This window comes from Myodes glareolus, chromosome 8, assembly GCF_982192425.1.
Source record: "Myodes glareolus chromosome 8, mMyoGla1.1, whole genome shotgun sequence".
Lineage (NCBI taxonomy): Eukaryota > Metazoa > Chordata > Mammalia > Rodentia > Cricetidae > Myodes > Myodes glareolus.
Window position 1 is genome coordinate 21,755,431 of NC_142033.1, and position 144,179 is coordinate 21,899,609.

At 37.3% G+C, this 144,179-nt stretch overlaps 3 protein-coding genes across 4 annotated transcripts in view; all 3 read left to right on the top strand.

Annotated features, from left to right (window-relative positions):
- Positions 1–24,313: 24,313 nt before the first annotated feature.
- LOC125408185 (transmembrane protease serine 11D) lies at positions 24,314–87,908 on the top strand. Its single transcript, XM_087908933.1, has 11 exons — positions 24,314–24,407; positions 26,622–26,723; positions 49,714–49,835; positions 52,783–52,901; positions 59,300–59,367; positions 65,639–65,793; positions 73,484–73,522; positions 75,421–75,598; positions 80,780–81,039; positions 83,356–83,498; positions 86,382–87,908. The coding sequence occupies exons 2-11, from the start codon at positions 26,716–26,718 to the stop codon at positions 86,541–86,543; spliced, it is 1,254 nt and encodes a 417-aa protein (XP_087765059.1). The 5' UTR covers positions 24,314–24,407; positions 26,622–26,715; the 3' UTR covers positions 86,544–87,908.
- Positions 87,909–99,171: 11,263 nt separating this feature from the next.
- Positions 99,172–144,179, top strand: part of LOC125408167 (transmembrane protease serine 11C) — a 51,853-nt gene continuing 6,845 nt past the window's right edge. Inside the window, exons 1-7 of one of the 2 annotated variants that reach the window (XM_048446270.3) lie at positions 99,172–99,227; positions 108,117–108,232; positions 115,111–115,229; positions 124,594–124,661; positions 127,897–128,057; positions 139,807–139,845; positions 143,279–143,450. In XM_048446270.3, coding sequence (XP_048302227.2) covers positions 99,172–99,227; positions 108,117–108,232; positions 115,111–115,229; positions 124,594–124,661; positions 127,897–128,057; positions 139,807–139,845; positions 143,279–143,450 — 731 coding nt within the window. The remainder of the gene's footprint in view (positions 99,228–108,116; positions 108,233–115,110; positions 115,230–124,593; positions 124,662–127,896; positions 128,058–139,806; positions 139,846–143,278; positions 143,451–144,179) is intronic. The other variant, XM_085691707.2, reaches the window with a different exon arrangement.
- LOC125408850 (mRNA turnover protein 4 homolog) lies at positions 125,036–125,937 on the top strand. Its single transcript, XM_085691487.2, has one exon. The coding sequence runs from the start codon at positions 125,059–125,061 to the stop codon at positions 125,776–125,778; it is 720 nt and encodes a 239-aa protein (XP_085547613.2). The 5' UTR covers positions 125,036–125,058; the 3' UTR covers positions 125,779–125,937.

Sequence of the window (144,179 nt, forward strand, 5' to 3'; positions counted from 1 at the left end):
TCTAAGTCAAGGAAGTCCATCTCATAAGACAAATCACCAAGTTAAATACAGGGGGAAATCTTAAACGTTATATGAATCCAAAAACACAGAAATGATCTGGGATTTATGACCTAATAAAGGACTGGAAACTGAGTAAATGTTACATTTTCAACATAAACAGATGCTCAGAATATTCGTCTCAGGTCTTCAGCATGTTGTCATAGAGATTTAGTAATTGAAATTTCATTTGTATATAAATTGCAGGATTTTGAAGCATAAAATTAGGGTTCCTGAAATGTAGTTTTATGAAAGGCTCATTTTAGAAGTCATCTTTGAGAGTTTTAATCTGAATATTTTAACTGATGAGGAAGAAACTCTATACACAAATTTCTAACACAATTAGAAATAAGGAAAATATGAAAGACAGCATGTTTAAAGAAGAGTATGGAAATTAGATATTGAGTCATCAGACAAAGTTATGGCAAATCAGGAAGATTTTAATGGAGTAGCACTACTGGCCAATGTTAGAATAACTAAAGATATTATCTCAGGTTTATTCATTAAAAAATTCAAATATGTCTGGTATATTTCTGCAGTAGAAGGACATTATGACAATGACATCTTCCCACAATCTGTACACTACTAAGTAGACACAAATATTAGCTGAGAAATTTTTTATATTTAAGATTTCTGTCTCTACTATGCACTGCTTAGGTCTGTAGATAGAGGTAAGAGTCTTAATGAGTTGCACATAAACACCAGCTTTGAATGAAAAGATCGATGTTGATGATGAGAATTGAGAAACACATCAATAATTGCTAATACCTCAAAGAAACTCGTCCAGCAGACCACTGTTGTCTGGCACTGGCCAAGACTGTCAAACATTGTATTCTACACAGACTATCCAAAGGTTGGCATACCCTTGCACCTGAACTTGTTAACTCCATGTAGCCCATAGATTCTTCAAGTGCTGCAGATATGGTGGTGTGCACATGCAATCCCAGCAGGTGGTGATTTAAGGCAAGATAATGGTGAGTTTAAGACTAGCCTGGTGTACATAGCAAGATGATGTCTTACAAAATACAAAACAAAAATAATTCCCGAGAGCTACAAAGCTACCACGAGAATGCAACATAGTTTTTGTTGTTTTAGAGAGCTTGGTAATTATTTTGAACACACGACTCATCAATCACTGTTTTTTGTATCCACGTCGATGATCCCTCCAAAATCATGTTCATACAAAAATTTGCACACAGACATTAACAGCAGCTATTAATTTCAAAACAAAGAAGCAACCAAGACATCCTTCATAAAGAAGATGAATTGGCACACCAAGACAAGATATCAACCTGAGAGAACAGAGAAGTGTTGCTAAATGAGGGAGACCGATGAAAAAGCTATGTACCATAGGAGTCTAACTACATTACTCCTGGAAGAAGAAAATTAGGAAGGCATTAGAAGAGGTTAGTGGTGGAGGGCAAATGAATGAAGAGACAAAAATAGGAAATCTTAGAGAAGTTAGCTAACTATACTCTAAAGAAATATAAGTGGTTATATGTAATTGTACATGCATTTAAACCCTTAAAAATAACCACACAGAGAATGAATGCAAGAGATAGAAGTTTATTAATGTTGGCTCCTAGACTGAAACAAGTGGACCACTAATTTTGGGATGATGCTTGTGGGGAAGGCTCTTGGAGGATGGAGATATACGAGTATTCAGTGCTTTCTACTTCATTATGCAATGAACCTAAATGGTGTCTATTTGTTAATACCTATTATTTTTTGGGAAGAACTTAGAGTTATAGTAGAAAATAAAGGTTAGAGGGTGGAACATAGAGTTTTATGAAAAGAATAGGGACAAAGACAGGAGTTAGAGGAAGAGGGAGAAGGGGAAAAGGTGGCAATATATTTGTCCCAGAGATACAAAAGATTACCTTTGGATACACAGGAGAAAAATATGGCACATAGGAAAATGGAAGTTTATAAAGGAAAGGGGAGAAACTCTTGATAGGATGAGATGTTTAATTTTGATTGGACATGTTAACTAGGTGACCAAAAATGAGATTTTCATTGCTTGATGTCTTAGCTAGGGTTACTATTGCTGTGGAAAGACACCTTGGCCATAGCAACTCTTATAAAGAAAACATTTAATTGAGGTGGCTTGCCCACCATTTCAGAGGTTCAGTGCATAATTGTCATCATGACAGAGAGCACAGCATTGCAGGCAGATGAGGTGCTGGTGTTGAGAGTGCTATATCATGCAGGCAACAGGTAGTCAGCTGAATAACACTGAGTAGTATCTTGAGCATAAGAAACCCAATATCCTGTCCCAATAGTGAAACAATTCTTCCAACAAGGCCATATCCACTCCAACAAAGCCACACTCCCTAATAGAGCCACTCCGTATCAGATTATGGGGACAAATTACAGTCAAACTAGCCTGATATTCAGCCTCTGGAGGAGGGATTGACCAGACAAGGGAATGGACCTTGGGGGTTAACTTCAGGAATGCAATCTTATGGGTTTTAGCAAGGCAGAGGGAATAGGGAAGAAGGGCAAGGCCTGTCAGAGCCATATACTCAAGTGGACTAGAGTCCCTTCATTCCTACTTTTTTGTTTTATTCTTGGATAACTGGGTGTTGGATAGACAGTCTCTGAATTCTGGGCCTTCCAGGGCCATCTCTAGAGACTCTGTCAGATCCTGATTCCTGTAGAATTTCTCTATCGGTCCTTAAAAAAAATCATATATATTAATTGGATCCTAGAGGCTAGATAACTTCAAAATTGTCTTGAGAGAAGTTCCATGGAATTTCTATTGAGTCCCCACTACCTTGGCTTCTAGGATTAAAAGAGCTCTGGCCATTTTTGACCATCAGTTCTGAGTAAAAGCAGTGAAAGAACAGAAAGGCAGTTAGGGCAGTGATGGTGCAACCTTTAGTCCCAGCACTCTGGAGGCAGAGGCAGGCAGACCTCTGTGAGTTCAAGAACCACCTGGTCTACAGAGTGAGTTCCAGCACATCCAGAGTTACACCGAGAAACCCTGTGTTGAAAAAAAAAGAAAACAAAAGGAACAAAAAGTTGTCCCTGGTGAAAGTCTAGGCTATGACTCATGATATGGTATCCACACAGTAATACAAGCTTGAAAAGTGTGTTACACTATGGGGAAGCAAGTTATTTTATGTGTTAGCCACCCTTCCCTGGGGAACAGACTGGCCTTGCATTGCCTTCCATTGGTTATTTTAGAGCTAATACTGTACTTTCGTGGACCAACTTCTGATGATGCTACCTATTTGATGCTCTTTATTAATGTCTCATTTAAATGCCTCTGAAAGAACACATTTTTTTATTTATTAAAAATTTCCACCTCCTCCCCTCCTCCCAATACCCTCCCACTCCCCCCACTCCCTCTCCCCCTTCCTCTCCAGTCCTAAGAGCAGTCAGGGTTTCCTGCCCTGTGGGAAGTCCAGGGTCCTCTCCTCTCCCTCCAGGACTAGGAAGGTGAGCATCCAAAGAGACTAGGCTCCCACAAGGTCAATCCATGCAGTACAATCAAAACTCAGTGCCATTGTCCTTGACTTCTCAGTCAGCCCTCATTGTGGTGGCTGACAAGAAAGAACAGATTTTAAAAATTCTATTCAAAAATACAAAAAACACAGACTAAAATTAATAATAAGGTGAATAAGCCTATAAACTATTCCTTAATACCAAACAGTTATCGATTTAAAACTCTTGAAAAAAATAAAGATGCATCCTTAGCTAAAGAATGACACAGGTACACATTCTTCCAACAGCAAATAGGGATTATTAATTTTATGTGAGAAGATATTGTCACTTTATGGTTTCTCTTTGCCTTAATTGCTGCCTCTATAGATGGGCATTTCTCAGTTTGGTAAAATGGCAAAGCGTTAGTGCAAACCATGATCGCTAATGCTCATATGAACCAATTTGATTATTTAATATGGACTCAAATAATATTCTTAAATGTATATCCAAGATTTACTAGCTAAACACACATTTCCTGAATAGGGATGGTAACATGCAAAGGTAAACAATATGAAGATAGGCCGCATGGCTTACAGCCTAGCTCTACAGCATGATAGGTTACTGGTATGGATCTGTTGTTTGAAATTTATGATTGTTAATTCTTTCTTTCTTTCCTTCTTTCCTTCCTTCCTTACATTTCATTTCTTTCTTCCTTCCTTTTTCCTTCCTTCTTTCCTTCTTCCCATCTTTGCTTCCTTCCTTCCTTCTTTCCTTCCTTCCTTCCTTCCTTCCTTCCTTCCTTCCTTCCTTCCTTCCTTCCTCTCTTTCTTTCATAACAGGAACTGACTGTGTAGTCCAGGCTAATTTGGTACTGGGATTACAGGAATGATATACTATAATCAGTTTGTGATGGTTAACTTAAATTGTCAGCTTGTCTGACCCAAGATGCTCACATACTAGAATCAAGCTATGCTGTCCTCTATACTTCTATGGGGTCAATTTTGAATAATATTTCTATCTGTCTTAAACTGTTTTAAATTACTAGAACAGAATACATAACACAGGTTCATTTATTAAGGATGGCCTTTTATTTACTGACCATGGTGGAGATGTAGAAATTCAGCCCCTTTACCTATGTCTTATAGCACATCAGAGAGAGTCACATGAAAAGACAAGCATGCTAGTTTAGGCCTTCCTCTGTTAATGTAGCTAATGCCAATGTGGAGACCTCATCCTCATGGCATCATCTAATATTAATTATCTCCTATAGGCCCTATCTATAATACCATAAACCTATGAATTTTATAATTAAATAGCCTACATGTAGATTCTGGGGGCAAGCCTAAACTATAGCCACATTTAAACCTGTGGACTTTGAGTAAACAAATTTCTCTTCAATGTGTTTGAGGACAAATCTTCATATTTCAGGTAGAGATGAGTAAGTAAAATATATGATTGATATCATGAGCTGGAATATAATGCAAATTTTTTAAAAATTCTAGGAAAATGGGAAAGTTACTTAAAACAAATGGATATATTTTAAATTCCTACTGAAGAGTTGCTAGTTTGTTCATTATTTGCTATTCTACTACACTGAGTACTGCCCCTTGACTCAGGCCAGAACAATGGCCTTGAGGCTTACGTTTGTGAAACTATAGATAAAGCTAAGATGATCTGTTCATGAGTTGGATGAGGACTGAGAGGAAGAAATTGTTATTCATCCTGTTCTTCTTGTTTCTGCTCCGCCTTCTTTGGAACAGACAGAACCACTGAACTCAGTGTACTACTAATGTGTCATTACTTCCCAAATGCCCCAGTGACTTTTTGTTATTAATAAGTCCAAGTTACCTGGTTTCTGCTGTCGCTCTTCCTTGTGCTTTTTCCTAGCTCTTATGTGCACTGCATTCTAGCATTTCTGACTGCTTGTTGTTCTTTGAATGCAGTCTTGCTTGTGTGACTGAGCTTCCTTAAAACTAGAACAGTCTTTCTAGATGTCCATTGCCTTTCTTTCAGATTCTTCAAACATTTAAATCAACAGTCACTTTCTCAAAAAAAACTTTCTTGACTACCAAATCTGAAATTGTACATCTGTCTACTCACTTTGGTTCCTGAGATGCTTTATTTTTCTCTAAAAAATTTAGTCCATGTGGTAGGCAGAAGACCTTCTCCCATCCTCACCATCCATTCCATCACTGATATCATGTTTATAAGTGTGTTGTGAGAAAAAATGTGGAGATACATTTTTCAGATATAATTAAGGTCATTAAGTATTTATATATAATTAAGATAATCCTGAATTATCTGAATAGATACAAGGAATAACAAAAATACTTAAAAACATAGAGTCAAATGGCTTTTCTCCAGATTTGAGAGATGTTGAACTGGTTTGTTTTAGCATGTCGGGTACCTGGAATACATAAAATTCACTTTGAGGATTCCCCAGGGTCAAAGCAGAGAAACTCCAACTCAATAAAATGTTTATGCAACTAAAAATCAAATAGTATATCATGTGTATCACAAGCACAATAGAAATGAAATGGCATTTGCAAATAAAACCCTAAGTTTCAAAATTTATCATGACAATATTATGCATATACTCTCTATTATTTCTTAATATTTTATTTTTATATTCTATATGTAGCGATGTTTTGCCCATATGTATTAACATGTGTATGACTAATGCCCATGAAGACTAGAAGAGGGCATTGGATCTCCTGGAAGAAGAATTACAAACCACTGTGAACTGTATTATTAGGGGTCTAGAACTCAAACCCTAGTCCTTCGAAAAAGCAGCCAGTGGCTTTAAATCTTAAGCCATCTATATAGTCCTTTTTAAATTTTTAAATATTTATATATTTATGCATTGTGTGGATGGTTATACAAGTGTACTATAACAAATACTTGGAGGTCAGATAGCAACTTGTGGAGTTGGTTCTCTCATTCTAGCATATGGGTACTAAGGATCAAACTCAAGTCAAAGAGATTGGTGGCAAGGGCCTTTACCCAAAAAAATCTTAATAGCTCTAAAATATATTTTATACCATAATTTCTATCACCTTTGAACCATTTTTAGGTTTTGGCAATTTCCGGAAGTCAAAGGCTTAAACAAAGAGAAGGGTCCTAGAACTTGAGGAAATGATATGGTTTTGGTTAAGCAAAACTAAGGATGTGTAAAGAAGACTCATGGACAACCACTGGCTTATAAGCTAATTAAAAATATTTAATATTTTTATTATCGATATTATATTCTTTAAATACATTTCCAACCCCAGGGCAAATGAGACCTCAGTAAGTATTCCTTTGGCAGGAAGTCTACTACATCCTATTGAAAAATTTTTTTTTGAAATTTATGCCCTGGCAATGCTAAAACATGCATGGACAGCTTATAAAATGGTGGTTTGGTTGAACTTGTCCATATTGTGTTTCATGGTCGTTGATGAGGACGTCTGACCAGGTCTCTTCCTCAAGAAGTCACCAGATCTCATTACAGATGGCTGTGACCACCATGTGGCTGATTGAACACAGGACCTTTGGAAGAACAGGCAGTGCTCTTAACTGCCAAACAATCTCTCCAGTGGTCCTTTATGTTAGGGTAATAAAAAGAAAAGGACACAAAATCTACAACATTGGGAAAAGTGAATTAATCTCATATCACACAGTTGGATTTTGCTTAGAACTAAAAAGGAGTATACTTCATTGAAAGAGAAAACTATATTTTTCTATAATTTATCTGGATTTTTTTCTACATGTCTAAAGGATGATAAGAAATGGCTGATTATATTGTCAAGCACTTTTCAAGTGAGCAGTAAAATAAAAAGTATTTGATAACATAACAATCTCAGTGAAATGAATATTGAAAAAGCATCACTCTATTAGGTAAATCACATACCAAAAAATAATTGTTCACAAATGTCACCAAAATGGTGCTGATAGTGAGGGCTCTCTGGGTATTGTAAGGAAAACCCAAACCTGGAATACATGCCTATATGTGAGAGTAAAAACTTACCTCTGGTCTGTGCTGAGGAGTTCCATCCAGACAGAACCTTCATCTGGCGATGGATGGAGATAGAGACAGAGACCCACATTGGAGCACTGGACTGAGCTCCCAAGGTCCAAATAAGGAGCAGAAGGAGGGAGACCATGAGCAAGGAAGTCAAGACCACGAGGAGTGTTCCACCCACTGAGACGGCGGGACTGGTCTAATGGGAGCTCATCAAGGCCAGCTGGACTGGGACTGAACGAGCATGTGATCAAACTGGACTCTCTGAATGTGGCTATCAATGAAGGCTGACTGAGAAGCCAAGGACAATGGCACTGGGTTTTGATTCTACTGCATGGACTGGCTTTGTTGGAGCCTGCTTTGTTTGGATGCTCACCTTCCTGGATGAAGGGGGGAGGACCTTGGACTTCCCATGGAGCAGGGAACCCTGACTGCTCTTAGGACTGTAAAGGGAGGGGGAGTGGGAGGGAAATGGGAGGATGGAAGGAGATGGAAAATTTTAATAAATAAATAAATAAACACACACACACACACACACACACACAAAAGTTACCTCTGCTTTTAGTATGAAACATGCCCAACATATCAACTTGCAACTGACTGACCAATTGACCTCCCTGAAGAGTAGAACTGTCTCGTGTGTGTGTGTGTGTGTGTGTGTGTGTGTGTGTGTGTGTGAGTGTGCATGTGTATTTGCCTATGTTGATGGTGCATTGGACATTTGGAAGAAGCAGTAGTAGATTTGTGATGGTAAGTGAGCCTCCATCTCTCCCACTGTGGTCTTGTCATTTAGGTGTATATCCATCATTGTAAACTGAGACTCTGATTTGGTTTCTGGGCCATCCAGACCTGAATAATCACACAGAAATTATATTAATTACAACACTGTTTTGCCTATTAACTCAGGCTTCTTATTAACTAACTCTTACATCTTAAATCAAACCATTTCTATTACTATATATTTTATCACGAGACTTGTGGTTTGTTAACTCTTGAATCTTGGGTGGCTATATGGCATCTCTCTGACTCTGCTTTCTTTCCTCCTCTATCTATGCTTGGAATTCCAGCCTTGATATATTTTGCCCTGACATAGGCCAAAGCAGCTTCTTTATTAACCAATGGTAATAAAACATATTCACAGCATACAGAGGGGAATTCCACTTCATATCATGACAGCATTTTAGTTATACTAGTTACATAACTGTTTACAACAGTATGCTTGGGGTTGAAGGGGTTCTTGGACGGTCGGCTTTCCATTTTATTATGTGGATAGTCCCAAGAAATGTAGTGTACGTGTCTCCATAATAATGCTCTTTTCTTAAGCACATTCCTAATGGTCTTTGACGAGTTACTTACCTGTAACTTCTCATGAAGCATAATTTTCTGATGAAGCTTTTGGCTTCCCATAAAATATCCATTCCACCATGTTCATTATTTTGGGGCCTTTTAATCCCTTGTTTCTTCTAGGTCCAATAATAATGTTGACATTCCATGCTGTTCAGTATGGACCATCATTATTTCTAGGCTCCTGGATATCATTCCCACAACACAAGTTTACACTAGCTTCTTGGGCTGTGACCTAACTTTGATAATAGCCCGACAGCCAGAGAGGAAGTTCACAGCTCCTGGAAAAGCTACCTGTTGTTGTTTATAGAAAATGCCTCTGCAGTGTCTCTTCAGAGTGTTCACTCTCAGTAAAGAGTGGGGATGTATGTCCACGGTCAGAAGACTCAAGTCTGAAGGCTGCTGACATCCAAAGACACCTGTTCAAATGTTCACATTCCGGACATCGGATTCTCAGTCTTCCCGTCAGAGCCCTGACTTTCGGAGACAACTATTTCATTTGAATGTTAAAGCCACTGCGTTTAGTCCCTCTGCCCAGTCTTGTGATCAGCACTCAGCTTTCCCTGATAACCTAACACCAGCAGTGAAGGCTTCTCAGAAATCTAAGCAAAACAATGTTTCCACACTTAATTTTTAAGTTGTCTTAATCGCTTTCAACTTACTATTTTGTAGCTTTTGTCAACTTAACATCCAAACACTTCAGCTTGAAATAACAATATTCTGTTCAAGGTGCCTAACTTTTCGTGTGTGTGTAATAAGGCAAGATGTATTTAGTCAGACTCTAAAAAATCTAACAACAACTTTTAAAAAATAAGTAAAGCCACTATTTGACAATTTCATACATGTATGTAATACATCCTGGGCACTCTCTTCTCTCACCCTCTCTTACCCTCCTTCCATCCCTGTCATACACATCACATAAGTCACTTTCCATATTCATGGGATCTTTTTTCTTTGTTTGCTCTGTGACCTGTTGGATTCAACCAGGGTCACCTGTGTAGCCTTTGTATTTGTTAGTCATTGGGGTCTGGTGGAATCATCAGTAGGTAGACAACTAAAAACAAGAACATTCTGAATTCCAGAACACTTCTCTAGCTAATCATTGGGTTCATCACTGAGTTGCATGATTTTCAGTATCCCTTTCCCATCAATTCCTGCCTAGTTTCACCACCATTCTTGTGTAGACCCTACAGAGGCAACCTCAGCTAGTAATCTGTGATTGTAGTTGTTTTTATTTTGCTCAGAAAATGGTGTTTTGCAGTACTTTTCACCTTTTGAGTTTTACATTCTTTCTAGCCCCTTTTCTAAATGTTCTCTGAGCTTTCAACTTTTTGTTTTCATACATTACATAGATAGAGGGTATGGTATAAATGTACTGTTTCAGACTGAACAGTCAATTGTCACTCTTCATCAATAACTTAAGCAATCTTAAATCTCTATATTCAAGACAGTTCACTGGAAAGAGAGGCTTCTCTGATAAGGCTGAAAGTAACATTTGCTCACGAGTATAAACATACATATTTTATTCTATTTTTGCTATATTTATTTAGTTAAAAAACAGTATTAAGTTCCCCTTATAATCCAGTGGCGTCTTCTGCTGTGTGTGTGTGTGATTGTGTGTATGTGTGACTGGGTGTGTGTGGTATGTGTCTGTGTGTGTGGTGTGTGAGTGTATGTCTGTGTATGTGACTGTGTATATGTGTCTGTATGTGTATGTGTGGTATGTGTGTGAGTGTGTGTCTGTGTATGTGACTATGTGTATATGTTTGTGTGTGTGTGGTGTATGTGTGAGTGTGTGTGTAGTAGTAGTAGTAGTAGTAGTAGTAGTAGTAGATTCAGCAACAGGGTCTTCGTTCTCAGGAGCAGCAATGCTCGTTTGAATGAAAATTTCTGCCACTATTGGTAGAGTTTTCTCTGGGGAGGTCTTGTTGGGGAAGTGTGTCAATGGAGGTCTTTGAGCGTTTAAAGACTCCAATTAATTCCAGTAGCTCTCTACTTCATGCTTGTGGTGCAAGATATGAATTCTCAGCTTTCTGCTCCAACTGTCACTGCCTACTGCCATGCCTCCGTCACTGTGATAGTGACAGATTTTTATTCCCCTGGAAGCGTAAGCCCAAATAATCCCTTCTATAAGTTTCTTTGGTCAGTGGTTTAATCAAAGCAATAGAAAAAGAACTACTACAACAACCATGAGGTATGACAGAAACCTGTATTGTTTCATTAGTCAGCAGCTCATAAGAAAGCATTCCATACTTGGTATTTAGATTCTTGCTCAAATCACTTCTAGGAATGTACTTATAGAAATTTTCAGAGTCAAAACATCTTTTGTATTTTTATTAAATTATATTTTTCTAGTTGGGCTAAAAGTTCTTAGACTTACCTGTGACTTTCTTTAACATCTATTGATTTGATTGGTCCTTCCTTACCACCTTTCATCTCCCAGCCTCCCCCCACCTCAATCCTACTTAAACTCTTCTTCACTGGCAATATTCTCTCTATAAATGTATTTGTAGTCCTTACATTCTACTATTAGTCCCTGCTTAGGGCATCCTCCATGGGCTTAAACAGATACTCCAGGCTGCTAGAACATAATTGGAGAGTCAAAACCAGGATGTACATGTGAAGGAAATGTGCATATTTCTCTTTCTCTGACTGGGTTACTTCACTCAATTAATTTTTCCCACTTCCATCCTATCCTTAGCAAATTTCATAATCTCATTTTACTTTACAACTGAATAGGATTATGTTGTATATTTGTATCACATTTTCATCATCCATTCATTAGTAGATGGACAGCTCAGCTAATTCTATTTCTTACCTACTGTGACAAGGTAGCAATAAACATGGTATCTCTGCAGCAGGATCTAGAGTACTTTGGATATTGCCCAACTTGATATTGGGTGTGGCAATGCCTCTAGCATTATTCTTTTTGCTCAGAATTGCATTGGCTATCAAAGATATTAAAATTCCATATAATTTTTAAAGATCAATTTTTCAATTTCTGTGAATAATTTCATAGGATTTTTTTGGATTTCATTGAATTTGTATGTTGTTTTTCACAGGGATTACACTGAATTTGTATGTTGTTTTGACAGAGATTACATCATTTTCACAGTATTAACTCTACCAATCCAAGGGCATAGGACCTCCACAGTACTTTATTACTTTTGAAGCTGGAGTAAATAAATTTCCCTTATTTATTTTTCAATGTAATTTTCATTGCTATATAGAAAGGCTGTTGATTTCTGTAGCTTAATTTTCTTTATTGTCACACTACTGAAATTATTGATCAGTTCTAAGAGTTTTCTGAGGATATCTTTTGGGTCTCGTACATAGTATCATATCATCTGACTTTTCTTTTTCTATTGTAAATATTTTATTTCTTTCTCTGTTTTTATTGTTCTAGCTAGGATTTGAAGCACTACAACGAGTAGGTGCAGAGACAGTCAACAGTCTTGCCTTGTTGCTGATTTTTACAAAATTGATTCATGGTTTTTTTCCATTTAAGATAAAGTAGGCTACATTTGTTATATATTTATTTTGTTGCACTAAAATACATTACTTCCAGTTCTATCATCTTCAGAGACTTACCATGGAAGAATATTGGATTTTTTCAAAGGCATTTTTTCTGTATCTGTTGAAATGATCATGTAGTTTTTAATATTGAAGCTCATTCATATTTCATTCCTGTGTTTATTTTATGGATTTGAGCATATTGAACCAACCATGTCATGAGATAAAGTCAATTTGATCATGGTGAATGATATGTTGATATGTTGCAGTTTGCAATTATTTTAAAATAACATTTCTATTTATTCTTTGAAAATGGCATACATTTGTACAATATGTTTTTATCATATCTACCCCTACTGTTCCCATCTGTTTTTAAGCTCCCAACACATCTGTTTCCAAACTTCATGTCATCTTTTTGCAAGCCACTGAGTACAAAGTGCTGTCTATATATGTACAGATGTGGAGCCTTCCACTGAAGCTACCTACCAGTACTCATGCTCCCAAGGGGAAAAGTGACTCTTCCTTTCCCCACAGCATTAATCAACTAATAGATAATGGCTCCTAAGGTGTGCACGCTCAGGAACCCTGCCCTCATGCATGCTGGAATTTAGATCAGTTTTGATCTTGTGTGGGTCTTGAATGGAATTACATCGACTGCCAAGTCATGAGTCCAATAACCACACCATATCTAGAAGATAGTATTTCACAGCTCTATTCTCCATCTTCTGTATCTATAGTCCTTCCACCTCTTTTGTAACGTTCTTTGAACCTTTGGTCGAGGGGTATCATAAAGATGAAGTACTGATGGCTCTGCAAACTGAAGAATATAGTTTCTATGACCATCATTGAGGGCAGCACAGATTCATGGTTATAGATATAAATATGTTTAGAAGATTATTTAACAGTGTGACCATTAAGTAAAACAATAGATGCTCCACTACTATCAAACAGTGACTTCCCAGCCTTGAGCTTTAGACCAGGTTTACCTTATCAAGCACTGAATTTCTGTCTGCAAAACAGGCTTCAAATCCAACCAGGAATCAATTAGGTACCTTAATAACTGCCCTACTGCTGTTGCTCAATCGGGAAAATTTTTTCTAGTAGGTAGCTATTGTAGCATCCTGGGTTCAGGGCTGAGGTTTTGCAAACATTTTGTAGAGAATTTTTACATCTACATTCATCAATGATATTGATGTATAGGTTTTTGTTGTTGATGTATTTATATGGTTTTAGTATTAGATTACTGCTGACTTCAAAGTTTCTATGACGTCAGGAATTCTTTTAATTTTTGGCCATAGTTCATAGATGTGGTCTTATCATGGTTTCCCAAAGATTCTGCATATTTATATGGGCTTTTAAAAATTTGTTTGAATGATCCAGTTTTTCTACTTATCTTCAAGTCTTAGTATTCTGTCTTCTATATGATTCATTCTGTTAGAAAGGGTATATCCTTTTGTCTCCTGGGTCCTGGAAACACCAGCTAGCCCTGCTGCAGTGCTGAGAAGTTCTATCCAGAGAGGTGAGTGGGTGCTCACCTGGACTCTCTGTCCCAGAAGAGAGCACAACCCCTCCCCCCTCAGCTTCTGTGGCAGGGTCTTCGGTGTCCCACGGGACCACTCCCTGCCCCCATTGCTACCGCCCTTTTGTCTCCTGGGTCCTGGAAACACCAGCTATCCCTGCTGCAGTGCTGAGGAGTTCTATCCAGAGAGTGCTGAGGAGTTTCATCCAGAGAGGAAGAGATGGGCAGGCGCCAATGCAAGAATTCCTCCAACAACCTGAAAGGCAACATGACATCTCCAGAATCCAGGGATCACAAAACTAAAAGAATTGAACACCCTACTCCAGAAGAAATAGAAGAAATTGACTCTAAGCGGATCTTTATGAAAATAATAGAGGAACTTGAACAGGAGGTGAAAATCTGCCGTAAAGAAATGGAAGATAAGTATAACAAAAAGATTGAGGAAATGAGTAAAGAAATGAAAGAAAAATATACCAAAAGGTTTGAAGAAATTAGTAAATCCGTAAATGAAATTCTGGGAAACCAAGAAAAAACAATCAAACAGGTAATGGAAACAGTTCAAGATTTTAAAACTGAAATGGAGACAATGAAGAAATCACAAGCCGAGGGCCGGCTGGCTATGGAAAATCTAGGTAAACGAACAGAGACTTCAGAAACAAGCATAACCAACAGAATACAAGAGATAGAAGAAAGAATCTCAGACTCTGAGGACCCATAGAGAAATTAAATGCTCTGACCAAAGAAAACAGCAAATCCAACAAATTCTCATCACAAAACATTCAGGAAATGTGGGACACAATAAAAAAACCAAATCTAAGAATAATAGGGGTAGAAGAAGGAGAAGAATTGCAGATCAAAGGTCCAGAAAATATATTCAACAAAATTATAGAAGAAAACTTCCCCAACCTAAAGAACGATATCCCTATGAAGGTTCAAGAAGCATACAGAACACTGAATAGGCTGGATAAAAAAAAATCCCCTCGCCATATAATAATCAAAACACAAAACATTCAGATTAAAGAGAGAATATTAGGAGCTGCAAAGGAAATAGATCAAGTAACTTATAAAGGTAAACCTATCAGACTTACACCAGACTTCTCTATGGAAACCATGAAAGCCAGAAGGTCCTGGATAGAGGTACTGCAGAAACTAAGAGACCATGGATGCAAGCCCAGACTACTTTACCCAGCCAAGCTATTGTTCACTATCAATGGAGAAAACAAAATATTCCAGGATAAAAACAAATTTAAACAATGTGTAGCTACAAATCCAGCCTTACAGAAAGTATTAGAAGGCAAATCACAACGCAAGGAATCCAACATTCCTAACACCGCCTACAATAACTCAGGCATCTAGCGACCCTTCACAAGCAGAACTCAAAGAAGGGAAAAACATACACTCCACTACGCCCCCCCCCCAAAAAATAAACAGAGTCAACAACCACTGGTCATTAATATCACTTAATATCAATGGACTCAATTCACCTATAAAAAGGCACAGACATAGAGATTGGATATGAAAACAGGATCCAACATTCTACTGTTTACAAGAAACACACCTCAACCACAAAGATAGACATCTACTCAGAGTAAAGGGCTGGGAAAAGGTTTTCCAAGCAAATGGACCTAAAAAACAAGCAGGTGTGGCCATTCTAATATCTAACAAAATTGACTTCAAACTAAAATCTATCAGAAGAGATAGAAATGGACATTTCATACTCATAACAGGAACAATTCATCAGGAGGAAGTCTCAATCCTGAATATCTATGCCCCTAATATAAAGGCACACACTTATGTAAAAGAAACACTTCTAGAACTCAAGGCAGTCATCAAACCGTACACACTAATAGTAGGAGACTTCAACATACCTCTCTCACCAATGGACAGAACAATCAGACAGAAACCCAACAGAGAAATAAGAGAATTATTGGACGTATTGAATCAAATGGACTTAACAGATATCTATAGAACATTCCACCCAAATAGGAAAGAATATACCATCTTCTCTGCTGCCCATGGAACCTTCTCAAAAATTGACCACATACTTGGTAACAAAGCAAATTTCCACAGATACAAAAAAATATTAGTAACCACCTGTGTCTTGTCAGATCACCATGGATTAAAGTTAGAATTCAACAACAATGCTACACCCAGGAAGCCAACAAACTCATGGAAGTTGAACTGTCAACTATTAAATCACCCCTGGGCCAAGGAAGAAATAAAGAAAGAAATTAAAGTCTTCCTTGAATTTAATGAAAATAAAGACACAACATGCTCAAACCTATGGGACACTATGATAGCAGTGCTAAGAGGAAAGTTCATAGCACTAAGTGTCCAATTAAAGAAAAACGGAGAAAGCACACATTGGAGACTTAACAGCACACTTGAAAGCACTAGAAAAAAAAAAGAAGCTGATTCACGCAGAAGGAGTAGAAGACTGGAAATAACCAAACTGAGGGCTGAAATCAACAAAATAGAAACACAGAAAACAGTCCAAAGAATCAATGAAACAAAAAGCTGGTTCTTGGAGAAAATCAGCAATATTGACAAACCCCTATCCAAACTAATCAAACGGCAGAGAGAGAACATGCAAATTAATAAGATCAGAAATGAAAAGGGGGACATAACCACAGACACAGAGGAAATTCAGAGAATCATAAGATCTTACTACGAAAGCTTATATGCCACAAAGTTGGAAAATGTAAAAGAAATGGACATCTTTTTAGATAAGTACCATATACCAAAGTTGAACCAAGAACAGGTGAACAATCTAAATAGACCTGTTAGTCGTGAAGAATTAGAAGCTGTTATCAAAAATCTCCCTACCAAAAAAAGCCCTGGACCAGATGGTTTCAACGCAGAATTCTACCAGAACTTTCAGGAAGAGCTAATACCTATACTCCTTAATGTATTCCACAATATAGAAACAGAGGAGTCATTGCCAAACTCCTTTTATGAAGCTACAGTTACCCTGATACCAAAACCACACAAAGACACAACCAAGAAAGAGAATTACAGGCCAATCTCACTCATGAACATCAACGTGAAAATTTTCAATAAAATACTGGCAAACCGAATACAAGAACACATTAGAAAAATTATCCATTATGATCAAGTAGGCTTCATCCCAGAGATGCAGGGCTGGTTCAACATATGCAAATCTATCAATATAATCCATCATATAAATAAACTGAAAGAAAAAAAACCATATGATCATTTCATTGGATGCTGAAAAAGCATTTGACAAAATTCAACACCCATTTATGATAAAGGTGTTGGAGAGACTGGGGATACAAGGATCATATCTAAATATAATAAAAGCAATATACAGCAAGCTGACAGCTAACATCAAATAAATGGAGAGAAACTCAAAGCCTTTCCACTAAAATCAGGAACACGACAAGGCTGTCCACTCTCTCCATACCTCTTCAATATAGTGCTTGAAGTTCTAGCAATAGCAATAAGATAACATAAGGATATCAAGGGGATTCTAATTGGAAAGGATGAAACTAAACTTCCGTTATTTGCTGACGATATGATAGTGTACATAAGCGACCCCAAAAACCCTACCAAAGAACTCCTGTAGCTGATAAACACCTTTAGTAATGTGGCAGGATACAAGATCAACTCCAAAAAATCAGTTGCCCTCCTATACACAAAGGATAAAGAAGCAGAGAGAGAAATCAGAGAAACATCACCTTTCACGATAGCCACAAATAGCATAAAATATCTTGGGGTTACTCTAACCAAGGAAGTGAAAGACCTATTTGACAAGAACTTTAAGTCTTTGAAGAAAGAAATTGAGGAGGATACCAGAAAATGGAAAGACCTCCCCTGCTCTTGGATTGGGAAAATCAACATAGTAAAAATGGCAATTCTACCAAAAGCAATCTATAGATTCAATGCAATCCCCATCAAAATCCCATCAAACTTCTTCACAGACCTTGAGAGAACAAGAATCAAGTTTATATGGCAAAACAAAAAACCCAGGATAGCCAAAACAATCTTATACAATAAAGGAACTTCTGGAGGCATTACCATCCCTGACTTCAAACTCTATTACAGAGCTACAGTATTGAAAACAGCTTGGTATTGGCATAAGAACAGAGAAGTCGACCTATGGAATCGAATAGAAGACCCAGATATTAACCCACAAACCTATGAACACCTAATTTTCGACAAGGGAGCTAAAGGTATACAATTGAAGAAGGAAAGCATCTTTAACAAATGGTGCTGGCATAACTGAATGTCAACCTGTAAAAAAATGAAAGTAGATCCATATCTATCACCATGCACAAAAATCAAGTCCGAATGGCTTAAAGACATCAACACTAATCTGTCCACTTTGAACCTAATAGAAGAGAAAGTGGGAAGTAGTCTACAAGATATAGGCACAGGAGGCCACTTCCTAAGTAGAACCCCAGTAGCACAGACAATAAGAGAAACAATGAATAAATGGGACCTGCTGAAACTGAGAAGCTTCTGTAAAGCAAAGGACACTGTCAGTGAGACAAAAAGGCTACCTTCGAACTGGGAGAAGATCTTCACCAACCCCTCATCAGACAAAGGTCTGATCTCCAAAATATACAAAGAACTCATGAAACTAGACACCCAATTAACCCAATTAAAAAATGGGGTACTGAATTGAACAGAGAATTCACAACAGATGAATTTCGAATGGCCAAAAGACACTTAAGGACATGCTCAACCTCTTTAGCAATCAGGGAAATGCAAATCAAAACCACTTTGAGATACCATCTTACACCTGTCAGAATAGCTAAACTCAAAAATACCAATGATAGCCTATGCTGTAGAGGATGTGGAGTGAGGGGAACACTCATCCAGTGTTGGTGGGAATGCAAACTTGTACAGCCACTGTGGAAATCAGTGTGGCGGTTTCTCAGGAAACTGGGAGTCAACCTCCCTAAAGACCCAGCAATTCCACTCTTGGGAATATACCCAAGAGATGCCCTATCATACTACAAAAGTATTTGTTCAACTATGTTCATAGCTGCATTATTTGTCATAGCCAGAACCTGGAAACAACCTAGGTGCCCCTCAATAGAAGAATGGTTAAAAAAGGTGTAGAACATATACACATTAGAGTTTTACTCAGCGATAAAAAACAATGACATCTTGAATTTTGCATGTAAATGGATGGAAATAGAAAACGCTTTACTGAGTGAGGTAACCCAGACCCAAAAAGAGGAATATGGTATGTACTCACTCATAAGTGGTTTCTAGCCATAGTTAAAGGTCTTTGAGTCTATAATTTGTGATCCTAGAGAAGCCGAATAAGAAGGTGAACCTGAAGACAATTATATAGTTATCATCCTGGATATTAGAAGTAGGCAAGATTGCCAGGCAAACTTGGGTGAACGGGTGGGGGGTGGGGGGTGGAAGTACGGGGAGATGGTTAGGGAGAGGGGAGAGGGGGAAGATTGGGGACGGATTGGGGGAATGAGATGGGGGGAGGGAGGAAGGATGGTTATGGGAGCAGGGAAGTTTATATCTCAACTAAGGGAGCCATTTTAGGGTTTGCAAGAGACGTGACTCTGGAGGGGTTCCCAGGCCCAAGGAGAGGTCCCCAGATTGTACTCTGGGCAGCAGAGGAGAGGGTGCCTGATCTGGCCTTGGCCCATAACCATACTGATGAATATTTTGCATATCACCACAGAACCTTCATATGGCGATGGATGGAGATAGAGACAGAGACACATATTGGAACACTGGACTTAACTCCCTAGGCTCGAATGAGAAGCAGAGGGAGGGAGATCATGAGCAAGGAAAGCAAAATCAGAGGGGGCCTTCATCTGACGATGGATGGAGATAGAAACGGAGACCCACATTGGAGCACTGGAAGTCTGGACCGCTAAGGGTGCGTTCACCCACTGATACAAGGGGACTGATCGAATGAGAGCTCACCAAGGCCAGCTGGACTGGGACTGAATGAGCATGAGATCAAACCGGACTCTCTGAATGTGGTTGACATGGGGGCTGACTGAGCCCCCAAGGTCCAAATGAAGACTGAGAAGCCATTGGCAATGGCACTGGGTCTTGTTTCGTCTGCATGGACTGGCTTTTTGGGATCCTGTCCTGTTTGGATGCTCACCTTCCTGGACCTGGAGGGAGGGGGAAGGAACTTGGATTTCCCACATGGCAGGAAACCTGACTGCTCTTGGGAATGGTGAGGGAGGAGGAGAGGGAGTGGGGGGAGTGGGGGGAGCGGGAGGGTATTGGGAGGAGGGGAAGAAGTGGAAAGAGTGTTTTCGGATACTTGAATAAACAAGTCTAACGGAAAAAATAAAAAAATAAAAGGGTATATCCAAGAGTTTTAACTGATTTGTTGCAATTTTCATTTCTAGCTTCATTTTAGTCGGGGTTTCCTTCAGTATTTCTGTCCCATTATTGGATTATACTATCATATTCTGAATTTCTTTCCTTATTTCATCCAACTGTTGTGGGTTTTATTTTGAGTTCTGTTCTTTTATTTCTGTTTTCTTTAAGTTCATCAGTTGTTTATGTTCGCTTTCAATTCTTCCACTCTTTGAGGAAGTTTATAAATGTTCTTTTGACTTTTTTTGAATTCTTTCTAAATTGTTCTTAATAGAGGAACTACTACTACAATGGAATCAGTTGTGTGTGTGGGAAACATGTATTATATTGGTATTTTGAATTGCTAGTATTTTGTGATAGGACCTGGACATGTAGGAGTAGGCTGATATTGTACATTTAATATGTAGCTTTGATATGGAGAAGGCTGTCAGTGGAGTGAAGTTGACTTGGGGATTTCCAACGGGGTTGGAGGGGAGCTCTTACTAGGGTCTCATAGGCCAACTGGAGATTTTGTGACAGTCAGTGGAGTGGGCTTGGGGAAATCCTCAGGGTGGCAGAGGAAACTCTAACCAGGCCTTCATGAGATAACTTGAGTTCCCTAATATTCTGCAGAGTGGGGTTGGCTTGTGAGACTCCTGAGGGAGGCAGAGAAATTTCTTACCCCTAATGTCTTGCTGAAGCTTTCTGGACAGGAAGCAGGGTAGGATGGGCTTGAGAGTGTTTTATTTTTTTTAATTGATTTTATTGATCTATACATTATTCTCTGCTCCCCTCCCTTTCTCTCCCCTACCCTTCAACCCTCTGCCATGGTACCTATGTTTCACATTTACTCAGGAGATCTTGTCTTTTTCTACTTCCCATGTAGATTAGGTCCATGGGAGTGTTCTTAGTTGGCTCTGTATGCTGTCTAGAGCTTTATAGGCAGTCAGCATGGTAAGCTGGGCTTCTAAAAACCCTTTTAGCAGTGACAAATAGTTGAACCATTTTAAGTGTAGAGTCCAGATAATCTTTTAATTGTAAGTCCCTGTCAAATAAAAGCTGTAAGTTATGTACTTCTGTGTCCAATGGCACCAAGCAAACATCCCCATTTCAAAAATGAGGAACAGAAACATAGATAGAAAAGATCAGGCCAGGGCAAGTCCAGAAGCCAGCAGGAAAACCACCAAATTTTGTGTCTCTCTGCCCACACCAGATGCTATTAATGGCTTCATTGACTTCCAACAGTCTAGGGTAGCTGGACCTGCTCAATTCTTCTGTTGTGTTATATGTAGCTTCTCTATTGAACTAATTCAAGTCTGTGTCTGAGACTTTTCCTTAGTTGATGTCTTACACACCTGCAATTTCTAGCATCCTAAAATTTTCAATACAACATAGACTTTATCTTCACGGCTTTACACAGTGACTTCTCTGGGCCTCCTTGGAGGGAATCCGGTCCCACCAGGCATTGCCTGTAACCGTAATGTAAACCTATCACCCCAGAACTCGTACACTCTGCATGCCTATGAAGCTAGAACCATATGGATAATGCTACTAAGTTCTTCTCCCTGTTCAAGATGTAGTCTAGCATTCATCTATGACAGCAGTAATGACCTCTGTGTACTTAGTAGCTGAAGTTTAGAAAACACCACAGGTGATCTTTTTTGAACAGAAAAATACTCTATCTTCAGTAGCATGCTCAGTTCAGGCTCTCTTGTTTTACATAAATTTGTATTTTTGTAAGTTGGAGCCTATAGTATGTGGGATTTTGCATTTGGGAAACTGTTCTGATGGCGCAGGGTACAGCATAAAGGTTCTCTTGAAGAGTGTGGATCTATTTCATCTGGGCATTGTCAGTTGGGGGCAAGAGCGGGGGACCTAGGAAGGAAAGAGGGAGGGAGGCTGTGGCCAGGATGTAAAATAAAAAGATTTAAAAAAGAGAGAGAGAGCTGATCTATTTAACAATTGCAACTATTTTTTCAGCACCACCCTTGTCTGCAACTTTTAATTTGCTGATAGTCCTTTCTTCACCAAACTGTGCATTTTTCATAACTTTCTACTTCATAGTCTGCCCTCTCAGATTCTTTCTAGAATATAGCATGAAAGAACCTCAACACGGTTCCTTAAAGAATCTTCGTTCTCTTCTGAAAACTCATGAGTTGGGTTCCCATTTTCCATATTTCTCTTGGCATTCTGCTCTTCAAAGCACCAGTTAGAACGGCCCAATTATTCTCTGCTTAGGACAATCTGGCTTCTCTAGCCCATAACCCCAAACTCTCTCATAAACACCCCCCCACAAAGGAAACCTGTTTCAAAATTTAAAAGTGATCAAGTTTATCACAGCAATGGTCCCACTCAGTGCCATTTTCCACTGCTCTAATCAGATACTAGAGAAAAGGAATTTAAAGAAAGAAGGTTTTGTTTTAGCTCATAGTTTGAGGACATGATCCATCCATGTGGGGAGGCATGACAGTGAGTGCCTCTACCTGTAGTGGCAATGGTCTAGCGACAAGTAATATTGTATCAGTAGGCAGGAGCAGAGAGAAGCAAATGTTGGCTCTCCGCTTGTTCCCTCTCTTTATTTGCTCTGAAGTCCCAGTGTGTGGAATGGTACTGCCGACCTTCCTGGTAAATCTCCCCACTTCAGTTAAACCTCATTGGAAACAGGCTCATAGACACACCCAGAAATATGTCTCCTGGGTGATTTTAAGTTTCATCAAGTTCACTCAAGATTAACCATTACAACTTTTACAGGAGAAAAGTAGTGTGCAGCTTAAGGGGAGGACTCGAAAAGGATAAATGATAGATTCTTTGCCTTTAACAAGTTTTTTTTTTTAAAAAAGTCTATCTCTAAGATGCTTCTTTCAGAACTAACTGTGAAAACCTGGTTAAAAGTAGCATCATGAGAACATGTAAGAGAATCGTTGACTGTCAGCATGACAGTCACACCAGGGTGTAAGGAGTGTGTTTCTTTAGTCATGCTTGTATGGATTCTTTAAGGATAAGAATGGCTTCAATCAAAATACTGTGGACGTGTGAGGAGGGCCACTTGCAACTTAAACCCAGTTTAAGCTAATATTTATAATGAATGAAAGTATTTGTAGTTAAATATCATTTTATAACTTTCTTTGGGTGAGTACATCCGCTACTTTTATTTATAAATATTTCTTTCACATTTTTGGAGATAACAATCTAGTTACCTCATTTCCCCATTCCCTTTCCACCCTCTAAACCTTCCCATATAATCTTCTTTGTTATACCAATTTATGGCTTCTTTAGTTATTCATTGTTGATATATATATATATATATATATATATATATATAAACATATGTATATGTGTGCACACAAATGTATTCCTAAATATAGTCTTCTCAGTTTGCAGGATTTTATTTGTATGTATGCTTTCAGGGCTGACCATTTGATATGGCTAAGCAACTGGTGTGTTCTTCCTTGGGGAAGACAATTTTGCCCACTCTCAGCATTTCTTAGTTGTCTGTAGTCCTTTGTGTATGTATGGTTAAGGTCTCATAAGATTTCTCCACATCCATAACATGTTTATTAGTGTCATCATTGTCTAGCTTGTATTTAGGTGGCCATGTTGGAGCTTCTGACATCTCTAGGAGACGCAATCTCACAGCAAACTTCCTGATTCTCTAGCTCTTACATGTTTACAACCCTCTTTGGCAATGATTGTTGAGCCTTAAGTGTGGAAGTTGTATTATCTCTATTTTTATTTTCTGTTTTTTAATCCCTTTTGTTTTTTATTTGTCTGTTTTCTTTTCTTTTGCAATTACTTTTCTATCATTACAATAGCTCTGTAAAGGTGATTATGACAAATACATGAACACCCATAGTCATATGCCTGTATTTCCCTGAACTAGATGAAGAAATAAACTCCAAAACAAAGGGAAACAGTATTGGTCCACACCTTCTTAGATCATCAGCTTCAGGTTGCTGCTGAGTTTCTTTTGATTTTTACTCATTTTGTTTTGATGAGCTCCACTGAATGAGTCATCCTTCTGTCTAAGCCAACACAATAGATATTAGCCGATAAATATTCCAAAGCTAAGAGTAAGTGACTTAGAGGAACTCTTTTAGCTACAACCTCTCTCTTTCACACTCATCAGGCAAAAATGCCAGTGTCAATATCTCTTATGCAGGTCCATCTTCAAGCTCAGCGAAGGCTGTGTCGATCAACCTGGCAGGTTGCCTTGGGAATTATACAACTGCAGCACTAAAACCACAACCAATGGTGAGTTAATTCTGATGCCTTGTGTATAATACAATTCTACATTCCCTATTCTTTTTGGTTAAGAATAAGACTATCCCAAAAGAATAGAATAGGCCAAGGTTTATCCTGCCACTCCCTGTGGATCTGAAGATTAAAAGTCAACACCTTTGAAACTAGTTCCTATTATGAACCATTACTTGATCTCACCAGCCAAAATTTCAGCTCCACCTCCCTTTCTGTATTGAGCTCATTGTAAGCATGCAGGAAGTCACTTTCAGACTGAATACAGTTTTCCCAATGCCACTCCCTTGATTCATTTTCAAGTTCTCTTGCGACAGGTGTAACCAATAACAGCAGTAAATGTATGTTAGTATAGCAAGATATCAATCAAACAGTTTGTGTTAAATAAGCACCCATTTGATAAAAAAAAAAACCTATTGATAAATACTTTACTAATTCAAAGACGTAGGAGTTGAACTGCCTTATAGGAGAAATTGTTGTAAATGAAAATAGAAGATAGTTGTCCAAATTCTAGAGGCTGAGACAGGAGGATAACTGTTAATTCAAAGACAGTATTTCCACTCATTTGTCCAATATGACTTCTCAATGTCTTTTAAGTTGAAATCATTATCCAAGTAAAATAGAAATACTATGTTCGTGAAGGTAGCATTGAAAGAATCATCTGAAATAGATAAAAAGTAGAAAACACTCAAAACATTCCACGTTAGAAAAAATTTAATGATGAATACACTCAAGGTATTGCAATTCATCTTTTATAACATAGACATTATATTGTCAGTAGCTGTAAATTGTAGGTACTATTTGTTGAGTTTGAATTGTATTAAAACAAGTTAGGAATATAAGATACTCTATCTAAGAATTAGGAATCAGAATACTATCATGTAATGACATTAAAATACAATATAAATTTTTATGCTACGATACTATTCAAATGTGTTGAAGAGATCTATAAATGAATAATTTGAAGTTAGCATGTAAATGAAAATTTTAGGTAATATGTTTAATTTTTAAAATGTATTTTATTCATTTAAGTCAAAAGCCTAAGTGTAGAATCAGGCATAAGGTCTAAAGACGAGTTTATGAAGAGTAAGGGAACCACTTAGTCCTGGCAATGTTCTCTAAATTGTACACTCTGTGTTAAAAACTGTTACTAAATCACTTGTTAGATTGAAGCCCTGTGGTAAATGCATTGGCCATTGCCTACCAATTACGAATAAGACAAAGTCAAAAGCCTTGTCTAAGAACCTCTTCAGCTTTCCATACCTCATGAACACATAGAAAGTCAGGGAGGAGTACGTTTTGTTTTTGTCTTTTTCTTGTTTAGTACTAACGACTGAACCTAGTACCTCATGCACACGAAGTAAGTATTCTACCAGTGACTTATACCCTAGACCAGCTTTTCCCCCTCAAATCACACAATTAGTTACTGAAAAGGCTAAGGCCTGAATTCAAATTTTAATAGCAGTCTGATTATATTCTATTTCCATTCTTCAGCATTCATTATTTCCTAGAAAGTAATCCCAGTGTAGCCATTCGACTTGACCAACATATTAGACAGAAATGCCTTTTCCATACTATTCTTGCCTCTGTATTTTCTCAGGTTCTGCTCCTGCCTACAAGAACTACTTCTAATCTTCCATTCTTCCCCTAATTCTCCACTCATGCACACTCTCCTTTTCCACTGATTATCTTCTAGTATCATTGGGCTAAGATGTTTTTTTCAGAAGACAAGAATTAGAATAAGAGTAGGTATGTTTTAATTTCAAGGTTTATGCTCACTTATCCCATAACCATGTGTCCTGTCTGCTCGAGCCTTTCTCTGTATCTCTGTTTTACACATTAAGAGGGAAAAATATCTTATCATATAGAAAAGCATATTCAGGGGGGGGTGCCTGTCAATGCATGGGAAGTATTTTCTGCTAACTCTTGGTTTTCTGTACTGAGGAGTGAACTTATGATAAGAAGCAGAAGTGGTGCATCCTGTAGAATAAAGACAACTGTGACAAGCAGTGGCCACAGGATTGTGAAAATACCTGCCACCTGTAGTCCTGTTTATTGATAACTTACCAGGATAAATGGAATTGTTTCTGATTTGTGAGGTTTCCCGGTCTCTGATTCTGGTCCACAAGTCATACTATTGGTTCAAGTTGTTTCTTTCAGACTTGTTTTACGAGTTAGGATTTAATTACATGGGATTTCCTCCTTTGGCTTCAGGAACACACAGCACGAAAGAGTCACTCAGTTGAGTGAGAATCTCAAAGCAACTGGACACACAGAAGAAAGGACCTTGCCATTATTCAGGAGTGAGATGTTTAGGTAAGATCAGCTTTTGCCTCTGTAGCTTTCTTTACAAGTTTTGCTGTGTCTTAAAGCATGGGAAGTACATAAATGTTTAAGAAATTTAGGTTATATAAAGCAATTACAGTCACTTCTCTGAAAACTTTAGTGTAACTGTTGGAGATTGTTTAAGTAACATGACTGGTTTTGTTTAGGTAACATTCTTGGTTGTTTCTCTGTTGGGGGGACTTTTTTCAAACCAAATAAATAAGCCTAAGAAAATGAAGTACTGTTACTACATTCTCTTTAAAGAAGAAAGTATTTTATTTGTCAAGTTTCATTTTTCAAAAACTGAACTGTGATTATTAAAACATAGTCAGTAAAAAAAAAAGCTTGCTCTGTTGTTTGAGAACTTTTTGAAAATTAAATGTTTTCATTTCTACTGGTGTCATCACCTGCTATTAAATGTGACATGAATCCTAAGGTTCTTTCTAAGAAAGCAAAGGCAAGATTTCTCTTTATTTTGTGCAATAATGCTATTTCTATTTTTAGTAAGTATTGTTGCTACTTAAGAAAACTGTCATTGCTTCAATTTTCCTTTTGGTTGATGAAAACTTATTTTCATAAACTTTTACACGTAAAGCAAATCATCTCACAACCTACCTTCTGACATTACTTAATTGACAAACTTAGTTAATGAACTTAATACCAAGTTAACAACTTAGTTAACATAATGAAAATCATTGCATGAATGTATATATTGTACATATGGCTTTTCTATCAGCGTTGGAGAAAAGACCCTACCTGGAAGGCTATCCTAAAAGAGGATCAGTTAAGGCAAGAATACTGTTTAGGTGTAAGTGCAGTGGAGTTTTGCTAATTTCAGAACACCAGAAATAGAAGAATTAAAAATCAAACCATATTTAATAACAAAACTCATGTATGATTAAATCTATCTGAGTATACCTATAGACAAGTGGGAAATAGGTAGCAGCCTATTTCTCAAACTTAAAAATAAATTGTTTCACATTTCTCTTGAAATTTTGGTTTCCAAAGATTGTACTTTTGACGACATTTTATTTGTTAAACAAGCTGTATCTACTGTAATCATTTTTTCTTTTTTATTAACATGAAATTTCTACAATCAATAATTATGTAAAATTGATGAAATTCTGAAATTTTAGAAAGCATACTTTGGAAAGTACATTCCATCAGCCTGAGTAAAGTTTAGAACTTCCAGGGTATAGGGTTGGGGAAAGTATTCAAATGGCCTAGGGACTTCTTTTATTAAATTCCAAATGCCCAATTCTTCCAAATTCTCTTAGAGATCAGGGCATCAAGTAAGGTGGACAAATGGAACAGATTTTTATCTTTTTATACTTTCATATACTTTTATTTTTGTACTTTTAAAATAATTCTATGAAATTTTTACCTAAATTTAGATGTATCTTCAGGTAGTTATGAAATATTTCTGTTTGACAATGGGCTTTCTTGGCAGATTTGTTTGCTCTCCTATACAAATTACACTCTCAGATTTCATCCAAGCTGCCATCTCCTGAAGGCTGCACACATGATTTGTCCCTGTCTTTGTTCATGTTCTTGTCTCTGAGGGCAGAAATCCTCATACAGGCCCTAGAACTTAAACAGCTATTTTATAAAATAATTGCTATTTGTTTAAGTTCTGTGGTTTTCCAGAATTTCATAGATCTACCCAGAGTATTCATACCCACCAGATAAGCATAAAAAATCACAATATAAAGATGAAGTTTAGAAAACAGGATGAAGGTTTAGAAATCGATAATCAGAGCAGAGTTTATAGAAAGATTTAAAGTAAATAAGCATCCGATGGACAGACAAGTCTTGGCAGAACCCATTCTTTCCTAATAAACCATATTTCCATTTTTCTTCTCTTTTGTTACTATTTATGATACAATGAGCTGAATAAGGAGACATGACAAAGTTAATCAGATGACTTACATTCTAATAAGATCCTGAAAGAACATGAGATAAATTGAAAATAGAATGCCTCAGGACCCCCAAAATGTGTTTTGTATCTTATCTATTGTTTCCACTCTGCTTTCTGAATTGTTGTTTTGGCTTGCAACATCCATGCTTAAACCTATGAATCATTAGGCAGAGGGTATATTGATGTATGAAAATTAAGCAGATAGGCACCAATATGTCTGTGTAATCATGGAGCCTATCTAATGTTGGGATGGGATGGGGAAGTGGTGATGTCATTATGAGACACAGAAACATCATCTCCGATTCAGTATCCAGGATTACATATCTCATAGCAAATTATTTCATGTCTGTTGTAAATTTGACCACCAGAAACCACTCCCAAGGTAGTTCTTTAAAATTTCATTTTTTTTAACCTGGAACTTAAGTTGCTCTGTAACCCATAAAGTCTGTGGTTGGTTCCTCTAGAGTAAATCTGTTTAACTTTCACATTTTAAGGAATTGTGACAAACAAGCATCATCCTCTGCTGGAATACCTATCATCAGTATAAAGACATACAGAACTAACTTCAATTTAAAAAAAAAATCCTTCTCTCCTCCAACATTTCTGTTTTGAACAAATCTCATAGTTCTCATCTCATCCCCTTAGTAGCAAAAATCTCCAAAAATTTTTATAGATATATGCATCTATCTTAATTTCTTTCTATCATTATTTTTGCTTTTTAGTATTTGTTATGAAAGATATCATTTTGAACTATAACACATATAATGTCGAATTAAAGATGAGCACACACAATGATAATGTACTAATAGTATATATCAAAAACCTAGAAAGGCATTTGAACATTTTTTTTAGGATAGGAGAATGATTCAAAGAAACAATACCTCAGAAAGGCTACATAATAGCAATATAATTGTCACTGTTTGGCTTACTTAAAAAGTAACAAAACGTTTATTGTATATTATTCATGAATAATGCAAGTATGCAATGGTCTTACAAACAAAAAAGACATTAAGTCTATTATACATGGTTCACTACAGGGTGGGAACAAGAAGCCAGACTGAATGAAACAACAAAGAAATTTTACCTGTAATATCTTATTTCTTTCATGAAAAAAAAAAGCTAAAGTGGCAAGATGTTAGTGGTTTTCTGTTCTGAATGCTGGTACAAGACACTTATTATGTAGTTATGTCTTGGGTTAGATAATAAATGAATTTACTTATATTGAATTCTTTTAAAATTAGAAAAGATTAAATAATTAATAATTTTAATGTGCAAAATAATGTTTCTCAAAGACATGGACATTTTGAAAAATGAATGTATGTGTATTCAAATATTTATTTAAAAAATCTTTTGGTCACTTCTACAAATATACCATGTCCTCCAGCTTCCTCTCTTCACCTTCCCCTGCTGTCTGTGGATGCTAACTTAATGCCCTTCATTTTCTTCATGGTTTTCCACCATTGGGGGCATATCCATAAAAACATAAGTTCTATCTGCATGCAATGCATAAAATGTGATAAAAAATTGTCTTGCAAAGTCTGTAATAGTGTATCCATGGTCATTGTTATAAGGATTACATTGTATATGTGTCCTACAACTGATGTGTCCACTCTGAGCATTCCTGAACAGGTTCTGTGGTACAAATGCATGTGAGTTCTTTCAGGGCATATTTGTGCAAGTTAATTATCTGTGACACCGCCTGTATGCTTCCATTTGCAAATTCTTTTATCCCATTACAAATGATTTCTCATTAACATACTTCTAAAATAGCTCTTTGTTATTTTTTCATGATCATCTACTTTGCAAGGTATGATATCAATCTTCATGTATATCTTACTTATAATCCCTCCAGAGCAGTTCATTACCGCCTCCGTATGTGATGTCCATTGAGTTTCTAAATTAGTTAATTTAGTCCATTAGTTTCTTTCTGATCCTACTAATCCACATCATTTCTCATTGTCCTGTCTTCCAAATTCAGAGTGCTTTGGAGGACTAGTTCTTCTCTTCCCTAGTTATACTTTCTGTGTGGCACTGTCCTGTGGTTTTTATACTGTGTAAACTGGTAGTCTTGAAGGCAATTAGTGGTCTGTGGAACCATAATCATTTCTTGAAAAGCAAAATAGGTTTTTTTTATTAAAAGTAAGTTTTAGTGCATTTGGCAAAAAATCCATACTTAACTGTCTTATATAATGACCCCTTTGTAGTATTTGTCTTATTATTTGCTATATTATACTTTATATACTCATCAGTTGAACGTAAGTCTGTTCTTTTGAGTACCTACTTCATTTGAGAAACAGTTAGATACTAGATATACATAAGTATAATGTAAAGACCTAAGCCCTGTTCTTGCATTATTTATTGGAAGAATAATCACTAAAAAATTAAATACCACTGTCCTATTCTAATTATAGTAATGTCACAAGAAAAAAAATAAGGGCTTTGATAAGTTAAGATTAATAGAAGCAACTGTGAAACATGCATTGTGGAAGTTTCAGCAATACGAGGCAGTATTTACCAAAAATGCCAATCCTAATAACTAAAATATTAGTGACCGAGAATTTTTATTTTAATTTTTGTTAGTAAGAAGATGCTAAAATGTGTATTGTCATGAAAATTATATCAATTTACATATTTGTGGAAAACTTTCCTGAAGAAGAGTTATTTAAGCAGAAACTTACATGCATACAGAAGAGATTTCACTGTTCTCTTCAGGTAATATTAAGGATTTGGGGTTATATCCAAAGAGAAATATAAAACTAGCAAAGATTTGTGAATCGGGACGTTATTCTGCTAGTGTTAGCATATGTGGTGGTTTGAAATTAAATGACTCCCAAAGAGAGTGACACTATTAGAAAGTGTGGTCATGTTGGAGGAAGTGTGTCACTGTGCAGGTGGGCTTTGAGGTCTCCTATGCTCAAGCTACACCAGTGAGATAGTTCACTTCCTGAAGCCTTCAGATCAAGATGCAACTCCTTCTCCATTCTTGGCTCCTTCTCCAGCCCATGTCAGTCTGCACACTGCCATGCCCCACCATGATGATAATGGACTAAACCTCTGAAACTATAAGCCACCCAATTAAATGTTTTCCTTTATAAGAGTTGCCATGGCCATGGTGTCTCTTCACAGCAATAGACACCTGGACCAAGACAGTATACACAGAGAACTCTGATTCCCTGTAGAGAAGATCCTTGTTTAATGACTCTCTTGGTGAATGGAGCCCAGCTGAAGGCTGATTCAGTATTCAAGAAAATGACAAAGGGTGAATGTGGTGGGAGTGGAAGTAAAACTGTAACTAGAAAGTGAATGAGTAGGGCGAATCAGTCTGGACATCAACCTGAAGCCAAGGGTGAGAGGAATCTCGCATTTGACTATCAGAGTCTCCACATGAGTAACTTGGTTGATATTGGTATCATTCAGTAAGAAAAAAATTTGAGGAAATGTTTATTTTGAAGAGGGGAAGAGAAGGTTGTGAGAGTTAGAAAGAATATGTTGAATACTTCATCTTGGAAATACTGAATGCCAAATGCCAAGTGGAGATGTGTGACGGTTACGGTTGGACATTACAGTTAAAAAATTATGGCTAGGTCAGTCTTTTGTAAAATACAACCTTTGGTTATCCTTATCTATCTGAATCCTGTTTGTAGATTTTTTTGAGCAGCACAATCAGATTGTATGAAAGTGGGTGGATGCTTAAGAGGAGAATTTGCAGTTTCCAAGATCCTTCTGCTCTTATACACATGATTGGCTTTTAAAACTGTCTGAATTAGATCAACTAGAGAAAAATAAAAATAGCATGAAACAACACTAAGTAAGTAAAGATGAAGCAACTAGCAAAGGGTATTTAAAAGATTCAGAAAGAAATAGAAGGAGAAAGAAGAGGGTATTTTAGAGAACGACAGCTTTGTGAACCTTTCATTCTCAGTCTACGCTGAACAGCAGAGTGCAAAGGACTCTCATGAAGAGAGGAGCACAGAGTCGACTTCAGTTTCGGATTTCTAAGGCTGTTTGAATATGGTGTCCCTATGATACCTCTTTTTCCATTCACTATTAGAAAATGTGGCATAAAGGCAGAGTGGATGAGTCTTTGCCTCCATCACAGACTCACTTAGTAAAAATACAGATTGAGGTGGTAGAAAACAAACCAGCCAGTCCTGCATTTGTTGTTGTTGTTGTTTGGCTTTTTGTTTTAATATCCTAAACCCTACTACAGGGCCAACCAAGAACCAAATACTGTCTACTTTAGTTTCTTAGCAAAATTGTAACTCCTTTATCTTTATATAACTTGAGGTTCAGCCTCATTGTCTCTACTTGACAGATAAGGAAATTAAAAGGTTACAGACTTCCTACATTCACAGAACAGGTAAATGACAAAAGCTGCATGTGAATCTAGTTAGCTCAGACTCAGTCTAGGTTCTTAAGTACTGTAATTACCTTCCTCCAGCCCCGATCAAGCTTACAGTCTAGTACAGGACAGTTGAAGAGAGGGAAAGACTAGTAACTGGCATGTGAGCAGACAGACAGACATGTTTTCCTTGTTTAATTAGCATACAAAGTTGGAATTATAAATAAAATACGTTTCAGCGGATTCTTCTCCCTCACTCTTATTATATGCTCCTGTTGGAACTGTAGTGTTGACAAAGCTGGGGAGCCTGTCCTAGAGATGAAAGCATCTACTTCATAGAAAGGTCATGGAACTGAGGAAGTTCCTTCAATGCAAAGGAATGAAGTGAGAAACAAATACGATTTTCATCAGAAACCTCAGAAATTCTTTGTTTAAATGATGAGGAAGAAAAATGAAACCCATAAAAGTGATTCTCTATGTGCCAAGCAGATGTACTGATCATAGTTTTTCACCAAGACCCCATGAAAACTGCTTCCCAGGATAAAGGAACATCACACAGCATCTCTCATAAGCGCCGAGAAAGGACACCTTTTGCAAAGGCCTCAGAACCTTTGCTGCATAAACCATGGGATTCTGCTCATTTTGTTATGAACAGAATCTTCATGAGAAAATGATCCAGAGAAGCCCAGTTCTTTCCTCTGCTTCTGGAAACAATACAAGATGATGCTTAAAAATCCATTCATGAAAGTAAATATTACTCAAAAGCATTTGAAATAGCTAATCTTAGGCATGGTCGATGATTCACTATAAGTGACCATTTAGTTCTGTCTATGAGAACAGTGGCCACCTACTGGATAGAATAATTAAACAAAATTAACCATGACAAATACAAATGGGAATTCCTCCATTTATCTCCCCCCCTAAGTTATATGTACTAAGTATTGGTCAGATGTTCTGTAAGAATGGTGCCAATACATTTCTACCATCTCCCTTGATGTATTATACCCAATATATTTTAAAATATTATGTGTACTTCAAGCTCTTTGTCCATGAATTTTCATAACTAAAACTTATACATGTAATGATCTATTTTTTTCTGCATTCATAGCATTTCACTTACCACCTCTCCATTCCTGACCCCCACGTTTTTTAATGAATTTTAAGTGTCTGCAATATATCCTTATATTCAAATTAAGCAAGATTATCATTTTGACAATTATCAAGAACATCTTAATATTTAGGTCTATATATAGAAATCAAGTTAATCATTGGAGAATACACACATTTGCAGCAATATTACCATTGCCCTGTACCCATTCAGAGTACCAATTCCTCATCTCTTTGATACATATTGTAGAGACAGTAATGGATGGAAAATAATACAAATCTCATCACTATGACCTGGACATAAACACACCTTCTTTTTACCTTTGCTTTCTGTAAAAATTAAATTATGCATCGCTGTATATTAGGGTTAGCATATTTTAGTGGAGCAATAAAGTAAGACTTTGAACATTTTGTAGTTATCCAAAAGTAGAAGGTTGGCTAATGGTTGACTTTAAGAGACAGAGAACTCATGGGTATCAATAAAATTCTCTTTATTCTATTTTTGAACTTCTGTAGCCTAATGGTTTCAAAAACCGCTCTTAAAATAATGTAATACAGAGAAATATGTATATCTCAATAAAAATTAATAAAAAGAAAAATTATTTTAAAACGATTATGTTTGTATGTATAGAAGTCTGCCATTTGTTAATTAATTAAAATAAAAATTAATTGCAATGAAAAAAGCAATACTTGTACATAATTTGGAAGTTTTGTAAATAATTTGGAAATAAAGAGTCTTACATCCAGAGCCACTAACTTAAATTATGCATTTTAGCAGATAATTTAAATATACATTAAAATTTAGTAAGAGTCATTCAAAATGACAGTTTTAAAATAGCTGCCAAAGTCTCTAATATAGAAATAGAGATGTAAAGCAAGAAAAAAAAACCCTTATGTATTTAGATCTGAATAAACATGTCCTCTAAGCCAGGTGCAGTGTTTTTCTCTCCTCCCTTTGGCAAGTCAATAAGTATTTAAAGTAGAGCTTTCCTAAGCTTTAAGAACACTGTGCATGTTTAAAATGCTAGGTCCTTCTGATATAAATGTTTATGTGCTCAGATAAGCTTGAGAACAAACCTGTCTCATCAATTCAGACTCAGGAGGGAAGCAAGAAATGGAGTCGAGGAATAGTCACAGGACGGCAGCCGTTCTGCCATCAGCAGCCTGGGTGCCATTGTTTGTCTTTGATTCTCTACAGTGTTTTCTCCATTCTGGCATGTGACAGGTGAGGGAATTACGTGCACCTTTGGAGGTCTTACTGGGTTCATGAGCATTCTCTAATGAACTGTTTGTAACTCCACCCAGTAAAAGAAACTGCAAGTGAGTGGGAGGACCATTATCCTACGAGTTAAGAGCTTTACATTGTGTAAGAAGACAATCATTCCTAATCGCTGATGCTTTCACTGTTCTGTGTAACAAATTGCCCTCCCTCCCTGATTTACTATCTCTCATAGAGCTGTTACCTGCCGCCAGCTGGCATTGAGTGCTGAACTGAAGGGTTCCTGACGTTCAGTCCACCTTTGTTGTTAATTACTTACAGAAACCTTGAAATTTTTATTATTGTAATTTTCAACAATAGTTAAAAGGTAAATTTGAATAGTATTTATACGTACGTGTGTGTGTGTGTGTGTGTGTGTGTGTGTTTGCAATTCTTTGGTCTCTAATACAGCTTTGTATATGTAACTCTTACCAAAATCAAATTTCAGAAGTTTTATTCCAAAAGTATTCTATCCCAAAAGTATTCAATATATTCATTTTCAAAAGAATCATTTTGGTAAGTAAATATCACATTATGAATACTCATAATTTCCAAACAGCATTTGACAGAAGATGACATTGATATCTGTGAAGGTGAGAGAACATCTTTCTAAAAATAAAAATAAGCAGAAAATAAGACTTGTCTATTTAAAAACTAAATCCATATAGAAAGAAATACTGCTTGAGATATCTTTGGAAACAACCAAGGAACAAATCTTCAATCAAGTAGTTATTATTTGCTATGAAACTTGGCAGGCGTCATGTGTTTATCAAGGCTATACTTCCTAGAGTTCAGAAATACAATACTAACATTGTACAACAGTGCCCTCTAGAGTATATGCTTTGCTCTCTCCGACTAAGCAATCCGGACATAAGCCAGCCTGTGTCAGCTCTTTCTAAACATTAGAACAAGTTCTTTGACAACAATAGAGAAGATGAGGTCATTGCTTCTATCACATTAAGAACGCATAATAACTGCAGCGGAGGAGGTGGCTCAGTGGCTAAGCGTTTGCCAAATAAGCGTCAGCTTCAGACATCTGGTTCCCAGTGCCCAAGTGAAAGCCTGGTTGGCACAGGGGCTGACAGTATTCCACCATAGCAAGCAGAGACATGCTATGCCCAGGACAAGTGGACCAGCTAGACCAGCAAGAACTCCGAAACTTCAGGTTCCTTGAAAGACTGACTCTATATGTAAGATGTAGAGTTATAGAGAAAGTCACGCAAAGCTGGTTTTGATTTTCCATACATATGCATACACCCCAACTTATTTTCACCCATACAAGTGAGCACAAATACACATACCACACTCACATACAATGCAATGATATATATGACTTCTAGATACATCTAAATGAAATACCAGCATCTTAAAGTTCTATTTCTGTTGGCAATGTTGCTTTCAGATCACCTAAGCAAGCTTTGTTTAAAGGTACAGCCCCTTTATCATAGTAATACTATGTCCATTTGCATACAGAAGATTTGTGGTATCACCTATGGACACAAGGACCCACCGTTTATGCACCATATTCCAATCAAAAATAGCCTTCTGAGAAAAACAAATGCACATTGCAATAGAGCAATAAGAAAAAAACAGATCTTAAAATCATTAATTGACTTGTCACTGAAATAGCAAGTAGTCTTTAGATACCTTCTATGAACAAATATAAGAATGACTCTACAATAAAATATACCACATGTTGAATGAGAGGCAGCTTGGAAAACCTTATGGAGCTATGTCCGTCAATATTCTTCAGTAGTCCATAACATCTTCCCAGATAAACCATCTGCTGGGTGAGGCATAAGTCACAACATGATAGTTAGATAGACAGATAGACAGGTGACATATTTCTCCTTAGTCTAAAATATCATAAATAACAAAGTCACAAACAAGTATCTGGACATTTTTATTTCACAGATGATGCTTAAATAACTGTATCAGACTCATGGAAGACCTGCCCTTTCCTAAACAGAAACAGAGGAGGGAACAATAATTTTATTTAAAATAAGAAAACTGCACCATAACTCTGATTTCAAGAGGAAGAATTTTTATGTTTCTTTGACTAAGCCTTTCACATCCAAGGAATATCTTGTCTTCCAGTTTATTATCACCAGAAAGGGGACAGAACAATACCATGGCTCTATTGATATGCTAATATATGAATGCTACAATGGCCCCTCATCTCTGTATTATTATTATATCAAAATTCCATGGTTGGGGCTAGAAAGATAACTTGGTGTTTAAGAGAGAACTTGTTGCTCCTTTGGAGGACCCAGGTTCAGATTCCAGAGCTCTCATGGTGGTGGTTCTAGGGGATCTGATGTCCTCCTCTGACCACCACAAGCAAAACACTCACATATGTAAAATAAAACAAATTCCTCAATGAAGATGTATCCTTGATATATGTGGTATTCCTAAACCATCTTTCAATACCAGAAGTGAATTGTTCCTTAGATCTTTCTGAACCCTTCTTGAGCAGACTGAATATTACAAACCAGAGCAAGTGACCTCGCCTTTTTCTTGTGCTGTGGATGCTACACTGCATCCATCAACCATGGGTTCATGGTCTTGAAATAGAATGCATGCCTTCAATAAAATTGTTGAGCGATGAAGAGACATTTGAAGTTGATGCAGAAATCGACAATCTACAGCTGTTACTATCCGGTTAGATTTTGGAATGGATGATGAAGGAGATAAAGAACCTGTTCTTTTACCACCAGATACAATAATTCTTATGAAAATTAAAAAGGCATTCAAGTGACACAGCGCTCACAAGGATGTCCCTCCTCTTCCCCCTGGTGGTGTTGGGAACAAAGAAAAGCAGACTAGTAATATACCTATTTGGGACCCAGAAGTCATGAAAGTTGACTAAGGAACACGTTTTCAACTTATTCTGCTGCCACCTCTTTAGACATCAAAGGTTTGTGATATCACCTGCAAGACTGTTGCCAATGTGAGTGAGGAGAAAGCTCCTTAAGATATTTAAAAAACCTTAAATACTGCTGTACTGGAGAAGGAAGCCCATGCCTGGCACTGTAGGTCTAGAAGGATTGATTGTTCACCTGCGGGTCATGCTGCTGTGTTTGTAATTGTCACTGCTAGAGGACAATCGACAAACACATTTGCACATGGTTGTGGCAGCCCAGCCTGGTCCTCACTACAGACAGTTCCAGCACAGGTCAGTTCCGCAGCTGCCTTTTCCCTGCTATACATCAAAGTTTTTGTTTTATTTTTGTTGTTGTTTTACTACAAATAAAACTGAACTATGTCTTCTTGCCAAGAAGTGGATGTTAGGTCTTTCCTTCTCTCTTTAAAGCAATGTCTGCCTAGTCCGTTGTAAATAAGACCACTTATTGTAAGTATTTTGTCATAGAATTAACAAGGAATGAATCCTATCCCTTCATCAGAAACAAGAAAAGGACAAGCTGTAGTCTGAATGGGGTTCTTAGGATGTGTTCCAGTCTCTGGAGTCAGCCTACATCTCAGTTGCTGATGAGCTGATACATAGCTGGGTTCCCTTAACTGGCCTTGGAGACCTGTTTTGTCTTTGTTATCTTTATTTTTAACCTCCTCCACTTTGAATGTTGTCTAGAGATTTAGTCTGCCACCTGGTTTGTGGGGTTGTATTTTGCTTTTGCTTTTTAGAGGGGGAATGGGGATGTAACTAAACAATTTACTAGATTTTTAACTTTAAAGGACACTTCAAAAGGAGAAGAAAAAACAGAGCAATGGGATGTTGTCTTCTTAAATAAAGGCATTATTCATGAGTTAGTAGGAAATTAGAAAGCGTACCCCCGCCTTTAAGGAATGTCTAAAACAGTATAAGGAGGCACACAATGAAATAAGCAAATTGTATAGGCAGCAGTGAGCCTCGGTTCTCTGCAGAATAGTAAACTACAATTTTAAGTAGGGTGGTTACGCAGATCTTATTGAGATGTCAAATGATTACTGTCTTAAAGAAGGCAAGCGTGCTCTGGGTAAAGTGAAGGTCAAAGTCCCCAAGCTAAGCAGTGCCTAGTATGCCTACCCAGGATGCCCAGAGGGCTAAAGCAGAACAGAAAAGTGAAGTAGGAAATCACATCAGAATTAAAGAAAATGCAGGGCTGTATCAGAAACTCATGGAGGTAGTGACTCTCCAGAGAACTAAGAATTAAGAGGGAAAAGCATGTCAAGACAAATACCCAGAGCTTTCCAAGATACCTGATAAACAGAATTACATCAACAGATTTATTGTTGGAGAAACTAGAGGTATTAAAACATGCAAAATAAAACAAGAAAAGCATGTGGCATTCAACAGGATGCCTTTAGTGGAGTGAACAGTATAGAATATCGGTGACCTAGCTTTGTTCCCAGAACATCTCACTTAATTCAGTATTTCTTTCCATTTCTTTTTATCCAGCCTCCTCCCCCATTTATTTTTGGTGGCGAGGAAAAATTACTACAAAATAGCACCTATTTGCATAAAACAAATAGGAATGAGTGTCCAGCCTATAGCTAAGAACTAGGGGGTGAAAAATCTATACAAAATTAAACATTTACCTTAGGCTCATTATATTATGCCCTAAGTGCATGAGATAATCCCTTACTGACTGACGGTCTAAAGACGTAGGTGTGGTCCTTCGTTCCACTGTTTAAACAACCACATACCTAAGCACTGAGCATGAACATTTAGTTTATTTTCATTCATCATTATAAGTTATATGAAGAATTAGCATTTGCTAGTAAAATCTCCAACCAAACTTCACAGTTCCTTCATTTCTATTGGTCACAGTAAAGTTTCATTTATCCTGGATCACGGATCACTAAAATTCTAGTCCCATGTGCAAAATGGGACCATGGTGCTGTGTTTTTAAATATTAATTCCTGGCTGCCTAGGTTTTATACATACACTATCATAAATGAACATTGTTAGTATGTGTTACTGGCCACTTCCATCTAGACGTTTATATCACAGAATTTATATTTTTAATCAAATTATTTTTAATGTAGTCAGATTTGGATTCCCATACTCTTTTTCCAAGCTTAAGCCTTAACTCCAAGATAAGAAGGCATAAAAGATATTTTCTGTTCCAAGACCATCTCAGCCTAGGCTCACTGTGGTGGGCATAATTTACAATATGGCTTTATTTAATAATTATTTTATAAGCCGAGGGTAAATCCCTCAAAATGAAGAATGCAGAGCTAAGGAGATAGCTCTGTGGGTAAGGGCTTGCTGTGAAAACAAGAGAATCTGAGTTCAAATCTCTAGCACCTATTTAAAGGCAGGCATGGCCACAAGTACTTCAGTGCTGGAGGGGAAGACAAGTGAATGCTGGCTAGCGTAGTAAAAATGCTATGGTGCAGGTTCAATGAAAGGCATTGCAGAGTGATAGAGGGAAGCACCTGAAGCCCTCCTCTGACCTCCACATGTGCACTAATGGGTGTGTGTACCTGCACACATACATCAGATGATAATACACATGCAACGCACACACACACTTTTCTTTAATTAGGATGCAACAAAAATATTTTCTTAACTGTTACAAAGTACCTTGGAACACATTTCTATCATATAATAAAACAATAATGATATTATAATGTGGAGGAGCATGCCAAAGAACCTTCCAGAACACAAAAATAATTCATGCAAAACAAGAACTACATAGTAAGTGTGTCCTGTGCATCAAATAAAAGGCACTTATTTCCCTCCTAGGAGTAAAGCAATTTGTCTTTTGTGATCATACACTGAATTCCATGTATCCAATAACCAGCCTATGAGGCAGCAGGACTCAATTTCCTAGATTCACAGGCAGCAAGTATGCGTTAGTCATCAACAACTCGCCTTTCCTTGACCTCCTCCAGGCTTCATCCCCTACACATATGTGTGTACACACACACATAAGTGAACACACACAAACACATATACAGGTTAGTCTTTTGTATCTTTATGGGAAGGTTAATCCTCCCAGTAGCAACTGCAGGACACTCCTTCATTGCTATCTAGCTGTGCATTTTGAACAGTGTTCTCCATTGCTATGTGTAACTGTGCAGTTGGAACAGTGTACAAAATGTGTGGCTTTCCAGTGGAAGATGAGGGATAAAGTGAAGCCAGCTGCAAGCTGGCCACCTCAGAGCGAAGCCACATCCAGCTTAAAGGACACCTGTTTAAGGAGTTGTCTTTTCCTGGTTATCCCAAAATATGTAGGCCCTCACACTTCCTGCATCTGTATGTTTGTGTTCTGTATGTTTAAGTTGTATAGAGCAGCTTACATCATCAAGAAAAATAAATGAATTTAAATGCAACTCAAGATAAAAAGAAATAAGAGTATAAATCATTAAAAGATACTAAGAGACTTTAACACAGAGTGATATGGATGTTTTCATTCTGTCGGAGGGCCAGCCTTAACAAAAATACCCTCTTCTAGAGTAGAGGCATGGGAATTTAGAAATATAGTAAAGAATATGGAGACACGAATGAAAATAATAAAACAGGAACATATAGAATAGTATCGGGAGGAAATTTTTCAGTGAGTACTGAAAATTCACCCATGTTTAATTTCCAACTGGTTAATATACACCTGACCCTAAAAAAGTAGGAGTAAAACAAAAGACCGCATTAACATACAAACTGAAAGTCACAGGCTACATTCACCATTCATGTTCTAGACTCAGGCCCTAGACCAAACACTGTGTAGGCAAACCACTCCCTGGGTGGAATCCCAAGTTATTTCCATAAAGGAAACTGGAACTACTGTTGGATCCTTAGACTTCTGTTTTAGGTAGGAACCAACTACTTCCCTATTTCAGGAGCACAAGGTCTGGCAGCTAGCCACACCTTGAGAGAGCAGAACTCTGATTTACAACTTGGTGGGAGCTCTTAGAAGCACAATAACTTTGAATGAACTAAAAACAAGTCCCAAACACTCTGACCTTTGGTCTCTTTGGGCCTCCATGTCATTCAAGTATAGAATTCTTCCTTCCATATGAACTGAGAATTCCCTATTAAGTAAATATATTCAACAAGCTATGACTCCAGGTCTGGCTGCCATCAAATTACACAGTTCAGAGGAATGTGGTCTTCTTCCCTTTTACAGAGTATTCTTTTTACTTAAGGTTATCAAGGGAAATAAAACAAAGAAGAAATGAAAGAGCTCAGCTAGCAAAACAGGGATCTCATTTTCACAAAGAGGTTTCTCAGTTTTGATTTGTCTTAAAGTATTGGGTTCCCAAATGAGACTTTGCTTAAACAAAGCATTTTCTTTTAACTTAAAAAAAGGGAAAAGCTAAACCACTTCATTGGCTAGCACCCATTGCAGGAATTGAGACTGACTAAAATAAAGTATGATCATCCAGACAAATCTCCTCTATTCTTCACAATTCCAAGAGGAACTATACACAATTTTATTTGTTTATTCTATAAGAGAAGGTCTGCAAAGTGTGTTTGGCTTCCACCTTCTAGTGTCAACAATAGGGGTAACAAGTGTGATGCGTGTTGGTAACAACATATAATTAGCAGAAACTCTCCTCCCATCTGATGTAGACCTTGGCAAACTAAACTTGACAAACCCGGATTTGTATGACAGCTCTGTCACTTACCAGCTGAGTAACTTAATCCCTAAGCCGCTATTTCCACATCCATAAAGCACATTTTTTATGAGGATTAAATGAGACGATGTAGGAAAGGCCAGGACTGCACAGGCACATGGTGAGCATTTAATAGTTGGGAAAGTTGTCCCCTCATTTATAAATTTATACTCTTCAGCGTTCAAAGCTAGAACAGATGATGTGCACTTTAATTTTTAAAAGTATTCCCAAACTATTATTTTTAATATCCTTTGTAGAGTCATTTGTTGATTTTTCCATTAAGAATGTCTGTGTTAATTCCATGGTCCTGTGCTAGCCATAGAACATAGACAAAGAAAGAACAGTCAGGGATACCTTCCATGAGCAAGAATCCTGGAAGTGGAGACTGACAGAAATGCCTTTAATGTGTGAACTTGTAAAAGGGAAGGAGAAAAACATACCGAGTCTTATGAGATTAAAGGAGGAGTAGCAGTGGGGCAAGAGGAGAACCACCCAACAGGGCAGGATGATGTGTGAATTATCTTAAGGATAAATCAGGCAGGCAACTGGGATACAAATCAAAAAGGTGTCTTGTAGAGACACCGAGTCTGGCTGAAGTGATGCAGGCAGGTGAGGGTGTCACAGAAGGTGAAATGGCAAGGATGACCTCCATGTATCTTAAATGTCACAAAAAAGTTCAAATGCTAGGTTAAAGACAGGTATATTTCAAAGGAGGGATGAAAAAGGAAGGTTTTTTTTTAAAAAAAAATCCCTAAAAGTCTTTTCAGGCATTGATTGGAAAGAAAAAAAAATTCTATATTCAACTTAAATCTGACCTTTCAGAAAAATCATCCCCAAATTCTCTAGACTCAAAATTGAAAAGAGCTAGACTCTGACCATGCCACAGCCACTCACCATCCCATCTAAGACACAATTATCTTTCACCTTGAATGCTGGATAACCTAAATCCTCTCCCACTGCATCTCAGACCTATTACACCCCTAAGAGGAACAAGAGGTCCTACTAAAAAAAACAGATCTGAGGTTTTTGTTCTCGATACCTCAAATACCTGCCTCACTCAGATGGAGACCTTTATGTGCCCAGACCCAAAAGGCTTGTCTCTGTCATGATCCTTCATTTCAATATCTCTAAATTTATCTGCTTATACTATCTGTCCCTTTTCCTCAGCCTCTCAGTACACATGACCATTGATCCTCCCTCCTTGCTCTCCCTAAAAATAAACAAAGGGCACCCAGGTTCAGGGACCCCCATCCTTTCTAACGGTATCATTCTTCTGTTGCCTTCTAGTGGTCCACTAGACAATTTAGCACTTTTTTCATCTTCATTCACATAGCATCTCTTTGGTAGGTCTTTCCTGGCCACCACTCTAACTTTTCAGGACCTCATACAGACTCATCTCTCCACTTCCTGCTTTATCCTTTGTTTTACACATTTACCTTTGTCATGTCTGCCACTCTCACCCAATCACCAGGTGGGATCTTATTCAATGAAGGCAGCTATCAAAGAGTGGTATAGAAGAGGTCGCTTAGAAACAACAAAAATTTATTTCTCAATTTCTAGAGACTGGGAAGTCCATATCAAAGTACAAGATTTGTATCTATTAAAGGACTGTTTTGTTTTTGTTTTTGTTTTTGTTTTTGAGTTATGGAAGTCAAATTTCCTACCATAGCCTTGAGAGATTCATGCAATCTCTCCTATCAGGACATTGATCCCATCAGTGAGTTAATTCTCTTCATATCCTAACCACGTTCACCAACTCTACCTTAAAATGCCACATGATCTTGAAGGATAGGAGTCCAATACATGAATTTTAAAAGAACAGTAACATTTAGCCCATTGCAGTTAGTGTGTTCATTTTGTTTCGTTTACTGGGTGCCCAGCACCTAAAGCAATCACTAGAACATTGTAAGCTGTCCCTAAATCTTGCTAATTAAACATTTGATTAGTTACAAAATCAAGGAGACCAGTTGAAAGGTATTTCAAGTATCACCAATGAGGCAATTGTCAAGTCAGAGCTGAGATATAGAGATTACAAAGGAAAAGACTTAGGCAGTAGAGTATGGATTGATTGATTACCTTTTGTATTGAGCCATAACTGAAAAGGATAAAGTGAAGCTAACTTCTGAGTGCATAATGTAGGTAATAATGTTTGCCAACATGAGAAACACTGTGTGTCGGGGAAAGGGGTTATGAACTGTTCATTTAGGTGATTGTGGAACATCCATAAGCTATTCAGTGAGCAACTGAAAACAATGGTGCAAAATACAGAGAGATCTGTAGGTTTAGGAGACTATCATAGGAATATTCTATTGGTTGTTTGCTAATTCTGTAACATGTAGTGAGATCATGATAAAAATTATGTATCAGAAAATGACTGTGACCCAAATCATTGCCAACATCATAACTGACATCTAAAATGCACGTAAGAGTGTTAAAATGTTCAGTATTCACATTATTCATATTTGATCTAATAAGTATGTTTCCATTCTTGCAGATAATATGAATTATCAAATTTATTAGTCCATAGCAAAATATTATATATATATCTATGTATCAATGGCAGAAGTTAATGTTTCCACATAATATATTAAGACCTATTTTTCAAATGAAAATTAAATCAATTCCTTTATTGCACATTTCCTATACAATAAGATACATATATACCACGTGTAAGACAAGACTCTAGATATTTGAAATGCTAGCTAGAGATCTGGTTATCCTTGTTTTTCTCAAAGTGAGATCACAAGAGACAAGAAACCCAGCACTTCTCTGTCCTCTGAAGTGTTGGTGACTCAGGACATAAATGTAAAGAAGTTTGTGTTATTTCACTAAAGCCTTCCTGGTTTCCATTTCCTGCTCTGCTACACTTGATCAAGAAGAATTTACTTCCTCAGCATTACTTTCCTTAGGTTCAGACTAGGTTAGTGACTTCATGAAACTGTTGTGAAAGCTAGCAGTCCACATGTGATGCCTGACACAAAGGCAGCTAACTAGGGGAAAGGAAACTGGGCCATCATGGTAATCATGTTACAACTGAATATTTGCTTTCTGGTTTAAGTGCAAGTGTTGAAAATCTTGCTGGTCAAGATTCTGAACTAAAAGTAAAATTTTCCTGACGCAGACCTCAACTACATTATAAGTCAAACTTCAAGCCAATGTCTGTGACATCATTTCTATAAGTTTATGAAGCTTAAAATTCATCTGGAATTACCATAAACTTTATAATCAGCAGCACACCGAGATTTACCTCTGAGGAACATAACAGATACCTCCTCAGCTGTTTATTCAGGTTGGGACAATCGATTCTTGTGTAATTGTCGCTTGAGAGATTAAGGTGACTTAGGCTCCACACCCTTTGTGTCTTGAGTCATCTGTCTCGTGGAGCTTCTCAGTCTCTCCGTTCAAGGTGTCTTCAGGGAACTAAAGGCAAAGTTGGCTCCAGAGTCATTCCCATGGGAGGCGAGGCTCCTCTAAACGAAGGCATGTGCTGACTCCAACTTTGTTTTTTATTTTCTTTTCTCTTTTAAAAACATTTTTACTGTATTCTTTTTCTCTTTTACTGAAAATAGATGCAGTACATTCTGATTATAGTTTCCTACCCCTCTACTCTCCTCGGGTTCTTCCTACCTCTCCTCCCTACCAGAGCCACTCTTTCTGTCTCTCATTAAGAAAAGAACAGACTTCTAAGCAACAACAATCAAACATGACAAAAATAAAAGATGAAACTAAACTATCTTATCAAAGTTGGACCCAGCAACCTAACAGGAGGAAGAGTCCCAAGAGCAGGCCTAAGAGTCAGAGGTCAACTCTTTCTCATTTGTTCTCACAGTCAAGAGTCCAGAGGACCTGAACAGACCCACGTAGGCCCTGTGCTTGCTGCTTCAATGGCTGTCAGCTCATATACACTTTGTTTGATTGACTTGGAGGGCTTTGTTCTCCTCTGTCCCTCTGGCTCTTACAATCATTCTGCCTCCTCTGCCATGGGAATTCATGAGCTCTGAGGGCAGGAATTTGATGGAGATCTCTGATTTAGACTCTCTCCGCAAAGCGTCTGGCTGTGGGTCTCTGCATCTGCACCCACCTGCTCCCAGAGGAAACCTCTCTGATGATGACTGGGTAAGCCACTGGAGTCCTCACCCCTGTATTCTAGTGTCTTCAGCCAGGGAAGGTATTCGTCAGGGTACTGAAAAGTAAACATGTGCACCAACCCGGCCACAAAACTTTTGTCCTACAATCTACCCCACCTGCAAAATATGCTAGGACACTGGTGACACAGAATGGGTGGGAGTAGCTAGCCAGTCTAAGATCCGGTCCATGAGGAGGAACCCATACCGGACATTGTTTGTACAACCACAGACCAGAGACTCGAGAGCCCAGATATCTAGGGTAAAACTAAACACTACTGATCTAAAAAGAAAATGTTCTGCTATACCCAACCTTTGGTTTTTAATAATCAGCCTTGGCTGGCCTTCAGCTTACTCCTTGCTTTTGATTGCCTTTTACTTCACCCCAGACATGGTACCGCGGCCTTTGTAAGCTGTAACTGGCATGACCTCCTGAGGTGACAGTGCTGAGGGGACAAGTGAATCCACTGAGTCTCAAAGAGCTAGTAAATGACAAAATTCCAGCCTTCTCCCACCTGTTGGACTAGAAAGCCTGCTTTCACCAGTACAGCAAAATAAACCAGATGGAGTAGAATTGATTAGAAAGAAAAATCTACATCTTTTATTTCTTTATTGCATTATTCTTGGGTAACATCCTTCCTACAAGATGGATTAAAGCTCACTTATTAAGTTATGGGTTTGATAAGGACTATATTTTTAATTTATAATGTATCTAGTCAATAAAAATGCAGGTTAGCAAATTTACATCCACTTCCATCTTCTAGAATGTTACTGGCTCCATCCACAGCACATAATACACAAAGAATAAATTGCAACAAGGAGAAGAGAACCATTTATGAATCTGTTATCTGGACATGATTCAGGCACTGCAGGGCCACCCTCTCTTGAAACCTAAAGTCAAGAAACAAATGATCAACTTAGAATATTTATTTCTTTCTCACCTCAGAATGTCCAAGAGCAAATAGAAAAAAAAAGACTAGAATTTGGCCAAATATAATTGAACCCCAGTTCTGTTAAGAACTTAAAATATGAAATACACCCAGGAGCTTGAATGTCCACTAAATATTCATAATATAAAAATTTTACAAAACCCTGAAGTACGCCTAACCCCTCTAGAGTCTAGAGCATCAGAAGCAACAACATGGAAAAGGGAGAGGCAGAAGGGTGGAGGGGGAGAACTGGGGAGAAGCAGAAGGGTGGAGGGGGAGAATTGGGGAGAGGCAAAAGGGTGGAGGGGGAGAACTGGGGAGAGGCAGAAGGGTGGAGGGGGAGAACTGGGGAGAGGCAGAAGGATGGAGGGGGAAAACTGGGGAGAGGCAGAAGGGTGGAGGGGGAGAACTGGGGAGAGGCAGAAGCTGCCTCCTCAAGAGGGAGACGGAAAAAAGAAGGAACTCAGCCTGGAAGCTGAAGATCAGCCTGTCTCAGCGGGGGTGGGAGGAGCTAATGGGCATGCCTTGTCTCTTAAAGAGACAGAGCAGAGCATTACAATGACTACCAGAAAAAGGAGCTGCCCTGGTGATCTCCCCATGACAGTGTCCACAGCCATGACTCTACTGAAGAAAAGAAGACAGTGAATGAAATTGTTCTAAGTGATATTCCTACTGTAAAATGAGATAGTATATTAATACAAATTGGTTGGCCTGTACTTCAGCTTATGAAGTTGAAAATAAAAAAAAAATAAGTCACCTGCATCATCTGTTGTTGGAGAGGCTCTAATCTAGTGGTCCTCAACCCTTTTGGGGGATAGAATGACACTTTCACAAGGGTTAGAGATCCCATATCCTGTATATCACATATTTACATTATGATTCATAACAGTAACAAAATTACAGCTATGAGGCAGCAACGAGAATAATTTTATGGTTGGGATCACCACAACATGAGGAACTGGATTAAAGGGTCGCAGTATGAGGAAGGTTGAGAACCATGGCAACTTCTACTACTTTCCTGGCCCATGTTGTCATTTGCAATAATGTGAAGTAACACCTTGCAGTAACATCTTGAAGGAAGTTATTGTTCTAATCCCCAACCCCCCCCCCCCCCGCCCCCACCTTTCTCCTCTTTCATCCTTCACATTCAATGTGGTCTCTCCTCAGCACACCCTGGTGATGCCCCTAGTTAAGATGGATTGCTGTGATAGCACCAGGTTTGGGAGCTTAGAAGGCCTTGCAATATTATAGAATCTTTAGTGGTTGATCTTAAAAGCACAACAATTGTAGGATGGGCATTGTGTTCGTATGTTTACTCCCAGCATTCGGGAAGCAGTGACAGGTGGATTTCTACGTGTTCGGTCCAACTTGGTCTACACAGGCAGCTCCAAGCCAGACATAGTAAGACCCTCTCTCAAAACACAACCAAATAAAAACCCCAAGGAACACTGACTGGTAGTAAAAGACAAAATAATTCTATACCATAGTTCAGATGACTTTATTATTCTACCAAAGTACTTCAAAAACAAAAACAAAAACAGTTCTATGACCAAAAAAAGAGAGAAAATACTGAAAGGAAAGTATTAAGAACATCCCGGTGGGTTCAGGTTGGATTCCTACAACTATGCTTCTATTATCAGATTCATGGACAAGCAAAGAGATTCAGAAAGACAGCCATGGACAGTGGAATGTGCATTTCCATGTGAACTGAGTGGCTTTCTTTTCTCTGATTCCTGTTCTCAGGCCAAGATCAATGATACCACGGTCAAGGTTCTTCAGTCCGTTCATAGTAGCTTTTGTTGTCATAACGACCGTATTGCTCCTGGCCATGACTGTAGGTCTCCTTATCCACTTCTTAGCTTTTGGTAAGTACCTTTCAGATTAAATAATTAAATGTGTCTCAGATTCAAAACATAGTCTTTCCTCTATATCTATTTCTGAACACGCAGGAACATTGTTTATATATTCATATATATCAACATTTCTTCTCAAGGAGTATTTTAATTTGATTTGTCGTTTGATTGCTTTTTGGGGGAAAGGGAAGTAATACTTTTGCTTTTTAAAATATACAAACTATCCCAGTACTTGGTGGGTGGAAACAGGAGAACCAGAAGTTCAAAGTAATCTGTGGCTATGTCAAGACTATAAGGCCATCCTGGAATGCATGAAACACCCCCTCAAAAACTTCAAACTAACCAAAAGTTGGGTGGCCCTGCTGGTCGGAGGTTGCAGTCTGCCATGGTCTGGCAGCTCTCTCCAAGCTAGGGAAGCGGAGGGCTCCCTCCCACTCCCTCCCAGGAAGGAGGCTTCCTGCTCTCTACCTGACCTTCTTTGGAGATGCCTGATTTATCTCTAGTGTGACCCTTGACACAGTTCCCTGTAGAACCTGACTTATCTTTAGTGTGACCCTTGACACAGTTCCCTGCAGAGCCTTTCCCCCTGCTGCCCATAGGGTATGTTGACATCAGTCTAGGAGTTTTCTATAGGACCCTGCTGCCGCATAAGGAACCGTATGATAGCCATATGCTGTTTAATGCCCAGTCACTTCCCCAGCCTTTATTTCCCCCCATCTCTGGACTAAAGCTGAGCTATAACACTGAAGCAGTCTCCGGAAGGCTATGTCCTTCATACCACAGGGTGGACAAGGACCTGCTTGCTATTCCTGCTTCCTTTGCCCTTGTGGTCCAGTGCTCAACGGACCAAGGGGAAAGAAGGACGAGACCCCAAGTAAAGCCTACCATTTTAATATAACAAACATTGTTGCACAGATGAGAAACATTCTAGATCGAAGAATAAAATCACTCGCTACTTCTTTCCCACTAACATTGAATAGCTTTGCTTTGTTTTTTTCTTTTTTTATTGATTTTTATTGAGCTCTACATTTTTCTCTGCTCCCCTCCCTGCTCTCCTGTCTTTTTCATTTAATAGCCTGATAAGATCATGAAAGCAAAATACTGCAAACAACCTTGAGTTTCACCGCATGAAATTCAGATGTGCCTAAGTGTTTGCTAAGCCATGCTGTCTCCTGAAAGTCTCAAATGCTGAACTGCTACTGTGATCAGTAGATAAGTTTACCTGATACTCAGAAATACAAAGCTGCAATGCTAAATTTAAGTAAGATGGATGATTTTAGTATTAGTTAGCCTTTAAAATAGTTTATGCTATATCATTAGTACAAGAAAAAGTAATATACAAAATATATGTATAGGTTTCTTTAAAATCCTGGTAATCATTATTTCAGAAATCTAAATATACAAAATTAATTATATCATGTACCATAATGTATGGCAATTATGTAATAATATAAATAATATGAGAGTTAATATTATTTCTTGAGTTTTAATACACAAAACATATTGTTAGATAACATAACTTTCCCTTAAAATACATTTTGAGTTTATTTTAGAAATAATTATGTTAACCCTCATATATGGTGTGCAAATAAATATGTATGGATATGAATAGAAAAGGAAATGGCATAATTCATGATATGTCCTATTATAAAAAGTCAAAAATGATTAAAAATAAAATTATCAATGCTAAAGAGAACTAGTAATGAGGAATAATCATTCCAGATGATCAGATGCAAAGGCTATAACTAAGTAGAATTTTTCTCAACATCTTACTGTCAAATTACATGAAATTAGTCATCAAATAAATTATAGATGCAAAAAAAGAAGTTATCATTGAGCTTCATATTAAATTAACGAATGTCACAGGACACCACATTCTCAAACATAAATAAGAAAGAGATACCCAGGCAATCATATTCCAGTCAGAACCTCGTGATCATGTATGAAATACAAATGACCTGCTCCACCCTGATTTAAATGAACTACTTTACCCCTAGGTTTATTAGTTCTTCCTTATTCTAGTTATTTCTCTATGAGTTATGTGTATGATCAAAGGAAAGGAGAAATTTTTCCCAAGAGGTTCTGCTAAGTTAGGTCCATATTCATAATTCTCTTAGTTACATATGTGTATTTTAAGGATTCTTGACATCTTTGCACTGAATGTTTTTTTCAGAAGACTCTCTTGATGAAAATACCTCACTATATGCAGCCGGACTAGACATTCTGTGAGAAAGTTTCTCTTATTCCAGGAAAGCTGTCAGATCAATAAACCATCTACAAAACTATTGTTTAAAGGCTTGGGGAGATTGTTCATTGTATGTAGGATCAGTTATCCAAGCTCACCTGTAAATTCTAGGCAAGATTCATGGGTGTATAACGGGAGTGGGCACAGACAGGCACATCATGGGGTTTTCCAGAAAATAGTCTAACTGGAGTGTTGAATTCCAAACACTGTGTCAAAAACCTAAGTCCGATAAAAAACAAAACACTTAGCTCTAATCTGTACACACACACACACACACACACACACACACACACACACACACACACGTACATACACAAGCACATAAGGGCATACACACATTTACCACACACACATAAAATAACTAATTTCTAAAAAAGAATATTTGACAATTTAAAGCTATTCCCTTACTCGAATTGGTGTTTTACCAATGAACAATCACATATCATAAATTTATATCAATGCTTACTGAGTGAGTAAAACAAAATATTACTTAGATGTAATATTAACAAAAATCATAGTACTCTGTACAACTTTAAAAGATCCAATTAATGCTAGGCCTACTTCTTTTACCTCAACAATCTTAGCTTTGCCCGTCTTTTGAAAACTCAAAAGAAAATAATCCTGCTACATTTATACTAAGTATGGACTTTTCTTTCTCTAAAAGTTAATCTCCTTAGCAGCACTAGAGTAATCCTGCCTTCCTTTCTCCTCCAGACAAGAAAGCCTACTTCTACCATAGCAGCTTTCAAATCCTAAATGTTGAATACACTGAGGCACTAAATTCCCCGGCTACGCAAGAGCACAGGCATTTGAGCGAAAGGATTGAATCGATGGTAGGTTAACGCGTGTTTTTCTTTTTTATTTCAGCATAAAATGAAAACAGTAAGACTCCTAATGTGCTAATAATATTTTCGTATAATAATGTTACTGAAAGAATATTCTGTATCTTTTCTTCCCTTGAGAAGTGAGAAATTTGTTTCTCGGCTTTCTCTGAGTTAATGTTTTTGCTAGTTCTTAATTATAATTTTTTTAACTAGTTCTTATTCATATTTTCTCCTGTCATGATTATAACAAAGTAGGAAGGCCATAAAGAATATGGATTTTATTTGATTATGACTTCAAAGATGGGAAATCTGTTGTTTGTGTGGTTAAGTATTGAGACCACCCTTTTATATTTATTTCACTCTTTCTTTTTTCTTTCATTATTCAAGTAAACATGTAAAGTAGCAGATGTAAAAGATATGCTTACAGTCAGGCAATCATGGCGCATGTCTTTATTCCCAGAACTTTGGAGGCAGAGGTAGGTAGATCTCTGAGTTCAATGCCAGTCTGATCTACAGAATGAGTTACAGGACAGCCAAGGCGGTTACACAGAGAAACCCTGTCTCCAAAAACCAAAATAATTAAATAAGTTCACCATACAAGGAATAAGACAATTCAGATACCAAGCTGGTGTGATGATAGGCCTAATAGTTTGAACAGAAACATTCAAAGCAAGCTTGCCTCATGCATGAAGATGTCTCCGTCTACTTGCCCTGTCCTCACAAGTAGATCCCTGGCACTCGTGCATCAACAGAGAGCTTGGCTAGCTTTCAGGCCTGGGCTGAATTTGGCCAGCCTAAAATTGCTCACTTTTCCTCTCCATTTTGAAAAGATCTAAATATGTAAATTAATCCAAAGCTTGTGAAACTTTAACATATAACACAGCCAAGTGATAGTCTCATTAAGCCTCAGATTTTTGGGCCCCTGACTCAACTTCTAATTCAATAAATCTTAGTCACCCGTCCTCACCAATACACATTTTTAACTAGTTCCAAAGTGGTTCTGACACTGTCTAAACACCACACTCTGAGAGACAGAAGTTAATCTCCAATGAGCACTATCATTGCTGTGGAACTGAATAAGCAACTTGTCACACAACTTAGAGGTGAACTTCACTGGGAGTCAAACTTTAGAAGTTTGAGCAGAAAAAAATGCACAGCGAGCTATAAGTCTCCCTGAAGAGCTTTGTTCGATCTCTGTCATGTTTTCTCCATTAAACTCTCAACATGCTTGTGTTCCTGTGACCACACAACACGGTGGAGTTTCTTAAACTTTTTCCAGTTGTGACTCCTTTTGTGCTAAGAAATGGTCTTGTTTTTTTGTTTGTTTGGTGTCTGTGTGTGTTGTTTGTTTTAGTGAGACAGGTTCACACCATGTAACCCTGGCTGGTCTGAAACTCAGTATATAGACCAGACTGACCTTGTATTCATAGAGATCTGCCTATCTCTGCCTCTGAGTACAGCGATTAAAGGGCATAAACCACCACACTAGGCTGTCAGAAAAATATTTCTGTATTATTCAACATATAGTATATAAATTAAAGACACAAATCAAACAATTGCTAACAATAAATCATAGATAACTTTAAAACAAGCATGTAAAGTAAGAGGTACTAGAAAAATATGTTCACCATGAAAGGAATAATTAGTTTAGATATCACCTTGATGCTAGTTTTATATATATATATTCCATTTATTAAATATAAAGGAAATTTGCATACTAATGAGGTAGATATTATTGTTTATTTTTACAAAAAAATTAATCTTGGCTGCATATTTGATAGAGCAAAATTCTAAGTATCTGCAAGGTTTTTCAATTAACTGATAATTTCATTTGATAATTATCAATGACAACACATTCCACATAAGTACAAAATGCTAAAGCATGTTTAGGGCCTATCTTACGGTCACTATTGCTGTAATGAAACACCACGAGCAAAAGCAACTTTGGAAGGAAAGGGTTTACTTTACTCATAGTTCCATATAACAGTTCATCATTAAAAGCAGTGAGGGCAGGAACTCAAGCAGGGGAGGAACCTGGAGGCAGGAGCTGATGTAGAGACTGAAGAGGAGTATTGCTTTTTGTCTTGCTCCTCATGGCTTAATTAATCTGCTTTCTTATAGAACCTAGGATCACTAGCCCAGGGGCGGCACCACCCGCATTGGACTTCACACTCTCCTATCAATCACTAATTAAATTAAGAAAAAAGGCTACAGGCTTGCCTACAGCCTGATCTTGAGTAATTATTTTAACTGAGATTCCCTTTTGTCAAGTGACTGTATCCTGTGTCAAGTTGACATAAAACCAGTCAGCACAGAACTTGCTTAAAAATTATTGGAAGTTCTCTCAATCTCAAGTCAAATTTTATTTGACTATTGTCTTTTTTTAAATGAATTTTAAGCTAGACATTCAAACAGCAATTTTTAAAATCAAGCATTCCAACATATACAATGCAAAAATGCATTGCTTTGGTACTTAAATTTTTAAGACTAACAGAAGAAAATGATTAAGCATCTTTGTTTCTTGTAATTAAATCATACCTACACTAAAAATTCTGTCATGCATAACACAATAATCGCAACCTAATCCAAGATGTCTCTGGCATCATTGCATAACGCAAAGAACCAAGGCTCCAAACACTGTACTTAAACTCCCCTTGAACATACCAACTCTCCCTTTCTCGCACTTTCTCCATTCAGTCTGTTCTTTAAAATTAGAGAGTTCAGTTGCATCATTTGTGCTAAGAAATTGTCTATTTGGTGCTCAACCCATGAGCCTCCAAAAGTTCTTGGAAGGACCAATGATCTAAACCTGGAGCGATATTGTCATAAACAGTTACTTATGAGAAGTACCCATATCTACACAATAATGCCATGTAGCATTTCTGGGATTAACTAAATATTGAAAGGATCAAGCTTCACTGTGGGGATCAGGACCCAGCTTCTTATTAACACAGCAGATGTCTTAATGGGGTCATTCAGTTCCAGACAGATCAGGTCAGATACAGGAGGTCAACTCAACCTTAACCAAACACACACAGAACTGAGAGAAACTAACTGGAAATAACTGGCATAAGAAATACCATATATTCAGCAACATAAAGGCATGAGAGAAAAAAGAAATATTATATATCTTTGCAAAATACTTAATGTCTTAGAATAGATGCATACATACATATAGACACGTATTAAACCTTGTCATCCTTAAATTATTCTCAAACATTTTCTAAAATATAAATCACAAAGTATGTATATACCCTTTACCATTAAAATGAAGGTAATTTTATTGTTTTTATTTAGATTCTACACAATACATAAAAATGTCAGGACACACATAAAATGTACAGAAGAAAATTCAAAAAAGGCCAATGGGGGTACATATCTAGTACTAGTCATTCAAGGTCTGAGCTGCCTTCCTAGCAAACTGAATCCACTACACAGACAAAAACACACATGTTTTTCTTACAGTAGAGTCAACTATATGCTATCACCTTCTTTTCCTCAAAAAGTATATCTTCATTTAATTTTATATGTTTAAATATTAATGGATTCAGAAGTATACAATTTAAAACACCTAATAAGCATTATTGCATATGGGACCATAAGATCTTATTTAAAAACTTCTATATAAGCAGATTTTTAAATTCTTTCAGTAGACTTTATTTGACTTTTTTGCAGGACTTTTTGGTTTGTGTGGGTAGCTTTTTGGTGCAAGAGATGTACTTGTTATCACTTTTATCACACGCTAAACTCTCCCTGTTCTATCTTTTGTCTTGTGCTCTCTTCCACAAGATCAATCTTTGCCTACATCATTACCAGGTTATGTTTGAAGTGCTGTATCTTGACAATATAGTTAATGTTTAAATTTTTTCCTTGAATTTTTGGTTGTATGATATTCATAGTTAGTATATACATGTATCTTTCTGTAGAAGAATAAATGCTTATAGAATTATAAAATAATATTTTTATAAATAAAAGAATAAAGGACCAGCATTTAAACCAGGGTATCATGTCTCTGAATAGAAAAATTGATATTTTTTGTAGGTCTCAGTAAACCATAAATATTGTCCTCCTCAAAATTTGCAAAACAGCATTCCTGTAAATAACAAACAAGACAATGGAAATGCATGGGGAGACAGAGATCAGAGGAGCATTACCTCCAGGACACCCATCCTTTTAAAAATGGAAGAAAGGGCTCAGTTGATAAAAGCTCAGATCCAAAATAAAGGGGGAAAGTAACTTTTTTATTTATCTTAGTCTTTATTTACAATTTTTTAATGTTTTAAATTTAATTGTAATTTTTAAATTCATTTCATTTATTGTTTATTTTTATTGAAAATAGATTCTTTTCTCGTACAATACATTCCAATTGCAGTTTCAGCTGCCTCCACTCCTCCCAGCTCTGCTTCATCTTCCCTCTCCCCCGACCCACTCCCCTCCATTGCCTATTCAAAAAAGAGCAGTATAGTTTGCACACATACACACACACACATACACACACACACACACACACACACACACACACACACACACACTTGCAGACCAGTGTTACAGTAGACAGATCCCATAACCACACACCTTATTTCCTTTCTACCTTGAAAACTGAGTGCTTTAAATCTCTGAGTTTAAAGTGGCAAAATATGATTATGGATATTAAAGAAGACCGCAAAACATCATCTCTACCATTCACCTCACAGATAACAGAACACACTCTAGTTGTTAGGTAATAGACTAGGAACAGTGGCTTATAGAACACACAGAGAGCAGCTACAGTGTTTCCTTTCTGAAGGCAAAAATGTGACAATTATACTTTAATTCTATTTGTAATGCTTTTATATGATCTGCTTTATTAATATGGATAATGCTGGTCACTTATGTTTTAATTTTTGGAGTTTATTTAAATGACATATAATTCACATTAGTCTTTACAAATCATCAGTGGAACTGGTAAGAATGCTAGAGCTTTCTTTTCTCTCTTTATTTTTTCTTTCAGTACCAACCGCAGTTTCCTCTTCTTCCACCCTTCCCAGTCCTTCCCCCAAAATCCACTGCTCTCCATTTTCCTTCAGAACACAGTAAGCCTCCCAGAGAAGAGCATTCTATAACATGAAGAGAGTCCTAAAACCAACCATCAATCATGAGGAAAACACAAAATCCCTTCTTCTTTATTGTTTACTTAGTTCCCCCAATGTTATAAGAAATATCAATACAACAGATCATAAAACCAAATGAGTATAAAAATTAATTCATTTGGATAGTCTGGTAGGGAGCATTTATGACTCAAGCTCTTAATAAACATAGTAACCCATGTCTTTTTACGTAGATAACTGAAATATAGATCATGATAGAAATAGTTCACTTCACACTATATAATTCAGTGATTTTTGCTTTTTTCAGTAAAGTTGTTGCATTTCCTTAATTTTAAAAGGAAATAAAAATGATTTTAATATAGTCAAAGTTCACTATTTTTAATAAAATGTAAAGTCTATATGGGGAAAACAAAATTGTTTTCCCACATCAATGGTTGTGCTATTAATCTGCTAATGGGAATTGATTTTAAAAGTTGTGGTATTATAGAACTCATATAAATTTTATCAGCTGGAGAAAAAGCTTATTTCAACTCCTAGATAAATATAATGCCTAGCATACTGCCTAACTCCTCATTTCTACCATCTCATGTTGACATACACTGGGGTCAACAGCAGTGAAAGTGAAAGCAATCCATTTTCTACTATAAAACTGCAACATACCTGACCCTGTACCACAGGAGAACTCTGACTAAATGTTCCTTGTTAACTGACAAGACAACTACCTCTCCTAGGAAATAGCTAAGGTTGTTAGATCAAGAAATTATCAACAAATGCTATAATTAATGACTGTAGATTCGTCTAGAATCAAAAAACTAACAGGGAAGCACTGTTCTTTGCTTCTTTCCACCTTCCCTTCAGATTTTCATCAGTAATCAGTCTTAATCATCTAATTAACCACTAATTAACCTTAGCCTGATTTCAACCATTTGATACTCAGTCATTGTGAAGCACACACATATCGAGTTGTGTGAAAGGATTTCCCTAATGTTGACTTGAATCTCACCCCAACTACCTCATTCACAGCTAGCAAATCATATATCATAAGGTCTCATGAAGTAAAACATTTGATGTAGTTAGAAAAATTTGTATTGAAGGCATGCCCTGTCCAGATCCTCTTTGCTTAATAGCTGTGAAATAGGACCCACATCAGAAGATTACACTATCAGCCTATATTAGTTCTATGCTATCTGTGACAAACTGAGCTGACCTCACCTGATAGATTTCTACTTCTCAACGTATAACACCCACGTTACAGAGTCATTGAATAGAAAGAAGAGATTGCAATTTCAGTGAGATTATTTTCCCATTTTCTTTCTACAGATTACTAATGCATTCCGAGAATCAGATTTAAAAAGTGAGTTTATCAGAACACATGTTGTCAAACTCAGGTAAGTTAAAGCATAACAAAAACCATATTTGCAAAGATGCAGCTTGGTATGTTTGACTTCTGTTTGCACTGTGGATATTAAATGGTATATTCGTGTAACTGTTATAATAAGATGAAAATAAAAATAATAAGAAATGGGCCAGCTTAAAAGATGAAGTAAAATGCTATATTTATTTTGCTATTGTGATGTGGGATCTCTCTTTGTATGCTGTGAATAGAGTTGGTTAATTAATAAAGAAAACTGGCTTGGCCTGATAGGGCAAAAGAATAGAGATAGGCAGGGAAAACTAAATGGAATTCTGGGAGAAATAGGTGGAGTCAGAATTCTGGGGTAAAGGGACTCTGTCCACTTGCTTTGTACCTAGTGCAGAATTTTGTGGCAAAAAGTGACTTAAGTTTAAAAACCAAAGACAGGAGTTATATGAAGGTGATGACTCTGAATTGGTGTGTCTTTATTTGAAAAACATACTCAAGGGTTTATGGTTTTCTACCATCAAGAATATAGTTAACCCTAGGAGGGGCGTTCTCCAAGATGGAAAAGTTGTCAAATGTTAAACCACCAAAATACAGATAATAAGCAACATGCTTAATGCACCTTCATGCAGCCATCTTACTTATGTTTCAGGTCTCAGGTGAACCTTCACAGCCACTTTCCCTAAAATATTTTAGCATTTAGCAAAGTACATAAAATAAGTATTCCACACCTGTATCAACCACCATATTTGTCAAATTCAACATTTTACTATATTTCAGTTATTTTTTCAAGATACATTTAACAATGTGGTTTTAGTCTCAGTCATACTCCACTCACCCCCAATGCCATTTCTTCTTTTTCCACTGGCTGCTATCTATCAAATAACTGTTCCAGAAATACTTACCATGTGTAAGATGCTGTAATCAATTCAAGGCATAAAACATGCATTTAACAAAGAACAAAACTGTTTTTCAATTTTGACAGGGATGGCTTCCAGGGAAGGAACAACACCACCAAAAATAAAGCATAGATGAATATCAGAGAAATGTTTCACTAGATAGAATCCAGGATGGGGCTGAGGATTAAATGAGATTAAGAAGCATTCTATGATGAAATGATATTTGAGCAGAAAAATGGAAAAGATGAAGATGAGCTTTGCAAATAACAAATTCTTTACACAGTAATATCAACAGACAAACAGGATGTCTGTGAAGGTAGAATAAAGTCAAAGGTGATGGTGGTAATCAGAGATCTAGACAGAAACAAGGTCAGGCAGATTTTGGTAAAAGATTGGGGAGTTTGTTCTGAGTGGCCGCGGAAGTCATTGAGAAGAGTGATATGGTCAATTTAAGATTTTTAAAGGATCACAAACTGGGGAATTAGCCGAGTCAGTAAACTGTTTTCTATACAAGCATGAGAACCTAAGTTTGATTCCCTAGAACCCATGCTTTTTAAAAATTGGCATGCTGTCAAATTCTCATAAACCCAGGATGGGAACGAAGAGTAGGGGGATCCTCTGTGCTCACTGCTTAACCACTGCAGCTTGAGACATTCCAGGCGAATGAGAGATTCTGTCTCAACAGCTGAAGTAGATGGCCCCACATGAAGTTGACCTCTTCTCTATAAATATGTTTGTCCGTCAAATGAACACACACATGTTTTAAAGGATCACTACACTGCTAGAACACAAAGTTGGAGGACCAGCAATAAAAGCAGGAAGCTCCTGAGGAGCAACAGCAATAAAAAGTAGGGATACAAGAGGCCTAAATAAGATCATAGTGAGGATATCAAAAAGTACTGTGATTCCAGATAAGCACTTTAAGTAGTCTGAATGGAAAAATGCATATTCTTTCTTATGTCTACACCTATATTTTTATCATATAAATGTATCCATAATTGACATATAGACATGTTCTAAATGGTTTCTAACTTTCTATAAATAGAATTATAACATAGATTCCCACTAAAGTGTTCAAAAACTTTATGTGAATCATACTAAAACTTGTTTAGTTATATATTTTTATCAATTGTTCCTTTTATTGAGATTTTTATTTTAAATCTAAACAGTAGTTTTTCATCTTAAAATCTCATCTCTAAACTGGGCGCTGGTGGAGCAAGCTTTTAATCGCAGCATGTGGGAGGCAGAGGCAGGTGGATCTCTGTGAGTTCAAGGTCAACCTGGTCTACAAGCAAGTTCCAGGACTGACACCAAAGCTACACAGCGAAACACTGTCTCAAAAAATCACCCCCCACACACACACAAATCTCATCTCTAATCTTAAAATGACTAAACTGACTTTAACTCAGGTTTTATTTATGAAATACATCTTTATCCACTTAATTCAGAACTATGTACGTCATTCTAGGCTAGATTTTTTTTTTCCTATGACAATCAAAACTATGCTGACATTGTGTACTCTCTAACTGATTTTACCCTTTCCAGGCACATTTAGCCAACCCTCAATTTTTGTGATAGCGTATATGTTTAGTTTTATTTCATAATCTTTTATATTCTTTATCCTCACTTATAGTTCTTTTTCCTACTCTCTTGCCTTGTGAATGGCATTGTTTTCTTCAATTTTTTCTTTTACTAGTTTATGGGCTTTCTGTTCTAGTTATCCTATTTTAGTGAATATCAATAAAATATTAAGAATGACCAGCATAATTTTCTAACTTTTTCCAAATGATATAAGAAATTTGGCAGTCTTGTTTTATTATTATCAGTGTTAACAATAAATAATCACTGTGGTAATAAATTTTCACTGGCGATGTTCTAGTTATACCATATTTCCTTTTACAGGTGTATGAGTGTGGTGTGCAGTTATGTATGTGTATAGGCACATGTGTGGTCAGGTGCACATGTACACATAAAAGTGTGTATATGAAGACCCAAGGGTGTCATGGGATGTCTGCTTTGTTTATTGTCCACCTTCAATACCGAGGATCTTTCTTCTGGTCTTGGAGCTTGCCTTTCATGCTTGTCTGTCCAGTCATCTTCATCTGGGGTTTCTTATCTCTGCTTCCCAGGGACTGGGTACAGGTAGGCTACCACATCTACCTGGCTTTCATATGGATTCTAGAGACCTGTACTCTGGTCCAGGTAACATCCTAAGACAGTAGTGACTTTTCAGCATCTAAAATATTTTGTGACCTACTGCCCTCTCTCGTTATTTTAAAGAATTCTATTCTTAGTTTCTTTGTTCCTCATGTTCAGCTAGTCTTTTCTCTATTTTTGTTAGAGGATTAATTTCTTGGTCTTTGGAATTTAGTTTTAATATGATGTACTTAAATTCTTATTTTCTTTTATAAATATGCTTCAGACTCATTGCAATCTAAGACATCATATATTTATGAATTAGGAATAATTCTTACTAGTTGAATTCTTTTGTGTGTGCTCCTCTTTAGCATTAATTCAGTTTACACTGAACTTCGTTGTGTCTAATGTCTATGTTCATTTCAACTGTTGTTAGACACTGTAACTTCTTCATATTCTTCTCTCATTTAACTACATTTTTTTAGCTTTGACCGATATGATTTGCAAACAACTTGTAAAGTTATCATTTCACTAAGGACTTTTTTTATGAGTACCATTTTACCAGATCTTTTGTCAGCTTGCTCTTTTTCAGTTTGATTGAAATAAGGACTTAACTGTATGGCCTCAAACTCATTCAGTTCTCCTGCCTTAGTAGGATTGTTATGATTACAGGCATGACCCATAACATTCCACTTACCGTTTTTTTCTGTGGGGGTGGGGGGTTAAATCATCTATTTTCTCATATTTATAATTCTTTATTTTATATCATTAATCACTTCAAATACACTTCTCCACTGGTAATACTGTGCTGAGAATTTCAAGGTTCTCATTTTTTTCTTTTTTACTCCAACTTGTTTCTACCTTAAAGAGTCTAAGAATGCATAGATAGTATTAATACAAACACAAATATTACATAGCCAGGTTCATGATTCCAAATTTCTGAGGATAAATCTCTTTTCCCCAATTTATAGTTGAGCCTTGGAAAGAGATAAACCCTTTCTTTATGGTGAGCAGGATTTTTTCTCTTTAATCCACGCCTCATGTAGAGTTCAGTTGTGTGAAATCTAAATGCTAATTCCATATATTTCACTCACCAAAGATCACGCCTCTGTTTTGCTACATAATTGTTAAATGGAAGCCTATTACATATTCTAGAATATGTAACTTAACAGATTGTTTTTGATACTAGAATTTTTCCTCATTATCCTATGAGTTCAGTTTTGAATATGAAATAGAATTCATACCATTTTATATAACATTTACATAGCATTTTAAAGTTGCTTAGATTTAGCAATATATAAATTGTAATTGTTCAGTGTCTATTGCTCCAGCTAAGTTGCCCAATCACAAGAGTGGCAACAGGGAAATTTCACCACAACCAATTACTGGAACTTAGAGTAGTGTCTAGCATCACAAAATGTTGTTTTGTACTTGGTAAAAAATATATACTAAATTAGTTCCTGGGACAGATGGTAAGTCTACAATTTGAACTGGCTTCTGAGTTGTGCAGAGGAAACTGTATACAGAGGTGTACAAGGGGAATTGGGCCAAATTTGCCTACTGCACTTTTCCCAAAAAGAAGCAAACTGACCTAATTTTAAGGTTACCATTGTTGTGATGAAACATCATAGCCAAAAGCAACCTGGGTAGGAAAGGGTTTATGTGGCTTATACTTCCATATCACTGTTCATCACTGAGGGAAGTCAGGACAGGAGTTCAAACTGAGCAGGAACCTGGAGGGAGAAGCTGAGGCAGAGTTCGTGGAGTGGTGCTGCTTACTAGCTTGCTCCTCATATCTTGCTCAGCCTGCTTTCTTCTTGAACCCAGGACTCCCAGCCAGGGATGTTACCACCTGCAATGGGCTGGGTACTCCCACATCAAGGACTAATTTAGAAAATATCCTACAGCCTAATCTTATTATTTATTTATTTATTTATTTATTTATTTATTTATTGCTGAGACATGGTTTTTCTGTGTAGCCCTGGCTGGCCTGGAACTCTCTCTGTAGACTAGGCTGGCCTCGAACTCACAGACATCCGCCCCCACTCTGCCTCCCTAGTGCTGGGATTAAAGGAATGTGCCACCCCCACCCAGCTCTACAGCCTGATCTTATGGAGGCATTTTTTTTAAATCGAGATCCCCTCCTGAACGATAACTATAGATTGCAAAAAATTGACATTATCCTAGAAAGAACACAAGCCAAGACCAGATGGTGGAGGTGGCCCATAATGCTAATTATTTCTAAGTGAGAGCTCAATGAAACCATCAAACTGGATCACTCCATGGATAGAAAGAAATGTTTCTTTGGGGGGATAAGATCAAACTGCTGTTCTAGGGGATGGAGAACAACACTTGTCAGGAAAGAAATCCAATTTTCAGCGACAGTCAGTGGGGTGGGAGTCTTGGAGCTGGTAGAACTTATTTGAGAACTAGATGCCTTAGCCCACAGTGGTTGATCTTTGGGGTAGACAAAGGAGGTAGTGGTTTTCATGATAAACAGAAATAGGCCTTACAAAATTCCTTAGTAATTCTGAATCTAGGCTTCTGTTTAACTAATAACAATCGTTCTGTTTACCCAGTCAGAGACACTCAGTTTACGTCATTGCCACCAACACTGTTATTTGATGCACACTATCAACCTAACATTGTTGATATGAAATAAAGTAGAAGTTATCTAGGTTTTGATATCAAGTTCATTGTGAAAAATGAGTCTCTGTGGTCAATAAAAAGAAAAGTAAAATCTTAATATATGCCTATAAATTTGTTGTTGTGGTCAGATGACTGCATCTGTGTAACACAAAACTGATGTTTTATCACATAAATTTGAAAACTCATCAACTTTTAAGTTAGTTTAAGACAATAAATATTTTTCTCAACTTGTTAAGTCAAATAACAGCTAATGATTATTGTGGTGCACCTTAGTGTTTTCCATGCATTCTTTCCAAAAGTTCCTTATCAATTTAATCATAAGATCATCACAAAAACCCATTTAAATCAGTAAGATTTCTGGACATAGTGTATTAAGAAACTTAAATAGTTTATAAAAAGTCACATGGTGGGAGCATTCTGATTTCAAAATGCTGTACTGTATGGTGATTACGGTGGATTGTATTAAAACCAAATTTGGGAGATAGCATTGTGCGATATCATTAAGTGTACCCATTATGCAAACGTGTTCCCAAATGAATTCTTTTAAGAAGGTCTCATCAAGAGCATATAAACAGCACAAAAATATTGAAAGTGTCTGTTTCTTTTGACTTACAGGAAAGAAGGGAATGGTGTGATCGCGGATGCTGTCATGAAATTTCGATCTAGTAAACGTGCCAATAAAAAAACCATGAAAAGCAGAATCCAATCTGTGCTACAAATACTGAATAATTCTGGAAACTTGGAAATAGCCCCTTCAAATGAGATAACATGCAAGTATCATTTCTATGCCTTTCCTTTTTAATATAGCTTACAAAATTACTCATTCAAATTCATATATTAATTAAATGAGAATCTTACCTCATTAATTGTAATTGAACCACCAAAACTGTACTACAATTCTAAATATATAATATATAGTTCTCTAACATAAACAGTCTAAGATTTTCTCTTTTAATAGTCATAAATATTTTGAAGATTGATTTTCTTCCTAAATACAATAATTTCAACATAGGAAGAGATCTATTTCATACTGTCCACACAAGGGCAATATATTTTAACTTGTTCTACCATGTCTTTTTCTATTGTTTTGAGTCCTGTATAGAAAGACACAGCATGATAAAAAAAGTTCATTTTCTTTCTGAAATTGATTATATAAGTTAAGATGGTTCCAATAGGAGTGAATTTTAGAGGTTGGAATTTGAAAGGACTTATGGCCTTAGTTTTATCTTTGTAAAATGGAAATATAATTCAGGACTGATATCTCAAATTTGAATAAGAAAAATGAGAAAATGCTTTTTTAGTTTTATAAAATTTATTATGATAAAACTTGAAAATAAATAAAAATACTTAAGATATATTTGAATTGAATGTTGTAACATGAAGAGTGGGCTGCTTGTTAGGGTTTCTGTCCTGCCCAATTCCCACAGCCAGTAGGTCCCAAAGAATCACACAGAAGTCTATATAAGTTATAAAACTGATTGACCCATTAGCTCAGGCTTCGTATTAGCTCATATAACTTATGTTACCATTATTCTAGTATAAGTTAGCCACATGGCTCAGTACCTTTTTCAGGGGGGCATGTCACATCCTGCTTCTTTGGTGTCTGAACAGGACTGAGGGAAGAGCTTCCTTCTTCCCAGAATACACCTGTTCTCATTGCTCCGCATCTACTTCCTATCTAATTGTCCCACCTATACTTCCTGCTGGCCAATCAGCGTTTACTTAAAACATAATTGACAAAATGAAGAATTGTCCCCCACCAACATGTAGTCACTAGACCTATACACAAGGTGCTGGGGCATTTCAATACATATGCATTACATAAAGATTAGATCAGAGAAACTGGCTTAGCTATCAATTCAGGCATTCAACAGTTCTTTGCTTGGGGGACAGTTAAAGTCATCTCTGGTAAGCATTTTAAAATATTCGTTGATAGTTGTCAACCATAGTTCATGACAACAGTAGAACATGAAAAGCGATCCTTGCTACCCATCCTTCCTTGCCATCCCATTGCCTGTCCTCACTCCATTCTTTCCTCCTAAATACCCTTTACAGGGGCAGATAAAAACTATTCTATTCCCTACCTCTGTAAGTTTAGTGTTTTAGTTTCCACATGAAAGCAAGAACATACATTATTTATTATCTTGATCCTGACTTACTAGACACAATGCCTTCTTGTTCTATGTTGTCTCAAATGACAGCATTCTGTTGTTTCATTGCTATGTAATATTCCACTGGCCTTATGCACCACTTTTCTCTCCATACTTGTAAATTACTGATGGGTATTGTGCTGCTAGATTTTTGTGCACTTGACACAACCTAGGGTCATCTGAGAAGGGGAAACTCAACTGAGAAAATGCTTTTATAAGATCAGCCTGTAAGCAAGTCTGTGGGTCATTTTCTGTCTTTGTGAATGATATGAGAGGGACCAGTTGTTTGGGTCAGTACCACCAGGCAAGTGGTCCTGGAGTGTGTTAAAAAATTGAGCAATTCAGGTGAGCCAGTCAGTAAGCAGCACTCCTGCATGGTCTCTGCTTCAATTCCTGCCTCCAGGTTTCTGCCTTGACTTCCTGCCCTGACTTCTCCCAGTGATGGATTGTGATCTGGTGTTGTAAACCAAAACAAACCTTACACACACACACACACACACACACACACACACACACCATGTCATTCTTGATTATGGTGTTTCATCACAGCAATAGAAACCTAATTAGCACAAAAACTGATATCAGGTTCATGGGATAATTTCTATGATAGATGAGATTAGTTTTGGGCAAATTGTGTAAGGACTTTGGACCTTTAGGCTAGAAAAACCCATTGAGTGTTCAGAGCATAATGAGCTATTATGGGAACTCCCAAGATAATGCTGAGATTGAAACATGACAGTGGCACGGCTTGTGGAATTTTAGAGGGAAGTTTATGCGACCCTTACAGACTCTGTTGGGGCCATTCAATGTTTTGAATTAAAAATCTGTGGTTTTAGTTAGCTGTCACCGAAGGATTAGCAGTGATTAACAAGAGGCCAGGATCCTTAAGGGGAAATTTTCTGGCAAGGGTTTCCTCAGGGTCATCACACAGAAACTGTGATCCCGAGGGGCCTAAGGTTACCCCTGCTTCTGGTAGCTGAAGTTGGTAAGAAGTAAGAGTTTCCTAGGTCATACTGGCTTTGAAAATAAAGAGGTCATGAAGGCCATGATCATGAGGTCTGAAGCAGTGGGAGGCCAGGAGAGGCCACTGGCAGAGGTGCAGCCTCAGTTGCAATAGAAGTTCCAGGATTAAAGGGATTATGCAGAGAACTTTAGACTTGGCCTCATGTAGTCCCCAAAAAAGAGTCCAAGAAACGCTACTGGTATAGGTACAACCCAGTTGCAGGAGGACCAAGCATTTTGTAGACGCCAGTACCATGAGGTGATTACCAAGAACAGGAGCAGGTATGGAGTAAAGCTGGCCAGAGTCTACGGGGCGGGGGGGGGGGGGGGTTGAACTGCCTAAGCCCTTTGGAAACCAAAGGATCTTGAGTGAGTCCCAGATGTCTGACACTGAGATTTGTACTGTAGGACTTCTGTTTTGCTTTGATTTGATACTGACTGTGCTCTGGTTATTCCCTCTTGGAATAAGGAAGTATTTTACTTATTTTGATTTTATAGGAACACACAGCTATGAGACCTTTGAGAAACTTTCGAATTTTAAAGTGACACTGTATATTTTAAACAGACTGAACTTTTAAAGTTTTTAAACTTTAAAGACTGTGAGCCTTTTATAAAGGTTAAATGCTTTATATTGTGATACTAACAAATGAGAAAGGAAAATTTGTTGCTGAGTGTGTCAAGTCGGCAAGGGATGACTTTCCTGGCTAGTGTTTTTGGCACAAGCTAGAGCCGTGTGGGAAGAGGAATCTCAATAGAACACGTTCTTTGCCAAGATAGGCCTGTGGGCAAGCTAGTGGGTTATATTTTTGATTAATGTTTGAAGTGGAAGGGCCCAGTCCATTATAGGTGGTGCCAACCTTGGTCCCGGATAATATAAGAAAATCAGCTGTGCAAACTGTGAGAAGCAAGTCAATAAACAGCACTCCTCTATTGCCTCTGCTTCATTCCTGCCTCCAGGTTCCTGTCTTGAGCTTCTGCCCAAACTTCCTTCAGTGATGGAGTATCACCTGAGGGTTGTAAACCTAAGTGAAAACCCTTTCCTCTCACAGTTGCTTTTGGTTACGGTATCTATCACAGTTGTAGAAACCATATAAACATCTTGGTGATTTTGAGCAGTTCTACAAATCACATGTCTGTTTGACAACTGATTTTGATTCCTTTAGGCATTTACCCAGGAGAAGATAGTTGGATCATATGATAGCTCAATTTTTAATTATTCTTTCTGAAAGAACTCCTGACTTTTTTCCATAACAGCAATGGTAATTAACAATTGAGTTTTGTTCATGTTATTGTTCCTTCCATTATAATATATTTCTCCTATTACCCAGATCATGGTACATAATAAATAAGCAATAAGTAATTGTAACATGACTGAAATAAAAACTACTTAATAAAGAAACCCCTCTGGCTCTGCCAATACTTCTGGAAGAAGTCAAGACTTCATAACGAGCTGAATATCTAATAGTTTTCATAGCTCCAGAACTGGTTTAGTATGTACCTACCACCAAAGTCCTAATTGTTTAAATGTTCGAAGACTTAACTTTTGTTCTTTAAAAAGATATGATGCTAGGGTGTCCCCAGCGGCCTGCAAGCCAGGCAGAGGCTGCCGCCAGAGGTGTGCAGGTTTCCCACGGCGAGTGGCAGAGCTGGTCCTACCATGCAGCCCAAAGAGCAGGCCAGATAAAAGACTTACAGGACATAATAAATAGGCATAAGGGTAAACATAAAGCTAAATATTTATTACTTAAAGAAAAGGGAGACATTTATTACTTAAAGAAGAGGGAGACAGAGAGACATGAAGATAAACATAGAGAGAGATAGAGACACGTGTGCACACGCCAAGAGACGGGAAACAGAAAAGAAAGAGTTAAGATGGTGACCAGGAGGTCAGAAGTGGCTGGGAGTGGGCGTGGTTAGTCCTTAAAGGGACCAGAGCATAAGAAATAACATTAACAAACAGTAGATAATCACCGCATTAGACCCACAAAGTTCTCTGAATGCCTCCATTTCCCTTCATTGAACTATCTTCTCTTGTTCCAACTAAAGAGTTAATGTTTATCTCAGTAATTAACTCCTAGACACATCTCCAAATCCAGTTTCACTGTGTCCTGACTGTGATCACTCACGGACTAGTCTAAGTAAGCAAATATTACCTCTTCTCCTACACATTATGGTATACTTCCAAAGTACTTACTGGGTACTTGCTATATATTTGGCATTGTGCTGGGTAATTTTGCAAATAAATCAATAGCAGTTTCTACCTCCCAGAGACTCATAGCAAAGCTGAAACAAACAAATATTCTGTTAGATAACAGACTTGACAATCAAGAGAAGATATACAAAATCAGGACACAGTTTAGAAGAGAGCATTTCCATTGTATATATAAGGCCCTTGCTTGCTTTGCAAAACATGAAAATAAAATGAAGAAGCAAGAGAAAGAACCAATCATGTCAAGGTTATCCAATAAAGACAGCAACTGATACAGGGATACAGAAATGAAAGAGACTAGAGGACAGATGGACTCACAAACATGAGAAGGATCTCCATATCCTGAGATATGGAAAGAAAAAGCTTTACTTGAAGGTGGGGGCAGGGAGCAAGAACTCTAAGAGAATACTTTGACAGAACAATAAAACAAGAAGCTTATGGATATCCCCATAGGTTTGTTTACTGACAACATTGAAGAAACATAGATAGATAAGGGCCCAGGTCAAAGAGTCAATATGCTGATAGTTAAGATTCAAACTCAAGGTTTTTTTGTTCAAAGAAGGAAGAAAAGTAATCAGATGTTTTTGATATTCCTGCTTCCAACAGGATGACTTGGCCCTACTGATGCTTACAAAAGCAAATGAAATTCACAAAGTTGTAGATGGAGACTGTGCTTTCTTTTTCCGACTTCCCAGACTCAAATAATCATATGGAAATGTTATTAATTACAATATTGTTTGACCAAAGACTCAGGTGTATTCCTAACTAGTTTTTACATTTTTTTATGTGTATTATTGTGTTTTCTTTGAATTTTTTTTATTAAATTATAAAAGTTTCCATTTCCGCCCCTCCTCCCACCACCCTCCCACTCCCCCCACTCCCTCTCCTCCTCCCTCTCCATCCCTAAGAGCAGTCAGGGTTTCCTGCCCTGTGGGTAGTTCAAGTTCCTCCCCCCTCCCTCCAGGTCCAGGAAGGTGAGTATCCAGACAGACTGGATCCGCAAAATCCAGTATATGCAGAGGAAACAAGTCCCAGTGTCATTGTCAATGGCTTTTCAGAAAGACTCCAGGCCAGCTACATTCAGAGAATCCGGCCACATTCAGAGAATCTGGTTGGATCACGTCCTCGTTCAGTCCCAGTCCAACAGGCCTTGGTAAACTCTCATTAGCTCCATCCCCTTGTATCAGTGGGTGATCACATCCCTCGCAGTCCTTATTTCCTCTTTCATTTTCTTCATCCTTCTGCTCCTCATTTGGACCTTGGGGGGCTCAGTCCGGTGCTCCAATGTGGGTCTCCGTCTGTATCGCCATCCATCGTCGGATGAAGGTTCCCTCTGGTCTTGCCTTCTTTGCTCACGTTCTCTTTCCTTCTGCTTCTCGTTTGGACCTATGGAGTTAAGTCCAGTGTTCCAATGTGGGTCTCTGTCTCTGTCTCCATCCATCGCCAGATGAAGGTTCTATGGTGATAAGCAAAATATTCATCAGTATGGTTATGGGCCAAGGCCGTTTCAGGCACCCTCTCTTCTGTCCAGAGAACAATCTAGGGATGTGAGGTAACAATCCACGAATTCGTGATAAAATGTAAAAGTAGTTTTTACATCTTAAATTAACCCATTTCTATTATTTTACATTTTATCACGAATTCGTGGATTGTTACCTCACATCTTGCTTCTTGGGCAGCTACATGGCAACTCCTCGACTCCACCTACTTTCTTTCTATATCTCTGTTCAGATTTCCTGCCTGGCTTTACTCTGCTAAGCCATTGGCCAAAACAGCTTTATTCATCAACTAATAAAGGCAACACATATACAGAAGTAAATCATATATCACAAACTTTGTGAAACCGGGAATAAGTTTGGCATAAACTATTTTTAAAGACTATGAAAACCTGTCTTATGAATAAGACAATATTCTTAAAATTCTCAAAATTCTTATTGAAAATAAGAAGATTGATAGCCCACTAAACCTTTTCAAGACCAGCAAGAATATTTTCAGACATAGTTTCAGAAAGTGTAAGTCTAATAAAGTAACAACAGAATCAATCCGAAGGTATCATAACTGTACCAATGTCAAACAATAAAAGTATGGAGTACCAAAGAAGATGAGGCTTGTTCAAAGGAATGAGAACTAGAAAAGGGAAATTTTAGAGCATTTTTAACTGCCAGTAGGTATGGTATTCTTTACTAAATGAAGAAATATAAGTAGCAAATTTCAGATAAAATGTGTTGCTCATACTGAGTTTGAGATGACTGTAAGACCTGTCTTGGGAAACTCTTCGGAATTCAGACTTGGAAGTAGAGCACACAAACTGTCACTACCAAATGCTGACATTGTTGTCTTGCCTGGCACTCCCAACAACCCAGCATGCAACACCTGTAGTAACCTATTGACTGTTGCACAACACACATCTTACAACCTGGAGCACAGGTGTTATGTCACCTTCCATTCAGAATGTCTTTTCCTTCTTGTCTTCATGGGCCATTCCTTAGGGTTTCAAAGCACAAGGCACATGTTATGCCCTCCGTGATGACATCTTTGACTCTCCCTGTATCATTATCTCTTCCCCCGACTTTATTTTTCATTTGTAATAATTTCTTGGTCAGGATCAATCTGTAAATAATGTGTTGAGAGAGCCTCTGTTTTATTAACCACTGAAGAAACAGCACACACTGTAGCATCAGTAAAGTAATGCGTGCAAATTTTGATGTCTATTCACAGGTACATTTGAAAAATGAATGATTACCTGTTAAGTGATAATCACATTGAATCCTAACGACTGCTTAAGCCTTTCTCTTGCCAAGAGTAATGAGTGACTTTGGAGCAGGAAAGTCTGTATTTCATGAAAGATGTAGGCATGAACCTCCAACAGTTTATGTGCAACAAAGTAGAATGAGGTTGCAAAGAGAGCTTTCTGGGGCACATGACTCAGAGGTTCTTTCCAAAGGCTTGAGGTGGAGCCTGGGACTCTGAATTTCAGCAAACCCTCCCAGTGACTGAGTTTCTGGTTGCCCTGGCACTGAGCTTCATGAAATCAAGGTGAAATGGTTTTCAGCTTACGTTTTGTTGATCTTATTCTCGCTCTCTCTTCTTTGACACTAGCACTCACTGACCAGGATACAGAAAATTTTTTGACTCAAGGTAAGTTTTTCAATTATTTTGTAGTTATCGAATTATAAGGATCTTAAGTTCAAGTCTTTTGAGCTCTTTCCCAAAGTCTTATCTGTGAAGCTGGTGCCTTCATTCTGAGTTCACTCTGTAGGGATCTGTAGAAAGTGGTCACTGCTTTTCACAGTGGCTGATGGATGAGTGTTTTAGTAATTTCCCCTCCTTCTAGAAAAAAAAAGAATAGAACTACAGTGGAGTATAATCCACCTGGAACTCAACACCAAGCTCCAGGCATTTTTCTTGGCAGTTCTGGGAAGCTTTGTCCTGTGGTTCTAAAGCAGTATTTCTGTAGGCTTGTAAATTATGGTTGATGACAACATTAATGTAGCTTTTTTGAACCACCAGAGTGCCTTGCTTTGTTGTGGATTTGGGTTAACCATAAGGCAATAAATTGTGAAGATATTTTAAGTTTGAAGTCTTTAATTTGAAGGGAAAGTCATGTTCCAACGCCACTTGATATATACTTTTAGGCTAAGAGGACAGGCACAAAATTCCTAGAAACATAAAACTTATGTCTCGGATCAACCAAATGTAGTTAGAAATTAGTTCCTTGTATCTAAAATAAATCAGAAATTCAAGTACATGGTATTTCACTGTAATATATTTTTCAATTCAGTTCTGTGTTTATTTACAATTATTTTGAATAAAACTGTAATAAAATAATTCACCAAAGAATTTATTTGGAGAAGGCAGAAAAAGAACCCATACCCAAGTATATTCTTAATAAAAGTCTAATCCTCTTTTATTGTAGAATTTGCAAGAAAACAAATGCTTAGGATTAGCTACCTATTACCAACGCAGCAGCAGAAATGTTTATTAATGATATACTTCTATTATTGCTAATAAACATTAGACTAAATACAAGAAGAAATATTATAATATTTGGGTTGAGAGGAACTGTGAAAATTAACCCACCCCAGTGCATTTCATCTCTGTCATTGAAATGTTTGTAGGTTTCTTAAGATATTTTTAAAAAGTTATATTATATTTTTAGTAATGTTTTTAGTCATTGTCCATATGCACATGCTATGGCAAGACTATAACGGGGAGTCAGTCCCAGAAATCAAACTTACATTGTCAGGCTTGGAGGCAAGCTCCTTTACCAGCTGAGTAATCTCACCAGTCTTAAACCTAATTCTAGAAATCAGAATCTTCTGTTTCATTTAATTCCTTCCAAAGGTCCTCTTACACAGCCAGGTAAGGAGAACCAGAACATCCATGAATGCCCAGGAGGAGGCCTCTGGATACAATGGTTTTACTCAAACTTTGTACATGCATCTCTCCTCAAAATAAAAGTTTCTGATTTGTTAGATGGTGTGGGACTGAAAGTCAGTATTCCCAACAAGGTTCCTGGAGTAATCATTTAATAAGGCCACAGGTCGTATTTTGAGTGGCTTAAAAAAGGAAGCCTTATTATAGAAGTTTGGGGCCTATGGAGGCATATCCAGTACTGACCCATGTTAGCCCACACTTATGAAGTATTCCAAACCATGATGAATCTGCTCCAGAATCAGATGGCCTTATCCAATTTACTTCAGAACTCTGCTCTGTAATGCAGTCCATAAACATGCCTATCCCTAAAAATATAACATATTGAACCAGATACACATTAACACGTCTATAATCTCAGCACTTGGGGTGTAGACTTGGATGATCAGTAGTTCAAGCTCTTTCTCAGCTATAGAGTTTGGAGGCAGCCTGGGCTATATGAGGCCCTGCCTCAATAAAAATAAATGGTCATGCATTTGGAATATCCAGCACGTGTTAGGAAAAGGGTGGGAAAATCGTCAATGAGGGAGAATCACTGCAGTAATTTTCTGAATGGGTAGAAGCATCACCAGGCCAGCAGGTTAATACTTTTTTCCTGTCAGAATGTGGAGCCCGTCCGGACCTTATCACACTGTCTGAAGAGAGGATCATTGGGGGCACTCTAGCCGACACAGGCGACTGGCCCTGGCAAGTCAGTCTCCAGCTCAATAATGTACACCACTGCGGAGGTGCCCTGATAAGTAACTCGTGGGTCCTGACAGCAGCTCACTGCTTCAGAAGGTGAGTCCGCAGCTACTCTTCCATCTGGGAATAATTAGGAAAGACAGCTACATGAAGACTCCCCCCACTACCCCTAGGACTAAACATAATTGGATTGACACCTAAATAATTCAAAGGAAATTATTTCTGAGTCGTTTCTTTTTTCATTTATGGAAGCATAATTGTCTCTTCTCCTTTGGCATAATGATTTACTGATAGCTCTCTTTTCCAAATGACAGTACTACAACATAGCAAAGAGAATAAGAATCACACACTAGAGTGCTTGATTTAAATCCTTTATTTGTCTCTATTGGCAGAGTTTTCCTTGTTCTAATGCTTTGATGCTCAGAGCTTTTCACCAGTGTGGTACCTCCTTTACAGGCAGATGAATATCACATGCTTAGTTCTTGATTTGATATTAACTTTCACAACACTTACTCCAGGAAATCTTTATGATATCTTCACTGTTGCCATTGTAAGCTGCTTCTTTTCATTGTTCTGGGAAACTGCAAAGGCAGATGCTAATATTATGAACTGAAAATGTATTAGTAAGAACTTTGGGTCTATTGACTTTAAATCCATTTTTTTGATCATAGTGCTTTGAGATCTCAGTGTCAATATGGGGAAATATTACAGCAGATTTCTTTACTTAAAGTTAAATCCATTAAAATCAAAAGTGAATTAAAAGTATGAAACAAACTTTTAATTAAAGGAGAGTAACACATTTTATTGTCACTTTTTACTATTTGAGAAAATAACCTTGGAAAATTAATCATTATTTGTGGAAAAGACTTTTTTTTATTCTAAAAATAAAGTAAAAAGCCAACATGTACAGCTTGGGGTATAAAGGGACAGCTTCCATTTTCTTCAGGAACTTGATACAACACTCTTCTTAGATCAGTTCTCACACATAGATGTGTTTGTTGCATCCAAAGCTATTTGAGGAAAGTGGCTTCCCCATGGGAATTTGATGGCCCATCTAAACTCCAGGGGATTTTATACCTCAGTAAACATCAATACAATGCAAATGATGATTTACTGGTTTACTTTTATCTGTGATCTTTTATTCATTGCCTCATGTAGAGCAAATGTGAAATCCACTCTTTGTTCCACAAAAACGGAGAGAGAGAGAGAGAACAGCATTTCTTACATCAGTATTTTATGTATTTTTTTAATGAGGTGGTAAGCATTCAGCTTTTTTTTTTTTTGCTTTTATTTCATGGTAAAACATTTCTAGTACTCAAAAATTTTATTGTAGAAATTATTTGTGTCCTTAGGAAAATGGACTTGGTTTTCATTTAAGGATTACATTTAAATATTGTCTTACATAAATATATTTCTAATAAAATTGATGTAATTTTTAAAGATCAAAAAAAGTTCACAGAATTTGTATAACTTCACTCTGTTTTCAAACTAGGGCAACACTGCTAACTAAGTGCTGGTGTTCCTGGTAGGTCTGGTTACACTATTGTTTTTTAAAAAAATGTTACATTGTTGTGGTCCAGGCTCGAGAGATGGTTTGTTGGTTAATAGCACTTGTTGAGCTTTCAGAGAATTCAGGTTCAGTTCTCAGCACCCACATCGTGGCTGTAGTTCCACAGCATCAACACCCTCTTCTGAGCTCTGCAGGCACCAGACATGCGTGTGGTGCACATGCATACATTCAGGCAAAGCATACTTACTCATCAGGGTAGATAAGTAAGATACTTTTAAATTTTTTGTTGTAAATGATTTTCGCATTATATTGCATAAGCTAATTAGTAGATTGATGTTGGCCTAGAGACTAGAAAATCCTAATTACTTAGTTTCACAAAATTGATCTAATGCCTATATGGAACATAATACTATGCTTCATAGAAGCACCAAGCACAACCACAGCAGCACTACTCCTTGGGACCGGTTCTCTTAGGCCATTTACACTTCGGAGTGACTGCAGACTATCACGCTATTACACTAGTGTAAGTGACGGCTGCAGAGCAACTATGCAAACCCTCTGTCGGTGCAAACTGAAGCTCACACTGCTCCTAATAAAAGGATTTCTTCTGGGTTCAACATGAAACCTTCGAGTTTCAGGCATATATTGGTAGTGAACATCCAAGTCTTAAAAAACGTGGGGAAACTAAACTAAAAAGGAAAATCATCCAGAAAAGTACACCCAGGTGTGCCCCTAACCATATCTTTTCTTTCTTTTTCAATTAATAAAATACAGCATCCTTATCATACACAACAATCCACCCTCAAATCAATCCAAACTTGTTTCCAAAAATATGCATCCTAAGCTTTGGGCGCTCAGTTTTTTTCTCCTCTAACTCTTTTTAAATTTCTCCATCTACAAAACTTCTCTAGATGCTGTTTTTTCCTAAAATGCTATTATCTCCAAATCCCCATTTGTTCAGACTGGAATGCTTTTGGATAGTCACAATTCCAAAGAGATGGATGGTACTGAGAGTGGAAAGTCCTGTCTTTTATCACATTTGTCTTTTTACTAGTCCATTAATCAGATGAAGAGGATTAGCATGAAAACTTGCACACAGTTTCTGAACAAAGATTCCAGAAAACTTCTCATCTTTCTGCTGCTATTTTATAACTCAATGTTGGTGAATAAATTTGAAATTTATTTGAGAGATCACCCTCAAATCTTTTGATTCAGGTTTAAATAGACATACGTGCTGCTACATTTCAGGTAACACAGGGAACAAAATTCATAAAACCAATTCAATAATCAATGTCACATGAAATGCCCAACAGTAAGACTGACACTATTGGCTTTCAGCCACACCCTTAGTGTGGAAATCAAAAGTGTAAGTGCCCGGACTTAGCAGACTTTAGTGTAATTGGGGATGCACTAGAAACAATCTTAGATCTGTATTCTCTTGGAACCTAGGTATCAAAAACCAAGGAAAGTATGTCACCATCTTGAATGGTGTAATCACAAGTATCAACAATGAATGCCAAAGCCATGCAGGAAATGTATTTTAATTTTGCCACCACAAACCTACTCTCCACCTTGTGGAACCACCAGAGCAGAGAAGCTATGTGGACTATGTCCTGGTACCTCTGTCCTGATCTGAGCATCACCAAGAACCATGAGCAGGCACTTGTTAAGGAATAATCACCCTTACATCCAGGTACAGAGACATGATGAGGCTCTATTGAAAATTATTCTATTATCATCTCCTCGTGGTATTTTCTTACTTTTTATACCAATTTTTTTACTTTTCTTAGTAATCTTTGTTGTTTTCTAATAGTATACTTGTCTCTTCCACCAATGTATTGAACTCATAAAGGATAGAAATCATAATTATGATACTTATTTGTGGCAGAGATAATATTTAAATGCAAATGCTCATATTTAAGTTTTTCTTTACAATTTGTAACTGGGGTGCATTCATGTGTAATCAAGAAATTTGTACATACATAATTTTAATATTTTCTATTAACTCCACTATCTGAAAACTCTTAAATGATAATTTAATTGAATTTTGTGTCTATTCAATCTGAGGAGAAGTAATATTAAGTTAAACAACTTTCAAAGTTGGAAGCACTTATTGTCATCACTGCTTTAAAAAAGACCTTTTTAAGTTATATTTTTTCTTTTCCTATTCTTGGATCCCACTTTTAACTCAAAAGACTTACTGGAACTAATGAATTTGAATATTTCTAAATATTCACAACCTGTTAAACTTGTCGGTACTTTTGTGAATATGTGCTTTTCATTTATGACAACAGCAGATTATAAAGTTCTGTATTGTTCTATATGGTTTTTATGTAATCACGGGAATTCCCTTCTGTTGGAGCCACTGTCATTCATGAATTCACCATAATCAGTCATCATATTTACCCCATCTCATTAGGTTGCTGTAATTTCCCATTGCCACAAAGAACACGTTCCCTAGACATACACAAGAACATACACACAAAGGAATACTATCAATAAATCTTTAGAAATTTTTATGATATGTGCTCAGAAGGAGACAAATATACTACAGAGCTTTCCAAATGTTTAGTTTGACCAGAAATACAAGAAATCCAAATTTCTGCCTAGTCAACACTTGGTAAAGTGCTCTTGTTAAATTTTTATCTTTCTTATTAATATACATTCTGTAATCACTGCTATAATTTCTATTGCTCGATAGCAGTGTTTTTAAGCATCTCTTCTTACATCTAGGAGGTGTTTAGGACTCCCTTTCCATGAATTTCCTATTAATATTTCATGCCCATTTTACATTGGCTTCCCAGTCCATTTACTATTAGTGTGTAGACATTATTGTAGAGCCTTCAAAGCTTGTAGGTATTTCCTGGGAATAGTAGCAGTGTGATACCAACACTTGGAATGCAGAGACAACAGAATCTGATTATCTGATTATCCAAGATAATCCTCAGTCATCTAGCAAGTTCAAAGAAAGTCCAGGATACATGAAACCATCTAAAAATACAAATATTAAGAATTAATCAGTACTTTCTTGTGGCTGCTTACTTGCCTGATAAACTTGCATATATTATATTTAATTTTGATTAAATAAAACTTATCCATTTTTTACCTTACACATGTGTTTTTAGGGTATATCTAAAAAAACTCTATAGTTCCAAAGTTACAATAATAATTTCCTCTTTCTATACATATGTATACATTTACATACACACACTGTATGTGTATATATATATGTATATATATATGCTCAAATTTAGTATGGAATAATCATTCATCTATTAACAGGAAAGATAACATTCAATCTCACTACTACTTGAATAGATCTCCCTTCTAAAAACAAAAGAAAAAGCAATAATCAAGGGAAAAGAGTTAAAATATACAAGATAATGATTTCAGAATCCTTTGCGCTTGGATGGGAATATCAGGGAAGAAACATTCCCCTACACTAGCTACCATTAACTATAGTGTTGGGATACACTCACTGGGATAGAAAAAAGTCAAGATAATGTACTACTCCAAGATGTGTTTTCTAAAAATCTTTCTCTGAATAATTAGAATAAAATGACTATATAAACTGCTAGTAAGGAGTTCAATACTGTTATGTGATTACAGTTCAGGAAAATGTATCAATGAGATGTTGGTGGTAAATATAAAACACATTATATGAAACTCTCGAAGACCTAATATAATTATAATTCAAGCCACAGTACAAATACATGAAGTACTTGTGAATTCCCTATTTAATGGCATGTTTCTGGTTTTGTTTTTAGCTACTCTAATCCTCTGCAATGGACTGCCACCTTTGGTGTTTCTACCGTACTTCCTAACTTAAGAGTGAGAGTAAGGGCTATTGTAGTCCATAACAATTACAGGCCCACAACTCGTGATAATGATATTGCAGTTATACAACTTGAAAGACCCATCACATTTACCAGAAATATCCACAGGGTGTGTCTCCCAGCTGCGACCCAGAGTATCATACCCGGTTCTGTTGCATATGTCACAGGCTGGGGCTCTCTCACTTATGGAGGTAAGTGTCTCAGAGAAATAAAACAGCTGAATGACCTCTTGTCTGTTATTTGTTACTGTGGAAATTCGTTTTTGAATTTTGACACAGGGTCTCACTTTAATCCAGGCTGGCTTGGAATTCATTTTGCAGCTCAAGCTGTCCATCCATTTGTCTGCAAATTTTGAGATGTCGTTATTTTTTCTGCTATGTAATGCTCCATTGTGTAAATGTACCACATTTTCCTCATCCATTCTTTGGTCAAGGGGCATTTAGGTTGTTTCTAGCTTCTGGCTATGACAAATAATGCTGCTATGAACATTGTTGAACACATGTCCTTGAGGTACAATTGAGCATCCTTTGGGCATATATGCAAAAGTGGTATTCCTGGGTCTTGAGGAAGGTTGTTTCCTAATTTTCTGAGAAATCACCACACTGACATCCAAAGGAGCTTTACCAACTTGCACTCCCACCAGCAAAGGAAAAGTGTTCCCTTTTCCCCACAACCTCTTCATCATAAGTTGTCATCAGTGGTTTTGATTTGGCCATTCTTACAGGTAAAAGATGGCATCTCAGATATGTTTTGACTTGCATTTCTCTGATGGCTAATAATGTTGAGCATTTCCTTAAGTGTCTTTCAGCCATTTTAGATTCGTCTGTTGAAAATTCTCTGTTTAGCTCTGTACCCCATTTTTTTAAAAATTGGATTATTTGTTCTTTTGATGACCAATTTCTTGACTTCTTTGTATATTTTGAAGATCTGTCCTCTGTCTGATGTGGGAATTTCTAAAACAGGAAAATGTGAAAGAAAGGGATGTAGAAACCTCAAAGTCAGTGCAAGACAACCCAATACCAAGTGTAGGGACCTTAAAGTCAGTGCAAGACAACCCAAGACCAACTTTTCAACACAAAAGAGATTTATTTGTTCTAGAGGTACTGATGGCAGGTATAAGGGACAAAGACAGGAGATAGAAAATGAGAGAAAAGGAGAAGGAAACAAGGGAGAGGGGAGGAAAGAAGCAACGGAGAGGGTGAATGGGGTATTTGTCCCAAAGGAACTGCCTCTGCATAGAGAGAAGACAAATGTGACCCAGAGGTAAATGTCAATAAGAAACCCGGTGTTAGGATGAACTGGTAATTTTGATTGGGCATTTTAATTAAGGTGGCATAAAGGGGATTTGATTGTTGGATTTCAATACTTTTATAACTAGAGCTTGGTGGTCAGCCTCAGGAGATGGAAGGGCCAAATAAGGGAACAGACTTTGGGGGCCAGCTTTAGGAATGTAATTTAACAGTTTTTAGCAAGATAGAGGGGATGGGGAAAAAGGGCAAAGCCTGCCAGGGCCATATTTGCCATGCTTAGGCTTGCTAGAGCCCCTTCAATAAGTTTCTTATTAATATAGAAAGTCTTTGATTTTTTGTGGAAAAAAAAAGGAGACTTAAAATAATAATTACCTGGGAATTTTAACACCCTTTAAAGTACTGCCTTTAATTTTCTCTGGGCTGAAATGAATCCTGCAGCCACAGCATTTATTCATTGAATGAATATAGTTGAAATTAAAATAAGCACAATCTGAAAGAACAATTAGAGCAAAAAAAAATAACACAATCTAGTAGGAAGTGGCAATTTCTTTGGGCTATTACAGTCATGATAGTGATTATTCCTCTAGGGACTAGTAAGTCTTAATTGTCTCAGAAAGCATTTCATTGTGTTCTTTTGATTCAAGAGGCTTGATGCAATAGGTAAATTCTATACCAGTCACAGAAAACAGACAGCACTCTGCTGAAAGAGCACTAATATCACAGATTAGTTCTTTATGGCCAGACCAATTTCTCTTTCGCTGCTAAATGTTCACTGATGTACAGTTTTCTAATCCCAAATCCATCTGTAAACAACTTAAACAGTGCAAGTCAATTTTAACACAAGTTGTTGGATTGGGTTTATTATTGTTTTTTGAGACGGATTCTCATGGTGGCTCAGGTTGTCACCAAATTTACTAGGAAATTGGAGCTGATTTTGAACTCCTGATTTTTCTATATTTACTTTCTAAATGTTGGGATTACAGGCATGTGTCACCACATTCTGCTATTTACTGGTTAACTCTAAGACTATAAAGGAAAACAGATCACAAACTCAAAAAGAAAAAGAAAAGAGACGCTTGTCTTCCTAAAGGAGTTATCCTTTCCTACAAGAATCTTTGCTCAGCTTATGTGCATCTTTTGGTGCCTCCCTTTTAAAATAGATAATGTTTTGAGCATTTATTCATTCTCAAATTTAGCACAGAGTCATTAGTCCATATTTTCCGAAGACTGTTTCATTTCTGTTTTTATACTAAACAGGCAACACAGTCACAGATCTACGGCAAGGACAGGTCAGAATAATAAGTAACGAAGTATGCAATGAACCAGCTGCTTATGGTGGAAGTGTCTTGCCTGGAATGCTCTGTGCTGGGGTGCCTTCAGGTGCAGTGGATGCATGCCAGGTAGGTGCAAGACAACCTTATCAATATTATCATCGAGAAGTTTATAGGCATTTTCAAGCATGCTACTCTGTCACTGGCGTAAAGATAACAATTGCCACACACAACTCTGAATCTCAAAAAATGTATGCCCTTAATTATAGAGGAAAAACATCTTTTCTGAATCTCATCTGTCATGAAAATAGTAACTTTTAATTGCTATGAATGTTCAAGCAAATATTATACAACATGGTGGATACAAATAAAGGTAAAGTATAACCTACTTCAAAGTTGCTTTAAACTTTTATGTTTTTATCACAAGTAGCAATGTTAAGGTTTTGAATTGTAGAAATATTATCTAGAAGCATTTTCTATCCTACAAATATATATAATGACCAATTCATAATAAAATAATCAATTACTAAGTTTATAAATAATTACTAAGTTTTAACATACCATTTTATTTGTAAACACTCTTCATTCTCAGTCCAATTAATAAAAATACTATAGCATGCAACCACCAAAGATATCTAAATTTTGAAGCACTTTAAAGAAAGTAGCTTAGTTATTTGAACCACAACGGGTCCTAAATTATATAATAACAGAAAATAAAAAGAAAGAAAGGGGGAGGGGAGGAGAAGAAAAAGAAAAGGAAGAGGAGAGAAAATAGGGAAAATGAAAAGAAAAAAGGAAAAGAACCTTGTCTCTAGCCTGTAAAACTTTAAATTAAATACCCTAAAACAAACAGTAAGTGTACAATTGTCTTCATTAGTGATTAGTATAAAATTTAATATCAAAATTTTAATGAAATTAATGAAAATTTAGACAAAGGATTCCATTCCTTTGTCTGAAACTAAGCCAATATAATCACAGGAGCAAATAGTTAAACATTATAAATATCCTAGTGTTTTCAGGTGTGGAGCCCTTGCCCACCTTCCACAACGGCAAATTGTCAAGTTTCATGAAGTCTTCTAAAGAATTTAGCAGTCAGAGAGTAACTCAACAACAGCTTGAGGGGATAGCGTATTAAAATGTTTTTTTCGGTATCCCTCTCTCATGCCTCAGCGTCTGTTTATACAAACTCTGCTCTTCATTTCAGGCAGGTTAATGACATCACTATCATGAAATTTTTCCTTGTTTTATATTGGCCTCACTGTTTGTTACTTGAAACACTCTAACACATAGATTTTCTGTCTCAAAAATATAACATAAATATAAACAATATTTTACATAGAAGTTTATAATATCATTTTCATATATTCATTCAAAAAAATACATCTTTTCATTTATTTCTGTGTGACATTCCTTGTGTTAATGCAACTAGATCGTCCCTGCACTTATCAGGTTTAGAAACAAGAATGCAAGTTCAAGCCAGGCAGTGGTGGTGTATGCCTTTAATCCCAGCACTTGGGAGGCAGAGGCAGGCGGATCCCTGTGAGTTCCAGGTCAACCTGATCTATAGAGCTAGTTCCAGGACAGGCTCCAAAGCTGCAGAGAAAACCTGTCTTGAAACAAACAAACAAGCAAATAAAAGAATTCAAGTTCAAGCATCTGCCTCTAGGCAGTAAAACTAACTAGGTAAAAGAAAAGTTGCATGGCACTCATAGTTAGCATTTGCTCATACATAGTAGATAAATTATAATTAAGAAAAATTTGTCAGTATAGGAAAAATAGTATCAAAACCATAACAAGAAAATCCTGAGGACTGGTCAAATGGAGCATGAAGCATCATCCAAAGGAATGAGGTACCAACCAGCTTCATGCAGTACTTGTCAAGCAAGTTGATGATTCACACACTGACCTTTCCCTCTGTCTAAACTATTAATTAAACAGGTATGGAAAACCTAACTACTAAGAACAGTCAAATGAATAGCTAACTTTTCTAGACGTACGTTTGGTAATAATAGGGGGGTTTTATTAGTACTGACTGTACACCAAGCTCTTCCCACAGTGCTTTGTGTATTAAGCTCACTTAAACTCATAAAAGCATCATTTATTGATAAGAGAATTGTAGTGCAGAGATGTTAAAGAGCTTACTGGAGTTCACATAGCCGACAGGTGGAGGACTCAAACTCAGGCTTTCTAGCTCCAGAATTCACAGAAATAACCAATAATATAGTATCTTTTAAATGTATCTCCCTAACTAGATTATCGCATGTATAAGTGTTTAGGCAGTTGGTTATTGCCATTGGCTAATAAATATCTCGTAAGAAATGCTCTACTTACTGTCATAAAAATTTCTTTCCAATTACTCACTAAAAGAATACTGGCAGATGAGTTACTATGCATCAAGCATCACACTGGGTAGTAAAGAAAGGGCAGTAAGTGACGAGTCTATAAGCTCATTCTCTCAAAAGCTATTTCACTGGCATCTCCTGGGGACTAGAAACCTAGGTTGCTGCTGTGTCAAGAACAAGGATGCTCCCTTCCCTGGTGGACTTTGCAACAGCACGGCTCACACAGATATTGGTCAAGTATCAAAAAGCACAGAATGCTAACTCAAGGAGAGCTGACCGGTGGGAATAATCAAGCCTTCATAAAATATTGAAGAAGCAGCGACATAGATACCACAGAGTATGAGATCACAGTAAGAAGCTAATAGAGCCCCAAGACGGAAGTACACAGGAAAGCAGAGCGTCATAGAAGGCTTCCTAGGGTGGAAGCATGAGATGCAGAGGAAGCCACCAGGAAGGTGGCTGAAGAAAGACTAGCTAATGAGCTTTACATCTTCTCAGCCTTGCTTGTATACTTGAAGGGTTTTAGGCTTGCTTTCATGGCTTATTGTCTCTCAGAAAAACATGGACCGGTAAATGACCAGGACTTCATCTACTGTGATAGCAATAAACTGCAGATTCCAGTGTTGCTTTTAAGTAACCATTTAAGTAACCAATGCTTTGTTTCCTTCAGGGTGATTCTGGTGGCCCACTAGTACAAGAAGACACACGGCGGCTTTGGTTTGTTGTGGGGATTGTGAGCTGGGGCTATCAGTGTGGCCAGCCCAATAAGCCAGGAGTGTATACTCGAGTGACAACCTACCGCGACTGGATTCGTCAGCAAACTGGAATCTAGTGCAGCCAAAGCAAGCATGCAGTGAAGTGTGCATGCAATTGTGCCTGACTCAGACGACATAACTGCGCTTTTTAACTGCAAAGGAAACTGGAAATGTCTCATCTTAACCTAAAAATGTGTCTTAACCAACAGTATTTAATAGTTCTTTGTCAGTATGAATTTTTACTATCTCAAGGAAAACCCTGTAAACATTGCATTGTATCATAGCTACATAAGAGAAGAAATATGTTAAACTAGTTATAGGGTTAATAATTTTGTTATAGGCATGGTAAGTTGTAGTAGTGAGAAATTAGGTGCAAGGAGGAAGAGTCGGGAGTGCTCTCTGATGCTGTCTCATAGAAGCTGGTAGTACAAAGAGTGTGGGTCATGTAAAGGAAGTCGGAGCTGTGTGGGGATAGAAAAACAGCATCTGTTTAGAATGTCTGGATAGTTAATATTTGCTAGAAAAAGTAGTACTAACGTTAAATTTTGAAGACACTGTACAAAAATTGTAAAACTTGAAGCCATTCCAAATATTTGACAAGATCACATTCTTACACAAAAAAAATCCCAGGATGTTTTCGGGTATTGATCATCAGAACAAAAATGTTGTTTTCAAGTGAAACCAACAGACTTACAAGTAATTTTCATGGTATATTTTAATTTTAAGTGTTTTATCTATATAGAGGAGAGAACATATCTCCTCCACAGAGAAGTTGAAGAAATGAATCCACACAGCCTTCCCAGCTATCTTTGAACCACAAGACTTGTTAGGAAGAAATTCCTACCACCAACTTCCTACCATGGTCACTATTTTTTAGAGTAACCTTATAACAAATTTAAAGCTAATGATGAAGGAGAGGTGAAAAACTGGTTGGCAAAGGCAAAGAATAAAGTGCTTACTATCAATAAGTCTGTTCTGGAGAGAGAAGGATGTCAGATTCATAGTCTCTCTTGTCTCTCTGTGTGTTTATCTCTCAGTCTCTGTCTCGCTCTGTCACACACATTCACTCACACACACAACCACTATCACCAAGGAATACAAATTAAAGAGAATCAATTAAAATCTAATGCCACAGCAATCTATATAACCTGATTCACAAATGATCCAAGTTTTTATAGGCTCCCAGTAGAGCTAAAACTTGGTTGTGCATAATCACATGTGTCTCACATCTTCCTTCTAAAAGTTAACTCCTTCCACCTGGAGAAGAGAGAAGTTCAAGACAACACAATAAAAACATTTTGCTCTTTCTGAAGTAAATGTGTAGGTCTGGATTAAAGCAAATTATTTGACAGAAAAGGATTTGAAAATGTAGCCAACTCTTAGAAAGGTGTAGACACAAATCTTTGGCACATTGTATTTCAAATAAACTCGCTTATAATCTTTTCTGCCTAATTATTTATGGAAGTTATGATTGCTGAAGGATGATCCAGAACAATTTATTTTAATTGGTTGTCTAATAAGTGAACTTGTAGCCGGACTCGAAAGGCTGGGTGTGTTCTGCCACCTATAATCAAGCTCTATAACTGAGACAGCGTCCAGCTTGACACTCCCTTGCTGTACCCTGTGAAGACAGCATTAAACTGGTCATTTAGAGCAAGCCTCAAGGGGAGGGCGTCTGTGCATGAGTGTACGTGATATTTGTATGTGAGTGCACACATGTCATCACATAAAAGATATGCTTGTGTTTATTCATACATTAGAAGCTACATCAAAGATAACATTTGTTTTGCAGAAAATAGAACAAATTGGTTGATGTACTAAAATGTTGTATATCTAAATATGTATTTCATATGAAGAGATATTTTAAAACCAAAGGAACATGTGCAGGCTGGTTTAGAAAGTTTCTCTCTCTCTCTCTCCCTCTCTCTCTCTCTCTCCCCTCTCTCTTTCTTTCTCTCTCTTTTAGTTGTGGATAGATTCCACATTGACAGAGACTTCGTGAAACTAAATGTGAACATTTATGGAGGAATGGTAATTTATAAAGTCTTGTAGATTTAAAAATTCTTATTGAATCCTAAATGAAATTTCTCAGGATCATAACTGAGCTTCAGAATTATTAATGCTAAGAAAAATCCAGTTTAATAAATACTTTCATATGTATTAACCAATTTTAACAATAAAAAGTGAGTATTTGACTATTTGATATTCAAACGGGTTAAAATCATGATCACTAATGAAAAAATAAATAATCTCAGAAAGTTTAGAGTAAACAATTAACTATAAAGTAGGTTTATTTTAAATCTCAATTTCACAGTGTAACTTTTTCATTTATAAATGTATTAAACCCCATTTCTGTTTCCCACCATCTCTCTGAGCCAGGAATGAAACAAAATGACTCCTTGCTCTTAAGACACTCAGGCAATAATGGCATGCATGTTGTGTAATATAATCTAACTAACAAAGTAAAGAATAGCACAATTATTTTAAAAATAACAAAATAATAAAAGACCATAGATCTAGTAGAAAAATTTAATTATTTTATAGTAAAATGAAAGATAAATCTTCTGGAGCACCACTATGCCATGAGTGATGGTAATCACTCTCTGGACTGGGAAAGGGGACCTGGTAACATTGAAGAATGTAAGTTCACATCTGGAACCCGTTCTAACCTTCACTCTTCACTTCTCTTCTTCCCCATTTGCTAAACATGCAACTAGTTTTAGGAACATCTCTGCAATAAAAAATAATTGCTAAGTATTGGGGGGCATTTATTTTTTAATATTTATTTATTTACTTTTTATGTATACAATACTGTGTCTGCGTGTATGCCTGCAGGCCAGAAGAGGGCACCAGACTTCATTACAGATGGTTGTGAGCCACCATGTGGTTGCTGGGAATTGAACTCAGGACCTTTGGAAGAGCAGGCAATGCTCTTAAATGCTAAGCCATCTCTCTAGCCCTTGGGGGGCATTTATATGTGTGTTTTTTCTAGTGATCCACAACAAAACAAAAATAAATCATCTATGAAATGAAATCAATCAAAATTATGATTAAGTGGTACAAATCTTGTGGGAGTAACCAACAAATATCTGACTGAGATGGAACCCATTCCCAACACTACTTGGATAGGCAAGAAATTGAGAGCACAGAGATTCAGGGGAAAACCAAATACTAATGTTCTGCAAAAGAATCATAACAATTAAATGGTTTCTAATGGCATTCAACTACTCTCATAGATCTGTGCTTTTCTCAGCCCTCATCAGAGAGGCTTCTCCAGCAGCAGATGGAAACAAATACAGAGACCCACAGCTAGACAAGATGCAGAGAGTGGGAGACCTTGGAACACTTAGCCCTGAAAGAGATATCTCCATCAAATTTTTAACCTCAGGTCTTCAGGAAAAGAAGGCAGAAACAGTGTAAGAGCCAGGGTACATGGAGGATGCCAAGGAATCAAAGTCTTCGACATACAAGATAATTGATAGGCACTAGCAAATGGAAACACAGTCTCTCTTCTAGGGAGTCCACTAAGGACACAAAATAGCCTTAAGTGTCGACACATGCCCAAAAGGAGATGGCCAACACAAAAGGAACCAAACAGCATCTTTTTAGGTTCTTTGTCTCATAAATGTTAACTTTGACATTTTTTAAACCTTATAGATCCTTGTATGTTTATATCTATAGATAGATAGATAGATAGAATACTTATATTCTATATACTTTGGTTTTATGTTTTTATGAGATTCCTGTGTGTGCAAATATGTATGTTTCTATGTCTATATGCATTTCTCGTGTCTTTTCTTTGCCTCTTTTCCTTTCTTGGTGTTTTTGTCTTTTTCTAATTTATTCTTCTCTTTTTTATCTTATGTTTTATTAGTATTTCTTAGATATCTGTTTGTTTTCTAACAAGAGCAGAAAGTGTGTGGACTTGGATGAAAAGGGAGTTGGGAATGAACTGGGAGAAGTTGGGGGAGGAGAAGTCATAATTAGAGTATATTGTATGAAAAATGTATTTTAATTTTAAAAAGTTTAAAAAGGATTTGATAAGTAATAATTTTAAAAATTATTTGATAAGCAATAATTTTATAAAGCAACTGTAGTAAATTGCAGAAACAACTAAGAAATTAAAGGAGACATTTGGTAAACTGACTACATAAACTTAACCCATTTCCAATCATATAATTTATATTGGAAATGCTAAAGCCCAGAAAAATCATGGAATTAAGTATTTGAAGCCTTGAAAGACCTTAACTGCCAATCAAAATTACTCTATTCAATAAAGTTAACTTTTCAAATTTTATTGATTTTTATGGAGCTCTACATTTTTGTTCTCTGCTCCCCTCCCTGCCTCTTCCCTCCCCCCCTTGAACCCCCCAACAAGGTCCCCATGCTCCCAATTTACCCAGGAGATCTTGTATTTTTCTACTTTCTACTTCCCATGTAGATTAGATCTATGTGAGTCTCTCTTAGAGTCCTAATTGTTGTCTTAGTTCTCTGGGACTAAGGTTTGTAGGCTGATTTTCTTTGTTTTATGTTTAAAAGCCACCTATAGATGAGTACATGTGATAATTGTCTTTCTGTGTCTGGGTTGCCTCACTCAAAATAATATTTTATAGTTTCATCCATTTTTCTGCAAAATTCAAGCTGTCATTATTTTCTCTGCTGTGTAGTACTCCATTGTGTAAATGTACCACATTTTCCTTATCCATTCTTCAGTCAAGGAGCATTTAGTTGTTTCCAGGTTCTGGCTATGTCAAACAAAGCTTCTATGAACATGGTTGAGCTTATGTCCTTGTGGCACAATTGAGTATCCTTTGGATATATACCCAAAAGTGGTATTCCTGGGTCTTGAGGAAGGTTGTTTCCTAATTTTCTGAGAAATCACCACACTGACATCCAAAGGGATTATACCAGCTTGCATTCCCACCAATAATGCAGAATGTGTTCCTTTTCCCCACAACCTCTCCAGCATAAGTTGTCATCAGTGTTTTTGATCTTGGCCATTCATACAAGTGTAAGATGAAATCTCAGAGTTGTTTTGATTTGAATTTCTCTGATAACTGGGGGTGTTAAACATTTCCTTAAATGTCTTTCAGCCATTTTAGATTCCTCTGTTGAGAGTTCTCTGTACTGTTGCGTCCACTTCGACCAGCAAAGAAGACGCAACACTTTACTCTTCTCACTGCAGTTTATTCAGGAACCTTGAACAATCTTCTGACTCAGGGGAAAGCCAGCCCACAGCTTAAATAGTCTCTGGGTAGGCAACCCCAGCATGCTACGTGGGAAATGCAGATAGGTCCAGAAACGCAGAAGCAAGCCAGATCCTTAGCTTTAGCCATATATGGAATTGTTTGTGACCAAGAGCACTCACCATCGGGGAGGTAGAAGGCGGAAAAAAAGCGCCATCTTTAAGGCGCAGCACTACGCAGCTCTCTACACTGTACTCCATTTTTTTATTGGATTATGTGTTCTTTTGGTGACCAATTTTTTTAGTTCTTTGTATATTTTGGAGATCAGACCTCTGTCTGATGTGGGGTTGGTGAAGATCTTTTCCTACTCTGTAGGCTGTCATTTTGTCTTGTTGACTATGTCCTCTGCTTTACAGAAGCTTTTCAGTTTCAGGAGGTCCCATTTATTAGTTTCTCTCAGTGTCTGTGTTGCTGGGGTTATATTTAGGAAGTGGTCTTCAGTGCCAATGTGTTCAAGTGTGTTTTTCACTTTCTCTTCTGTAAGAGCTACTGAGTGCACATTCTTCTCAACTACTTATGGAACTTTTCTGAGATTATATTTTAGGCATACTAAATGTAAAAATACTCAAATAATTTACTGTCATTTACCTAATGAAAGCAAAAAAGTAGGAGTGAATTGCAAGAGAAAACTCAAAAACTACGCAATTATGTAAATATTAAAAAATAAAGAATTTTTAAAATGTGTGTGTGTGTTTGTAGAGTGTCCATGGGAGTTTGATTGCATGTATGTGTACATATACACGTGCAGGTTCATGTAAATGTCTGTGTGTATAAGGGCCTATTATTAATAACAGGTGTCTTTCTCAATCATTCTTTACATTACTTATTGAGACAGTCTCTTGGTGAACTCAGAGTTTGTCAATATTGCCTAGATAACTATTCTTGAGGATCTTTGCCTCTACCTTTCCAGTACTAGGATATAGGTAGCTGACAAACTTGCCAAGTTTTAGGTAGGTTGTGCCATCTTAACTCCAGCCTTTATTCTTGCAGGACAAGAACTTTATCCTCTGAGCTTTTTCCATTTCCTCAAACAGTACAGTCTTGAATGATTAGCAAGTCACTGAATAAAATTGGGGTGCTATGAATCCTAGATTAAAACACAACTTACCAGGACCTATAAGATATATCAAAGACAGTTTTAAGAGGCCATTTATGACAGTTTATACTAATGATAACAAAGAGATCAAATAAACTCAATGATGGCCTTCTCGGTCATAGGAAAAAAATAACAATCCATACAAGTTGATGTAAAAAAAATTGTGAATCATGGTGAAAATAATGAAATACAGACCAAAGCAATACAAAGAATCAATGAGGCTAAGAACCAATTCTTTGAAAAACTAATGAAAATCGATATAACAAGAGAGAAAAAAATCTAAATTAATAAAAATCAAAGGTGGTTGGGTGTGGTGGTGCACAATTTTAATCTCAGCACTTGGGAAGCAGAGGTAGGCAGATCAAGGCCAGACTGGTCTATCTAGTGAGTTCCAGAATAGCCATAGTTACATAGTAAGATGATAGATAGATAGATAGATAGATAGATAGATAGATAGATAGATAGATAAAATTCAAGATAAAAGTATTAAAATAAATGCCACCAAATTCCACAGATCATTAAGGAAAATATCGTCTAAGAGATTGGAAAATCTAGAGTAAATATTTTCATTTCTAGGCACATATGACCTACCAAACTTAAATCAAGAAAATAATAAGGAACTTACATTGATATAGCATTGAAAAACAGATAACTGTCATGGTCTCCAACAAACAAAGCCCAACACAAGAAATGAATTAATTGTCAAATTTTACCAGACCCTTAAAGAGAAATTAACACTAATGCTCCTCTACTACCAATAGCGAAGAAGAAGAAGAAGAAGAAGAAGAAGAAGAAGAAGAAGAAGAAGAAGAAGAAGAAGAAGAAGAAGAAGGAAAGAAAGAAAGAAAGAAGATTACCAAGTTCATTCTATGAAGCTAAGATTTTTCTGATATTATCCAGGTAACAAAAGCAAAAGAAAAATAAAAGAGATGCAAACAGAAAAGGGAGAAGTAAAATTAATTCTATTTGCAAATGTCATAACAATATTCTAAAATACTACATCAGATAGTATTTTTATCAGCACTTATGTCTGACAATCCATGAAAAGCAGAAAATGCATCATCAACATATTAAAATCAGGGCATCAGGAATGAACTTTCTAAGAAAGGCATCAGGGAAAAAGGTCCTATTCACAATAGCTTCAACAGGAGCCAGGCCTGATGGCATATGCCTTTAACCCCAACACTTGGGAAGGAGTTGAGGCTAGCCTGGTCTACAAAGCAAGTTTCAAGACAGCCAGGGCCACACAGAGAACCCCTATCTTGGGAAGAAAGGAGGGAAGAAGGAAGGAAGGAGGAAGGAGGGAGGAGGAAGGAGGAAGGAGGAAGGAGCTAGGAGGAAGGCAGGGAGGAAGGAAGCAGGGAGGGAGGGAGGGAGGAAGAGAGGGAGGTAAGGAGGAAACAAAGGAAATATTTGTAACAGTTATCAAAATAACGAATAAAAACTTCCAATAAATTTATTTTAAAAAGTTGAGCATCTACAATTTTAGTGAAAACTCAGATTTGGCTTCACACAGTAAATTATGGATTCATGACTTCATTATATTGATATGCATGCTACATTTGTTTGATACTTCTTACAATTTTACTCTTCAAATGATTTTATGAGACTATCATCAATTATACTTTACTTCTCCCCAGAGAAATCAATGGTATAGCTATCGATACACAATATACCTTAAGTTGTGGAATAAAGCATAAACCACATGAAGACAAAAAAAATCTCACTTGGAATTAATAAGTAAACTTTCTAACACAAATAGTTATGTTTCCTTGTGGATAAAAATCTAATCACTGGAAGTATCAGCTAAACTAATAAAAAAGTAATGATGGTAATTATAAAAGTTATTTATGAAGCACACCTCCCATGTAATAAATCTGGGAGAAGTTTTGTTATTAATACTGTATCTTGAAGAAGAATCACCTGAGGTTCAGGAAAGCCAAATAACACATCTAAGATCACAGAGTAAATTTAAGGTCTCAAGTCAGTTTTGAAATTCTAACCCTGCATACTAGTCTCGTGAAATTAATTGTGTATTTGTTCACATATAAATCCAATTCTTATTTCCTAAGCTCAGTTTTCAATCTGACAATCACTAAATCCAATTTGCTTAATACCATAATTGTCAAACTCTTGGGCTAGCAAGATGGCTCAGCAGGCAAAGGCATTTGCCACTAAGCCTGATGACTTGACATAAATTCCTAGTACCTAAATGGTGGACAAAGAAATGACTCCTGAAAGCTGTCCTCTAACCTCCACATATCCGTTGCACTTATGCACACACATAAGGATAGATAGATAGATAGATAGATAGATAGATAGATAGATAGATAGATAGATAGATAGATAGATAGATGATAGGTAGATAGAGAGAGGGAGATGAGACAGATGACAGATGATAGAGAGAGATTAATAGATAGATATCATACATAAGGATAGATACATAGATAGATAAATAGATAGATAGACAGATAGATGAACAGATAGATAGATGATAGAGAGATAGATTAATAGATGTCACACACATAGGATAGATAGATGATAGGTAGATAGATAGATAGATAGATAGATAGATAGATAGATAGATAGATGATAGGTAGATAGATAGATAGATAGACAGACAGACAGATGGATAGACAGACAGACAGATGATAGATAAATTCATTAATACTCATGCTATCAGTAGCCATCAAATGTCAAATGATGGGAGTGATAGTGATCTGTCAATCTGATGCTCAAGGCTTATTCCCCACTCTCATCATTCTCATTCTCTACTGCTGACAAATCCACACTGGCTTTATTTGTAACTAGAGCCTTAGAGTCATGGCACGGGTCAGTTTCATGTATCTAGTAAGTTTCTCTAGATTCTTCTATGTGGCTCTCCAAACCTGCTTTCTAAATATATGTTTATACCCATAGACTAGTGCAGTTCTCTAACTTGATTGGCTATGAGCCTCCTTTGGTTTTGAGTGATGGACCAAGCAGATACACATAACTAGTCATAACTGTGTGTGCTCAGCTGAAACAGGACATGTATATCACCCTCGCCCCAGTGTCTAGGGAGCACTACAGAAGAGTGGGCAGAAGGGTTGTAAAGACCAGATAGTGGGGAAAGAACTATACAACAGTCTTTCAGACGTGTGTGGCTGAAGCAGTCATGGGCACATAGCAACTGTGATCACCTGAAAAAGGACTGCATAAAAAAATATAAAAAGGAAATAAGACAAATAAATAGGACAAGAAGGAGATGAGATGTAGTGGCAAAATAATGGGGAAGGGAGTTAGTAGGATTACAGTTACATTGCATGTAATTTTAAAAGAGCTGTAATAGATTATTTTTAAAGCTACTTCATTTTTTAAAAAAGAATGTCTTGTATAAGCAGTGCAATCATAATGTAAAGGAATTAAAAACTTACACAGGGCCATCAGGATGTCTCAGGAGGTAAAGGCATTGCTGCCAAGCCTAATGACCTGAGATAAATTCCCTGGAACCATAAAGTGGAAGGAGCAACTCACAAGTTGTTCTCTGAACTAACAATAAATAAATAGCAATTTTCACTTCCATATATTTAAGTATTAGGAGCAATGAAAATATAAAGCAAAATTTTATTCAGCCTTACTTTTTTATATTTTATGTCTACAGGCATTCTGTATGTCTCAATAATGTATTTTCTTTTTGCTTTATTTTTATTTTTAAACTTATTTCCTGACAATTTTATATGTGTATTTAATGTATTCAGTCCCCCATGCCCTCTCTTCTGCCCTTCCTACCCTTTCACCCCCCAGAGTCTACCTTCTGCATTCATCTTCCTAAGAGGGTGTTTTCATGTACTTTATGTATTACTGCACTATGGTGATATAAAAATCGAGTTTAACTATTTAGTTTGAAACCAATAGTCTGTAAATCAGTTGATTTTAGTGGCAGTTTTAAGGTAGATGGTAATTTCATAAAAAGTGAAGAAAGAGAGAATAAAGAAAAATACTTCCCAAGTTTAAAAACGATCTAATGTGTATTATCACAATTGTTTCAGCTGATTTTTTAATTTATTTTTAATTTCATTTTATATTCCATCCACAGTTCTCTCCCATACACAACCATTCTTCTGCCCCCTCCCACTTTCCCCCTAGAGCACCCCCATCTGGTCCTCTAGATGGTTGCTCCCATGGTAAGGCAACAATGTATGGCACATTAAGTTGGGGCCGACCAATTCCTTCCCAGCTGCGTTAAGGCTGAGCATGGCATTTCACCATAGGGAATGAGCCCTGATAAGCTAGCTCATGCACTTTAAAAAAATAAAATAAAGTTTTGTGGTTTTAGAAGAAACTTAGAATTACAATCTCCATGTAAAATCTTCTTATAACATTCTTCTATTATAGAATCTTCCAAGTATAAGCCAATGTTTTTTACTTGAACTCCTCTACCTACCTCATTGGCTGACTCCCACGAATAACAGTAGGATTAGATTTGCCATCTGTGTTCATAGAAGGCTTTGTGTGTGTTCTATCTCATGTTTATGCTTATATGTTCTACTTGCCACTTTATTTAACGGCCTTTGCCAAGCATCTAAACCTTCACCCCATGATTAAAAGCATGTAAGCGTATGACTAAATGCATAGTTCCCCAGGTTGCGTGATAGGTATCGTTGATAAGGGATAAAGTGTCATCCCTGAGGCTCTTTGATCTCCAACACCATTCTAGGCCAATAACTAAAGAAGATTTTCATGTTGTCCCTGGTTCAATGTACCCCAAGCCCTTTGTTCGTTATGTAGCATGGCACAGTAGGAGTTTGACAGAGTTTATGAGCTTCAGAAGGCCAACTGGACTGGGACTGAAAAAGCATGGGATCAAACCGGACTCTCTGAACGTGGCAGACAATGAGGGCTGACTGAGAAGCCAAGAAAAATGGCACTAGGTTTTGATCCTACTGCATGGACTGGCTTTGTGGGAGCCTAGTTTGTTTGGCTGCTCACCTTCCTGGACCTGGAAGGAGTGGGGAGGACCTTGGACTTCCCACAGGGCAGGGAACCAGACTGCTCTTTGGACTGGAGAGGGAGGGGGAGGGGTGTAGAGGAAGGGGGAGGGGAGTGGGAGGTAGGGAGGAGGTGGAAATTTTTTAATAATAAAATAAATAAATAAATAAATATGAAATCTGAAAATATAAATATGATTAATAGAGATGAATGACAACAGCAAGAAAAGCACATAAACAGAAGTAGTGCCTGTGGTGATGAATTAAATAAAATTGAGGTAGGAATTTTTAAATGGTGCTGATACATCTCTGATCAAGATCCTATCAGCCAGCAAGTGAAACACATACTGCCATTATGATTCTTCATTGTTATTATTATCACTGCTTTATCATGCTATCTCTGATTATCATTCCGTAGACACATTTGAGAAAAAGGAAGACACGGCACAGGCATCACGAGTTTGAATCTCTTTTAAGATGACTGCTGCCCGGTGTGAGTGGCACACACCTATAATCCTCATGCTTGTAAGGATTGCAAGTTCAGGGCCTGCCCAGGCCGTATGATGACACCCCGCCTAAGAAGAAAGAAAGAAAAAGAAAAGACAATTAAACAAAGAATTTTTTTCCTGAAGCATTAAAAACTAGACCTTCCTTACACCCTTACTGTGTCCCTGGCCTCTAGCATTTTCAATTTCTTCCCCATAACTGAACATTAAGATGTGTCCTATCTCGCCTCTCCACCAGTATGAGAAGCCAGGATGCTGTCCAAGACGGGGGAAATTGCTGGTTAAACCCATATATCTTTTAATTAAAAATCAACACCCTGTAGATTTGAGACTATCAGACATTCTTTAAAGAGCACTGGAATTAAAGTGGCAGTAAAAATTCAGGAGGGAATTCGCGGAAGGATGATACATGGTTGCTGGAGAGTTATGAGCTGGAAAACATTCAGATCCTAATGGAAGGTTAGGGCTCCAAGAGCCATTGGCTGTTCATAGGGAACAAAAGGGAAGTTGCCAGAAGGCTCCAGAGTGAAGTCTAAGCAAGAAGTAGGAAGAGCAAGTGTCTCTCGATGCAGGGGACAAAAAAACCCCACCTTTCTCAGACTCATCAGTCCTGCTACTTCCTTACTCAGGACAATTTAATTCTAAGTCTTGCTCCCACTGGGGTGATACGACTATTTATTATTTATGGATAGGCATATACACAGCTCACGGTTTACTAATGTTTTAAAATTAATTAGCAAAATGTTTGGAAAGCACTTTGAAGATGAAAAGTTGTGTAAGTGCTAAGTATTATCATTATGCCATTATCATAAAACACATAAAAGCCAGAGATTCTTGTAAGCTAAATAGGTGGAGGATGACTGTGCCACGCAGCACTCAAGGGGAAGATGGCAAGGGGACAGCCTCGGCGGAGCGAGGAGCCATGGACATCCCTGCGGAACAGGTGTGTGTAAGGGGAGGGGTCAGCAGGAGGCTTTACCACCACTCAGAAAGATAGTGTGGAAAGATGGAAGCAGTTAGCTCGTAGCCTGCGTTTTAAGGTTCTTAAAAATGTGCAATTCTCCTAAAATCGGCAAAATAAAACAAAACAAAAAGAGCAGTTCCTTCCACCCTTTATGGAAATACAAACAATACAAAGTTAATACAGAAGGAAAACACAGTTAGTGGGAAGGTTTTCACCATCGGAGTTTACTTCTAAATTTCCTGAGAAACCTTTCCATTATAAACAAGGTGTTCTTGTATAACAACTGAAACCTGAAGAGTTGGGGCCATCATAGCTTTGAAAGACATTTTCACTATGAATACAGAGTATGTGCCTGTGCTTCTAGTAGTATGGGTGATGGAGATGTAGCTGTGCTTGCTGTTGTATTTACTATGCAATCTCCCCACTTGGAAGTGGTAACAACACAATGCAGGTCTTATTTTTTTAATTATTAAAACACCACAGTGCTTCACTACTCCATACTTTTAGCAGCATGATTTTACATTCATGTTCATTTTACATTCAGTTCGGAAGTAAAGGCAAAACTAAAAAGAGACGATCTTTATACTTAACATTAGCAATGATGTAATTGGCCTGAAGACCAATTGGCCTGGAACGTGCTGACCTGCTATGATAAAGGAAGTAGATGGAGCAGAATTTTTATATCTACATTTTAATTTTTAAGCTAAACAGATAAGCATGAAGACATTTGTTTTCATACACATTATTCTTTCCAACACTATCACAAAATGCAGACATTGATAAACTCATTGTGAAATATTATATTTTAAAAATTACACATCTGTGCAAAATCTAGATTCTAGGTGACCAGCATATTGGCATGTTGCAACTTCTCAATATACAGCTTTAACAATTCTACTTTTTACTTTCACAATAATATTTAGCTTATCTACCTGTTAGAAAATACTGAGGTATTTTCTATAAAATTATGTTTCTTTCAATATTTTCTTAACAAAACTTATAAAACGTCAGGTCCTAAGGAATGTATTCCATCTCCTTCAGATCAATTTGATCAACCTCTTATACTCCATAAATACTACCTGAACAACACTGGGAAGACAGACTCTAGTTTTATCTCAGAGAATTAATAATTTTAGGTCCAGGCTAAAGTTGGAAATCCTTGCACATCCTTTATAAATAATTCTTTACATTGCTGATCTTATCATTACTGCACCTGAATGATTCTAATGTAAAATTTGTTAGTGAAATGCACATGGAAGATAAACGATTTGCTAAAATGAAATCAAGTTTTCCTGTTCTTTACCTCAACTCCTTACTAAGACTCAATTTTTGTTTAATGTTGGGTAGTTTGATTTTAAACACTTCCTCTAATATAGAGTTTGGGGAAGTAGAATTCACATGTGATGTTTGCAAGGATGTTCTAGAGAAAAGAATAATAGCAGTGTGGGACTTTCCTCTTCAGGTTAGGACTGTGCTGCTCCGCAGTGGAAACAAGAAAGCCTTTGGAAAGGAAGGCTTTCTGGGCTGTGAGGGAAACCCTCGTCCTCACCTCACCTAACTTATGAGGATGGTCAGAGGACAGCTCCTCTGCTTCCTTTACTGCCCCCTACAGAGAAAGACCACAATAAAGGTTGTCTCCCCCTCTTTAAAATCAGAAACATAGAATGGGTGGTTTGGAAATTCCTTCCCAGCTCCCCGCCAGGAAGTTTCTTCCACCAGGAAAGTTACATTAAGAAAGTTTGAAGTCACATTCTTTATGAGACATATTTTTGTATCTAAGAATCATTTTTGTATAGCTTTGTAAAATTTAGAAGGTAAAACCGTAAATAGCTTAAAATACCTATAAACTATTAAATTATTATAAAACTGTTAGGACTCATTTTTTATTTTAAAAGTAGAATCTTTTTTGTTTTGTTTTGTTTTTTATATGTCTCTTTACTAGCAAATGTTTCTTTTTTTTCAAAGTTTATTAAATTATAAAAGTTTCCATTTCTGCCCCTCCTCCCAACACCCTCCCACTCCTCCCACTCCCTCTCCTCCTCACTCTCCATCCCTAAGAGCAGTCAGGGTTTCTTGCCCAGTGGGAAGTTCAAGTTCCTCCCCCCTCCCTCCAGGTCCAGGAAGGTGAATATCCAAACAGACTGGATCCCAAAAATCCAGTATATGCAGAAGAAACAAGTCCCAGTGTCATTGTCAATGGCTTTTCAGAAAGACTCCGGGCCAGCCACATTCAGAGAATCCGGCCACATTCAGAATCTTATACGGCTTGATGTATAATAAGAACACGTTTAAAAGAGTTGAAAAATAGACCCTAACTATCTGCCATATATGCAATGTTTTCATTGGCAATTTCATTATTCTGTGGCAAGTTGACTGAGTGAAAGTAAAATATAAATGCATTAACTGATAAAGTGTGGAAGAAAACGTCTTAGGGCTCATGTTCATGTGTATGATTAAGTTACCAGGATTTACCATATCATTTAGTCAACTATTTCATACAAAATGTTAAACAGTATTCTAGATTCAATATGTGAGTTGATTTAAGGGAGAAAATATTTTATCAGTCTAAATCAGAATATTCTCTTGACTCAGGACTTCAAGGCTTATCTAGGAAAAAAGTGGAGAGAAGGGAATGTTACATATCTGGAATAATTCCTTCTCTTCTTCAGGCCCAAAAAGTTCTAAGGCATCATATGGAAATATTGAAAGACACCAAATTTCTAGTGCAAACAATTTAGACAATGATGAGTATCTTATCTAGGTAAAATGAAAGTTCTGAAAAAACATTGAATTTTCATTGACATTGGAACCTTAGCTGACACTGCTTCTTTAGAAAAAAACTATCCATTCAGGGAATCAGTGAGAAGTAACTAAAAAGTGAGCTTCCTAATAGATATTTGATTTTGTTACAAAATAAAAGACAAAATAATGTAGACACTAATATAAGTGATTCAACATGACCAATACTTCATATAGTCACTAAAATATATATTTATGCTTCTTCATGTTAGAAATATCTACATTCATATAAGCATGTGTGTAATACATACACAGAGACATATATATATATGGAGTATATAAAGTACATAAAGTAGAACATAAAGTAAATAATATGGCAGATAAAACAAAATATGAATTTGTGTTAATATAAAATAAAATATTGATATTTATTCATATATTAATGTTAAATCATAATGTTGAGACAAAACCATATATATATATATATATATATATATATATAATGGATTGAATTGTGCCTTCCCATTCATACCTGCCTCTGATATCTCAGAGTGTGAATACATTTAGAAAAAGCTTAAATTGGGTGATTTTCCTAAGGTGAGGTTATTGGGTGGAATCTAGCACAGTATGACTGTACTTATACAAGGAGGAGTCAGGACATGAGAACAAAAGAACAGTGTGATGTGTCAAGGAGAGACCCTTCACCTATAAGTTAAGGAACTTGACCTTGGGAGATTGTGAATCTGCCAATATCTTATTCTCAGGTTTCCATCTTCCATAAGCAAGAAAGCAACTTTCTGTGCTACCATGTCTAGTCTGTGGAACTTGTTGTGGCAGTCCTGAAACCTGATAGCAAGATAGAGCACACAGAACAAGTTAATTTTGTACAGTTTTTTCATGTTACATTTATAAGGGAAAAAATGTAAAGTGGTTAACAAATATGGGTACAATAAATTCTTCATTTAATTTCTAAAGACACTTCTTCCACATTTGTGAAAAATAAAATAAAATTTACAGCTGAAACAAAAATATATTAAAATAAAATTGCTTCCTAATTTGTAAATCATAAGACAGTATCTTATAATAGATTTTGTATTTATTCATTTATTTTTTTAAAACAATCTTTTCTCCTTTTACATACCAATCTCATTTCCCTCTCCCTCCCCTCCTCCTACTCCCTCCACTTTCCACCAGCCCCATCCCTCATCCACTCCTCAAAGAGGGTGGGGCTTACCATATGGAATCAACAAAGTCTGGCACTTTGAGGCAAAATGAAGGCCCTCTCTAGATTGAGCAAGGTATCCCTCCAAAGAGAAAGAACTCCGAAAGCCAGTTCAAGAACTAGGGATAAATCCTGGTCCCACTGCCAGCGGCCCCATAGACAGCCCCAGCCACACAACTATCACCCCCATTCAGAAGGTCTATGCAGGTTCCCTTGCTGTCAGTCAGTAAGTGAGCTCCCACTACCTCAGGTCACCTGTTTCTGTGGGTATCCCCACCATGGTCTTGACCCCTTTGCTCATATTATCGCTTCTCCCTCACTTCAGCTAGACTCTGAAAGCTCAGTCCAGAGCTAGCTGTGGATCTCCACATCTGCTTCATCAGTAGCTGGATGAAGTTTTTATGATAACAATTAAAGTAGTCATCAACCTGATTACAGAGGAAGGCCAGTTCAGGTACTCTCTTCACTACTGCTTAGGGTCTTAGTTGGGGTCGTCCTTGTGGATTTGTGGAAATTTCCCTAGTGCCAAGTTTCTTGCTAGCCCTACAATGGCTCCCTCAATCAAGATAATCCTTCTTGCTTTCCCTCTCTCTCCTTCCCCCATCTCAGCCATCCTGTTCCATCATGTTCTCCTCCCCTTCCTTTCTCCCCTCCCCCTCCCCTTCTGCCCCTCCTTCTCCACCCCCATGCTCCCAATTTTCTCAGGAGTTCTTGTCTACTTCCCCTTCCCAGGGAGATCCATGTATGACTCTCTTAGGGTTCTCCTTGTTATCTAGCGTCTCTGGGTTCCTGGAGGGTAGCCTGGTTATCCTTTTCTTTACATCCAATATCCACTTATGAGTGAGTAAATACACAGTTTGTCTTTCTGGGTCTGGGTTACCTCACTCAGGATGGTTTTTCTTTTTTCTACTTCCCTCCATTTGCCTGTAAATTTCAAGATGTCATTGCATTTTTTACCACTGAGAAGTACTCCATTTTGTAAATATACCACATTTTCTTTATGCATTCTTTGGTAGAGGATCGTTTAGATTGTTTCCAGGTTTTGGATATTACGAATAATGCTGCTATGAACATAGCTGAGCAAACGTCCTTGTGGTATGGGCCTCCATCCTTTGGATATATGCCCAAGAGTAGTATTGATGGGTCTTGAGGTAGATTGATTACCAGTTTTCTGAGAAACCGCCAAACTGGTTTCCAAAGTGGCTGTGTAAGTTTGCACTCCCACCAGCAATGGCGGAATGTTCCCCCTACTCTGCATCCTCTCCAGCATAAGCTGTTATTGATGTTTTTAATTTTAGCCATTCTGACTGGTATAAGATGGTACCTCCGAGTCATTTTGATTTGCATTATCCTGATGGCTTAGGATATTGTGCAATTCCCTAAGTGTCATTAAGCCATTTGAGGTTCTTTTGTTGAGAATTCTCTCTTTAGATCTGTACCCCATTTTTAATGGATTATTTGATATTTTGATGTCTAGTTTATTGAGTTCTTTATATATTTTGGAGTGTCTGATGTGGGGTTGGTGAAGATCTTTTCCCATTTAGTTAGCTGCCATTTTGTCTTATTGACTGTGTCCCTTGCCTTACAGAAGTTTCTCAGTTTCAGGAGGACAGGGTAGTACTGGGTAGGTGACGTTTTTGTTGTGTAAGCTTGATGACCTGAATTGAGAACCCCAGCCCTTAAAATGTCAAGTTTAGGGCTAGAGTGCATATACTCACAGTGTAGGAGTGACAAAGACATGTAGATCTTGAAGGTCTGATGGGATCAGAATACCCACTTCGGGTGAATGACTCAAAAACAGAGGTGAAACTGACTGAGGAGACATTTGGCTTTCTGAGACTGTGACTTTGACTTAGATGACTCTCTGGGCTTTGCAAAGAAATGTGGCACATTTCCATAATTTTAGGATCCTATACCAGGGAACCTAGGCTCTAACCAACTTACAAGGTTTCTAAAATTGTATGTCATTAAAATAAATTTGGATTTGCTCATTAAAAAGGTGGAGAGAAAGACACACAACGTTGATCTCTGACCTCCGCATACATACCCACAGGAATTTGCACCCCACCACATACTCACATACACATAGGGTTTTAAAATGAATTAAAATTTATATATTCTTCAATGCTGTGCATCTTTTAATTCCAAGATGTATGTAATGCTTAAAATTTGCAACCCCATCTTGATTTGTAAATAATAATGAAAAATTCCACATCTGAGTGAAAAGCAACAGATCCCTAAAAATTACCTAGTTTATGATTTTATTCCATAATGTTCTTACAAGACAAAACCATAGGAAGGGGAAACAGAATGGTGATTGTCAGGGCTCAAAGAGGGTGAGAGACCAGGAGATGGAGGAACTACATAGTTAGAAGGAAATATTAGGGGCCTCTGTTGATAGATGCCCAGTATCTTGGTCCTGTGCATGTCAATGTCCAGGTTGTGATATTAGAGTATAGACTACTGTCAAGGAAAATTATTCAGAGGATATGAGGAATATCTATTATTTGTTATAGTTGCATAAAAGTCTGTAATCACTTCAAAGTTGAACATTGATTTTTAAACATTTTAAAAATAAATACAGAAACATATCTAGGGACAGCATTCTATAAAATAATTTGACCAGGAACTACAACAGAGTAATGTCAGAAAGGAAAAGAAAAAAGTAGAATTTGGATTCCAGGTTTAAAACATTGAGACTTGCAACACTGAAATGTAATGCAGAAATTCTGATTTCAGTTCAGCTCATGCAAAATTATGTTTAAGACATTTTAAAGATGTTAAATGTGAAGTTTGCATTGATTGATATTAAGTTGATGGTAGCGCTACTAGGTACATCAGTGATCACAGAAAAGTACTCTTAATTTTTAGATGAAATATAAATTACCTAGGTGAATTTGTTGCAACTACTTGGAAAAGCTACATACATAATAACATGAAGTTAAAAAGAGGGGGGAGGAAGTGCCGGATGGTGATGGCATATACCTTTAATCCTAACACTCAGGAGGCAGAGGTAGGATCTCCGAATTAGAGGCTAGCCTGGTCTACAAGAGCTGGTTCCAGTACAGCCAGAGCTGTTACACAGAGAAACCCTGTCTCAAAGAAAACAAACAAACACACAAAAATAGCATGAATTAAGCATTATTATAAAAACTGAATAATTCTTAAGTTTATGAGATAGAAATGTGGCCATCTGTCCAACTAGTCTCTTTTTTATGAGTATTCAAGGTTTTGTTGTTTTTTTTTTTAAAAAAAGTCATTATTCTTCTTCCTCCCCTGAGTATAATGCCTTTTCTTTGTTCCCCTTTTTTATCAAACTCTTCGAAGGAATTATCAGTGGTCAAGTCCCTATTTACACTAATTCCATTGTTTTTTTAACCCTCTGTTATTCCTAAAGCTTCCTATCAAAATCACCTTTATGGTGCCCATCTGTGATTTCCATCCTCATTCCATAATCTATCTGCGCTACCTTTAAGCACAGTTTAGCTTGTTCCTTGTCCTTGATTCACCTCCACCAGCCTCAAGGATCCACATTCCTGCCTTTCCCACCTCACACTGGTTGTTAGCTTTGGCATCTATCCTCTGCCAGATTCTTCTTTCTCTCTAACACTCTAACAAAACTACACAGGTGATCCTATCTTGGTCTTCTTCTCTACCTACCCTGACTCCTCTGGTATTGACGTCCTCTGTCAGACTCTCATCTATATGATCAGAGATGAAATATTAACATGATGAACTCACACTCCTTTTCCAAATTGCACACTTGTATATCTGACCCACACTATCTTGTGAATACCTGTTGAACATCCCCAACAACAATACAGTTGCATAAAAAGCCTTTTCATCTTACATGATGACAGCACCATCACTTAAGTGTTCCAGGTAAATATCTAGAAAACATACTTCATTTCTCTTACAACCCATCTTTCCATTAGGAGATCTCTGTCAGTATTATACTTAAAATATATTCAAAATTCAACCTCTTTGCTCTACCTTTATTTCTCCAGTCTCAGTCAACACCATTAGCTGTTTCAATCATTGTAATATTTTCTGTCCTGCCCCTCTCCTACTTCTCCCTGCCCCTCTGTAGTTTCTTATACCTTCCTCTCTGTGGTTTCTTCTTCACAGCATCCAAAGGTGTTCCATCAAGACATTAGGCCAAGTCATCACAATCCACCACTCAAAGTTGCTCAGGGCTTCCATTTGGCTGAGAAAAAACCAAATCATTATCATGAGGCTCAGGAAATCTGGGCCTTGATGCCTCTCAACCTTACTTTTCCACTATTATTCCACTATTTTTCCTTCATCCACTGCTCCAGTCATAATTACCTAACATGTCAAACTTGTCCATAGCCATGGACCTTCCTTGAGTCATTGACTTTGCATTAAGTTTTCCATAACTCCTACACATGTGTTAACTATTCTCACACTTTGCCTGCATTGGTCTACACTGACCACTCTTCTTAATAGCAGTGTATCACACCTGCAGGTAACATCAGAACCGAATCTGATCTTTCCCAGTCCTACTTTTCCTATAGCACTTAAAAACTAGTACCAGTTACAGATTGCAATTATTTACCTATTTTTGTCCTTTCTATCTCTACTCAGTAGTTTATAAGCTCCATAAGGACAGAGGTGACTCTTCCTGGCAGAGAAAAACAAATATAAATATTCTTGGAAAGAAAGAATGAATATTGATTTAGTATTACCATTATCAATTATAGGTACTGAAAAATAGGCATCCCTAATACGATATCCACTAACTCTGCACTGTTTCCAAAGTCATCAGTCTACTGACTACATCATTCATGTAAAATAACACACTTTTACACTTAAAACCAAATTGATATGCATTTCCAAGATCCAAAATAAAGTTCTTATTGACACTTTCCTGTCCTTTTACTCAGAACAGAGTCCAAAGCAAAAATAAAGCTAACAAGGTGTGGAAAGATTATCCTTGTCATCTTAATGACGGTGGTTGCTGCTGTAGTAATTGGACTCATTGCCTATTCTGTCGCCTGTGGTAAGTACGTATTTTGCTTGTCTTTTCAGACACATGGGTTTTTTGACTTTACACCAGGAAGACTAGGAAATTTGAAGAGGGAGAGGAAACATGATTTTTTGTTTGCTATGCATTTTTACCTTTGTGGTTATTAACACTGACTGCACTAACACTTAATACTTTATGAAGGATAATAAATATATGAAAGATTGCACATGTAGCATATTTTTATGAGTTTTGACATATGAATCATGGCACTATCATTACAGTTAAGGTAGTAAATACTCACTCCCCAAAGTTTGTCCTCAGACTTTGTCCTCAAGTGACTTTTAGTCCAGTGCATTTATTCTAAAACTAGAGATGTAGTATTCTTTTGTTTTGTTTTGCTTTGTTTGGAAAGATTTGGGAATTGAGACTATATTAATGAATAAAGCAGGCACAGTTTCCTATTTGTTGAACTTAGTAGCTCTATAAGTAAACAATCAATGTGCTAACAAATAAATCTAAAAGCTAAGGACCTGCGATTTGTTACTACAGAAATACAATTTCTTACTGCAAAGCCTATGTTTCCTTTATACAATATTTCCTATCCATAAAATTCTTCCTTAGGTGTAAATTCTTCTCCAATATTGAACAGGGAAGGAAAAATATGTCTACAAATTTTCAATATGTTTTATTCATATAATAGGAAAAATTATGAGGTCAATGAGTTTTGTATTTTATGTCAATTTTTCTGTGTTTTTTTCTGATTATTTTAAGCATGAAGACGTTCTTTTTAATCATTAAAAATATTTTATTGTACATATTGAGGTACAGTGTGATAACTTGATACATGTACACACTGTTTAATAATCAAGGAGATTACCATGTATATCTCCTTAAATTACATCATTCATTTGTGTTTATAACTTTCATTTTTCTATCATCTGACTGTACTTAGTCACTTGTCATCTGACCTCTCTTTGTTCTCCTTTTCTAAGCACTTCCTAGTGGCCACTGTTCTAGTCTTTGGTTTTATATAAACAATTTTATATTTTCCACATAAGTGAGAAAAAAACAATATCTACATTTGTACATGACGAAAGTATGATAAGTCATGTAAGCAATGTAAGAGAATGCTAATGTCATCCCAAGGGAACCTACAAGGCAACTAACCTGGGCTCATAGGAGCTCACACACTGGACCAACAGCTAAGGAGCCCTCATGGAATCAACATAGGCCCTCTACATATACATGACAGTTGTATGGCTTCTTCTACTTGTGGGACTCCTAGCAGTGGGGTCAGGACCTGTCCCTGACTCTGGCAGGCTTTTACAAACCTATTCCTTGTACTGATTTGCCTTATCAAGCCTTAATATAGGGAAGGAGTGTAGTCCTACCTTAACTGGATATTCGATGCTTGTTGACACCTTTGGGAGGCCTGCCCCTCTCTGAACAGAAACAGAGTGGGAGACCATGGGAGGGAGGGAGGTGGAGGGAGGGAACGGAAGGAGTGGACAGAGGGGAAATTATGGTTGGAATACTATTGTTGGAGTTTCTTTTATTCTAGTCTCCCATTGGATGTGAAACTGTTGTTTGGTTTTTACTCTTTATTCTTTGGCTTTTGGGGTGGTCTACTACCCAGCTCCTAAATAAATCACACACACAGGTTTATTCTTAGTTGTGATTGCCTGGCCTTAAGCTTGGCTTGTTTCTAGCAAGCTTTTCTCATCTTAAATGATCCCATCTATCTTTTGCCTCTGAACTTCTATCTTTCTCTATTTCTGTATACCCTTCCTTATTTCTTCCCCTGTGGCTTGCTATGTAGCTGGGTGGTTGACCCCTGGTGTACTCCTATTCTTATTCTATTTGCTCCTTCTTTCTTCTTCTCCCAGATTTGTACTTCTATCTATCCCCTCTGCCCCACCTATCCTTTCTTTTGCCTCACTATTGGCCATTCATCTCTTTATTAAACCATCAGGTGTTTTAGACAGGCAAAGAATCACAGCTTCGCAGAGTTAAACAAATGTAACATAAACAAAAGCAACACATGTTTACATCATTGAAACAAATGTTCCACGCATAAACAAAAGCAACACGGCTTACAATCTTATTCTACAACAGGATTACATGTGTAAGAGTTTGTCTTTCCCATCCAATATCTACTTCTGTTTGCAATGGGAAAACAACACCTACACAGACAGAAACAGAAAGAACTATGCAAAATTAACTAATCAGGCACTGCCCTCACCCCAGGAAGGAGGAGGTTTGCAATACTTCCATTGTAACTTCCATGTATATTCATTAGACAGGTTGCAATGACAGATGTTACAACTGCTAAATCACAACTTATAGCCATAACATATGCCAAAACAAAAACAAACAAAAAACTATGACCAAGAAGCACTCGCTTGAAAGGTAGACTCTAAACTCAGTCATTCATCAAGAGTAGGTACCATAAACTGAAGGTAAAATGAAAGTATCTAAAAATATTATATTTGGAAGAAGATGAACTTTCATGTCTTACATTTTTATCATCAACTTAACATGTAACGAATTAATATTTCCCCTTCACATAAGCCGAGAAACGGACTTCATAAAGCAGATCAGTGTTATCCTGAGGAGACCTTTACAGATTAAGGGATAAAACAGACTTAAATCTGCTTCCCACATGCAATATCGAAAATGTAAGTAATGAGTTGTTAGGCTGGAGAGATGGCTCAGCGGTCAGGAGAACGTGCTGAGCATCCAGAGGATTCTAGTTCAGTTCCCAGCCCATCCATCTGTCAGGCAACTCACAAATTCCTGTAACTGCAGCTCCAGGTGTTCTAACTGCCTATTCTATTTTCTGGGGCACCCTCATACAGGTAACAGACAATCACACAAACACATAAACAAATACAAATAAATAAATAAAAATAAGCCTTAAAAGAAATAAAAGTGATTTATGGTGTTTCAGCAGTGTAAAGAAGAGGCAATACCCATGAACTGCCAGAGTCAAGGGGATAAATAATGGATATTTCCTAGGGAGCAAGTAGAGATTTTCCAACAAAGAATCTTCACCATTTGAGGTCCGATCCAAGAGGCCACCCACAGAGCATTTAGACCTCTGGTTAAATAAGTGGAAGATGATTCTCAAGTCTGTACAGAAAATTTTTTTCATAAAAAGGAGATATATAGTCAAGATGATTCCAGCAATGCCAAAAAGCATAAATCAGAAGTCAGAAGAATACAGAGGTAAACACATACCACTGTTCTTTTGAATGAATCTGTAATATTTAACTATTTAGTAGATCACTGTCGTAAATTCCAAACCCAGAAGTAATGAACTATATTCTCACAACTACTATTATTTCCTTGGAATCAGTGCTTAGCTAAAGAACAGCTGAGCAAAACAAAGCACAGAAGAGTTTAACCTCGTGGATACCTTGCTTTCTCTGCTCCATGTTATCCTAAGTGATTGTCGTGTGCATTTTCATTAGTTTAGCTTCTTTCTAAATTTCATTTTTGTAAAATTTTATGTGTATAAGTGTTTTGTCTGTGTGTATGTGTGTATGCCACACATGTGCAGTGCCTGCTGAGGTCAGAAAAGGGAATCAGATCCTGTACACCTGTAGCCCCCATGCGGGTAATGGTAACTAAACCTGGACCTTCTCACCTACTGAGCCATCTCTCCAATCCCAACCCTCACTTACCTTTTTTTTGGCGGGGGGGGGGCAATTAGTACTCTAAATAATAGAAAGAAAAAGAATAAAGATGCATAAAAGTATCCAGAAACTGAGTTAACATTCATTCACTGAGTGACTACTTCTGAACTAAAATAATGTCTAGGTACTTAATGCAGTAAAGGTTTCAAATAAGCATTTGGGTTCTAAAATTTGAATTTCACATAATTTTCACATATCACCAAATGCCAATATTAATTTGAGTTTTTCAACCTTTCTAAATGCAAAGGCTGTTACATGTTCGTAGAGTACCCAAAACCAACCTAGATTTGGTCCTGAAAATCATCATTTAAAATCCCTACCGCAATGAATTTTAACACCAGCCCTTAGAATTACTTGAAAAGAATTTTTCCACTACCACTAAATGGGCTGGGAATACAGCTCAGTGATAAAACACATGCTTAGCCTGCATGAATCTTTAAGTTCAATTCCCAATGCCAAAGAAAGGAAAGAAGGAAGGAAGGAAGAAAAGAAGGGAGGGAGGGAGGAAGGGAGGGAGGGAGGGAGGGAGGAAGGAAGGAAGGAAGGAAGGAAGGAAGGAAGGAAGGAAGGAAGGAAAGAGAGAGTAAGAAAGAAAGAAAGAAAGAAGATGAAAGGAATAGAGAAAATATTATCAAATGTTAGTCTGCTAGTACTAACTTAGAGTTCTATAGAAGTAATAATTTCAGATGTCCTGTTGCACTCTAGGGTAACCACAGATGTTGATGATGTATTTTTTCTTGTTTGCCTCAATATCACATTTTACTATTTTTAAGAATTCCATACACACATATAATATATTTTGATCTATGCTCACCTCTATACCTCCCCTAACTCCTTCCAGATCAACTACCCACCCTCAAACCCCTTCTAATTTCATGACTTTGCTTTTTTAAAAACCCACTGTTTCCAATTTGTGCTACCTATATCCTCATGGGTATGGGGCCATCCACTAGAGCACAGGTGACCTGTCCGAGGTCACACCCTTGAAGAAAACTGACCCTCCCCCTCCAGAAAGCATAAACTTGAGTCTGTGGATCAAGAATACCAGCTCTTCCATGCTGTAACGCTGACTGGTTTTATTTTATCCCAGCACCCACAGCTGCTGTGAGTTCATGGCTGTCAAGGCCCTGTCATTCACAGCAATGACTGTCTCATCCCAATTCTCCCTAACCTCCAGTTCTTACATGGTCTTCTCAGCCCTGTTCCACTATGGTCCTTGAGCCCTGCCTTGGTGGTAGAGGGTATAATTAGAGATATCTCAGTGTGTCTGCGTATTGCACAGACATTGATTCTCTATAATTTAACCAATTATGAGTTCCTAAACTAACTGGTGTCTGCTGCACAAAGAAATTTCCACGATGAGAGCTGGTTATAGAGGTGAAAATTTATAAGGCAATTTGAAATTATGTCCATTTTTAAAAGTTATAATAAAAGGATTTTGATATTCTTATTGTAAATAAATAGTGTTTGAGAAAATTAATGTTACCCTGATTTGAACACTGCACAAATAACAGTATTAAAACATTACATGGGTAGCCTACAAATATTTACAATTATTATGTCAATTAAAAGTAAGTTAATTTATATTTCTATAGTATTATGAATACATAAAAAAATCTGTACACAAAGTCCATTCCCAAGGATGTAGTAGAACCTGTAGTAGAACCGATACTATCCAAAGTATATTTCTAGTGGGCAGTCAAGTTTGAGAACAACTGACCTCAAAGAAGATAAACAGGCATATAAGAGTAAGACATTTGGAGGTTCAGAGGTACTGACCAAGTTCACTTTATCATTTCAAAGTGCCAAAAATCCAGGCCTTTAGTCATGTTGCTCTGCCATACATGTCCTGCTTTGTCACCATCATCTCCATATCCAAGGAATCTGGACTAGTTATAGCCATTATTACAAATTCCAGCCAGCCAGAAGGGAGATCAGGAAAGCAAGAGTGCCTTCACTTAGTAAGAGAACATCTCAGAAATTCCACAAGCATTTTTCATTCCATTATTCAGAATGTAAATACAGCAGCCTTACTCTAAAATATAACAGAGGCTGGAAAATACACTTTATAGATTAGCATCAGCTGGGATGAATAAGAGCTTGCATTACCCTAAGGAGAAGAGGAAACTGTCAATAAATGACACGTGGTTAGTGCTTGGAGAAAGTTAATCTTTCTCACTGATCTTTTCATCACTTCTATTTCAATATATTCTCAAATATATTTAGACTAATCCTAAGTGGAAACTCTTCACCCCTTCCCGCCCCTCCACAAAAAAAACTAGTTTAATTTCAGGGTATAGTAAATGAAAGTTAAAAGGTAAGAGTACAGGCAAAAAGGACCTTCTCAATTACCCTTGTATTTACTTCAGCATTTTACCCTGTATCCACAAGCAAAAATTAATAAATGTGAGTTTTTCTTCCCAAAAAAACTTCTTTAAAAACAAGGATAGTAATACATTCTGTCAGGGGCATGTAACTCTTCAGTGGCCGATTTGAGAGAACATTTAGTAGGAAATATCAAGTCTGAAAAGTAGACCACAGAAATTAATGCCCAATCTGAAGACATTCAAGATATATCAATTTCTAATATTAATGTATCCCAAATAGATCACATGTGTGACATTAAGTTATGAAACTATGCATAAAAATGGGCATAGTATAAGCCCATATAGACATGCACAAGTCCAAAGACAAAATGAAAGGATTAATGTAAATTAAAATTGAAAATCATATTTTCTATATGACAACATCTATCTAGACATTCATTGCTTTGCCTGTCTAAAGTAACACACTTGGTTTCTTTGTTCATTTTACTAAATATTCGGGACTTTCAAGTCATGACTTATTTCATTTTCTCCATTATTCATTTTAATTTCTTAGGTATTTTGTGAGTATGACTGGACTGATTTTGCAGAAATGTAGTGTATGGCAATCACAAAGACCAAGATAATTACTATATTTTAATGTAATTTTGTTCCATAACACATTGCCTAAACTTGAAAACTGTCATATTAAAATTTTACATTAAAAAATCTTTAATACATTTTTGGTGAAAGGTTGTAATTTAACATTTCTCCACCCAAGCAATTTCCACAATCAGTGGGCAGTAGGAGTTTTAGATATCACGTAATCTGACATTTTATGAGCACATGACTTCTCAGAATGAAAGTGGTTGTGCCCAAGGGAAAAACTATTTTCCTTTTCTCTCCTCAGGAAAGCCACCCTTCTACTACCATGTCAGCTTTAAGGTTAACAACATTGACTATGACAGCAAATTTGCAAAGCCATATTCTCAGGAATACATGGACCTAAATAAAAGGATAGTGTCTTTGGTAAGTTGAATTATTTTTTTCTCTGTGCTTTCCCAAAAGTTTTAAGACCCTAGCAGTCACCTTCCAAGTTCAAAACAATTTCTAACCAATACCTTGTTCTAGATGAGATAAAGAAGCCCTTTCAGAAAGTCCTCTGAAAACTTGAACATGGAAATGTACAAAAGGACACATTTCAAATAACCCTGAGAAAAATGATCCATGAAAAAGAGTAGATAGTTCTAATGAATTAATCAATTACGTTAGTAATACATGTTTGATCTCTAAGATGCATAACTTATGTCATGATGCCTCTGGTTCAAAAATTAACCAGTCCCTTGAGGAAGAAGCCTGGCCAATCTGAAAGACAATGTAACCAAAATAAAGACCACTTTGCATGTCTTCCCTATTGAGGGAACGTTGCATATCTCTTGCTTAGGAATTAGCTTTCTGTTCATGTTCACCAAGTTAAAAGTTCAAACGAGAGTCTCACTCTGTTGGGCTGGAAACGTCTGTTATCACAGATACTATTATAATTAACTAAAGTAACTAAATAAGCCAGACTGGCAGTGTCAGAAGCAGTGGTGATGTCATCTATCTGTCATTCAAAATCTCCTGATAGGACATTGCAGACCTCGCTTGTCTGACTACCAAGCTTGCAGTCCTTCCAAAGCACCCACTATGTACAAGTTTTCAGAGTCCCTGAAAATCCTAGTGTTTTTCTACCATGGAAAGAATCAGAAAATGAAGGCAGAAAAGTCAACCTTTAGCTTTAGGGCAAAAATGAGACAAAACTATATAGTATGGTGGATAAGAAATATTGCAGTGAAATATGCCAGACTCAGAGCGACAATTACCACTTCTTTCTTTTCTATGTGAAACCTAGACTTTAAAAATAGATATGTAGGAATGGGAAATGCCCAATGGATGAGTGGGAAGAGGACAAGAACATGATGGGGTCCAGGGCAAAACAAGCAATATATAATACGCTTATATGAAAATATCATAATAAAGCCAATCATTTTAGATAGTGAATGCTACTAATGAAAAGAATAAAATACAAAAAAGAAAAAGAAATTGACTCAAGGGCCTTATTCAATTCCAAAATTAGTGTTTTACTAGCTGTATGACTTGAATTCCCTAATTCTCCTTCAATTCAGCTTCTTTATGTGGATATTAGATCACAAATGTCAACATAATAAGGTGTTGCAGGCATCACAAAAGGTGAAATGTGATATAAGCTGAAGTCCCATTATTTCGTCAGTCTTTTGAAAAGATAGCCTTAACCTATAGGTATAATGAGAGCCAGTTTAATATATTCATTTAGCAGCATAATAGCAGTAGTAGGTTTTCTTCTAGAATTTACGATCTGTCTAGTTCTTGGTTCAACAATAATGCCAGGTATGGGTTTCATCTTGTAAAGAGGGCCGTAAATCCTGGTTACTCCCCTGGCACCCATGCCAATATTGAATTCCTAAGAAAATCATCCTAAGACAAGCTCAAACTTCAGACCAATATATTCTAATCAATTTGTTCCTGCTTACTCTAGCATAGTAGTTCTCAACCTTTCTAATGCTGTGACCCTTTAATACAGTTTCTCATGTTGTGGTGACCCCCAATGATAAAGTTATATTCACTGCTACTTCATAACTGTAATTTTACTACTGTTAGGAATTACAATGTAAATATCTGATATGCAGGATATCTAATATGCAAACCCTGTGGACAGGTCATTTGACCCCCAAAGGGATCAAAAGTGACCCAGAGGTTGAGAACCACTGCTCTAGAACAGTTGGTATAACTAATATTGCACCATCCTTGCCTATTAAGCAGTGATCAAATTTGCAAAGCCATCATGATGTCCTTCTTCAACTCCATTCCTTGCTTCCAATACATCTAATTGAAAACAACATATACCAAATATGTTGTGCAATGCCTTATTTTTATACTTGCTTTCTTTCTGTTTTCACTGAATATAATAATGCCTCATTTGTTACAGTTATCACTATATATACAACATTCATAGGCACAACATGATAGCATAATACAATAGCATGCACCAAATGGAGTTACAAATCATTAGACAAACCTCACAGCCACTACACTAATTCCTGTAGACTCTGATTGCCATAGTGGAATTCTTTCAATGACTTACCCTAAAAAGAAATTATATTTTTTTTCCTTTGGAAAAGAGAAATCCTGCTTTACCATAAACTATTGGGGAAAGGTCTTGATAGAGAACATTCTCACAGTTCATATTTTATATGATTTTTTTAACAGGCAACTCAAGAAATCTCTACCCCTTCCTGTACTATTTTAAGCTCTTCAGCAGGTGTGAAAAGAAGTTCTAAGACCAATTAACAATGACACAAGATCTTATTAATATAATTAGCTTCATTAATTTTCAGTATAAGTACTTATGTAACAATATCCTCAGGATGTCCCTATGTCTTATAAAGAAACTGAGACACCAAGAGATTAAGTTGCCAAAGTCAAATTCCTTGATTTTCTTTTGTCCTTTATTGAAAGATCACCAAAAAATACTACAAAATCTTGAGCACACTTCAAATTGTAGGAAATTAATATAACCAGATAAATAATCCAATGTGTTTAATACAGTGCAATATGATTTTCAACGCATAAATGCATTTGGTTTGTAGATGGTCAGTGAAGCCATACAGTCAGCCAACCTCATACATTAAACCACTTACTGGAGTATCCAAGGGTAAGGGACATATTAGTTAGGCACACAATCACAGAATTCATCAAATAAAATTTCCCCTAAGTTAACCAGAGCATGCTAGGAGCACATGCCCCTTTAGACATATGCCCCTTTTTGATGCAGTCTACCAAATGACAGGTTCTCTAGGTGATTCATCAGATTTAAAAACATGCTAGTTTTTAAAAACTAATAATAAAGTAAATAACAATAGTTTTCTGTTGCACTTAATATAGAATAGCAAATATTGCAATTTGAGTAAAAATTATGCTAGCATACATTCAGTTCTATGAGCCTCAAAATGTATCAGAAAAAATAGTATAAAAGCCAAGTATCTTAAATTCAAGTATTACTATATTGTCTATTTTTAAAACATAATATTTGTCACATACATTAAAAGTAAACCATTCTCTATTAGGATTTTAGCCATAATGGAAATAAGATAACTCAAAATTTATCAAATGCAACAAACATGATGGCACTACTATTTATATTTCAAGAGTTTTTTAAAGTTCTCCAGTTTAATTTCTGTTGTGATAAAATTTTCTGACCAAAAACAACTTAGAGAAGAAAGAATTCATTTTAATTTACAAATTTCAGGTTATACCTATTATTGTGGGAAGCTACCCTGACAGAAGCCTGAAGCTCACATCACATCCACAGTCAAGAACAGAAAGAAATGACTGCACATATGTCATGTGTTTTCCTCTGCTCAGCTTGTTCTCTCTACTCCCACACATTTAAGGATCCCCAGGCCTAGAAAATAATGCCACCAACAGTGGACTAGGTCCTCTTACATCAACCAACTTGATCAAAGCAATCTGTTATAGACACGCCCACAGGCCAACCCCAAACAGACAACACCTTACTGAGACTATTCTTCCCAAGTGATTCTTGTTAACCATCACAGAAGGCAACACGAAAAGTTGCTACCATGCCAGTACTCCTTTCTACAACTGGAAAATACAGCTATAAAGCAGCCAATCCTAAATGTACAGGACCCTTTGACCTCAGGAATCATTGTGAAATAAAGAAGAGATGGTAACCCAAACATTCCCTTCACTTTGGGAATGTCAAACTATTAGATGTGTACTATCTCCTGTATGTGTGCAGGCAGATGTGGTGCTGGAGAATTCTGTGTCTTGAATAGGAAATGATGAGACACTGGGTGTGACTTGAGCATACATGAGACTGCAAAGCCCATCTCCCCAGTGCCACACTTCCTCCAACAAAGCCACACTTCTTAGTAGTGCCACTCCCTTTGGGGGCCACTTTCTTTCAAATCACCACATACAGCATTTTGTTTTCAGGTGCTTCTATATTTGCAGGTATCTGCTGGATCCAGGACTTTACTAATAAAAATGGGCATTATTTTTTTTTAAAATCTACCTACATCCTCAAAATTTTTCACATTTAAGAAGTTTCTAGACTAAGATTTATAAAACCAGTAAGATTATAATTTTAAGAAAGGCTGCCATGTAACAATCCAAAATGTTCAAGTAACTCATATTTACCCCGGTAGCTGAGTGCCCTTCCTCCACCCCTATCAACAAAAGTTTTTCATAAGACCTCTTAGAAAATTAGCACAAGAATGTAATTAATACTTTGAGATGTTGGTACTTACTCCACTTAGCATTTCAAATCATAAATTCATACCTCAGAACAATAATTTATGTTTGTCAATTGACCTACTAAGTATTTTTTTGAGACAGTGTCTCAATATGTAGCCCTGGCTAGCCTAATAACTAACTTTGTAGACCAGGCTAACTTCAAACTCATAGCATTTGACTGTCCCTGCCTCTCATGCTAAAATTAAAAACATGTGCCGCCATGCTTGGCTGCACTAATAAATTTGCAATCTTAAAATTTTGCTTTTCAATACTAGCTTTATAATTCCCTATATATCTGAGTGTTCCTTTTTTTAACAACTTCTTTTATTAATTTTTAGAAGAAAATAAACTATCTTTTTTCATTTTACATACCAATCTCAGTTCCAATTCCCTCTCCTCCTCCTAATCCCTCCATCTACCTCCCACCCCACCCCCATCCACTCCTCAGAGAGGATAAGACACAATTGTTTTGGGGAAGGTACAAGGCCCTCCCTATTAAATTTAAGTTGAGCAAGGTATCAATCCTAAGAGAATAGGTTCCAAAAAGCCAGTACAAGCAGTAAGAATAAATCCTGGTACCACTGCCAGTGCACCCACAGACTGCCCCATCCATTCAGCTGTCACCCACATTCAGAAGAACTAGTTTGGACCTGTGCTGTTTTCTTCCCTGTCCAGCTGGAGTTGGTGAGCTTCCATTAGCTCAGGGAAACTGTTTCACTGGGTGCACCCATCTTGGTCTTGACCTCTATGCTCATATTCTCACTCATTCCACTCTTCAACTGGACTATGGGAGCTCAGTCCAGTGCTCCAATGCAGGTCTCTTCCTCTGCTTCTTCCATTAGTTGCTGAATAAAAATTCTATGGTGATATTTAAGATAGTTATCAGTCTGACTACAGGCCAAGGCCAGTTTGGACACCCTCTCCTCTATTGCTTAGGGTCTTAGCTGGGGTCATCCTTGTAGATTCCTGGGAATTTCTCTAGTGCCAGGTTTCTGGCTAGCCTCATAATGGTTCCCTCAATCAAAATATCTCTCTCCTTGCTCTCATCTCTGTCCTTCCTCCATCTCAACTATCCAGTTCCTTCAAGTTCTCCCTTTCTCCCCTTATCTTCCCCTTCTGCCCTTCTTATTCCCCAACCCAGACCCCCATGCTCCCAATTTTGTCAGACGATCTTGTCTATTTCCCCTTCCCAGGTGGAACTATGTATGTTTTTCTTAGGATTCACCTAATTACTTGGTTTCTCTAGAATCATGAACTATAGGCTCATTATTCTTTGCTTTACAGCTAGTAACCACTTATGAGTGAGTACATACATGTTCATCTTTCTGGGTCTGATTTACCTTACTCAGGATGGCTTTTTCTAGTACCATCCATTTGCATGCAAATTTCAAGAGGTCACTGTTTTTACCACTGAGTAGTACTCTGATGTGTAAATGTGCCACATTTTCTTTATCCATTCTTTGGTTGAGGGGAATCTAGGGTAAAGCAGTAAGTCACAAAACAATCTCACACCAGTCTGGAATTATGATTAATAAAAGGGTTATTTATTTAAAAGGAAAAACTTACAGATCACCGTCTTAGACAACAGCCCCTGCATGACCAGGAAAAGCATCTGCTAGCCAGAAGCAGAGTCCAAAGCAAGAGAGGGAGCATGCAGTACTGCTGCTTTTTCAAGCCAGAGAGATCATGCCCAAGTGGGGTGATATCTTAAAGGCTATTGGCTGAAGGAGCAGAAGGAGCTCCCACAGCACCTCCCCATTTTGTTTATGTAAGGGAGTTCTAAACCTATTTCAAAATTATATACAATAAGAACAAATATCCTATACTAACTAGCTTAAGTCTTGTATAATAAATAATTTGGCCAAGTCATGAGAAGAAAGTAACTACATTTATTTAGTCTTCAACTCCATCCAAGATCCAAGAAGAGAAATAATTTTACCTGAGTAATTAGGAAGTGCAGTCAAACAACTTCAAAACCATGCAACAAATCACAGAGACAAGTGGCTACCTGGGCAATCATCCAAAGTCACATTTGCAGCATTGAAGCAACCAACTTTGTCTAAGGCCTAGAGTAACTGACAGATTATTTTTAAAGGCAAGAAATTTTTCAAAACTGTCTTACCCTGTCTTGGCAAGATTTGACAGTTCTGCTTATCCATTTTGTCAATATTTGAGGTATGGGCAGTTCCTTGCCCAGAGGCCACTTTTGCCAAGAAGACAAGCTCAAAGTGGAGTGTCTTTGGTGCTCAACAATCTCTCAATAATAGATCGGTGTTGCCAGGAGCAATTGTGTCTTGCTACCACAGAACTCTAAGTTAGATTAAATGCCATTTTCTACAGCTCTTTGAAGAGGTTGAAGATTATTTATTTATACAGAATATAATCTCTACATATCTAAAAAACCTGATTAGTCTAACTAAAAATATGACAAACATAGATGACTATTAATCTATAATTCTTAATACCTATCTAACTTAAAGACTAAAACAATAAACAACTGTGCAATAAATGAAAACAATGACCTCCAAATGTAAACAATGTACAAGTATACATTACAATATGGTAAATATATATCAATACATAAACAATATCTAAATATTTTAATCAGAGGTAGAAATATACAGTGCAATATGGTAAATATATATATATATAAATACATAAGAAATGTTTTAAACAGAGGTAGAAGCATTCATGCATACAATATTCAATATAATTTAAGTTTGTATCCATATACAAGAATCTATACCAATATAATTATCTATAAACAATAACTCACAAATACCAATCTATTACCCCATCATCCAATTTTCCCTCTTTTTTTTTTCAAAAATATCCCTGAGCTTATAAAATTCTTCCCCCAACCCTCAACTATATAGTAATTATAATCAACTCCTAAATGATGTCCTTAAACCCGAGGACAGACTTTTCTGGGAGAGTGGACATCATCCTCTAGAATTACTTCCAGCTGTCATGGGGGCAACATTCTTTCTAGGGGATCCTGTGAAAGTAAAATGATGGTTAAATTTCAAGATTAATGTCTGGTATGATCCAAATAGTCTCTGAGTATTTTGTGGAGGTCTGTCCAGAATCTTGTAAAAGATGTGCACCATTTCAGCTAACCAAGTTGGAACTGTCTTGTGCAGCTGGTTCCCAAAACAGGTCTTGTAGTAAGTAGCGCTATCAGTATCATGATGTCATATCGACCAGGTGGAGATGTTGTTATGGGGCGCCATCTTCTTTCTGGAAACTTCAAAGATTACTGCAGGAAAATTCATTGTTCATTGTGGAAAACTTAAACATTAATTATATAGACATATACAGATATATATATATATTCAATGAAAGGTATGATAGATATGAAGAAAAGCAAAGATGTTTTCTAAATTCCTTTTTTCCTTCTGTCCCATACCATGGCTCTTGACATGAGGCAGAAACTCTGGGTTTTTATCTTTTTTTTTCCACTCAAAAATTTACACTTTCTCTCCTCCCATTCCCCTCCCGCTTCCCCACCCACCGTCCTCTCTCCCCCTCCCTCCTTAAGAGAGGTCAGGATACCCTGCCTTGTGGGAAGTCCAAGGCCCTCCCCTCTCCATCCAGGCCTAGGAAGGTGTGCATCCAAATAGACTAGGGTCTCAAAAAGCCAGTACATGAAGTAGAAACAGGTCCCAGTGCCATTATGGATGATTTCTCAGTCCGCTCCCATTGGCAGCCACATTCAGAGAGTCTGGTTAATCACATGCTCATTCAGTCCCAGTCCAACTGGATTTGGTGAGCTCCCATTAGATCAGGCACACTGTCTCAGTGGTTGGGCCAACCCCTTCCTTGTTCATCTTCTCCCTCCTTCTGCTCTTCAACTGGACCTTGGGAGCTCAGGTACTGTTCTGATGAGGGTCTCTGTCTCTATCTCCATCCATCATCGCTGGACGAAGATTCTATGGTGATATTCGAGATAATCATCAGTGTGATAGTGGGGCAAGGCCAGTTCAGGCACTCTCTCCTCTGCTGCCCAAGGACCTAGCAGGAGACATCCCCGTGGACACCTGGGACCCCCTCTAGAGCCAAGTCTCTTCTCAACCCTAAAATGGCTCTCTTAATGTAGATATCTTCTTCCCTGCTCCTATATCTTCCCTTCCTCCATCTCCACCCTCCCACTCCCTCAAGCTCTCCCCAGACTTTCCCTTCTCCCTTCTCCCTTCTCTCTCTCCCTCTTCTCACCCCCACCCCCATGCTCCCAACTTTCGCCTGGCAATCTTGTTTGCTTCCAATTTCCAGGAGGACCTATATATGTTTTCCTTTGAGTTCACCTTGTTATTTGGCTTCTCAAGGCTTGTTAACTATAGGCTTAATGTCTTTTGTTTATAGTTAGAGTCCACTAATCAGTTAGTACATACAATATTCATCTTTTGGGGTTTGGGTTATTTCACTTAGGATATTGTTTTCTATTTCCATCCATTTGCATGCAAAATTCCAGATGTCATTTTTTTTACCACTGAGTAGTACTCTAATGTGTATATATTCCACACTTTGTCCATTCTTCCATTGAGGGGCATCTAGGTTGTTTCCAGGTTCTGGCTATTAAAAATAATGCTGCTATGAACATAGTTGCCATATATGCATTACAGGTCTATCATAGCACACATATACACATGCATGCATACAAACACAGGCATGTGCGCACACACACATACAATTTGTAAACATTTCCTCTGTGCACACTATTTTTATTACATTGATATTCAGTAAAATTTGCACATGGAAAAAAAATAATGTCATAATATCCACTTGTACATTGAATTCATCACTTCAAAATGAGTATTATAATTTACCATGCTGCTATTCATGATGTTTGGAAGACATGAACATTACATGTTTTATGAAAATTAGGAATATTTAATCTCAGTGACTCATAAATAAGTAAAATTAATTGTATTTGGGAATATGAGGTCAAACTGGATGATACTTTGTTGTACTATTGTGTATTTTTAGGTGTATTTCAAAAGTGATAGAAACCTTTTTAAAAAGATAAAATCATGTCATTAACCCTTTTTCTTTTTAATAGATGAATGAAACATTTCATGAATCAAAACTGAGAAAACAGTACGTCAAATCTCACACTGTCCAAGTAAGGTATGCATAGCATAGCAGAATGAAAAGCAGTTTCATCTCCCTTTTTACATTGCCTCCCAACAAAATGTGTTTCTTTGGTGTGCAACTTTAAGTTTGAAACAAAAAGGAATTTAGTGTCATAAAACTCCCTGAACTCCATATATGTGGAAATTTTTTATCATTTTTTTAGAAAATGATTACTAAAGAGATGACTCAGTAATAAAAGCAATTGTTGCTCTTGCAGAGGATTTAGGTTCAGTTCCCAGCACTCACATGTTGGCTCACTATCCATCTATGACTTCAGTTCCAGGGCCCAATGCTCTCTTCTGACCTCCAAGGGTACTGCCTGCACATAGTTCATATACATGCATGCAAAAAATGCACTCATGAGTCTTCCGCCGCACGTGTTTTCAGAGCGATGCCTAAATCTAAGCGAGACAAGAAAGTTTCCTTAACAAAAACTGCCAAGAAAGGCTTGGAACTGAAGCAGAACCTGATAGAAGAGCTTCGGAAATGTGTGGATACATCCAAGTACATCTTCATCTTCTCTGTGGCCAACATGAGGAACAACAAGCTGAAGGACATCCGAAATGCCTGGAAGCACAGCCGGATGTTCTTTGGCAAAAATAAGGTGATGATGGTGGCTTTGGGGCGAAGCCCGTCTGACGAATACAAAGACAACCTACATCAGGTCAGCAAGAGGTTGAGAGGTGAAGTTGGGCTCCTCTTTACCAACCGCACAAAGGAGGAGGTGAACGGGTGGTTCACAAAGTATACAGAAATGGATTTTGCTAGAGCTGGGAACAAAGCATCTTTAACCGTGAACCTGGATCCAGGGCCCCTGAAGCAGTTCCCTCATTCCATGGAGCCACAGCTGAGGCAGCTGGGCCTGCCCACTGCCCTCATGAAAGGTGTGGTGACCCTGCTATCTGACTATGAAGTGTGCAAGGAGGGCGATGTGCTGACTCCAGAGCAGGCCCGGGTCTTGAAGCTTTTTGGGTATGAGATGGCTGAATTCAAGGTGACCATCAAATACATGTGGGATGCCGAGTCGGGGAGATTCCAGCAGATAGACGGTGAACTGCCTGAAAGCGCATCTGCATCTGAGGGAGAGTCAGAAGAAGAGGATGACAGCTGACTCTAGGGTGTGGGACGAAGGACTTCCAGCAAGTTCTTCATCTCCATTGGACACCAGGACTGCTGTCACCCCTCTGAAAGGAGCAGCTCTTTATCTTGACATGGATGCAGACAAGAGAGGAAGCTGGGGTGGGACTTTGTTTCTACAAAGAATAAAATCTTGTCCTCAGGGTTTCCCCTGTAGATGGCAAGAGACTTTTCCTAGTTAAAAAAAAAATGCACTCATACATGTAAAATAAAATAAATAAATCTAAAAATAGTAAAAGTATAAATTGACTAAACTACAACCATGGATTCCAGCTAGTTATGAGCATTAGATAAATATTAAATGGTCTACTTTTATTTGAGGGCACAAAAACAAGAAATAAATATAAAAAGGAGAGTATACTTAAAACTTTTTGACATGAATAAGACAGGGCCACTGAGATGACATGTAGGGTAAAAGCACTGGGCACAGTCTGGTGCCCCAGGTTCCACTGTAGGATCCCAAAGAGATCTGACACTAGAGAACTGTCCTGTGACCTAATATAACTCTGAAATAACATGAATGCTAACATGTGCACATACATATGTGTGCACACACATGCACACACAGAAATTGAATAATAAATAATTTTCATTTGAAAATGAAGAGAGCATTGCAGAATGTTTGGGTTAATCTGGAAAAGTATGTTTTGGCTTATAAACAAATTAAAAACTGGATTTGATATTGAAGTAGGAATAGTTCACATAATAATGCATTTAGGTTTTTTGCTTAAAAATAAAACTCACTTACCATTTTAGTCCTCCACCCAATAGACAGAAGCTGTTGTGACACATGGAACATTCCTGTAATCCCAAGGCTAGTACGCTGAGGAAGGAGAGAATCACAACTTCCAAGGCACACAAGGCTACATATTGAAAACATCTCTCATTAAGAAGTATACAGATAAAATAAATATACAAATAATAGGTGGAAAATCACCTAGGGACTGGGTGTTCAACAGCTTGCATTAGACTCTAAACATTCATGAAATACATGCATAGTGCATATCGATTCCCCTCCTTCAGTTTTGGGACCCTCAGAAGTCAAGTTTCATAGCTTCATCCATTGTCAAGATGTTGATACACATATTGATAAAGAAGAAAGAACCGAAAGAAACTGATATGAACAGAAAGAAACTCAAGCAGTTAGGAGTTCCCATATTTCACCCTGTGGGGAGCTATGTCTCTAGGACCCCACCTCTGTCACAAGGCGGTTCATAGAAAGAAAAGTTGATAAAGGAGATAATTATTTGTCACAAAAAAAACAGATCCCAGTTAACAACAGTTCTTCCAAAACTATTTGCCACCTATTAAATATTCCTAGCTCACAAGACTTTTAAATTCAACAGAAAATAATATCCAGAATATTCTAATTCAGTTTTAATGTGCATTAATTATTCTTCATTTCAAGAAACTATTGTGAGCTCTGCTGGGCATTAGGAAGTTTCAAGAAAAATAAAATACAATTTGTGTTCTCATTACTAATTGAGAAACTAATTAGATAATTAAATCATCAATTAGTGTCTATAAAGGTAAAAAGTACATAAAATTGATAATATAGGTACTGGGAACCTTTAGTTTTTAAGTCCTAGCAGAACATCGGAAGACACAGAACTAGAAAGCCATACATATTAGGCTATCTCTGGAGTCAGTTACAGTGACCCCCTTGTAAAATGTATAGTTTATCATCTTCCATAATACATTTATACTAACAAATAATTTTCATTAACTTCTATGGATTCAAAGTTCTATCTCCATTAATAAGAAGCATTTGTTCTGTAATATTTTTGAAAAACTAGTAAATAGGATTATCATCCCATTTGGTGCATGAAAGCCAAGAAAAGCGAATGACAGCAACTTGCTGTATGATCACAGTGGCAGATACTAGATATAAAATTCATACTCAGTTTCCCTGGATTAAAAAAAAAACTCATGTCTGTAAAATGTTGTCTCATCTCCATTGGGAATCTACGGCTAACACAAAATTCTACTGTGTTATGTCAACCACTGCCTCTTTACAAACTCCTCACCCCTGCCACTAAGAACTATAGGGGTTCTTTTGTGAGATAACAACCTGTCTGTTTATGTTTTACAGCAAAGCCAATGGGAAAGTCGTGATACACGCTGTGTTGAAATTTAAAGCCTGTTATAGGAACAATGTAGAAAAATTCTGGGAAAGCATTGAAGCCATTGTGTATCAGAAGCTCAAACGCCAAACTGGATTACTTATAGATTTTTCCTCATTTAAATTTTCAGGTAAGAATATATATGGTATGGAATGATGTTCATCTTTTAATTTGAATTTGTTGTTTTGTTATACACATGAAGCAGAATTTCTACCTTTAAATATTGTACTGCATAAAATGATAGCTATTTTTGCACACTATGAAAGTAACCAGAATCTCAAATGACTTTTTCATTTTCAAAACACAACAGCCTAAACCATGGCTTACTCTGCAGTCTTGAGAGTTCCTTCTGATCTGAGTCTCAATAATGCAGACTGCCAAAATTGGTGGAACTTTTTAAAAAACACATCTCCCTTCTCAACATACATTTAATGGAACTTGTCTCACATGGTCACGTATAATCTGATTCTTATTCTTAGTGAAGAATTAACTTTATCCCTGGCTTGTTAGAATAACTGGGAGTGTGGTATAGCAACATCATCTCTGGGACAGGCTGTCAGTTTCTGCTACAAATCCTGTTATAAGAATAATGCAGAAAATTTGAGGGACAGAATTGAAACTGAAAGTATTGCCCCTTCTACAGGAAGGACTAAAAGATGGGTGGGGAGGCTCCTAGGGTAAGCTCTCATTTCGCTGAATACCAAAGCATCAAAAAGCAAACTCTGAGCATGCTTCTTCTGTATAAGAAGGCATCCCTGCTGACCTGTAGCTTCCCTGCGATGTTTCCTCTCACTGAGCTCATTCTAGACATAGGAGCGCCGAAAACGGCAGGAAGAAAGTAGACTTCCAAGCTGTAGAGAATTAACATCCAAAGGGATAGTTTTAGAAACTCATCATCTAACTACATAAACTAAAACATAAAACATTTTCCCAACATCCTTCCAGATTTTAAATTATTAGTAAGATCTCGGAGAAATGTACAGTCTGGTGGTCTCTTCCAAACAACTGGTTTTTCTTAGGAGTCGTGTTGTAACGCTGAGAGACACCACTGTCAACAGTTAAACTAAGCAGATTAAGTACAGGCTGTGCTCTTGTCTTAAGTCTCGGAAGCTCTCTGTCCCTCCCTCTTAATCCTTCATCAGAAGTTTGGTGCCTTATAAAACTGAATGAGCTTTCAGCCACATAGAAGCAAACCCAGCAGCTGGCAAAGCCATTCTCCCAAAACCACAATGGAAGATGTTAATACAGGGATTATACCCAGGACAGCCTTTGCCAAGATAAATTTTTAATCACTGATCAAGACGTAAGTAGGTCTGTGCCATACAGATCTTGAAATTTATTTGGCAGCCAAAGTCTCTGTTTCAGCATTTTTTTAAATACCATGACCTTCTCATGATGACTAGTTAGCTCAGCTACCTACAGCAGATGCATCGAGGTTGTGAAGTACATTTTCATACATGCTGCTTAACATGCAAGAAAATCTCTATGTTTGAGACAAAGACTTACGTGTCACTGGCTAGAGCTGCTAATTAAATGAATGACTGGTTGTAGCACAAGTATCCTACAATGTGAGTAGGAAAAACAAAAGCAATATAAAGCAGTGGCTAAGGCTACAGATTCTGCTACTAGATGGTTTGATATTTGGATTTTTCAGTCCTCTATATGTTAGCTGTATGACTTTGGGAAATTTACTTAGCATTTGAATGCCTTAGTCTAATAATGTCATAATAGAAAAAAGGATCAGAATAAAAAATAATTATTATGGTCATTGTGAAAATTTTGGAGAACTGAAACATCGTAAAGAACATTTAAAGACGAGTTTAACACAAATTATTATTAATTACTGAGTTTTTAATCCAGAGAAAATAAAACTGCTCAATATGTATGTGTTATAGATTTGAAGTTGTCTTAGTCGGCGTTTTGATTATTGTGATAAACCCATAGCCAAAAGAAACTTGCAAACAAATAGGTTTATTTCATCTTTTAATTTGTGGGTCACACTCCAATGCAGTTGAGTAACATAATTACAATATGATTGAATTTCCCACCTTGTTATATTCTGCCCCGCCATAGGCTGAAGCAGCTTCTTTATTAACCAATGGTAATAAAACATATTTACAACATACAGAGGGGAATCACACATCTCTCTGTCTCTCTCTCTGTCTCTCTCTCATACACACACATACATACACACAAATAAATGAATATAATAAAAAATTTGAAGTCAAAAGAATAATAGAAGATAGAAAGAAAGAAAGAGAGAGAAAGGAAGGAAGGAAGGAAGGAAGGAAGGAAGGAAGGAAGATGATTATTTAATTTGATAGGTTATAGGTTGGTCCTTGAATCACAACCCTGGGTTGGGTAAAGATCCCGCTCATTATCAAGGAATAAAGAAGGTGACTGCTTCTAAGAAAAACAGAAATTATATTATTCATACTCTATTCTTTGATATTTGTTCATTAGTATATTCTAAAACATTTAATATGCTACTTTTTACAAAACCATGTGGCTTGAAGTCTTGTGTTTATGATTACACATTCCTCAGGTCACCTTGTTGGGGTGGGTCTCTGCAAACACCACAGGTGGCAGAGTAATGGTCCACATGAGGACAGGAGGAAAACTGGTTCAACACAACTAAGTAGCTGGCGCTGGTGCAAACTTCAAGAATCTGACACTGAACAAATTATTTTAGACATATTTAAATATAATATAATTTTGAAAAATGTTTCCTGATATAACACAATCCCATGTGTACCATAAGGCATGATTATATCAAAACACTTTGACATGCTACTTCTTTCGTGATGATAGGTTCTATAAATAGACTACATGTATTATCTTAAGGGCCTGAGTGAGGATCTGGTATGGTCTTGATCATACAGATAGTGCAAAGGTCAGTAGGCTTTTAACCACTTCTGGTCCTATTTTTAAGAGTCTAGGGGACCATCTGGCCAAATAGGTAACACAGATGTCACCAGGCTGTGAACCACATCCACATTCAGTCTTCTGTGTGAAAAATAAGTTATACATCTCTTCTTAAGAGACAACTATGTATGCCTAACATTCCTAGTTTCCTTGGAGCTTATATGGGAGCACAAGGACTTTGGGTCCTCTATAGTACTGGATATGTGGTCTGCAGTGGGGGAAGAACCGCATTATGGAACAACTCCCTGATGAGACAAGGGCTTCCCACTTCCACTAGATCATTTCATTCTTTTCCCTGATTACTTGGCCTTGTTGTATTATTTATTAGCTCTTTTTACTTTTTCTTTGCTGTTGACAGAGTTTCTGTCCCACTCAGTCCCACTATCATTCAGTCTCAAAGGAACACACAGAAACCTACATTAATTATAAACTGGTTCTTGTTTCCTCTTGGTCTGGGTTACAACTGCAGACTGAACCTTTCCTTTTCCCAGGATTTTCCTGTTCTGGTCACCCTGCCTCTACTTCCTGCCTGGCTATTGGCCAACCAGCATCTTATTAAACCAGTACAAGTGACAATTCTTTACAGGATATAAGACCATTGTCCCACAGCACTCCCCCCCCCTTTTTTTCCAAAACAAAAAGCTTTCTTTCTGACCATTATTCATAACAGCTTGTAACCAACACTCTAAACAAAGAAAAACATCCATAATCCATTTTTTGGGAATGTGGCTTTCCAGGCTACTTCCTGCTGATTTGGGGCACTGATAATCTTATGGGAACCTAAAAAAAAAAATTAAGAATATGGTCAAGTCCTGCCTGGAATATTCTGTGAGGCTTGATCTTCTCAGCAAACAGTCTTGAGGCTGTTCTGGATATAGAACTCAGAGAAAACTCCAATAGAGATCCTCGGAAACGGTGGATCATCTGAGCCATTCACTCCTATTAGAGACTTTTTTTCAGGGGGTCTTCCTTGTTCAAATCTGATTTTTCTTTTTTTTTTATAATTTTATTAAATTATAAAAAGTTTCCATTTACGCCCCTCCTCCCAACGCCCTCCCACTCCCCCCCTCCCTCTCCTCCTCCCTCTTTGTCCCCTAGGGAAGTCAGGGTCTCCTGCCCTGTGGGAAGTCCAAGTTCCTCCCCCCTCACTCCAGGTCCAGGAAGGTGAGCATCCAAACAGACTGGATCCCAAAAATCCAGTATATGCAGAGGAAACCAGTCCCAGTGTCATTGTCAATGGCTTCTCGGAAAGACTGCAGGCCAGCCACATTCAGAAAATCCGGCCACATTCAGAGAATCTGGTTGGATCACATGCTCGTTCAGTCACGGTCCATCTGGCCTTGGTAAACTCTCATTAGATCCGACCCCTTGTATCAGTGGGTGATAGTATCCCTCGCAGTCCTTCGTCATTTTCTTCCTCCTTTTGCTCCTCGTTTGGATCTTGGGGGGCTCAGTTCGGTGCTCCAACGCGGGCCTCCATCTGTATCGTCATCCAACGCCAGATGAGGGATCTATGGTGATAAGCAAAATATTCATCAGTATGGTCACGGGCCAAGGCCGGTTCAGGCACCCCCTCCTCTGTCCAGAGAACAATCTGGGGATCTCTCCTTGGACGTGGGATCCCATATATAATCAAGTTTCCTGTAAACTCTAATATGACTCCCTTAGTTGAAATATATTCTTCCCTGATCCCACATTCATCCTTCCTCCCTTCCCCCCATCCCGGTCAACCAAGCTTTCTCCATTCCTCCCCTACTCCCTTCTCTCTAACCCTCTCCCCTTCCATCAACCCTCCCACCCCCCCCATGCACCCAAGGTTACCTGGGACTCTTGACTATTTCCTACCTCCTGGCGGATAGGTAAATAATCTTCATCAGGTTCGTCTTCTTATTTAGCTTCTCTAGGATCACGAATAATAGGCTCAAAGACCTTTAATTATGGTTAGAATCCACTTATGAGTGAATACATACCGTGTTCCTCTTTTTGGGTCTGGCTTACCTCACTCCCAGAATTAATCCACAGCCTCTCATTTCCTGTGGAAACAAACAAACAAAAAAAAACCCCTCATATCCAAAGTAACATATCTTTCGACTTAAATTTTTAAGTTGAGGCATCTTCAAAATATATATGTTGGATTAATCCAGCATCATTTATAATCAAATGTCTTTTAGCAGCTGTTGCTCTTTCCTCAGCAGTCATACAATTCAAAGACAACACAATAACATACAGTACCCAGGCTCTCTGTGTATTTTTCTTCTTTATGTGGCTTTATTTTAAACTCAATTTCTTTTATTTTTATTTTTATTTTTGGTTTTTTGAGACAGTGCTTCTCTGTGTATCTTTGGCTGTTATGGAACTCACTCTGTATACCAGGCTGTCCTTGAATTCACAGAGATCCACCTGCCTCTGCCTCCCAAGTGCTGGGATTAAAGATGTGTGCCAACACACCCAACTACTCTTTCTTTTCTTTTCTTTTTTAAGGACTTTATCTTTTATCTTTTCTCTCCTGAGCCTACATATATTTTTTTAATTTATTAATTTATTTATTAAAAATTTCCACCTCCTTCCCTCCTCCCATTTCCCTTTCACTCTCCTCCTCCCCCTCCCTCTCCAGTCCTAAGAGCAATCAGGATTCCCTGCCCTGTGGGAAGTTCAAGGTCTTCCCCCTCCATCCAAGTCTAGGAAGGTGAGCATCCAAACAGACTAGGTTCCCAAAAAACCAGTACATGCAGTAGAATCAAAACCCAGTGCCATTGTCCTTGGCTTCTCAGTCAGCCCTCATTGTCAGCCACATTCAGAGAGTCCGGTTTCATCACATGCTCCTTCAGTCCCAACCCAGCTGGCCTTGGTGAGCTCCCATTAGATCAGTCCCACCGTCTCAGTGGGTGGATGCACCCATCGCGGTCCTGACCTCCTTGCTCATGTTCTCCCTCCTTCTGCTCTTCATTTGGACCTTGGGAGCTCAATCCAGTGCTCCAGTGTGGGTCTCTGTCTCTATCTCCATCCATCACCAGATGAAGGTTCTATGGTGATATGCAAGATATTCATCAGTGTGGCTATGGGATAAGGCCAGTTCAGGCACCCTCTCTGGGGACATCTCCTTGGACACCTGAGAACCCCTCTAGCATCAAGTCTCTTGCCAACCCTAAAATGGCTCCCTTAATTAAGATATATACTTCCCTACTCCCATATCCACCCTTCCTCCATCTTAATCATCCCATTCCCCCAATCCTCCCCTTCTCCCTTCTCTTTCCCCATCTCCCCTTACCCCTACCCCACCCCCACCCCCGTGCTCCCAACTTTTGCCTGGCAATCCTGTCTACTTCCAATATCCAGGAGGATAACTATATGTTTTTCTTTGGGTTCACCTTCTTATTTAGCTTCTCTAGGATCATGAATGATAGGCTCAATGTCCTTTATTTATGGTTAGAATTCACTTATGAGTGAGTACATATCATATTCATCTTTTCTGGAGCAAACTTCCCAGTATAGCAGTGTACAATATTCTAGTGGATGAAATACAAGATCAAAATCCAATACTTCTGCTATCTGGTTGAGAGCTTTCACCCTGGTCTATCAGTGTGGTGGTTCTTGTTGCATTCTTACTTATAAAATGGGCTGGATAATTATACAATTGTTATATGTAATTTATAATAATGCTACTCTTGGTCTATCAAACTCACATTGCTTTATTAATTTAAATGAGTAAAACTGAGATGTTTTAAAAAGATGTTTAAAAAGAGTCCCCTAACCACTGGGACAGTAAACGAAACTCTACTCGCTATCCCAAGCTCCCACAAAAAAAAAAAAAAAAAAAAAAAAAAACTAATCACTTATCTCATAGGGTCTTAGTTTCTTCATTTTTAAAAAGAAGAGTATGACATCACAGATATTATAGAACATGAAGACACGTCTTAGCATAGAACCTGGGACATAGCAAGAATGAAAAAAATGCTACTGTATAAAAGATATCAGACATTATTCTTTCATTTATTTCTCTAATAACTGAATAGCAAATGTTCACTATACAACCAGTTGAGTCTTAAGAAATATAAATATGTGTTTTTCATGTATGGAGTAAGTTCACTAAAAGTGATTTTACAAGACTTAGGGAATGAGGTAAATTATGTATAAAGATCATTGTTCATGTAAAAGTAAAGCATCCTCAAACATTTCTACACGTAATAAATATACCTAACTCAGGAGAACCAATTCATACAACCCTTTGTTATTATAATACTAAATCATTACAAGGTAAGAGGGTTAAGCCACTGACATTGACTATCTAGCATAAGTACTAAAAAAACATTTATATATTTCTCCCCTACCCTCTCCCAAAGTTATTTCCAAACTGGGCATAGTGGCACAGGCCTTTAATCTCAGCACTCAGAAGGCAGAGGCAGGCAGATCTCTGAGTTCAATGTCAGCCTGGTCTGTAGAGTGAGTTCCAGTACAGCCAGTGCTACACACAGAAATCCTGTCTCAAAACCTAACTAATAATAATAATAATGATATCAATAATAATAATATCAATAATGATAATAATATAGTAAATAATAATTGCTTGTAACAAAATTCTTAACCCTATTCCATTTATTTAAATGGAAAGAAAGCTGATATTCATTTCCAAACCAAAAATTTTTACTCATTGATGTTAATATCACATTACAATCTTTTTCTTTCTTTCAAAGGAAAGAAAGTGTGTCAGAACATTTGCCTAATTACAGAAATTTCAGTACTTTTTTTTTTGGCTCCTGTGGACACCCTTTTTCCCCCCCAATTCTTGACTTCGCCGCACAAAAAATGTAATCAAGTTTCCCAAAAGATGTAGAAGAATATGCCTCTTAACATTTAAGTTCCCAGTCATTAAGAATTTATTTTAAAATAATATTTCTTTGTATATTTTTAAATATAGGTTTCAGCTTAGAGTTTGAAATACTTACAATTCAATAACACAATTATGTACTAGACACTGAAAATCATAAATATTAATAAAATAGTCACTATTTAAAGGTGGTTGCGATCAATGGGGCACATGAGATAAATATACACAAAAATGTCCAATATAATACATAATATTGTTATAATAAAATGAACAAACTGATTGTTCTCTGACCTTGAATATGCACCCACCCATAAAACTATCATCTGTGAAAACAGCTCATGATTGTTTTAGTATTGACATTTATATCCTCATCATCAAGACTGCTATCTGGGAAGGTATGTACTCAAAAAAACAAAAACAAAAACAAAAAGCTAACCTACTTCAGCCTGAGGAATAGCAACTGACACACAACATCTAACGACAGAACAACTCTCAGTCAAACTGAAAATATAAAGAAAAACAATTATTGAGGCTAGCTATGCAGTCAGGTGACCAACCAAAAGCTATAACAAGTGGAGCATTCTAGTTCTGTTCAAGCATTTTCCTTATCCATAAAAAAAGCTCCTTTGCTTTTTAATGCAGAGCAGTTGCACGACCGTGTGTGTGCCAAAACATCACGAATGAGGAACCATGGTGGGAGATAATTTTGCATCATTAAACAATTATACTGTTTATTTTGGGTACCAAATCCATATACACTTATGGTTTTAGAGTTTTCCAAAATCCGCCAGGTGGACATTTTTAAATGTCCCTAAAAGTATGGCTGAATGTTTCTACATAGGAAAACCCAGGAAATCCACCCCAGAGGTAGAACTGTTCAACTTCTTTAGAATTTAGAATATGTAAAGTGATAAATTCCACTAATTAGATTTAAAGTCCATATTCTATAAAATTCACATCATGAGTAGGCCTACTACTGCTCCAAAAAAATATTCCTTATTCTCAGAATGTTAAAGTTTGGTTTTCATTATCATTATCTGTTTCAGATTTCTTCTTTCAAGAGAAAATTTTTACTGGAATCAGGTTATAGAAGGGTCTTCCTTTTGTAAACCTGTATCTCTCTACCTGTCTGCTTTGTTTGTTCAACTGAAGCAGGTCTCACTGGGTACCGGCTAGGAGTAAAGAGAATAAAGGTACATGCTACCACTAAGAGCAGGAGTCCTTTGCTGCTGCCTCTTCCTCCTCCTTTCCCTACTCCTTATCCTCCTCCTTCTTTAAGACACAACTCACTACGAACCTTGGCTAGCCTGAAACTTGCTTTGTATACTAGGTAAGCTCCAAACTCATAGAAATCCACCTGCCTCTGTAACCTGGGTGCTAAGCTAAATGGAGGGCAACGCCATACCCAAGACAGGAGTCCTCTCTCCTAACAATTCATCCAAATTTGCCTCTCATACTTCCTAACTATGAACAATAGTCGTGGGTGTTCTACAGGACTAATGTAGGGAGCATCTTTCAAATCTAATATGCACCTCTAACCAATCATACCCAATTTCTCTGGCCTTAAAATAAATTCCTTGACTCCTCCCTCAAAAGAATGGTTTGGTCGGCTGTTCAAATCCTCCCTCTTTGCTTAACAACTTTTGCTTACACATTCAATTGTTTCCAGGTCAGCCAATAAACCTACCACAGGAAAATGGACAGAACTAGAGGTTATTTATAAACTCTTGCGAATTTTCATCTCCATTTCCAACACATTGAGTCACTAAGGATAAATCTATGTCTGCGCTTTGATACCTATGGCCTTGGAGAAGACCGATGCACATTTGCTGAGCTGTTTGGCTTTTGAGTTTCTTTGTACTATAAACTGCTCTGGTCTCAGGCTCCCTCCTACCTCAGCCTTGGAGTGCTGCAACTACAGCTGTGAGCCACCACTCCCAGGATTCTTCACATCCTTTCATCCGTCTCCTGTTTGGCAGAAACAGAGCTATTGTTTTCTGTCACTTCCTTAATATAGCACACTATAAGGAGAGTATCTCAGGTTACACTGTTGAATTTGTCATCCACAAGATTTCTAACCTTGGAGTGTGAGTCAGGGGACTTAAATTGCAGGATATACAAACAGCCACAGTTGTGACTTAATCCGAAAGGAAAATGACTTAAGTCATTTCTCAATTCACTGTAGCTTGTCTTCCCCATCCTCAAGTGATAACTGTCCTATTGAGCTATGGGACAGCACAACTTTTTAAAACAAATTACAAGCCCAAGACATTTGTTTTCTTTGGAAAGAAATATATTAATAAAAGAAACTTTAAGAAAGGAAGAAACTTGTATGAATAACATAGAGTTTTAAAATTATTAGTTCTTTGAGTACAGGACAAGACTTGTCCAATCCATCTAAACGTTTATTTCTAAAAATCTTAATATGATTTGATATATGCTACCAAGCACAAAAATTCAAAACTAAATTAGACATATCATATCAAACAAAAAATAACCTCTGTGAGACAATAGCAATGGATATACGAAACTATGGCAGATTTCTTGTCTAGTAGGTGTGGTCCCTTTCTTCTCTAGTCCAGTTGACTGCTAAGTGCCCTTGCCTTTTGTTTAGACAGGTCAATGCCTGGTAAAGTATTCTTTTGTTTGTCTAGTTAATTGTGCAACCAAATATTAAACTGAACTTTAATTGACATGGAGAATTGGTTTCTTCTTCCTTGATTTATAGAAAACAGGGACATAAAACAAATGAACATAGACATTTATAGTGTTTACCTCATAGTGCAGTTGATAATGTCTTCTAGAACTCTTAACTAGTGAACTGACAGGTTTCCACATAGGAAATTTGAAGTATGATTCATTTGTTTAATCTCTCCTCATAGTTTCTCCATGTCAATTGAGCAAATTTACAGTTATGTTAACAAATGGGATGCATAACAAAACCATCTGGTATAAATGATTTCATTCCAAATGAATAAAATTTATACAGAAATGAGAGGAAAAGCTCAAAATATGTCTCATTGCCCAAATAAATTATTTTGATACAAAATAAACAGGAAGTAGGATGGCAAACAATTGAACCATAGCACAAAAAGAACATAATTTAAATTTTAAAGTATATTAAAAGGACTTAACACAAATGACACCACTGAGACTAAAATCAGAACTACTATCTGACCCAACTGCTTACTCCTGGACACTCAAATAAAGGATCCTGTCAGCGCATCTATGTGTACTAGAGCACTGCCCACATGAGCCAAGCCACGGACCAGCCTAGGTATGCATCAAGAAATAACCAGATAATGAAAGGGTGGAACCTATGGAAAATGGAATTTTGTTCATCCGTAAAGAAGAAGGACATTATAACATTTTCAGAAAATAGACACAATTATAGATTATTATTTCAAGCAAAAATTAGCCAGACTTGGGAAGACAAAGACACATATTCTCTCATTTGTGGAACCTTGATTGAAAATTTGTGTGTGTGCGTGTGTGTGTGTGTGTGTGTGTGTGTGTGTGTGTGTGTGTGTGTGTGTTAAACATCAGGGCAAATTATAAAAGAGGAGAAAGAGGTCTAAAGGGAAGAAGAGGTAGGAACATGAGAGGGTAATGGAGTATGCATCATAAAAGCTGAAATGAGACCAATGTTCAGTGGTAAGAGGAAAGAGAAGAGGCATCCAGAAGAAGAGAGGCATCCAGAAGATTGAGAGGCAAAAAGAACAAAGTGTGACTAAATACTTTGAAAAATTAACAGTGAAATCCATCTCTTTATATGTTAATCAAAAAATTAATTTTAATATTAAAAATGTAGTGAAAGTAACAGCATCCTACTTACTAGAATTATTTGTTAAGGTGTGTTCTGGGATTTGGTGGAAGGTCACTACTTCTTGTGTGTTTTAGGACATCTCAAAACTAAACTGCTTTGCAAATAAATTATAGTGAGGAACTTTGGCATTTTAAAAAATAAGTATAAATATCTTCTTTTTCTCTATGTTAATTCATGAACAGAACTGGCAATCAAGATAGATAACATGTTTACAGGGTATCTCCAAAAGCAATATAAGTACCATTAATGTTAAAAATAAAATGTGTTTATAAATGTAAACATTTTCATTTTCTTGACTTTTAGACATTGCAATGCCAATAGCAGAAGATCTTCTCAATACATGTAAGTGTATCAACCAAGTTATTTGCCATCAAAAATTTATCCTTAGAATGACAAGGAGCCCCGCAGTTGAAGTGTAATAAGAAACCTGACTTTCAGAAATGTATGTGAATGTTACTGTAGTAACAGATTACTGAATGTTACTGTAGGAATCAATCTAGAGTGATGTCATGGATTTAAAAGGCGGAGCATTGTTACATGCCATGGTGGCAGAGAGGACCTAGGGACAAGCAGTGGTAATTAAGAACTTAGAATCTAAAATCAGCTTCATGCACATTCAGAGTTTCAGATCTGATTCGGATCTGGATTCTAGAGTGAAGGATTAGCATAATTTTTTTAATGTTCCAAGCCTTAGTTTCAAATTAGTGTGAAGATAAAATAAGGTAATAGTAATAAATTACTCACCAGGGTGTTTGTGCTCACAGTTAGCCCTCAGTGCATGTCAGCTCTCTGTGTTTTATGTTTCACCTATAAGAATCCCAGGCCTAGGAACTCTCTCTGGAATGCTGACCCTAGTCTAAATTTGTGTGCTGAGAGCCATATGCTTTCTATGCAAACCACTTCTTCCTTGCTGGGTAAGGCATTGTTTTCACCCCCACCCCAACTCCATTGCTGGTCTTAGGAAACATGATCCATAAAGTGGCTGGAACTCAGAGCAAGCTGTCAAGGAAAGCTTCATTTGTCTGGGGACAAAGACTGACTGGGGTAGCTGGATTAGAGCATCCACCCTCTAGAGCTAGGTGACAGTGACCCAGGCTGCTCTTACTACCACTTAGTTATTGAGTGGGAACCTGGACAAATTTTAAACACAAGGCTATTTAAGGTTTCTTTTTCAGAGATTTTTGATTAAACAACCCACAAGCAACTTAATAACGCATCTTAAAACCAATGATGGCAGTGAAATTCTCAGTATCTGTAAATTGAAAATCCTCAACTGGAAAACTGTCAGGTTCATAGACGTCTTTACAGATCCATGAGCAATGGTATAAAGATATCATCCAGTCTATCAACTCCTCAACTGGAACACTAAGACCCTCTCATATCAGAATCCAGAATTTGACTTGATCCAGCTAGAGTTCCGGTCACATTTGTAATAGAAAGATGAGGGTATGCAGAAAAACAAAATAGATGTAAAGAACAGAGCATTAGCATGTGACACAGTAAAGTATATTAAAACATATTAGAGGTAAAAGGGTAGGATGGCAATAAAATCCAGCAATCTTCACTCTAGTCTTTAAATGTCTGAAATTTACCAGCTTCTCTCTTTCGGTATAATAAAGCTACAGGGTTCCACGTAGGACTTGAGCAGAGGTAATAGCAAGGTAAGGCTGCAGAGATGGTGGCTGAAAGCGCAACAGACACAATCATGAGTAAATGGGAGCTTCAGGTGGAAGTTGACGAATGGATAGAAATTGAGAATTATGAGTAAGGTCAGAAACAGCAAAGTCACGCCTCCTAGGGAGGCACCTAACCCACAGAGAAAGACCTTTGGTTTTATACTTCTCTGAAGGAAGCTGAGTAAAAGCCAACTTCCTTTAGGAGGAGCCCAAAGAGAAATCAGGGTAGGGAGGAACCACCATCCCCTGGGTGTGGATTAGTTGCTTTATCCTCTGTAGAGTCAGTGATGTGGGAGTGGAAAGAAAAGAAGGGAGTGACAGACAATGAGTCAATGTGAGTGTACCCATCAGACATGGCAGCCGCAGCTACGTGACTCAAGAAGGGAGCTTCAACCCTAGGTTAGAAATGTGCTAAAAGCAAACCAAATGGTTTCAGGACATCAGTTAGGACCTTTAAAAGTGTGAATTACTCTCCTACACTCCTCATGCCTTGCTTCCTTCAGGAAAGAATATCTCAAAGTATATCTGCCACTATAATCATATATCAGCTGTGAACCTACTGACCCGCTAAATTTTTTAAATTTATTTAAATACTTAAATGTGCTTAAATGTTCTTTCTTTTTCCTGAGTCAGGGTTTCTCTGTGTAACAACTCTGGCTGTCCTGGAACTCACTTTGTAGAACAAGCTGGACTAGAACTCACAGAGATCCACCAGCTCTGCCTCCCAAGTGCTAGAATTAAAGGAGTGAGTCACCATTGCCTGGCTAAATATTCTTATTATTGATAAAAGTCAGTTCTGCTGTCCAGTGTGTCTTACTCCTAACAACACTGACACTGAGGCCAACTGATTCTTTGTTTTAGTGGTTCTCCAGTTTATCATAGGGTAGTTAGCAATATCCCAGGCCTTTGTCTACTGGGTAGCCATAGACACTCCCCCAGCCTCCACTTTCTTATAATAATACAAAATGTCTCCAACATTGTCAAATATTAACCACTGCCTTAATCTATGCCTTAAGTAGATTACAATTTTTCACTCTCCCCATGAAGTAGTAAACAAATACTTTTATTTCAGTTTTACAGTTTTTATTTCTACAAATATTTATTGAGTTCCTTTTATGTACTATGTCCTCTATGGTAGGTTCTAGACACATATTTTTATTAAAAAGCATAATTTTTAATCTTTTTTAAAGATTTATTTACTTATTATATATACAGTGGTCTGCCTACATGCATCCCTCCAGGCCAGAAGAGGGCACCAGATCTCATTACAGATGGTTGTGAGTCATCATGTGGTTGCTGGGAATGGAATTCAGGTCTTCTGGAAGAGCGGCCAGTGTTCTTAAGTTCTGAGCTATCTCTCCAGTCCCTAATTCTTAATCTTTAAAAGTATTTACTGATGAGATGGCTATCTCTAGTAAAAGAAGACAAAGGACAAACTCAGCACTTTATTGATATAAAGTTAAGATAGTCAAGGTAACGAGCATCAGCTTGATGAATAAAGAACTATACTATTCATAATACTATGAATTTGCTGTCAAGACATCAGAGTTTATCTGTCTCTTATGTTTCTAAATTGACAATAATGTACAGACCAACTTCACAGAAGCATACAGCTTTGGAAGTGTTGGCCATCTTCATGTCATTTCTTATGTCTAACCACCATGTTTTAGGACTTCTATTGACTCTGTCTCATAACATTCATATTCAGTTGCACTTTCATATGAATATTTGCATGCCATTCGTTGCTTTTTTAACCTTCACTGAAGTTTAAAACCACATATTTCCTTGTGCAACATAGTAAGGTTGGTCTCTTCTAAAACCAAACCTATAATCCTACCTATCTCACACATCGAGTCATAGTAAGACAAGACAGACACAGAGAACATGAGAGTGGTAGGCCCAGAAGGATGAGATGACAATGTACTTGGAGTATATTTCAGGAAATCATATCAGCAGTAAATCCATCCAAATTTCTCCAAGAAGGTGAGATTTTTCTTAGTTACTACTTAATAGAGACATATGTTATAGGTATTTATTTACTCCAGCAAGACACACATATAAGCATTATCAACAACACTGATTAACTCTCCTTGGAACAGGCTGTGGGCGACGTACAATTACTCCCTCGGGCGTCAAAATAGTAGGAGGCCAGGATGCTGAGGAAGGAGAATGGCCCTGGCAAGCAAGCCTGCAACAGAACAGTGTCCACCGATGTGGAGCCACTCTGATTAGTAACAACTGGCTTATCACTGCTGCTCACTGTTTCACAAGGTAAAGTAAGGCGTGTGAAGGTTACCAGCAAAGGCACTCAAGTACTGAGAGCCTAATAATATCTCCCTGTCAGTGTAATCATGAAACTATGCCTTCAAGTGCTTAATTCTCCAGTGAGGTACAGCCTCAAAACTGATCGTTGATTAATCAGTAAAATAGTAAACAAAGTAGTCATCCCATAGAATCTTGTCAAAAGTAGAAATATTGACATTTTGGACTAGATATAATCATGTGTTGTAGAAACCTGGCCTGTGCATTGTGGAAAACATTCCAGCACTCCGTCCCTTAACCACCAGCAAATACGTCTCAATATCAGCAACAATGGTGTCTCCAAAACACTGGTAAAGGAGAGTTGGCAAAATGGTCTCAATGACAGAAAGGCCTCAAACTTGCAAATTGCAACCCTCCTGCCTCTGCTTACTGAGTGTTATGATGACAGAGGTGGACTACTTGCCCAGAGAAAATATGGCTGCTTTAAAGAGTGCGTGATTGCGCTGAGAGATTGACACCTCTCCATCCTCCCTTCTTTTCTCAGTACTAGGGATTGAACTCAGAGTCTCATGCATGCCAGGCAAGCACTCTGTCACTGAGCTGGATAAAAACAAAATTTCATCTCTAACTTGCTCAGTGAAAACCATCCTTACTTTTTATAGCACGTTAGTAGAGAGTTTGCAAACATTCCAACAGGACTACCTTTTTTTTTTATTAAAAATTTCTGCCTCCTCCCAT

Coding starts and splice junctions, on each gene's coding strand:
- LOC125408185 (XM_087908933.1), top strand. Junction 65,794..73,483: donor CCCTTCAAATGAGATAACAT/GCAAGTATCATT, acceptor CTTTGACACTAG/CACTCACTGACCAGGATACA. Junction 81,040..83,355: donor GGGCTCTCTCACTTATGGAG/GTAAGTGTCTCA, acceptor TATACTAAACAG/GCAACACAGTCACAGATCTA.
- LOC125408850 (XM_085691487.2), top strand. CDS start 125,059: ATGCCTAAATCTAAGCGAGACAAGAAAGTTTCCTTAACAAAAACTGCC.